Here is a 132835-nt window from a genome sequence, read left to right on the forward strand (position 1 = left end):
GCAGGAAAAATAGAAGAAATGTATGAATGTATCCCTCACTACTAATGCCAATGATACCAATGTAAATAAAGTTGAGTGACAGTTGCAGTGAGGCTGCTATTTATTTAGAAAACATTCTTGACAAACACAGAGGTAAAATGAAATGATGTGTTTTGTTCTGGTGAAGTGTTAGATTATTTTAGCAATGCAGTCAAGTGTTTTCTTAAAAGGTGAAAGTTTCCAATATGGCTGGCAACAGGACATCAAAAAAGACTGAATGAAATGAACTCCCTAATTCATTTCTCGCATAAAAGCCATAAAAATGTCTCCTATGTGAACTTTTTTAAGGCCAAAAGTAACTACCACAGCAAGCTCTTATTCTTCTTAGAGATTGCCGCAATAACATCACACTGATAATTACGTAATGGATCACTTATTGAAAATTTGTTGTTTTGTTTTGTTTTTTTTTTGACAAAAATAATAAGATACAGTAGACAATTACACATGTACACTGACAGGCCTACTCTTGGACATTCATGACTTACAAAGTATTTGACACTTTTTTAGGTGATGCTTGAAGTAATTTTGAAAGATTTGAGTTGAGAAATATGATATTCAGAAATGTTTGTAGGTCAATGTTGTATATCATCAATAGAAATTAAATTTTTAGACTGGAAAAGGATCAGACCACAGAAAGATGACCTTTCAGGAAAACTGGTCTGGGCAGTCTGTCAGTAACACTGTCATTTCTGTTTGGATTACATCGGTAAAATCACCTTCATCATCACCCTCCACTATCCTTGCTCCTCTTGCTCCTTTGCTCCACCTAAACATCCACACAAATTTTCATGTTCGTCAGCTTCTGTCAACCAGCACTGTTGCCTGTTCATGGTGCACTTTTATTTTGGCTTAGAGATAGTTTTGTTTCTTCCACTGATACAGTCGTTTCATATTCAACTGTTTTGTATGTTTTTTACTCCTTTATACACTGCCTATAGCACTGCACAAACCTATGTGCAGTTACACATTAATGAATTAATAATCTTATTACTAATTCAACAAAAAGGTGTGAATTTTATACAGAAAAATAAATCTCTTCTCTTTCTTTTACATACTCATACTCCTTTCCAGTGCCGGTATTATATATTCTATTACGTACAATTTAATCTGAATCTCATACCTCATTGAATCCACTTGATGGCAGTGTTGGCTCACAAAGACTCCTCCACCTGTCCAGACTCAGTCCATAATCCAATTGACAGTTTTCCTTTAAGAGACCTGAAATGATTGTGGAATCAGGATTGAAAGAGGATTGAAGGACACATGGTTTTTGTGGACTTTCATACGACGGGATCTAATATGAAGTCTAGATCTTTTTTTGCGTTGTTTTTTAATGGCCCACCCTCTCAACAGCGATGGACAACCATCTTTTCTATTTTCATTTTATTTCCATTTTAATGTAGACATTATTCCTGTAGCAGAACGAGCTTCTCCTGAGGACACTGAGGTCATGTCTGTATTTTTTCAGGGGAGTTTCTGCACGGGTGTATATTTTATCCAGGATATGAATTCTCATCCAGTGTGTTTACACTACAAAATATGCAATTGTAACAACTTTTGTGACAACAGATACAGGATTCATTATTTCCTCAACAGACTGTAATTTCTGGCAGCAGTCACATTTGCCAGCCTCGAATTTGGTGATTGTAAATGAAAATTGTCCTACTTTGGCTACCATTTACACACCCAGTGGATTGTCTGAAAATTCTTTTGTCACAAAGCTGAAAACAGGACAGTGTTTCTTAGCTCATAAAACTTGACATTTTGGAGATACATTCACAATTCTTGCAATATAGCTGAGCAATTAACTGGATAAAATGTTAAAATGTAAAAAAATAAAAAATAAAATAATAACAATAATAATAATCGCATACATTTTAAAACATTATTATTTCTAGTCAATTTGGGGAATTTGGAGTCATGAGCACAGTATTTGTAAAATCCTGTGTCTGGTCATGCATTTAGCATGAGTGAGTGCTCCTTCCTGACCAAACTAAATGATGGTTAACTGAGCAGAAAACACAACACAAGGAATGTTCTTTGAAATACACATAAGATTTTATTGGTGACAGTGTATACCTGGCATTGATCAAAATACACCCATTACTGTGTGAAAATTGCAAGAGAAGACATTTAAGTAACCCAATATATGAAAAAAAAAAACATAAAGAAAACTCCTTTGCATCGTCAATAAACAACTAAAAGAACAAAGTGTACGTTGTGTTGCTGATATTATCCTAACTACAAGCTCAATCATTTTAGCTGTAAAAGTTTCTTAATTATTGTATACTTTAGATATTGTTAAGCAGGTACTTGTACAAGATGCAAGCTTGCTAGACGTCTACCTCAAATCAATCCCACTGAACCACTGATCGACTATAAATTTGACATTTCAACCGAAACGTCAAACGCTGCCTCACACGCTGAAAACAGAAGGCTTATGTCAGCTAAACATGTCTTCATATAATTTTATCATTGCTTTAAATATAAAGCTGCTACATAACAGCATCCTGTGCATTACATAATACTCAAGGCTGCACAAAATACACTGTAATTTTCTAACCAAGGAAACAACAGAAACGTGGTGTTAGTACATTCTTGCACTTGATATCCATCCTTTGTGAGTACAGAAGTGTGTAGCAGGAATAAAAGGTTATTAGGTTAGTTATCAGTAAAGTATGTGAAGTGCTGCCCTGCTATGGTAGTTATGAGCTGCCATCAGTTACAAGCATTAATATCAAGTACATCAGCTCAGAAAGCAGCGGGGTACTACACACAGCCCAGCCAAGTGTTGAACACTGTGACAAGGCTGTAGAGCACACAGTTTATTCCAGAAAACACTACCATCATCTTCCTCATCACCATCGTTTGTGGTAAACCTTGATTTTGTGTATTAGTAATAGCAATCAACTTGCTGTTTGATGCTTGTTTTTGTTTAGTCATTCCTGTGTGACACATGCGAAACATGCATTGCAGAACAAGTGCCGAAGACTGCAACTTGTGCGACTTTGTACACTGACACTGAAAAGCGAGGCAAGCCTTGATTCACAGTTCAAATGAAGAATCTAAGAAAATGGCTTTAAAAACTGGCTGCAAGACCTTATCATTAACATGTCAAGATCCTGGTGACACTATAGCACAAATTCCTAATATGCTGTGGGGGTTGATCAATACCAATGACTCCACACTTACTTGGCCTTTTTTTGAGCCAAACAAGCTGACGACTTACAGATTTATTGTTCCTCCAGTATTAACACTGATATGCTGCTTCTTTAAAGAATGTTTGATGTCTAGCTCCACATCAATCAGCTAGCTTGGACTTGTGTAAAGTCTTGTAAACAACATCTGCCTTGTTGAGTTTTGTTAGGATATGGTGACACTGAACTGGAAATATCTGACTGTAGGGGCCACAGCAGGACGCACTGAAGCAGGTGTATGGGCTGGGTCACACCAGCATTGAGGTTTGGACCAAAACCATTTTTATGGAATCAGTGCAGTCACTCATGGAGGCAAAGTACATGTGCACAGTGCTTTTGCATGGAATTCAGCTTTGGTGAACTCTGATGGCCTCAGTATGCTAAAAAGCGCTTGTCGGATTGTCTAAAAGCAATTTTTTTAACTTTCCGAAACAGAAAATCCAACAATCATGCCCACTTTACACAGTGTTTAATAGCGTTGCAACTATTTTGGTCATACCACGAAGGACTTCCAGGAGAGACGCCGGCCAAAGCTGTTTCCTGACAGTACAATTATTGCACTGCATTGAGACTACAAAGACCAACAAAAGACAGAGTTCTTGGAGTTACTTTCAAGCATACTGTGACCTTCACGCAAGAATTTGCACCGTTGAACAATAGCAAACTGTTTCTACAGTGTTGACTGACAGTGTTGGCCTTTGATGGAACAGTACCCCTGGCTATCATATTTGCTGTCGCACCATCCAGTTCTATACAACTGCTGTTGAATACGAAGTAACACCAACAGAGCATTTTTCAATGGATTAAACAAGCCACACACAAACGTGCTCACTGCCTGATGTTGGTCAGTACATCAACAAGCTGGACCGAGGACAGCAGATTTGTTCTACCAACGTTGTTGCAGTTTCTCCTGGCTGCCTACAAATGTTGATTATGTCATGGTAATGCCCCTTTAAGTCAGCCTATGAAACTTTTTCAAGAGAATGTTTGCAAACATGTTCAACTCTGGAAAAGGCATCCATTGAATCCGTGCAATGCTCAGTGTTTACTCCTGAATTCACTCTTACAGAACATATATGAAGGTAAGTATATTGTTGGAGGGCCTAGGAATGCACTGTATGTTCTGACAGGATGAGTGACATCACATTTTATTCATTCTAGGCACTAGTTAATTAAGACTATAGAACTTCAACGTTTCATAATCATTTGGAAAGGTGGCTTTTTACTTGAATGATTATTGCTAACTGTGTCTCAGTCTTTAACACAGAAACAACAATTTCTGATGCATTCAATGGCTCAAGTTCTTTGCAGTAGGATGAACATATTGTCTCAACATTTCTTCATTAATATGGAATAAATCATTATGAAATCCCCACAGAACTGGTGGGATGGAAAAGGGAGCTGGACACGGATACTGCAACCATTTCAAAAGTAACCAACAATTTCTTTTAAGGACGGAGGTATTCAAGTTTCTTGATGATTGCAAAAAAAAAAAAAAAAGGCGACACATACAACCTCTCACTTTGAATGAAGACAGCAATCAAACCTGCCTTGGCCTCTCATGCTATGGCTGGTGAGAAAAAAATGCTGAGAGATGCCCCTGTGAAAGCACACATGCACACACACATCCATGCACGCACGCACGCACCCACCCACTCTATTGGCTCTAAAGCTGCTGAAACAACGCTAAAAATCTGTACAATATTTAAATACTGTATTTACAGAAATAAACTTCATTGTTTGTCACACCTGTATTCAAAATATTCAAGTGGGCAAGTGGCATTTTCTCCACATGTAATAACCAGAAGCATTAACAAATAAAGGCAACAATTAAGCGCATTTGATGGTAGTATTTGCTTTTCAGATTTAGCCTGCAGCATGTTTCACATTCTTGGATTCAGATTTAACTGTGGATCTTAAAGTGGTTTTGCTTGATGTGGCCTGTTTCTTAAACACTTGGCATTATTGCCGGTTGTTCTCCAAAGCATGACATCAGCTTTTAGACTGACTTCCTATTGTCCATGTAGGGTTGGATATCAGTTGATTTATGGTTCCAACTATTATGCTTCAGTACTGAAAACATGGACTGTCATTTGTTAACATGAATTGATAGTAAGGATGCCCAACAAATCCCTTTGAAAAGCAACCATATCTAAATTAGTGAATGGCCTCATTTCTACGGTCACTTCTAATATCATCCACAATGTTTCTTGCCTTGTGCAACATAACTGGCCAACAGTTTTTATCTGTTGAACAAGCATTATATAAATTTGCAGAAATGCAATGGCTTCCAGTTTTCATTCACAGCTGATGTGTTTTAAACAGCCATACAGGCTTTAATTTAACATGTATGACAAATGAAAAACAAAAGCTATCTGTATATATAACTATAAAGCCTAATTACGCACATACTCAATATCAATGTTTTTTATTAACATGGTTTTAAGTGGCTGTGTGTAATGTCAATTATTCATAGAGACAAACCATCAGTCACTCAACTGCAGTTTCCCTCAACTCTGCAGAGCATCTGTCAGTTCATTGTTTTGGCTCAGTTGCCAGCAGTTTTACAGTTTGGTTCAGTCTTACTGCCCTCATCAGCCCTGTTCCCAGCAGCCGCAGGCAGCTGTTTCCAGTGAAAAACCTCTGATAAGCTCACTGTACACTGCCTGCCCTAGTCATGACTCGCTGGTAAACACAGAGGAGCATTTAGCAGGAGATGGAGACTAAAACAGCTAAAAAATAAAGTGAATACTGGACTGCATCTGGTGGATACAAACATGACTTAAAATGAAAGCAAAAATTGCTCTATGTCTCTTCAATGTGAATAGTGAAATTGCTGTCTTCTTAACCATATCAGCTTTATCAGGTGATAAAATGTGGATGTTGTTTCAAGCTTGTTTCACTGCCCCACAGTCAACTTTTGGTCTCATCTTCCTCATCTCCATGACCACAATGTTTAACACATCCAGACAGAGCTTTTTAGGGCAACTGTTAGGCAGTATGAACAAGCTAAAAATGGAAGGTAACTACATTTAGCTTTAGCCTAACTGGCCCTGTATTTTTAGGACTTGGCTGTTTTAGATGCTGGGGGCACTACCATGCAGTGATTACATAACTTTAACAAAGAACTGCATATTCACTGCAGTGGATTCCTGTTATTAATAGCTTTCTGACAGGAGAAAATCAGTCTAAAATAAAATGATGTGCTTTGGAAAACAGCCGGCAGCAGTGTGACATAATAACAGTTTACATTATGTTTTAAGGGCTGAATCGTGCAAAACCACCAGTATGGTCTCAGAACTGTAGTGAGATGGAGCTGATGTAAGATTTCAACAGTATTAAGACCTTCCGCCAGAGCTTGATGACATGGTATTATGACCTTTTTATAGATCTATCACACAGAATGTTTTGTAGTACACAGATATGCAATGATCTGTTGTAATCGAACAAAAAACATTTAAGAAAGTGAAACATAGAAAGACGCATTGATCAAGGCTGAGAAGTGATCAAACATCAGTGAGTAAGCTTTTATCTTTCCTGTCAGGAGCTCTTAAACCTGCTTCAACAAAGCTGTAGCCTCAGTATTGGGTAGTTGGGTTTGCCATGAATGTGTGACCACGATGGAGCTCCTCAAAAAAGAACAGGGATGGAGTGAAGTGATGGACCTAAAACACACAGACCTCATACAGATGGTCTTTTTCTTTCCCTTGTCATAACATTGATTCTACAATTGAATGTCAGCCTGGGTTCGAGGAGAAGCTTATCACTTTTGTCCAAACTGTCTGCAACCCATGCTTAAACTGACAGTAACCAAACCTTGACATTCATTAACATTAACCCCTTTCCAGTAAATATCCCCAGCTTGTTGTGTGTTTGTGTGTGTGTGTGTGTGTGTGTGTGTGTGTGTGTGTGTGTGTGTGTGTGTAAGCTGTATGTTTCCATTTCCTTTGCTTCCAACTATTTTGTAATATTTACTCTCTTATTCCCTTCTTAATGGCTGAGGAAGTCAATGCTAGCTTTAACGGTGCGTCCGGTGGACACATCCACTGCCATGGCCCGAATCTCTGTGTCACCAAACTGCATGAGCGTCTGGATCTCGCGACGTGGTGCTGTGCTTTCTGTCCCGCTCACATCCAAGCGAAGTGTCCCACACTTCCTGACGCCGGGTTCACTGATGAACGCCGCTCTCTCCTTCTCAGAGCAGTAGACGTGGATGACGATAACCTGCTGAGAGGGCTTGGCCGGTGTGTAGCTCCGCTTTACCAACTCACCCAGTGCCACAGACTGGTCAGCGGCAATGAAGGTGTCAAAGACGTCAGTGCACCAGCGTGTGCCGTCCTTCACCAGCAGCTTCTCTGGAGGGTGCTTGCCTTCCACAAAGCGATTGAGGACACCCACCCCATATGTAAGGGGCGAGCGGCGGACTTTAATGACACTGGGGTCCAGGCCGAACAGCACAGCCCCTTTCAGAATGGTAAGGCCAACATCATGGGGTATGATGATGCGGCTACGGCCCTGGAGCATATTCTGGACAGCTTGCTGTAGCAGGGGGGATTCAGCAAAACCTCCCACTAAGAACAGGAACTTAATGTCGCTCACCTCTGGCTTCTCAAACAGCTCGGCTGGTGGAGAAAAACAGAAACTCAATGAAGAAAACAACTGACAGTGACAGGATGGAGTGCATGCACTATGACGCTCTGAGTGGTGTAATGAAGTTTTTGTTGTTCATAGATGTGTCCTGATGTCAATTTTATGGGTAACACTTACTGTAGGATGTAGTTACTGTCTGGCTTTGAATTTTATTTATGTGTTTTTTGTGTTATTTTTTTGAATGAATCTCCTATTAAGGCATAAAAACACAGCTGCACTGACTTGGATGGGTTGAAAGCTATAAGTCTGTTGAACCTGCAACGTTACAGCTGAATGTGGTCAAGTGTAGTTTGTTGTCCTTGTGACCACACCCTGCTGTAATGTAGCTTGTGGTGCCATGCTACATCACCACTGCAGAGTGCAGAAAAAGCATGTCACCACTAGTTGGCAGGGCAAGCAGACTAATTAGACTGGGTGCAGTTACTCTTTGAAGCCTTATAATTTCAACTTGGATTGTATTTGAAGAATTTTCTGACAATATATATATAAAAAAGCAAGCAGCAAGATGATCAGACAGTGGTCACTGAACTTGCTGGGTACTATCTCGTCATTACTGATGGTAGCGATCGGAAAATGGTGAAAATAAGATCTAATATGTATTAAAATTTTAAAGTATTAAATTTTAAAGTTTTCTTAAACTGTCACCAAAATAATTCAGAATATAAGTTCAGAGGTTTTTAAAAAGCTTTTTCTTGTTTTAAGTTCAAGAGAAACTTAAAAGTATCAAGTACATAGGCTGTTGCTTAGTCTGCTTTATGTCATCCATATAGTGCATTTTACTGCCACAAAGCTGCCGTATCAATATTTAACACATTAAGAGGTTGAGACATTCAGTTTCTTATCAGACTTTACTCCACTGGTTTAATACTAGTACTCTCATTTCTTGCATTCTACTTGCTTTCATGTTACTCCCTTCAGTCAAAAAAGTCACAAACATGTTTTACAACCTGAGCAAACCAATTAGAATCCAAGCAGACCGACCCGTGCTTAAGTAATGTGACCTACTTTCCTGTGGTTAAGAACGCTATGAATAATGTAGGGTGGATAGTTAAAAGGAGAGACCAAACCTCTCCTTTAGAAAACTGAGCAAAACAACAATACAAAAAAGACAGACACCGCTCAGAATGTTTTAAACAACCCAATCAACATTGTTTATATCTGCAGTCACTTGTAACTGTCGTGAAACTATGCAGTGTGTGATAGTTACTCAAGAGTGAAGACAATGATTACAAGCTACATGCTGCAAGTTGTGTAGTAGTTGCTTTCTGTAGATTTACCACAAGACAAAAACTAGTAATCTTAGTAATGTCAGCATGACAAACACCATTTAATTTGAAGCAACAAGACTTGTTTGACAACAAAGGTGAGAAATATGTGCTTACTGAGATGCTGGATGATGTGGTCTATGGTGGGCTTGAAGAGGAGATTCATAGCATCTGGACTCATCCTCAGCATCCCCTGAGATGACCATTTAACAAAATCCACACTGCAGAGGAGATGAGATGAGAGGAAGAGTGGAGACGACAGATGGGAGGAAGAGATGAGAGGAAGAGAGGAGAGGAAAGAGGAGATGAGAGGAAGTCAATAGAACACATTCCAAATACCAATATATATCACAATAATGCAAGGGTTTACCAAATCAAATATAGAATAAAATCAAATTAATGTTCAGTACAGTTAACTGTTCTGTTTTTATTGCATCACAAAGATTTTTCACATAGTTTTCATTAAACAACACTGTTGAATCATGGCTCAGTGCTATCTGAAGCACTATTCTAGTCCAGAAACACAATGTTTATTGCAATTGTGCAAAAAATCCTGGAGATCTGAAGGACCTGACTATTCACCGTTCTCATAATCTTAGTGTATTAGCATGGTGAAATTATTCTGGGAATTTGAACGAACATTTTTTATAGTGAGCTTTATTCATTCACCTCACTGATTTGAGGACTTTCCCACATAAGTCAAACAAGAGGACAAAGAGTATATGGGCAAAGAAGTGCTTTGAGCTAAATGCTAAGCTCAACATGCTAACATGCTCACAATAACAATGTTATCATACTGGTGTTCACCAAGTTGTGTTTAGCACAGTCCAAGTTATGTTTATTCTCATTCAAACATTGGATCAAATAATGGATCAGTATTGGATAAAATGAAGCTGATCAAAATCTGATCCTTTCTCTTTTCTTCTTTTTTTTTGCCTGCTAGTGTTGCAGCACTGCTCTCCTTAATGAGAGCTAGCTCTACAGCGTGAGTAGTTTGTTTGCATGTGACTTCAAAGACGAGTGTGTGAATGTGAAAAATTTGACTGCACCAGTTACTGAATCTGAGTTCAGACACAGACAGGCACAATGCATGGATCTGCTAAACTCTGCTAGGACCTGGCAGTCAGTCTCACCCTTGTGTTTCCTTTTCCCTTTTCCCAGTGTGGTTTTGTCTGTCTGTCTCCCCCTATCTGTGCAGCTGGGTGTGTCCCTGCACCTGGCCAGCTCCGCCTACCAGAGCACACCGTAGCTCTTCAGGCTGATTGGGCACAGCTTAAAAGGAGAGAGCTCTCTCCTAGTTATTGCCGGATTGTTCCAGTCTCTTTCCTCCCGAGATCCTTTCCAGGCCTGACGTGATTCTATATAGTGAGTACTTTCTCTCTCGTGCAAACGTGAGTGTGCTAATTTGTTTTCTTTGTTCCACCACTAAAGGTGTGTTTCTTTGTTCCAGTTGCCTGTCTGCCACTTCCACGTGTGCCTTGCCTCAGACCCGTCGTTATGGAGCTCCCTTAGTTATCTCCACTCTGTTAGAGTGCGCTTTGTGTTATTCGTTGTTGTCTCCACTCCTTTTGAGTGCACTTTTTGTTATTAATAAATTTTGTTCTTTTACCTGCCTTCTCTCTGGTCTGCATCAGCTGTCACTAATTAATGTCCACTGTCCATTTGTTCCTCAAGTAACTTAATGGCACACCAAAATGATCAGAGTGTATAAATAAGTGTTCTAAACATTGAGTCTATTATGTCTTTAATCAGAATGAGGATCATGTCAGAGTCAGTGGGGGTCCTGGGCCTGGTGATGGGGCTCGATGCAGATGGGAAGGAACTGTTCTTATGGCATGAGGTTTTGGTCCATCAGGACCACAGCCTCCTGCCCGAGGGGAGTGTCTCAAGAAGTTTGTATCCAGGATGGAAGGGGCTGGCCACAATCTTATAGCCCGCCTCAGGGTCCTGGAGGGTGGGCAGATATCATATCCTTGTATACATGGCCTTGTACCAGGCAGCAGCAGCAGTGCACCCGATGCTGATGGAGGATGTGAGCATGATGGTGGGATAGAAGTGCACATTCATAGTCTATGGCAGGTTAAACTTATTCAGTTGCTGAAGGAAGTGCATCCTCAACTTATAAACTAAACAGTTTTAACCAGGACCTCCATAACTTCAATTAGCTTGTAAAAAACATAAGGTGTGTAGCTGTTAATTTATGCATCAGATATTTAGTTAAATAAACTGTACCAAAGTATCGTACCAAAAAACAGTAACAAGAAACAAATAAAACTTAAGCAACAACAGACAAACACTAGACAATATGAGGGGAGACAAAAGCCATTCTGAATAAATGAGCCTTTAGCTGCTTATGAAAGGCGTCAACAGACCAAAAAATGTAAGTCTATAGGAAGAGTGTTAGCGGTTTCAGGGTCACCACTGGAAAAGCAACATCAGCTTTTGTTTTCAGTCGAGTGTGAGAGACAACCAGTGAGCCCTGGTCAGAAGACGTGAGGGAAATACTGATGATACAAGGATGGAGCAGGTCATACATGTACACATGTGCCTGACCAGACAGTGCTCTACACATGAAAACAAAAACCTTAAAATGAATCCTGAACTTGATGGGAAACCAGTGTAAGGAAGCATCTCAGTATGGACATTTTCACATCACTCGCAATGCAACACACAACAACAATGTCAAATCCAGAGTGAAACTCTGCAAGAAAGCGTCTGAGCACCACCTTAAGCACCTCGCTGGTCTGAAACAGAAAGACACTGAGCTTGGTCGATTGTAAATTAACCAAAGAGATGAACTGACAGAGGGAACAAGTTTAATTTTACTAGGAGGCACTTAATCCAAAACTGCAGAGCAATGTGTATTGATGGAGTGGACGGCGAGCAACATCAGCATGAGAAGGCAACACTGCACTTGGGTCAAAAGCTGTAGACCACTTTTCAGCCGAGAGGTGGTTTAAGAGAGAGCGAGAGCAATTTACACAATTACTGGGCACAGAATCTAAATAAAACTACAAGCTGAACCAAACACATTTGTGATCATTCACATGCAGCTCCTCAGAGCAAAGAGAATCAGTATTTAAACCAAGCATAAAAGCAAGGTCCAAGGTATGACCCAAGGTGTGACATTAAGAAAATCTGCATCAAAACTACAAGAAAACGTTAATAAATATGAAAAGCACTAATAAATGTGATGACACAATGTGCCTCACATCATGAGGCATGATTGTGCAGCTACAGAGCCTAAAATGCATTCATAAAGTGAATCTGGTGCATAGATGAAGAGAAATATGGTATTTTCAGATCAACCACTGCCAGCTTGAAAACCAGAAGCAGAGACCAGTGGCAGCCTGGGCTCTGTGTGGACCACTGTCATCGATTTTTCATCCGCTATTTCCTTCAGTTCTGTCTCCTGAGGCCTACAAGCACATCTCTCTGTGCCTGAATGCCGTCTGTCTGTCGAATAATAAATCCAGAAAGAATCCATAGTATCCATCTACTTTGATCCCATGTGTACAATTCCTGCACAGTACTGTATGTGCACGTGTCTGTGTGATAGTGTTAATGTTGGCCCCTCCCAAGGCTTTCCATCACAATGAGACTGACTGACTATTTCCAGTTAGGCGTCAGAGGAGTCTGGGGGCCACTGAGGGCTTCAGTTTCAGCCACATAAATATACTTTAATGACCCTCACTGTGGGATTATGAAAATCCACACAGACATAAGACAGGGCCATTAAAATCTAGACTCCATGGTGGCCCCAGGAGTCAGTTACTATAGTACTCTAATGGCTGGGAGTGAAAAGTTATATGACCATTAATAGGGCCTCGTCTAACACTGAGTTCGAAGGCTTTGTCCGTTTATCAAGTCAGGAGGTCAAGAAAGAAATCAATGTTTCATAGAAAGTGGTCCTGGGCGTTGCACCATCCTTGCTTCTTATATGTATCTTTCCATCAACTCTGGCATCCACAAACCATTTTACCACATCTGGATCAACTGTGAGACACTCTACTGTACTTCAGTGGTGGGGAACTTTTTCCTGCCAAGGGCCATTAAAATTGTATAACATCTTTGAAGGCCAGACTAAATTATTGAACACCTATCACACTAACCTCTGCTTTGGCTGAACTGCTTCTCTTTAGCTAGACGTCTGATGTCAGATGGTAGTGCTGCTGCTGCTGCTGCTGCTGATGATGATGATGATGATGATGATGATGGTACTCCCAGCTGGTTTTCCAGGTTTAGGTCAGTCAGTCTTGAGCAGAACTGACTCTTTGCATGAGACAATTTTTTTTTCCTGCTTACAGCTCACAGTAGTAGGTTGTTGCTTTGTAGCTCAATGACTTCATGTTGTTGGTTGTCAGTCATATCAGCTGGTTCCACATTAAACAGCAGATATGTTCACTTCATTGACTTTTCATGTCCTAAAGCCTCTCACCAAATATCTGAGGGAGTTTTCACACTCAGCAGCATATTCAGACTTTTGTTCTTGCAGAGTGGGAAAATGCTCAGTGTTTCCTCTTTAGTTCAGTTTCCAGCTTCAAGTTCACAAAGCAGAGAGCTGAGGAGCTGCTGGAGCTTGAGGTTGAGCTCTGGGAGGTTCTTGGTAATGTCCACCATGAAGGCCAAATCTTACAGACACTTGCTATCATTGACTTTCCACATTAGGTTTTCCTTGATCTCTATGAATGATTCCAGACAAACTGACACTTTGGAACAATTATACTTTGTCTGTGCTAGCAGCTACAAGTCACTCCACAAATTCTCCTTCTGAATGAGGTTTCAGCTTCTCAGCTATTAGGTCTTAAGAAAGCTGTTTGTTGGGCTCTCAAACCCGAAGAACTTATCCAAGCACATTTGTCCTTGCAGCTCATCCAGTTTAACATGTTTTGAGCTATACTGACTCTCAGGGCCTTTTTCATCACTGTGAGCTCCTCCTCACAAACTTATGTAGGTAAACTGACTTGATTTTACTTCCACAAAAAAATAAGCATTTGTCAATTTCTCTTGGAAAGTGTGACACTCGTGTTGACTTGAGTCATGATATCAACTGCTTTGTGCCTGTTGTGTTCAGGGACTACTCAGAAAAATGTCTTAGTCTGCTAATTAATGATGTTGCCTCTGTTTAACATGGTTTAGACACAACATCTGTCATCAGTCTACCACTGATAATGACATCTGACACTTCTAAAACTCATAATAGTTTATACAGTATTATGTTAACATGTTATCATTAATGTCATCATTAAATAAAACTCTATAAGCTACTATAATGTGCTTACAAATGCATGATGCTCCCACTTTACGTAATGTACATGTTTAGCCTGCTGTTGCCTGTCTGTTTTGTTTGTCTGGATTCAGTTTTGGTTATTAAAGCTTGCTTTCTGTTTTTCAACCCGGCTGCCTAAACCTAACAGTAAAGTGTTCAACTGTTCAATGTGTACAAACATCATTTTTCAAAAATACAATAGGTATTTTGTGTTGGTATACTGTAAACTTGGCCTGTGGTTTTAAATTAGAGACACAGCCTACTTCCGGAATACAGGATCCATGTAAGTAGTGGAAGTGCAACTTTACTAACTAAATTAGATGAGAAGTAAATTTATAGATCTCAGTCGAGACTAGAATTACTGCCTTGCAGTTGTATACCATGTCAAGTTGTAGTTTACACCCATGTCAGTCAAGACTCATATATGTGATGAAGAGTTTGATGACATTAAATAAAAGGTATTAAGAGTATTTTTTGTTGAAATGGAAGTTCTCAGCATACTGAGGATACAGCATCTTTTTTTCCAGAGGAGTTCAGAGGACTGATAGAGAGCTTCATCATAACAACCACCAACCACCACCAACAATCACCTGAAGCTCAATATCAGCAGAAGCAATTAGCTTGTGGTAGACTACTGCTGTCATATGTCTATGAGTATGTAATTTTACTGAGAGAAACAAAACACAGAGACAAATTCAATGTATGTGTTCACATGCTTGGCCAATAAAGCTGATTCTGACTCTGAAAAGACAAAGTTGTAGTCTTGACAGTAGACAATGCTTCCAATTATATGTTCAAATTGTAAACAAATAATTACAGATTGTGAGAATGAAAACTTGATTTTGAGAATAAGCAGCATTTCATTTTATTTTGTAACATGTAGGTGTCTTTCTAAAAAGATATGTTTATGTTGAAATAATATACAAGTAGTATGTGTCTCATTGGTTTTCCCTCTTATGGAGATGATGAGCAACCTATTTATTTATTTTTTTTTTTTTTTAAAGGGATAATTAAATGCAATTTTTGGGCAATTTCTGCTGTCCCACTTCAAATATGGATGTTGCTGCAAAGAAACTACAAATCCAAACAAATATAAAATGTGGATGCTTCACACACATCTTCAACCCGGCAGCACAGAAGATCTATATAATCAGCACAGTTTCAAGACTGGTATCATCAATTCAGTGTCTGATCAAATGTGAAACATGGTCATAATGTGCCCTTCTGCTCCTGAGTTATGTGGTGAATAATGGCCAGAAAAGAGTTTTAGCAGAACACGATGATGTTACAGTGAAGGCGATCTTTGACCTTTGGGGTAAGAAAATATCATCACTTTGTCATTTTATCCTTCAAGAACTTTTGCCATATTTAGGATCGGATTTCTTGAGTTACACCCAAAAATGTGTTCTGTGAGGTCACACTGACCTTTGAACATCAATTTCTAATAAGTCATTCTTGTGCCAAATCTGAAGAAATTTCCTGAAGGCATTCCTGAGATCTAACACTCACACATGTACAAGCATTTACAGTTATTTAAAGTACTGATTAAATAAGTGAGATACTAGTCTAAGGGTGCTTTCACACCTAACATGGTTTAAACAGAGCCTGGTGTGTTTGCTCAGTTAGTGCAGTTCATTTGGGCTGGCATGAACGATGACCCTGGAGTGGACCAAAAGGCTGGAATGAGACTGCTTGAAAAGGTGGGTCTCTGTCTGCTAGTGGTTCATTTGTGGTGTGAAAGCACGATTTTAGCATGATTTCAAAAGCTAAACTACTAAAAAGTCCATCTGCTGACCTCAGTGCCTCTTTGCCTGACATCAAAAGAAATCCGCCAAGACCTCAGAAAAAATATTTGTGGACCTCCACAACCTTGGAAGCAATTTCCAAATGCCTGAAGGTACAGCGCTCATCTGTTCAAATAATAGCATACAAGTATAAAGACCATGGAACCATGCAGCAGCCATACCAGTCAGAAAGGACACATGTTCTGTCCTGGCATGGAAAAGAAAATCAATCCCAGAACAGCAGCAAATGTCCTTTGTGAAGATGCTGGAAGAAACAGGTACAAAAGTATCTATTATCCACAGTAAAACAAGTCCTACACTATCTGCCGAAAGGCCACTCGACAAGGAAGAAGCCACTCCTCCAAAACTGCCCTGAAAAAGCCAGACAACGATTTGCAACTGCACATGGGGACAAAGATCTTACTTTTGTATAAATGTCATCTGGTCTGACAGGACAAAAATGAAGTATCTGGCCATAATGACCATTGTTATGTTTGGAGGAAAATCTATGGGCAAAACTGAAAAAGCAGGTGTGAACAAAGAGGCCTAAAACCTGCCTCAGCTACACCAGAAGGAACGGAACAAAACCTCCAGCACCTTCTTGTGAGGAGTTTGTGGAAGGCTAGCCGTTTCCCCCTGCTTCTAGTCTTTATGGCTAGGCTAACCACTGCTAGAGCGCAGTACTTCATGTACATACATGAGACTGATATCCAACTTCTCATCTTAGTCTCAGAGAAAGGCAAATACATATTTCCTGAAGCACTGAACTACTTTATTTAATACTACTGAACGACTCCTTTAAATTTTAAGCATAAAAACTAAAAACTGTGGTTACCCATGGCTGTTAATGTGCTAAGCAGCACCAAGAAAAGTGTCAGAAATGTGTGTGTGTGTGTGTGTGTGTGTGTGTGTGTGTGTGTGTGTGTGTGTGTGTGTGTGTGTGTGTGTGTGTGTGATGTAAGGTGCAATAGGTCCTGTTGTCTTTTCCAGTATTTTCTTCTAAACAAACAGGGTGATTTTCTCTGCTGCAGGTCATCTTTTAGATGCTATGAATGTACTCACTTGCTTTTGCGCAGAGCATGTTCCACACTGTGGCCCCTGAACTTCTTATAGTAGTCGATGAAGGAAAAGGGCAGGTTAATATTGAGTGGATTGGTTCTGTCAGGGGCTGCTGCCCTCTTTCGAGACTCAAACGCAATCATTAGGTCCACCCAGGCGGCCGGCCTCTTGATCTTGAATTGGTCGATGAAATCCTGGCCAAAGATCTTACACAGAAGCTTCTCAAATTCATAGTCAATCCCAAGAGAGCCATAGGGACCACCTGGAAAAAGAGCATATCATGATTGTGAATCAAATAAAAAGAAGCTGTAACCTCAGCTGCCTAAAACAGAATGAAATGGTGTTGTATGCAGAGGTGCACACAGCAGGTACGCAGGTACACATGCATGACAAATCAGAAATCACACCAGTTGTTTTAAAGTGCACCTTTGCATACTGTGTGTGACACTGTTCACATTGGGGGGGTCTACCTCCAACTTCCTTGTGTGACTGAATTGGGTGCTGATACAGTAAAACTGCGCAGGCCATAATAAATGGTTTCATGATTCTCCACAATGTAGGCTTGAATGAGTAGATGACAAAGTTGGTCGTCATGTGCACAGACAGGACTTGCGTCAACGTTGGTGTGTACAACAGCACAAAGTCAGCTGATCAACAGCAAGGTCCCTTACTGTGAGACATTTAATCACTCTGTTGTCAAGCTCCTCCAGGTTTATTTACAAAAAGGTGGAGCTGCTGTGCTGAACAAGTTTTTTGTTAAGAGGATGGAATCTCCTTTTTGAAACTGGGGAAGTTTCATAATATCATGCCTGTATGGAGGTATGAAACACTGCTGAAAACATCAAGACTACTGCCAGCTATTCAAATGGGCTAGGTGAAATGCTTATATATGCTCACATTATCCATTTTCATCTGGTGCAATACCATTATATCTTATATTATATCTTGTGCAAGTTTGATATTTTTTCCAACTGTGCAACAGTACAAACACTATTTGTTATCCATATTGACAACAGTATTTTTATAAGCTGTACATATTGCATATATACTGTACATAGAATCATGAAATTCAATGTTCTTTCTATGCAACAGTATTTCTCAAGTGCAGTACAAAATATGACATTGGTAATTTTCTCATAGGAGTGTTGGCAATAGTATTTTGGAAGGCAGTAGCATTTTTATGGCATTTAGTATTTTTGTAATCTGTACATTATGTACATACTGTAATACTTGCTTGCTGTAATTACTTTATTTCCCCAGTGTGAGATTAATAACATCTTATCTTATCTCCTATAACAGTGACCTGCAACACATCTGAGTATTTTCAGTGTTTTCTGACCAACAGGCTTGATACTGCCAATATTTTAAAGACAACATCCAAGAGGTTTCAGATGGAACACACACACTTTTGCCTGTTCAGGACCACAGGACACACACTGTTTCTAATGCTGATGCAATCCAGACTGTTCCTCCAACAAGGTGGTTAAATTGTCTCTTATGCTGCCTTTGAGCAGTGCAGCATGTGGGGATTTTCACATCTCAACATAATAAAACGTCCAAATCTCGTCTGTAACATACTCGTCAAAGATGACCACAGAGACATTTGACCCACAGCCAGCTGTTGACCTGTGGATGGAGGCAACTAATCTGATGTTCAAGCAGGGACTGAGAAGAGCATCTTCATCATCATCTACCAGGCAGGAAGTTGAAGAGGAGGACAGTGAGGAAGATTGTGTTTATTGGATGTCCTTTCACCTGAAGCCTTGTAGAGCTCCTTCAGATGTCCCTCTGGAAGACGGATCTGATGGACTGTCAGGTCCACTGTTCCTCCACCACAGTCCACCACCACATAACGGTCACCTGCAAAGAGAATGCACAAAAAATGGAACATATTTGACATGCAGCCACTGCCTCTTTACCATAACTCTGCTGTTTTTAGAAACTTTCTCAAGGGAAGTTTGAAATTTGTGACTCTCCAGATTCTTGAACCAGGCCAAGAAGAGTACTGCTGGCCTACATTTCTGGAGCTGTAGTGTCAGCTGCACAGTAGTGAGGTGATGAGTGAGAGAGTGGGACTCAGGACTGGCTTTGGCAAAGACAGGATGGTGGACAGCAGTTGACAGTTTGACATCAGATGATTCACACAATGAAACACATTGACAATCACATTTTAAGCATTTCTTTATAACTACATGTCACAGAACTTGTGTGTGGGTGTGCAGTTGAAGGTTTGCTCTACTAACTGCTTTCAAAAGCCACCAGTTCCATTTGTATTTGACTCAGATAACATCTCTCTTGAAGTGCAACGGAAATCACAGTCGTGATTAAAATGCAAACAAACCATGTCACTGATTCATACTGTATTTGCTTGTTATGTTTAGGCACATAAGCACAAGGAGAATTTAGGTTAATTGCGACTTGAGACGGGTCCTAATTTCTATGAGTTATGATAACATTGTACTCACTAAGTTAATGAGTTGTGGGAGGATGATGACATCACTACAATGAAGTCCAACAGGGCACCAGACAAGCAGTAGGATGATTATACAGGTTGTAAATAAACCATCAGTTTAATCACATTATTTGAACCACTTTACTTGAAGGTTAAACTAAAAGTGAATGTACCAGAAATGCTAATAATAATCCTCCACTGAATAGGAAAACTGTATGATGATGGATGTTTCCAACAGTTTGGATGATAATTTTACTGTTCAGCCTTCATTTTCTGTTCCAAGTATATTTTAACTAACCTTAGAGGAAGTCTACAAGCTGTCTGCTGATGTTTCTTGACCATCCATCCATCCATTGCCTATACCCGACTATCCCTTTCCGGGGTTGCGGGGGGGCTGGACCCTATCCCAGCTGTCAACGGGTGATAGGCGGGGCCCACCCTGAACCGGTCGCCAGTTGATCGCATGGCATGTTTCTTGACCTGTCTGACCTATTTTTAGTGTTGCCATGTTGCCAAGAATCACCAATGGGCAAATAAAGCCTAAGTTAAGATGACAATTAGTTTTCCTTTGCCAATTCAGCTTAGGACGTATGGCAGAAACATGCAAATTAGGTAAAAGGAACTACTTCTGGTACAACCAAAACGATTATCGTACAATGAAATAAAAGATGACAAACATGATGTAAAAGATGTAATAAAACAATACAAAAGACATTCTTTAAAATAGTAGCTTTTGATTGCTTTCTGTAAATATGACATTTTGTACACATCTCTAGATTGCTACAGTACCCCAAAAACCAAGACGCTCTATGCCTACCAAAATGTGGCTTCTAAAGCTTGTACCTAATGTGGCAGATTGGTAGCACAGGAAACAGCAAGAGCGTTTACCGAAGAGGAACAGGGACAGGCAATCATAGATCAGTAAAAGAAAAGAAAGACTCTACCTTCTTCCAGCTCCGACCAAAGCTCCCCTATGACATTTTCCACCAAAAAGGTGCGGCTCTGCCGGTTGCGCCGAACATGCTCCTTAGCTGGTTGTTAACAGAGAGAGAATGTTCTGGTGAGTGTGATGAAGGCGTGAAGCTCTGCTATGTGAAGCTGTGTGGCTCATAACCAGGTGTGTGAGGCAAGCAGCAGGCTGAGATGCACATGTATCCACACAGTGAGCAAGTCTGATTCCTGTAGAAGTCTGATCAAAGTTATTCAAGAACAACTGAACTCAAATGAATGATAAATAGATCATTTGCCTCTTCATATAAATATACTATTAGTACATACCAGCATGCAACCAATGCCTGTAATTTATCTGTTATAATGGGGTGACCAATCACGTTGCTCACAGTGAGAACATGCAGTGAAAGCAACAGCTATAGAACGAGAAATAGAACATCTTAACTCTAGGTGCTGCGACTCTAAACCTTGTGTTTTAATAAAGCTTAGTTTAACCATAAAAGTATGATTGAAATAGTAAATCCACCTGCAGAAAACCATACCAAGAAAGCAGAATGACATGAAGACGAACCCAGCAGGTTCATAATTCAACATTCATGAAAATACATTCAGGCAACTGCACCAGTTATGAGTTATGAACGTCTGATAAGAAAAGCAGTCAGTATTAAATCAGTATTACAACTAAACCTGTTTATGCATAGATGGTTTGGATTAAAAGAACATTTTCTAAAAAGACCTAAACACTAAACACAACACCACAGTCTTCTCCTACAGGCTATTGAACCTGTAGCACAGTGACGCCATGTGACCTGAGGTTGACTGGCTAATAGCAGGAAAAGCTGGCAGGAGTAAATGTCAGAGGGACATTTCCTCCTACACAGAGGAAACAATACAGAGAAGGAAGGACAACTTTTCAACTCTTATTTTCTTCACAGAGGTCATGAGAGAGGTCTACAGTGAGCATTACGTCAGCCTGACATTTCAACAACAACATTATATAAATGCAGCTCAGACTGATGGAATACTATAGTATCCTTTCCCAACCTTGGGGTCAGGACGCCATGTTGTGTCCCCTGATATTCAAACAGGTTTGCTAGAAAACAGCCAAAAATAGCAATACATTTTTCAATATGTAAATATTAAGGTGATCTAAATTGACATCAATTTTCAAAGTTTTATTTAGAAAATCTAAAATAAAATAATATGTGTAGACAGGCCTGCAGGTGATGCTTGGTAAATTACCCAATCATCAAATGGTTTGACTGGGTGAGTAAAATAACACTAAGTTAACACTGTGGGCTTTGAAACTAGTCTTAGTGCTGTCATGTACATGAAACCAAAGAACCTGTCCAGGCTTGATGCCACAGATGATATGAGACTACAACCACAACTTTAGGCTTGTAATATGCAAGCAAAACCACCTCATCAGACACGATGAGTTCATACAAACATCTGTCTCAGCTTAAGCAGGTTAGCCTTTATTGTACAATAAAATGTTGTGTCATGTCTTTATTAAAATCACAGTGTGCTATTAAAATATCCAATAGCAAAAAATCTTTTAGCCTGGTTAAAGTGTTTAAACCTTAAATTGGGGTTTAGAGCCAAACAAGCTGAGCATCTCTGCAGACAGCAAAGTAAAATCAAAACTGTAATACCAAAATATCCCAAAATGTTGAAGGAATAACAATGTTAATTATTGTTAATAACATTTTGTAACCAAAAACTCATCTGTGCTTTTTTTCTCCTCTCAAATATGGCAAGCAACTTAGCTCACTGTTACAGAGAAAATATCCCTCAGGATTATTGCCCATTTACTGTTTTACAGGGCTGATTAGTCTAACATCTCTGTCTGTCTTACAGGCTGTTCTCATGCTTTACTGCTACTCTCACGTTATATCTTCTAATCTGCGTGCAGTTAAAACATTACGTACACAACCTGTAGCTGTCGCTGGACAAGTGTTTGCTTCACCTTACGTCTTCAAGCAAAACCATCCCATAACTAACTGGTGTAAATGTGTACATTTTGGCCTGACAGCTGCATTACAAGAAAGGTCAGAGGTCACAGAGTCATCAGAATTCATAGTCTGGAGACAGTGAATATCCATATCCAAGTGCCACTGTCGGACCCACAGACTAACCAGCCAACATCACCAATATTATCATGAAAATAGATCTGAATAATACTTTCATTCTTGTTAATTAAGTCATAAGGCTCCTTTGATTTTGTGTATTCAAGTATGGTAGTGGTGGCCGTGTTGAAGTCCAATCTAAAACCTATACATTAAATATTTTTACCACTTATTATAGCAGAAATATTAAATAGATTATATTGTAACTGGAAAATTGATTTATTGATAGAGTACAGCCGCTGAATAAGGTACTGTGGATAACACATACACAACAAAGACCAAACCAATGAAGACATCAACACAGCAAATTAATCGACAGACAAAACCTCAAAGAGATCTGAAGATGTCCAGCGTTGATGATGCATGTTTTGTTGTCACAGTGTAAGAGCCTGGAGCCAAAAACATTTGATCTAATGACCTAAGAGACTACAAGGAAATGTGGAGGTGCAGAGGGTCACAGATGTAAGAAGGTGTCCAGCATAAAGAACCTAAACCCCACATGTCTGTTCTTTGATGAACCTGAAACCAGTAGAGGGATGCCAGGAAAAGTGAAAATGGCTTTATAAAAAAAAAAAAAATGTGCAAAAGAGAACTTTTGTTCCTGATATGGCTCCTGGGGCTCCACATTGACTGGAAGTATTTGGTCAAAACGGGACATGTTTCTGGGACTAATTCAAAGCCTTGCAGCATGCAAAGGGACATGACAGCCATGAAAGAGGAGGAAGAGCCTGATACAGGATGATGCTCAGCACAACCTTTTGATATATGAAGACATGCAGTCAGGCCTTTTGAATCCTACAGTCTACTGCAAAACCACAAATCCTAAAATAGAAAGCTTCCTTTCTAAGATTGCTAATATTTACAGTAAAAAGACCAGCAGTTTACTCTTCACTTCCTGATCTGAAATCTGGAGTCTTTATTTGTCAATGCTGAAATATTTTGTGTCTCTGAATGAGTAAAGGAGTTGTTGAATACAAAAGAAAAAATGAAAAAACACAAACATTAAGAAAAGTGAATTTTCTTTTCACATGACTGGCTAACAAAAAACAATCTATTGAACCTGGATATATCTTGTTTGCATGCAAGTGAATGACATATTGTGGTTGTCTTGACAGGCATAATAAGAGGTTAGACTACACCACATGATGATGGTGGCTATGAACAAAATCTTTGAGGAAAGGAGGAAGAGGAAGAGGGCAAAGAGCCCCTTTGCTAGAGCTGGGCGATAAAACAATAACGATATGTCTCGCGATAGACACATAATCAAGATCAATAAAAAATGCGTTCAATAAAACATTCAATAATTTTTTTCTTTGTCAGAAGAAACAGTTGCGAAGCAAGGTTGGTTGCATGAACAAAGGCACTTGCTCTCAGGTAACTGAGCAACGTAGGGAGTAATGCTGATCAGTGGGAGTGACACGCTAACACGCCAATCATGTAACATTATCAAGTTCGGTTGCGCCATCTCATTGTCTCGTGTTGATGCTTCGCGAGGAGCGAGATGAGGAATAGAAAGTGAGCGCTGCAGCAAGCAAAGAAATGGTTGATAAAACAGGGAAAGTCGGTTTTTTGGATTTTCTGTCAGACCGTAGTCAGACCAATGTGGTCTGTAACTTATGCAAGACTGTCGTCCCCACCAAGACAGGTAATACTACAAACTTGTTTAACTGCCTTAGCCGCGCTCACTCTTTGGAGAGCAGCCGTATTTGCAAAGATCCAACAACATTTGCAACCGCAGCACCACCGCACAAGCAGCAGACCACCATGCAGAGGTATCTGCTTCAGTGCCTGATGACAAATCATCTAAAAGGCACGAAGACATAACGGAGGCAGCGGCATATCATATAGCTAAAGACATGCTTCACTGAGCACTGAGGAGAAGCCAGGTTACAAACATCTCTCACACATGCTTTTTTTTTTTTTTTTTTTAAACACACATGCAATAAAAATATAATTGAATGTATGTGTAGAGTAAGAAGAGTGACTAAAGTTGTTCATATGTCTAGGCTGGTTTTATAGTTCAGTCAGTGTTACTGTACTGTCTATCATGTTTGTTTGTTTGTATGTTACAGATGTCAAGTCTACCAAAGTTTCTGCTATGTTTCCAAAACACTGCACATATTTGAAAACATTTTATTCACCAGAAGGTGAATCAGCTTGTGAACTTCCTGCACTAAACCTGCAGAAAAACAGGTCTCAGGTTTCTCTCTGTTTACATTTTTACACTTTTATTTACATTATTATTATTATTACATTACATTATTTGAGTGTTTTCTATTGTTGTGTTGACATTTCCTTTCCTTTCTGCCTTGATAGCTGAGGGGATTATAATCAGAGGAAGGTTAAATTTAAAATAAAAATAAATTGAATGTATTTTTCTCCTGGTCCTTATTTTAAATAGGTAATAAAAAATATCAATAATTATCAATATCGACTGATATAAAACACTTATATTGTGATACAGTTTTCAGCCATATCGCCCAGCCCTAGTATTTGCTGTTGCTGCTTCACATGCGGGTAAGTAACATCTGTCAGTTTGGGTTTAGCTTGAAGAATCTCAATGTTTTTGCATTGCCCAAACTGTGATTTTTAATGTACAGGTTGAGAATAATGACCAAATAAAAAGTAATAGAACCTACTGTGCTTCCCGTTAGTATAGATAATTATTGTTCTATGAGATTTCAATGTGGAGTTTATTTTGAACGGCTCATTTTACAACTTTCTTAAGCAATGCTGCCATGTTTTATCAAACAGCTGCAAACTGTGTGATGTCAGCCAGTTTGTTAGACTGCACAATACTTTAATGTCAGTGTTTTATGTGAGTTGGTTGTTACTGCCTTCGTAGGTGTCATGGCTGACAAATGATGAAAAGGACTGATACTGATTTTGTTCAGTGCTCAATTTCCTCACTACAAGAAACTCAACACAACATTAAAATCAGCATCAACACTGACTTAGGATGAAACATGGACCATATCACACTGAAACCAGAGATATGAATAATTTATCACTGAACTTCTCATGATAAATCAAGATGTGCTTTATGAGTAGGAGAATATTGGAAAAGAATCAAGAGCAAGTTGAAATGTGCTGTTGGAAAGAAACAAAAAGTAAAAGGTGAACTCTCATGCATTTCCTGTGTGAATTTAAAAAGAAAGCATGTTTACCATGACCAGGAGAAACTATGGAAAAACATTCAACAGGAGGAAAAACAGTATGTTACACATCCAGAAAATCGACTCATCAGCATGGGGGTGTGCATGATTAATGATCAATGGAGCTTGGAGTCAGACACGATAAATACCGTCTGAACGCATCAGCATGGAATTAAAATGACTATGTCAGTGCTGATGGGAGGTACCTTGAGTCATTCCGCTGCCCAGGTTGTCAGTGGGGCTGAAGCCGTTCTGGGTGGTCTGGGTGCCCAGGTCCACCATCTGGTGGAGGCGGAGCTTCCGGCAATAGATTGATGCTGCCTCTGGTTCTAAGGAGATGATCAGCTGCTCCGGGTTTTCCCGAGACACCAGAGCAGACTACACAGAGGCAGAATATAGACAGAACAAATATTAAAAACCTTTAACACAAACTTTTGTTATTTTGGACTTCTTTACATTTGTTACTGCTGTTATCACCACTCACATTGGTTGTGTGAAACAGTTGCTTTTATTCATCTTGTCCATGTCTTGAATCGAAGCAGCTGTGTAAGAGGTCAAAGGTTTACTTCTAAAATGTATTTATGTTGTTTGGGACATCTGTTCAGAGTTGTGTGATATGAAAACTGATGCAGTGTGTGCAACACGGTGGGATCTGTGTCCATGTTTTGTTTGTTTGTTTTGTCCATGAGGAAAGCTATTAAAGTCCTGCAGTCACAGCCTCAGCTGACATACTGGAAGGCAGAAAACACTGCAGTCCTACTCCTGGAAATGCATGAATATGACTAAATTGAATGAATGGGGGTTATTTCACACACTGGTCTGTATTCAAATGTGATTATGTTAAACAGCATGTTTGATCTGTGGGCTGAATCTGAACTCAGTCGATCGATCAATATGAACAAGTGGTGGACACATCAGCAGCCGCTCGTTATAGCTATGATTTAGTTTTGAGTTCTTTATTTCATTAACTCTGGAGTTAATGTGAGGGGACGATTCAGCAGGTCGTTACGTTTCATAGGAACAGATCCGCTCCTTCAGATGCAAGAGATGGCATGAAAAACAAAGCCTTCTGTGCAGACAAGCTGTGAGTGTGTGACATGTTGACAGTAGAAGTACAGTAGTGAAATCAATAGCCAAGAATGTGTCATAAGGGTCACAGACAGATGCAAAACATTAGCTTGATATAAAGCAGCTGTAATTCAATGCTCTTCAATCAGCTGCTGGTGAGGAAGGAGGATTGTTTCAGAACCCCTCCCACAGAAGTTACGGTTCTAATAAATCACAGTCCACCAATATTAATATCAATGGGTTAAAATGTCCTCCTTCTTGCTTAGTTTATAGTCCTTTTAAAGTGGCGTAATGGTGCGTGGTGTAAGGGATGAATCAGGAGAGAAAAGCAGTGAATACAGAGCAGGAGAAAGGCCTGTGGGTTCGGTCATAGCCTCAGAAGAACTAACAGATGGTGTGATCAGAGGAGGAGCAGTGGTTACAGTGGGCTGCCGTTCACTTGTTTTCTCCTTCCCTCTGTCCTCCATGAACAGCCAATCAAATCAGATCACATCCATGCTGCCTGATGCTGAGTCACTGCCAACGCCCAGGTTTGCCTCTGCTCACTTCCCCTCTACCTCTGTGTTATACTCACATCAGCTCATCCCTCCATTCCTGCCTCCAGTCCCACTGCAGAGAACAACTCCAAGCTCTGCTCCTTTTCTCTGTTTCTGCCCTTGTCAACATTCCCCATCCCCTCTTCCTCTTCGTTTAGCACACACATCAGGGATGTGATCAGAACCCAAAGATGATATCAGTGTTTAAAAACTGGATGCTAAGTTAATTCATTCAATATTTTTACATAATCGATGGACCATATAAGTATGTGTAATGTGAAAGGTGTCACTCATACGGATGAACCGACAATAATCAGCAGACTCTGCTCTATGCAGCTTTTTAATACTACCTGCTCAGCACAAAAACAACATCTGCAGGCAAACACAGGTAACGACTAGCTGGTCAATATACTGCAGTGTTTAGCAGCTACAGAGACAGATCATTTTTCTCAGGAGTTGTTGGAAACCAAATTGAGTGAATACTGGACATTTGCCAGGTGTCCAAGTGAATGCTACTGATTCCAGCAGGGCGCCCACATTAACTCATCAGGCCATGATATGTGCGTGATGTTCAGCTTGTTGTGGAGTTCTGTCCCAAAGTGGCTAAATAAATAAAGTCAGGACATGTTTAGCCTAGTTCACTCATTAAGATATCACATCATATTATGCGTTTGTTTCACTGGCATATAGAATTCAGAAGCTTTTATAAGCAGGCGCACAGTGCACTTGGTATTTTGGTAAACTGAGGTGCACAGAGGTGTGCCAGGATGGGCGTTGCAGCGCAGTAGGGGTAGGTGTTGCCATAATCAGCTGGTGGGTTTGGATTTTCGTTCCATATCGGTCTACGCCGGCAGCGCAAAAGTGCGCTGAAAGCTCGCCGCCCCGGACCTGGTCAACTCTGTGTGGCAGTGGCGCACCGCTGGGCAAGTGGATTTTCGTAAATCGGTAGAGTCATGCGCTCAGGTCACCAACACCTCACAGGCAGGTTTCCACAGTGTCTGGCATTTCACTGCGATCAATAATTAGCAAAAGCCGCAATTCAATGCAACTATCTGAGTCAGCACACACAGTCAGACCTAAATTTATATATTTTGATCCGTATCTCATCTGACCACATTGCAAGTGCGTTCGGCACGCGTAATGGTCACTAACCCTGACCGAATGTACACAGGTGAAACAGGGATGTCTGGTGATCTCTGACTCAAATTACCTGGTCACAAACGTGTATGCCAATTTCCCCGGGTCGGCACATGACTCATGACTCACTTTATCGTGGCAAATTCTAGCATCCCTACAGTCTTTCAGGGGGACACCCCTCTGGATGGGTGGCTGCTAGGCGATAATGGCTATCCACTGAAAACGTGGTTGATGACGCCATATATCACACCTTCAACAAGACGGCAGCGTGGTTTTAACAGTGTTTTCAGCAGTGCTCGGTCAGTCATCGAACGCACACTGCGATCAATAATTAGCAACAACCATGATTCACCCTGACCGAATGTACACAGGTGAAACAGGGATGCGAACTTATCAATTAACATTGCTGTGCCAACCAGAAACAGCCGTGGCATCCTACAGAGCATATATACTGCATCTATCTCAGAGCACTCAAGAGACAGAGAGAGACAGACGCATGGAAAAACGTAAGTGATGATCGTTGTCCGCTATTACCCACGTCATTTCATTCCAAATACAAATGTTATCATTGTAATGCTTAACGTTATCTACAAAGATGGAGTACATCATTGCTTTGAGGAGGAGGAGGAGGCCGAGGATTTACCATATAAGGACCTCATATTTAGACATGAGTGACGTCAGTCTCCTCCTGGGAGAAGTTTGGGCGTCGGACACTTTCCTGCGTGGGCTCAGTCATCCTCGAAACTTGTCATGCACCTCACCAGCGGCGCTTTTAAAGGTGAGGAGAGGAACTGGTGTGATTGGTGAAAATTTGACTCGGCTGTGTCAAACCCACTCCACGCTGTTTCCCCTCCCTCTTTCCGAGTTGCGCTGCTGGGTGGGACTGAGATGAGAAGAGGAAGGAGATGCGCCAGCAGTGCAGTGCACGAAAATACCAAAGTCTGCGCCGCGCCGCCCCATCGGCAAAGCGGACCTGATTTTGCGCCGGCGCCAACTCGGAATCGAAAATAGAACCCTTGGTGGTTATGTGTTGAAACTAGGGCTGTCAGTTTAAGGCGTTAATTAGATTAATTAATTAACGCGCTATAAAAATTAGCGCAATTAATCATGAGTGGCAAGTCAATGCGCAAGCATTTTAAATTTGGCCCCTTGAGTGACCCGTAGGCTGCAGTTGCAGGTCGCATCCCTGCGCCACTAGTCAAAAGCAGGGTGACAACAGACATGGATGCGACACCGGAGAGCGAGGCAAGCCTACTTTTTGAACGGCAAGTTTATAAAAAAAAACAAAGACGGGACTATTAACAAGAACGCAGTGATTTGTACCTTGTGTAAAAAAGAATTTTCCTATCACCGTAGCAGCTCCAGCCTGAATTATCATTTAAACGCTAAACATGTAGTTGCTGCTAGTGCCGCTAGTGCTACCGTGAGCTCACTCCGCCAACCCACACTTGCTGAGTTAGGAAAACGAATGAGCAAAGCCACGACAGAAAAACTGACAAACTCAATCGCAAAGTGGGTTGCTGCTGATTGCAGGCCGATTTCAATCGTGGAAGACGAGGGCCTAAAAGAGGCGTTTCAGATAGTGTCATCTGACTCTAATTTCCAGCTACCGTCGAGAACTACAGTGATGAAAAGAATTCACCAGCTGTAATGTGAATGTCAGTGAATTGTAATGTCCTAGAATTCAAATTCTTTATTTGGGGACCTTTAGCAGATATGAGATTAAAATGCGATTCATTAGATTAATTAATTACAAATCCTGTAATTAATTAGATTAATTTTTTTAATCGCCTGACAGCACTAGTTGAAACCCTAACCCTAACCCACAGTGAGGTTGCCAGGGATGGTACCATCATGCCTATACAGAGCCTTTACTAACTGATCACATCTGAGACCTGAACAGCAGCCAGAGACAGTGCACTGAAGTGCTGGCTGAGTAAACTATTTCTGTTCATGTATTGACTAAACACATAGATACACTGTATACATAACTACACTGTATCATTACTGGTGGGTCTTTATGTTTTTCTTTAACATTGAACAGTGCCAGGTGTGTTCTTCTGCCTCCAGTTTTTATGCTAAGCTAGGCTAACCTGACTCCAGTTCTGTACTTAGACACAGACGTGAGAGATGAGAAAGAAGGCAAATAATCCCTTTCTTGTAACAAGGTAAATCAAAGCAAGACATTACCTATAAGCAGCAGCAGATTTGTTTGCATTGTAAGGGGAGACATGATCAGTTAATGTTCGAGATATTTTAAGGCCTTAAAATTGTTCATTTCAAAGGTCTTTCAAGATCAGCTGTTGAAGCCTTTGCAGACAATTGCATTATTGCCTTTTAGCCTCTTACCCAAATGTGAATGAGGTCTGGCAACAATTTAAAATTTGTAGGGCCATTTAAGTACATTTTCCTTCAAGCCATTTGTGGCTGAGTTAATAAATGAGTCACTCACATCTTTGAACCACACAGTACAGTGGTTAAATGAGAGAGACACTCAAATCAAAGTGCACAAATGCAGAGGTAGCTGGATATCTGAACTGCATGTCATTCCAACAGACAAAACCTCTTTGGTACTGTTATATATGGATTTGATTTTGTTCATTCAGCTTATATTCTACAGCAAACCTTGAATCTTAGTCATGTTCCTGGATGACATTCTCATGAAGGACACAGGGATGGATGGTGTTGTAATGGTGGGGGTTGAGCAATGATATTTTACAGGACATCATGTTGAGCAAGTGGTATTCATATTCACTCATGTTCATAGTGTATTGGAATTTAATATCATGGTAAAAAAAAGGCTTTTCACGGTCATAATTCAGAATAATGCAGTGAGAGAACGTAATGTAAGTCAGTTCATCAGTCCCCTCCCTCAGAAAATTCACATCACACACACAAACACAAACACACACACACACACACACACACACACACACACACACACGCACACACGCACACACACACGCACACACCCTGGGTCCCCCCACCCATCCCAGCTGTTCTCTGCCTCTCCTCCCTCCTTCTCCATCATCCTCTTGCCTCTGTCTGTGCTGCAGACCGCCACACCCATGGCCTGAAGAGACTTACACACACACACATGTTTCAAATTCTCTGCTTGTGAGGACCCTCCACTGCCAAGAGAGCAAGGATAAATGTAACATGACTAAGCAAATGAAGGCATTGCTGTTTCTTGAGATTCTGTGATGATCTGTGTCCTTCAAAATATGCAAACAGTACTAAGACGTGTATCTACTGTATATGAAAGAGCACAGAGATCAGACTATGCTGAATCAGTGGAGAAACAGAAAGAGACTAATGGCTTCTGTTTCTATTCCACAGCAAAGGGTATCAGGGTATGTGTTACATTGTGTACTGTGTGTATAATTGATTAGTACTTGAGTGTTAAATCCACCCTGTCAGCTAACCCAAACAATCAAGTGTGAACTTCCACTTCACCAGACACTTCATATGGAGTGCTGCAAAGTTCTGTCCCTGAGTCCACTGTTTTTCAGCATTTCTTACCTCTGGCAGTCATCTGTAAGGGCAATATTGATTTTCACTGGTATGCAGATAACTCCATACAGCTGCTGAGAGAGAGCCACTGCCTACAATTTATTATACAATCACCTTACAGCTCATTACATCTGGGCATTACCACTGACACTGACCTAACTTTCCTGCATATAAAGAACATAGCTACATAACTAGATAACATTTGATAGAATCAGATCACAGTGAGCACTTCAGTCCTGGTCACTGCTGAACTGTTGTTAAAAAATAGGCACATCATGTAAAACCCAACTTTATGATAGTTTCTTTTACTTTCCGTAGTTGTCCATCCTTCCTTCCTTTCTTTATCGTAATGTCTCTCTGACTACCTCCATCCACCCTCTACCCCAGTCTGTAGGTCACTGTAGTGTTTATGGTAGTCTCATATGACTGCAGGTCATTCCCCAGCCATCATCATAAGATCCTGTCTTCAGCCATTCTCAGTATATGGTTACTGTTAAATCACAAGTCTCCACCCAAACTGCATCATCGCATTGACTGCCACTCCCGACTAGACTGCCTGACTCCTCCAAGACTATATAAATCCACCCTGCAGGCCTGTGACTCCTTCTTTTCCCTTCAAACCATCCACTTAATATCGACTTTTCACCTATTCACTGTATTAGGTTGATATGGCATGCATTGTTTGAGTTAACAGATTGTTCTGTATTTCATTATGCTGGACTCCTGTGAAAAATGCCAGATTGTGGATGTATCAATGATTTAAATCAAAATGATAACCTAATTTCCTATTGTTTGTTTGATACTATTCAGATTTGATATTTTCTTGTAATATTCCTTTGTACAAAAAAAATAAAAAATAAGAATGATACACCAACCACCTGCTACCACACCAACTGCTAACCATTTCAGTCTACCCGACTACAGTAAATTGTTGGAACTGCTTCCTGGATCCTGTGTTTCAATGTGCACCTTGTCAGATGTTCAGTGAGTGAACACCACCAAAAACAACATAGTTTCTTCAATTACAATGTCCGCTGTTCCTATAGAGATGCAAGGTGGAGTCTGGAAACAAATGTCAATTTACAAATGAAGCTTCTGAGCCCACCTTATAGGCAGCTTCCCTCATGAACTGCTTTGCAGGCATTTTCCAGATGGCAGGAACAGTGATGACCCATCTCACATCATTGTTGTCGAACTCGCTGCCTGTCTGATCACTCAGCTCCTGTAGGAAGGAAAGTCAAACACAGTCAACAGTTTAGAATGCAAGGCTCATGTGACACTGTGGGCTGACAACACTGTGAAGTGCTTCAAAATTCACAAACAAGAATTACTGCCTCTGGTTCATTGCTTATGCTTGTTAACGACTGAGGGTATGTAACATTTGTGCAATATTTTTTTGTCTTCTTGTCCTCTGACTTCTTGCACATTGTCTTCTTGCTGCTGTAACAATGAATGAATGAATTTACCCCATTGTGTTATAAATAAAGTCTATCTTATCTTTTTTATCCCATTTTGACATGTTGCCTTTCTTATGTCAAAAAGTACATAAAGTCTGCATTAGGTATTTGGGAATACTATATTTAAATAGATCATTGGAGTACACTGAAGAGTGGCTCCAGAGTTCATGCTGGGATCGAGCCCAAATTCTACATGATGTAGATAAAACGTGAATAAAAGCTTTGTCTCTAAAACAACACAACATACACTCATGTGCTGACAGCCATATGTTACCTTCAGTGCTTGCTCCTTAAAGAAGGCCAATGCATATGCAAAGATGTCCAGAGCTTTCACTCGCTTCCCATTGGCTGCGTGGAGGTCTGTGTCAATGGACAGATTCTGATTGCAGGGAGACAATGTCAAAATTAGAAATGCATGATGGACATAAAACCACTGCAACACTGAAGAAGAAGAGTACATGGACTTATTCATCATAGAGATATGATGATTAGATTTCCAACTCTGTGCAGATCTGACACACTGCTGATAAGTGACACTGCTCAGTGTAATTATTTTTGGCAAGTTCTGGTCAGTCAGTTGATCATCAATTAAATCATCAACCAGAACAGTGTAACTCAACAGCCAGCAGCCAGACTGCCATAAAATGTTCATTGTCAGCAGAGGGTGATTCTGTATGGTTGTGGTGACCCAGTGACCTTTCGTCTGGCACCATCATCAAGCTTAAGGACACATCTCATGTTACACTTTTCTTATCAGTAATGAGTTCAATTGGAAACAGAACTAAACCATGAATTAGTGTATCACTCAATACTTCCATTCTGCATCTGTGGCTATCAGCTCCAAGGCCCTGAGTAATTTCCACAAAGTACAGACTGTCTTCATGTTATATATCAGGCTTTAAATACATAATTGTTGGTTTGGGTCTGCACATGGAATTACACATGGAATGACAGTTAGATAAATATAGATTATCACTAGGCTTAACCTTTCAGTGTCACTTTGCGAATAAGACGTTTTGTAACGCAACTGTCAAGAAATTTGCTGAGAGCATTGAATTGATTCAGTATAAGTTGGTTCAGTTAAAGCCATGTGTTATAATGAACACATCAGCATCAAGGGGCCAATAGTGGGGCTTTGGATTTATATTCATGTCATTCTCCAGCCATCTTCTGCTGAGTACGCACAGCAGCATTTACAACATCATCACTACTACTACTACATCACCCCCTGCAATGCAGCTGCAATGCAATACATAACATCAGGCAAGTGAGTGATGATGACAGAGAGTGTTAATAATGCTGCTTGGAGTACCCTGGACAACTGCTATGTATGTATCCACAGCGTGTTTGTTTCCTTACTGCAGTGGTGTGGAGCTTCATTTTGAATTTTTCCAGGTACAGCCACTGTTTGGACTCGCTGGGGTCCAGGTCATGGTAGAAGTCACGTGCTGCATAGCCAAAACTGTGGAACTTCCTGTCTGGAGTCAGCAGGATTGTTGTCGGGGTCTTCTGATTGGACACACCAGGGTCCCCGCCTTCCCAACGCCTGGGAGGAGACAAGTCAGTTATCAATGCATGTACCACAAATCGGTATTTCTGCTTTTGTATGTTGACACTTTATCAGCTGAATAATAATTTTCTAGGTGAAACCCTTATTTAAGTACCGATGTTTTGGGACTTTCAATCAATTGCACATGCAGTTATACATCTATGACAAGCTACACTGTATGCATCATGAAAAGTCAGAACATTTCAGTTGTAAAGACTTCACAAAGGTTCAATCATTAAATGCTGTCAGAAAAGCCATATGAACTTCTCCTCCAGGCTAATTGAGCTACCACCGTAGTTTTGGACAAATGGAGGTCAGCTATTAGTGTTATCTCTGTTCCTTGGGAGAAGTGTATGATGGGATTATGCATGCTCACCAAGAGCGCCTGATGTGAAGAGGAACTAATTTGAGAGATCTGGGCAAAACTGGATGGAGCAGCTTTTTATTATCCACATATGTGGATAATGGGATATGTCTTACCTTTTCATCTGTATTACTGACAGTTTTTGTGCTGCTGTTGCTGTGCCTGTTTTTTTTTTCACTGTGCTGTTTCATGAGAATAGTCCAGAAATGTGCAGTTTTTTGATTTTGATATTAAACAGCTGTTTTGATTCGCCATTCGGTTTCCGTAGGTGCAGTGCTTGTTTCTGCACCAACATGCAAACGAAGCACACAATAAACTAACATTTGCCTAGAACAGCCAGCAGCTTCAAAGGTTTTCTGATGGCAATCAACATTTTCTTCATTGTGTCATAAAAACAATCTAACAACACTTAATTTGTGTACTAACATCTATTGTGTGCATATGTTATTCTTAGTTCCACTGTTGCTCAAAAACTGTTAAAATCACATCAGTGAACCACAGTGTTACACTGGGCGACATGTTCCTCCATTAACATGCTGGAGATGCTCAATGTGAGTTCTCGACTGTGTGAAACTGAACTGGAGCCAGGTGGAGTGACGACCAGAACCCAGCCTGATATCTAAAGCTAAATCTTTGCTTATCTCATCCATCACTTAGTGCTGACTCACTATACTAACGCAACGCATCGACTACACTCACTAGACAATGTGTGTCCACAATACACATCACTGCAGTCGACTGACATGATCAGAGTGATAAACAAATGCAATAAACATTTGAAAATAACCAAAGCAGAAACAAGTCGGTGAGGTAGGAGAGCAGAATTCATAGAGCACAGAATGTGTATTAACCTGCTGCTGTCCCAAACAAATGCACTATTTCCTCTTGTTTGAGCAACTTGATTGAGAAACTACATAAAAAAAAACAAAACAAAAAAAAAAGAAAAACTGAACTATACAGGAAATTTTGACCTATTGTAAGATGGACTTGCTGCTTTTGATCTTTTAATGGGATTTGTTGACAAAAAACAAAAAAATAAAATAAAATTAGGCTAGACAAAATGAGTTAGTAGAGCTTGGCCTTGCATCACGCTGAACAGTTTATTTTTTAATCCTTACACAGAATATTTGGAAGTTCCATCTCTGTGAGGGAAATTTGAAGCAATAACAAGAGGAACTATCTTCCACATTACACCAGCAATCAGTTTCCCTGAGACAACACAGGCAGCCTCTGTCTAGCCTTTGGGTAAGGATGTCTCCCCCAAACTAAATAATCAGGGGGATCTGGAGGGGGATTGTCCCTCCAATTCTTCTTATACTGCTGATGATTTGCACTCTAGCCGACCAGTTGGGGTGACAGAACAGCACAAGAGTTCAGGAGTTGTGTCCTTACTTTGCAAGAGTGTGGTACTAGTTTCAAAACATCAAGGGACCCCACTTCAATGTGCATGTCCCTACTGCTTTAGCCTTGTATGAATTATTCTTTACATTTCAAATACAGCGTATACTTCACAGCAAACAAAACAAACTACAGTCTACATAACAGTCGACTGTCTTGTTTGGTAGTCAGCTAAACCGCTTTTGGTGCATGAGGATTAGGGGGTGAAGATATTAGTGCTAAGGGTTAGCCCCCTTTTATCTGGATTCTCTACATATCAGTATCAGCAGTATCATCATTAGTTACACTGATAGCAACAAAGTAAAGATCACGTGAGCTGGTCAACTTAACACCTGTCAGTCTGCAGTGTGATGGAAGCTGTTACCCTCTGTGGTGCCTTGGACTGAGGGCAGCAGAAACTTATTACAGTAAATACAAGCCTTTCAATACAGCCAGCTGTGCTTTTTGGTCTAGACACACAGCACAGGTTAAAAGAAATATACAATACGAATATTTTTAAGTGGAATCATCACTGCAACCAACGAAATAACAGTAGGCAATGACATGATCAGGACCCGGCGGCTGCATCAGGACACAGTCTGCGAGACCAAAGGAGGCCAGTTTGATGACAGGGAAAACAGAGCTGAGGTGATTTACAATCACCTGGAGCAGGACTCTGACTCCAGGGATGATAAAGACACAGAGGGCGGGGCATGAGAGGTGTGAAGTGGGAGAACAATGAGGAAGGTCTGTCATCACCAGCGTGGAAAAGCATAATATTTTTACATCTAAGTCAGAGAATCAAACCAGAGATTTATTATCTGGGCCTTGCATTCTCACAAGAGAAGTGATATAGCTAGCGTGTCTTCAAGGACTGTCGAGTTTGAATCAAGTGTATTTTATGATGAGTTAACATGAGGTGAGACAGAATCTTGAATTCATAAGGTGTAGTGTAAAGGTTGTATATTTCTGTTTAATGAGGACAATAGGTGTCAGAATATTTCCTTTCTTGACATTTTGTGAGTTTTTTGTTTAGGACAGATTATCTCCATGACTCATAAGACAGGCCTGGGCCATTCAGGAAATTTGTTCTTCCCTGACAGAGAGTTCGACAGTAAATACGAGAAAATTAGTGAAGCGACAAGTTCTCTTCAAGCACTCAAAGGTCCCACAAGTATTTCTTTATGATATTAAATATTAATGACTGAATAGTTTACAATTAAAGCTAAAAAAAAAACACACATGGGGCCCGTTGCACAAAAGTAGGATTAAGACATCCAGGATAAGTGACTGAGCTGAGTTCAACCAATCCAAAACATGAGCGTCCAGGCTTAATCGGTTGCACAAAGACCAAGCCAGGATGAGCAGATACGGATTCAACAAGCCAGGTGAAACCTATCCTGGGTAAGTATGTGCACGCGGCTTCCTCAAATAGACAACGCCATCGATCACAGATTCACCGATTCACCATGGCAACGAGAGCGGCGTACTTTTCCCCGTCGGAGGCAAAAGTCCTCATGGAGGCTTACGAGGAGGTGAAGGACCAAATTAAAAAGAACGGCAACACCGCCACAGTTATAAAACAACGAGAGAAAGCGTGGCAAAGTATTGCAGACTGAGTACAACTCCGAAAACGTAGTTGTACTCTGATTATGAATCAGTTGAAATTGTAAGTGAAATTGTGTAAATGTTACTCCATCAGACTGTATAACTGTATGACTGTTATACCATGGTCTGGGTGAATACTCGATTCTGATTGGCTGCAGGGTGTCTGTTAAAAAGTGTTGTAGGACACCTATAAAAAAGTTCCGGTCAAATAGCCTGATTGTTCTAAATTATTGCGCTGGCTCAAACGCTAGTTGGTAACAGAAACTGTCTTGCTTACTTTACTTACTTACTTGCTTGATACAGAGTGAATGGTGGATAATATTTATAAAAACGATTTAAGATAGACTTACTTGCTTGATACACATTTAATGATCAGAGTGAATGGTGGATAATATTTCTTGCAATCTGTGGACTTTGATTCTTTGAAACAAAATGCCGCATCATCCTCTGGACACACACAAGCGGTAAGAGGTGCACTTGCCCTCTGAAATGATACTTTGTATCACGTAACATAACGTTAAGCGATCATCTCACTTCCCTCCACTGATTAGGTCTAATATAACAGCTGCGGCCGACCGAGCTGCAGGTTCTGTGGCCAAAGCCGGTTACCTTGGCAACGCGTCACAACGACAGATATTAAATAGTCCACTCAGCCGCTTCTTGTGAAAAACTTACAATTTAAACGGTAAAAAACAACATTAACGTATTAATAATTGATTTAATATTTATTTCTTTCGTAAGTGACCATGGTATAAGCGGGATAATGCCCTTCGAGGTGTCCATTATCAGAAATGAATGGACGACGCGGAGGCGTGAACCATCCGACGCGAAGCAGTTGCTTCCGTATGTATAATATGCTTTGATTCTGTGCTTTCTATCTTGTAGAGTCACTGTGTGACTTCAGTTTGGAAAGGAACTGATGCTTTGATTTATCCTTATTCAATAAAGGAACATCATGTTACTCTTTGATGTGTATTTATATTTATATTGGATGTGTATTTTATATATAGTCTATGGGAAACTGTCTATCTGATGATTGCAACATCATCTAAAATCATCATTTATCTACAATGATTGAAATTAATGAAATTAATTAAAATTGAAATTAATGACGCTTATGTTTTGTGTTAATGTTTAAATAATGGATGGATGGATCTAGTTGAATGTGATAACAATGTGTAGTGGGCAGTGGAATAACTATTGGTTTCCGTTTGTGATGACTGCTGACTGAGATAAGGGATGAGATTAAATAGATCCTGGAACTTAGCCTGGTCTGGAGCAGGCTAGCTCCACAGAATAAATCTCCATGGTAACTTATCCCATAACATATCCCACTTTCCGCTATCCTGCTTTTGTGCAACCAGATCACGGATAAGTTGAGCCAGGATAACCAACATATCCTGGCTTAATCCCTTATCCTAGTATTGTGCAACGGGTCCCTGGTCAACACATCAGCTGTCATCACATTTTGATTAAAATGTTGCTAAGTCAGTGTTTGGTATTTTTGCATCATGTACACTGACTCTAGAATACTTTTATTCTGCACATTTTGCGTTTGCTGTCTTAAAAGCACTCGGCCACTACCAGCAAAATAACATTATGCTGATGTAGGCCCAGGCTACCACACATTCCTATTCAATGGGTGTCTGCATTGCAGTGCTGGCCTACCTCATAGTGTGAATGCACTCTGGCTCCTTCGTGAAGGCATAAGCATAACCGCTGGATGTGGTGCCAAAATCAATAGCAACGACCACCACAAAGGACGGTTCTGATGGTACCTGGTCTGTGTCATTCTGCTGTAAACAAAGAATATACAGATAGACAGAGTTACACACCTGATGGCACACGTTGACTGGCTGCTTGTAGAGTTACACACACACAAACAGACAAATTAATCTGTTACAAACCCATTCACATTCACAGCCATCAACTGCAGCAGTTGAAACACAATCACAGAGAACAACAATGGATCTGTGACATCAATAATTTTTTTAAAAAACTAGCACTTATAACATACATGAACACACGGCAGCAATGAATGGCTGCAACTCATTCCTGCATGCACCTGGTAATGAAAACACTATCATTATGTATCATTATTCTCTGGTAGGATAACTACTTTCTTAGTTTGCTTAGTTTAGTTTTGGTTTAGAAAGCTGGATGGTGGCAGAAGAGTCACTGGTTCAGAGGGTATATTCCTCCTGTATTTTGAGGACTGTGTTTGTTTGTTTGTTTGTTGCTGTAATATCCCAATCTGGTCCTCCTGCTAGGTCCTCTAACATCGTTACATAAGATAGATGAGCGAGGAAGACAAAACAATGAATAGCCAATGAAAAGGGTGAAGAGCAGATAGACCAAACCTCCAAAGACAGATATTGTAGTCATCAACCAGTTTCTGAGCAAAAAGCATATTGCAAAAAAGATTAACAGAATGATATCAGGGAAGACTATGAAAATCCCATGCTGACTGGAGAACAACCATTTTAACAGATTGTACATGTACTGGGCTTTACTATTCACACAGAGTAGCAACAGGTACAGAAATGAGTCCATGTCCATGAGACAACTGAGTCACCTGAATGTGTGAAGGTGATAGTGGGGTGATTCCAGGGTCACCCATGCTCTTTGCTGGAGAAGGATTAGCCATCGCATCTGCAGAGGAAGACAGAGAAAGACATTCATGTCACAACTGGACAATGCATCTTTAATTTGGATTGTGCCTAATAGACTGGGTGTAAGGTTTAATGTGATCTATGTAAAACAAAAGACATAGATTCTTCATTACTCCACTTAAAAGAGTCATTATACAAAATCTTCCAACTGCTAGAGACAGCATGGGTTCTACAAGTCATTATCACATACTTATTTTGAACATTATTAAAATCTTTCTGAAAGGAGATTCATGACATTTTGCAACAAGTGCTTGAGGTGCACTTGACATTATTGATGATAGAATCACCTTTTTTTGAAAAGATGGGATGTGTACACTAAATCTGTATGACCATCATTTGTTAAATGTGTTTTGTATTGCAGTTACTATTTATACCTGGATTTTCATTGACTTTATTTGTCAATGTTTGCTTTTGTTTTATCTATTTTAACTCGGTTTTATTGCCTCCTGCTACAGTTTTACAGAGTGTGTTTACAGAAGGCTGGGACAGATGAGGCTATTCAGTCCTATGAGAATGAGTACAGTGTACAGACCTTGGTATAACTCAATAAAAGAGAATTTCTGTCATATTATACTTGATGGCTGAAAAAAACCCTCTATGCACGTGATTTAAAGGCCCAGAAAAAAGTGAAAAGCTTTTGGTATGTTACATACACGTTTAGTTTAGAGCACCTTCACATTATTATTTTCGATTGCTCAAGTTCCTAACTGCTGTTGTCGTAAGAGGATGGTTGTGACTAAAGAGAAACTGTCGAGAACCAAGAGTTGGGCTGAAGCTAACTTTGATTATCTCTTGATTTGTTTATGAATTATTTTGCGTATTAAATGTCAGTAAATAAAGAAAATGCCAATTATAATTTTTAGTAGTCCAAGGGGTATCTTTAAATTCCATTTGTGACTGGTCAGATGGATTAAGATTCATTTTGGTTTCATTGTTGTAATTAGCAGGGGGATATATTTAATGAGCCTTGTTTGCAATCAAACAGTCATGGCAGCTGAGGGGGCTCAGAAACTTAATGGAGGAATGACTGAGAGGTTCTGGTGGACAGTGGGTGCTGCCACAACCAGGAATTGAATACTAAATTATTGTGGAAGTCCTGGCAGGGTGCTGACCCTGAACTCTGGAAAGTCTCAGGCTGTAAATGGCAGAGAATTGAAAAGATGGCTCCTTTCCGGGTGCAGAGCTACAGACTGACATCTATTCCATTCAAACAGCAGAAAACGTGTTGCACCTGTCTTTAAAACACAATGACATTTCAATTGAATTGGAGATTGTCTCCCCATTTGCAACCATCATTTTCATTAGTCTGGTTTAATAGCCTTCACAGAAAGTGTTCTTTGAATGCACACAATAATAACACTCCCTCGACATATTGTAAATGTCTGGTAGAACTGTCTCACAACGGGACATCATGTTATCCATCCTATTTTTCTGCCTCACTCACCCTTTTCTCTTGTCCACCCCTACGGAGTGGATGAGTGGTCTGAAGACCCATAATACACTTTGCCAAGCAATTACAGTGCAGAATTACAGACCACCTGTGGCTAGACTCCATCTAGCCCCCATCCAGCCCGTCTCTCTGCAGCCCTGACAGCCCACTCCCAAAATCACCTTTACAACCTTGAGTTTTTATTGCCAACAATGGCCATAAAAATCAAATCACGATTAGAGGAATAAAACTTGCTCTTGTAGTGAATAGTATCTCAAGTGCTGCATTATGAGGTTTGGCTCAGCCGTTCTTTGTTATTGTGCTCGTCTCAGTTTGTTTACCTCTATGTAATAAGAAATTTCACTAGAGTTTCTGAACAGGCAGCTGAAGACTGTGAATGCCAACTGTTTACCTTCAACTTTCATTCTTTAAATCCTACTTTCATAATACAAAAAGTAGTAAGAAATGAAGTAATACCAATCAGTGCTGTGAACAGTGCTTAGGTTATAGGTCATTTATAGTATGTTACATACTGACAGTCACTTACTTAAAGCTGTGTTTAGCCTTGATATTCTTGAACAATCCACAAAAATGCATTGGATTCTGCTGTAATATGTATGAAAGTCAAATCTTTTCTTTCTTTTTGTTCTTTTTTGCTTCCAGAGTAAAGATCAAAGATCACTACAAGCTACAGTTTGGCTTCTATTGAAGCTATTAGTATTGGTGTGAGAGTGTGACATTACTTATTACTGAAGCATCAAAGAGCAGGGGTGTTTAGAATTGATTGATAAATCTGGCCAGCAAAGCAATAACTCATAATTTCCTGTCCAGGCTGCAACATTGAAGCTTAAAATGTATGTTTAGTAACATTTTAGCAATCTAAACCAGACTGTGCAACTTTCCAACTTATATCTTAAGCTTTGACCAGCAGCACCTAAGATTAAGGTACACAATGGATTATTTTCTCATTGACATTCGTGTGCTTTGTCTCGTCTACAAGCAGAAAGTTGCCATTCTTCAGGAATACAGACTCAAAATGTTTTTTTTTAGCTCTATTCTTTATTTACCTGCACCCTTGTCGCAGGACTACAGGCTTTTGCCTGTGAAACAAAAAAGGTGGATGTTCCTTTCATTCTCAATGAAAAATGCAGTTAGTTTCTGTATTAAAATGTGTTTTATTACACTCCAAGTGAGAAATATGTGTTTCATTTTGACAATCTTCATTCATTGAGTATGTGGTCTTCAGTTTTTTTAGTTTTTGCAAAAATTCTCTCAGGTCTGGCCAAAAAATTGCTGAAATGCAACGTTTTCTAGCATTGCTGTGGTGGTTGCTGTGGACTGTTTGAGTCATTGCCTTTGCATTGTGTAGTTTTCTGAGCTCTAATGTTATTTGTGTTACTTTGTGTAACCAATGGAGTTCTCCAGTGATGGCGAATTGGATTTAGCACTTTTGGCTTCTGTTTTGGGTTGTCTGCTCTGGTGGGCTTCATTCCATTTCAAACTGCCACCATCGGCTCTATACTTTAACACTTTGGTTTATTTGCGAATAACTGTCACTTACACAAAAACACACATACCATTTATAAATATACTGCCTGTGAATCCTTGTGTTGCAGGAGTACAGATAAATGTAGTGTGTTGCATTTGAAACAAAGTACATCTGTTTCTTAATTGAATATATTTTGTTCCAGATGTTTATAGAAGTGTAGCCACATAATTGAAGGTCCTCAGCCAAGAAAATTATGTCAAGTTGCAGCCAGATGGCCCAAGAGGCTTCCAAGCATGCTGTTAAAAAGGCCAGTGCAACATGGACTGTTCCGCCACACCCCTCTCAAGGTGGCATGTGACGGAGTGAATGAAGACACTAGTAATTCCACTTTGTGTCAATGCTGAACATAGCAGTGAATACTTTATAGGCAACAGTTGTTTAGTGGTTTGCATTTATCTTACATTTATTTTTCCTCCTGTCAGAAACTACGCACTCGCAGACACCCTGTCATTACCATTCTCTTCACTGGAACCTCTGGACTACGTGTGTTTTAACCAGTCACTTTAATGGTGGCCTTGATATCTTGGAACCCCAGTAGAAACGAGAGGCTACTTAGTACCAGCTATTTAGTGGTTATCCATCCCTCATGTGTCTAAGTTGACTTTACATCTTGTATTTATCCCACCCTTGTGACTGAGAGAGAGAGAAGAGAGACATACTTTATTGATCACTCCACACAACCACATGCATAACATGCACACACCATGCTTCTGTGAAATTAATTCCTAATTCCTAATTGTTTGACCCATCCTGGTAGTCCTTCCTCCACGGCAGACCAGGAGCGGTGGGCTGCCAGCCGACAGCGGCGTCCAACATAGTTGGATTTTGTTTGCCCTTATTTTTGTTAAATAAATCATTTGGACTGTTTCCTCTCAGCCTTTTTGTAAAGTCTGCATCATTGGGTTCACTCCTTGTTCTTTGCTCGGCCACAAACCCAAACAATAAACAAAAGGTTTAAATTTTTGTGCACATAATGCAGACTAAACACTACTACTGATGTTATTTTAATTGGCTATTATTTTTATTTCCATGTGAAAGCAATTCATGGACAATTACTGAATTAAGGATTTTGCTTAATTTATGATTCAGAAGAGATGTCATTGTACAATAGATAGATTGATAGCATAGGAACTGAAAATACTTATAATAAAAAATACTTCCAGGCAGCAGGTACGAGGGCTGTAAAATTAACAAAAACTGACATTCCATTATTCCCATAAGAGGGCAAACCAGTACAGCGAAAGACATACTACTTGTATAGGTATATTTATTGCAGCATAAATGTCTTTTAAAACTCTACATATCAACACATTACAAAAAAACAAATAATGTCCTATACTGTGTTGTTGAATTATGCGCTCCTTTCAGCTTGACCTACATTTCATTCCAATCAATGGAAGTAATGTTGGGTGCAGAGTTTCCAAATGGTGCTGTTCCATGTGCCCTGGACGACTAATGTCCCGGAAAAATGGGAGAAATCTCTGGTCAAATCTGTGATTATGGACCATATTTCCCCATGTTTTTGTGTGTGTGTGTAAGTGACAATGTAGATGGAGACAACAATTTTTGAAATTGGTTCAGGATTGAGCTAGAGCGCCGGCAGCCACGAAACAGGCTGTGATGTAATCATTCCAGGCATCTGTGTGCTGTCAACATACGTCTACTGAAAGTGTTTGCTTTGCAACTGATAGACTCAGATTGTTATTTTAAGTGTCTGATAATACTATGGAAAGGATCCCTTTAGAGACAGACCTTTCATTCATCCAGAAACAGCTGTTAAAGCGCTCTTGCCACCGACACCAGACTCCACTTACTGAAACAGTAATTTTATCATCATAAAACACACTTCATTCAAACTCGACAGAAACAAAATAAAACTCATCAAAACCAAAAAAAAAAAAAAAAAAAAAAAGGAGTGAGAGGGAGGGTGGACATTAGAGAAGCAGCGAAAACAGCATGCAGAGCTGAATATTTTTACATCTTACTCAGGAATTATTTTCACCAGGCATTATGAGATCAGAGATCAATTTGATCAAGAGGTCCCAACTTCTGATATCAGACTGATTTGGTTATTCATTTTCCTCTTCGGAGGTGCTGCTCCAATGAGTGTCAAACAAAGAGAATGATCATTTCCCCACACTTGTCATATTTTCCAGTAAACCCTTGCAGAGCCTAAGAACTCAACGACAACTTAATGATAGGCCCATTCATTATCCCTCTTCTCCCAGCCTACAGTATCAGGACCATTGACATCACCACCAGAAAGTATTCTGGCAAGAGAGATCTTGCTTATCTCAATGGCGCCACTACATCAAGCATCACCAGCCTCATCCCCACTCTGGATTTTTCATTGCATTACACTAGTATCACACATGCCATCAACCTCATCTGTCTTGCTGGCCATGGTGCCTGAAATAACTATCACCTTCTAGGGCAAGGTCAAGAAATATTCTAAATTTGAATTTATAGTCTCATTGTAAAAAAAAATCCATACATTTAATTAATAGATATTCAAGTGGTCTGAACCTATGAGTTTTCTTAGACGGAATATTCAAACATCATTTTTGGCCATTTCTGAAAGGCCTAGTGCCATCAGAGTTTTGCCTTTACACAAAACTTACTGTGTCCCTGTCAGGCCCTGTCTGTCCCTTTATGATTACTTCACCTCAGACAATAAAATCTGTAAAATGGAGCTGTAACTGCGGTGCAACTTCCTTTCCTCTTGAAATGGCATTTCCTTTTTCTATGATGACAACATATGTCAGCCCAAAGACATTAAACTGCATACCGACACAGCACCCTCCATCGAATTCAGAGCTTTGCTTCCAACTGACCACCGGAACTGTCGTCATTGTCTTCTTCCTCCACCCTCTACAAACTGTGCCCCATTGTTATTGCTAACCTGCTTTGTGGACATGACTGCTCCAAAAAAGTTATGTATATTAGGGATGAACAATTAATTGAAATATTATTGAAATTGCAATATGGCCAAGTGCAATATCCAACTCACAGGAACTGCAATTGTCAGCATTTTTGTCAATTTTTTCAGTGAAAATAAAATGAAAAAAATGCATTCCCACTAATATCATGATTGATATCACAATTGCAATATCTGTCAAAATCATTGCTACACACCCATACAGACAACCGTACTTAATCTACGTCTGCGATGTCATAAAGGTCACTCACAATCACAGTTTCAGCAAAACAGACAAAGCATTTAACAAATTAAACAAATAAGAGAGAAAACACATATAAATACAAGCACAAGCACACACACACGCACACTCTCTCGCAGCTGATCAGACACTTTGTTCCAGAGAACAGATCCATTGTGACTAAATGCACCTTTTAGTTTTAATTCTAGGTACGTTCAAGAGACACATTCTTGATGATCTGAGTGATCTGGTTGATTATAGCTAGTGAGCAAGTCAGAAATATATTTAGGAGCCATAGCATGTAGTGCTTTGTAAACAAGTAATAATACTCTAAAATCAACTGTACACTGTCCCAGTAATATGGTTTTCAGTACAGGTGTAATGTGTTGTAATCTTCTCATGAACACATGGATCAATGTTTGGACTCGTACTGTGACTGGAGGCTCCTCAGTTTGGAAGTGTTTTTTAAATGGTAGGCAGATGTCTTCAAAATAGCAGTGATGTAAAGATCACAGTCACCACCTCCGCCAAGTTCTGCCCAACTCAAAGCTTTCCTCCAGACCATTCTCTGGTCACTCCTGCTGCATCAGAGCCACTTCAACCACTTCCAGACAGAAACCCAGACCACAGCATCATGTGTTTGCTTGGTTTGGAATCCTCCTCTGCGACTTTCCTGCGTATGACCAGAAAAGACTTTGCCTGTTTTTTGAACTTCACCTCGTACCTATCAGCCGACATACATGACAAAACTGATATGTCTCTCATAAGCTGAATGTATCAGACACCAGAAAACTATTTTCGTCTCAGGGTTTATTTCATTTTTCATTTAGTTTTCATTTCTAATAGAAAACTACGGTGGCCGACAAGGGCAAACGCGCCGCAAACGGCAAAACACTGCAAACACAGGAATGATGCAAAGCCAAAAACACACAAACACATAAAACAAATGCAACAGAAAAACACTGCAAGAGAAAAATGCTGCAATCACAGAAACGAAGCAGAAGCAGAAGGCTGGAGCCTATCTCAGCTGTCAACGGGCGGGAGGCAGGGTACACTCTGGACTGGTCGCCAGCCGATCGCAGGGCAACATATATACACAAACAACCTTTCACGCTCACACTCACACCTAGGCAATCTAGAGTCACCAATTAACCTAATGAGCATGTTTTTGTTCTGTGGGAGGAAGCCGGAGTACCCGGAGAGAACCCACGCATGCACAGGAAGAACATGCAAACTTCACACAGAAAGGCCCGACACAGGAATCAAACCGGTGACCTTGTTGCTGTGAGGCACGCGCACTACCTGCTGCTCCACCGTGCAGCCATCAAAACACACACAACCCCAAAACAACTGCAAGAGAGAAACGCTGCAAATTCACTCCACAAAAAGGAAGTGCGCCACGCCACTAGGGGGACTCGACCTGAGGGATGGACCGGTCCTGTAGGACCAGACCACAGAGATATAAAGAGTAGACGCCGCATCAAGCGCTACTGCCTATCGGCGCTGACGAGCCGTGGGGCTGCCGTCTTAGACCGGTCACCCGCTCCACTCAGTGCTGTTTGGCAGGCACAAAGAAGTGTCAGCGCATTTAATCCATCGTAACTCTCTGAATACTAAACTGATTTTCACGTGTTTTTTTTGCTGCAAACGTCATACATGTAGCTATGATACAGGACAAATGGTTCGGCGTATTTTAATATTCATATGGGATTAACAGTAATAGAATATTCTGATGTAGCATAGACTATAAACACACACATTATACACACACACACACTAGAGACAATATATGATTAGGCTATATTTACAATATTTACATGTATATTTACATATATAAACAAAATACTGACTAATGAACACATCTATTGTCTCTTCAAATTATTAGAATAGTTGACTTTACCGCCACTATCTGCTTCTCTATCATATATTAGTGTGTGTGTGTGTGTGTGTGTGTGTGTGTGTGTGTGTGTGTGTGTGTGTGTGTGTGTGTATAATGTGTGTGTTTATAGTCTAGGCTACATCAGAATATTCTATTACTGTTAATCCCATATGAATATTAAAATACGCCAAACCATTTGTCCTGTATCATAGCTACATGTATGACATTTGCAGCAAAAAAACACGTGAAAATCAGTTTAATATTCAGAGAGTTACGATGGATTAAATGCGCTGACACTTCTTGCACCTGCCAAACAGCACTGAGTGGAGCGGGTGACCGGTCCAAGATGGCGGCCCAACGGCTCATCAGCGCCGATAGGCAGTAGCGGTTGATGCGGTGTCTACTCTATGGGTGCTTTTCATTACGTTGAATTGTGCCTCCTCGTCTCCTCTCTCCTTCGTCGACCCGAAGTCGTTTCCCCTCCGCCATGATGAAGGATCTTCCAATTGCTTAAATGCACCTGAAGGAGACGAGGAGCAAGGAGAGAGGAGGCTTCTGAAGGAGATCAGAGTGACGATACACCGGTGTATCCTACGCGGAAGTCTTTTATTATTTAAGGGGCGTGTCGTATGTGGCACACGTTTGAATCATGGTGGGAGCAGGTCTTCACAAATGTAATCTTGATTCTTGTTTCAACTGTGTCCTTTTAACAATTGTATCTGTCACCAAGAAATGAATGAAAATTCTTGGTATATTACGTTTTTTTAAAGCAAGGCTACAAGGCTGTCGGTTTAATCTACCACATACCCGTCCTCTGTTATGCCTCTAACGGCATATAATTGAAACCTCATCAATAGCAATCAGGAGTAGAACAGTCTGACTGCAGATCTGACCATAATATCACGTTTTACAGCTTTTACAGCTGTGCAAACGTCATCAGTAATTGACGTCGCTTCAGACTGACGCTGTGGAGCGAGGATTTTTCATTTCGGAGTTTCGTCTCCTCCGTCCTCACGTCTTTTCCTTGCATCCCTCTTTCATGTCCTCGCTGGGCGGAGCTAAGACGCGAGGAGAGGAAGCGAGTGGAGGAGACGAGGAGACCAATTTATGGAATGAAAAGCACCCTATATCTCTATGGTCTGGTCCTACAGGACCGGTCCATCCCTCAGGTCGAGTCCCCCTAGTGGCGTGGCGCACTTCCTTTTTGTGAAGTGAATTTGCGGCGTTTCTCTCTTGCAGTTGTTTTGGGGATGTGTGTGTTTTGATATTTGTAGCATTGTTCTTTCGCATTTGTTTTGTGTGTTTATAAGTTTTTGTTTCTGCTTCGTTTCTGTGATTGCAGCATTTTTCTCTCGCAGCGTTTTTCTGTTGCATTTGTTTTATGCGTTTGTGTGGTTTTGGCTTTGCATCATTCCTGTGTTTGCAGCGTTTTGGCTTTGCATCATTCCTGTGTTTGCAGCGTTTTGGCTTTGCATCATTCCTGTGTTTGCAGCATTTTGGCTTTACATCATTCCTGTGTTTGCAGCGTTTTGCTGTTTGCGGCGCGTTTGCCCTTGTCGGCTAGCGTTTTGCCTTTTGCGGCGCGTTTGCCCTTGTCGGCTAGCGTTTTGCCGTTTGTGGCTTGTTTGTCCTTGTCGGCCACCATAGAAAACACTTCATTCATCATACCTTCCAATTATAGAAGCAGGATCTTACAATGTGTTTTATCACAAAACGAAGATAAAAAGACTGTGATGGCCCCATACTTGTGACATATGGATACAGGCACATTAATTAAAGTGGTTATATGAAAGGACGTAAATCTCAATGTGTGATATGAGGTGGCAGACATTAACAAACATCTGAGACTGTGTATTCCTCATGATCTGACCAGTCATGAACCTTACAATATTCTTTATCTCTTTTAAAACATTCTGTAGAGAATCCTGACTGCAGGGTTCCCAGATCCAGATCATGTAAGCACAATGTTCCAGCACCTTTATTCACTATCTCTCTCTCTCCTTGTGTTTCTTCTCTGTCTCTACTGTTAAGTAAAGGCAAACAGCTGTCTTATGCTCAGGGAAGTCATTTTAGCAATCGGTATACAAATTAGTGTGCCAACTTAAACTTCTGAGTAAGAAATAATAATTTAAGTAACTTTTTAAAAATTTCACTGGTTTTTCTGTTACAAGCCTAGCACTGTCACATGTTCACAGCATAGGTGGCTGTAGAACACCCAAGTTCCAAATGGTGGATAAGAGGAAGAGGAGGATGAGTTAAATTAAACAGGAAATGTTGGATTCTTTTTAAAAAGCCTGCTGAACTCATGTTGACATTGCAGCACTGACTGTGCAGCTGAAAGGGATGTGAAGACTCTTATTTTCTCTCCTCTCCGCAAGAGCAGTGACTTCCTGTTGGTCTCGCATTCCATCTATTCCCCTAATGATTGCTACTCTGAGGCCTGAGCCTTGAGAGCATGTTAGTAAAATGATCAGGTCCTTCTGCTAAAATCAATTAGTCTAAGTACTATTGAAAACAGGTTCCTTGGAGTTTAAAAGGCTTTCATCAATAAATAAGGGAAGTCTTAATTTTTCTGATGACTCTGATCTGCTGGACAGGGGTCACTTTCATCGAGGGTCAGCTTCATGAAAGTGCAGCTAATCCAATAGATGCATTTAACCTGCACACATGGGAAAGAGTCACCAGCAACACTTCAGGCACCGTGACCCAGACAGTTCTAGAACTACAAGCAAGCCCAGTTGCCTTTGGAAGCACTTATCTTCACAGACATAGACCAAATATGTCCCTATCTTGCTGTGTAAACCAATTCTTATTTGAAACACCAGTGCTAATGAAGCTAAAATAATCTATGTTTCAGTATTTCCATCTGTGGTGTGCTTGAGGCTCCTGCTTTTTCTCATCTACAGATACTTTTTTGTTTTTCTAAATACTCAATATTATCACTGTTGTCTTGTGTCTTGTGTTTAGTACAGCTTGCCTACAAAATGAGAAAAATGATTACTTTTCACCCCTGCCCAGTTAAAGTACAGTCCAGCGTACCTGCAGAGCACCCCACGCATAACTGAAGTCTCATGCTGAACCTCTAACACCAATGCTTGGTTCACTGTTTCCACACAGTCAGAAAAAGGAAAAGTGTGGGTTCTGGTCACAGTTCAGTTATAAAATCCTAGCTCACCATGGGGCATCTCTCCTGCCGAGCTGCTGGTAAAGCTGTCAGCCAAACACTCAGTCACATTGGACAGCAGTACACGAGGCTGTACCAGCGTCTGGCTCAGAGGTGGTCGAGTCGACTTCACTGACATTCAGCACTGGAGCTGAAAGCGTCAGAGCAGCCTCCAGAAAGGAGTAGCATTGATCTGAGCTGTGCTGCCCTCTGTTCTCATCACCCTCTTCTGTGAAGTTAGCTACAAAACTTACTTTACTAAAATGTGATGTTAGTTTTGTAACTACACAATTTTGAGATTCTCTGTGCACAATGAAGAATAAAAAAAAAAGGGGGGGGGGGGGGCAGCCCTTATGTGGTTCTATATTGTCAATCCACAGAATTTTAACACATGACCAAAAAGACCAACCCTGAAACCAACCAACCATCTTTAATTCATGATCGATGACATGAATGCTTTCAAGTAGTAAACATGCCATTCATGCCATATTACGTGAACAAAGCATGCCAACTCAATGCAAGACTTTTAAAAATGCCATCTGTAGTATCGTGGACAATTTGGTTGGAAGAAGGAGGCCTACTTCAGGGACCACAACAGCATGGGACAGCACAGTTATCTCTTGCAGGGAGACTGAAATGGAAACGCAGCTAACAGCGACTTTACACAGCCAAGCTTAACAACCTGTACCTGTATTTCTGGTGTTTCCACTCAGGTTTTTATGAACAAATTCAGAGTATAAAGCAGGCAGATGGAAAAATATTGTATATTTACATGGGTTTCCAGCATCCAACAAAGCATCAAAGCATTTGCTCGGATATTTTGCCGTCTTTTCCAGGCAGTCACTGCGTGTTGGTGAAGGCTGAGTAAAAAGTGAAACTGTTCTTTAAAATGTTCATCCTTGCTTGTTGGTCAGATGACAGTAGTCTGATTCCTTGACTGAAGTTCTGCAGGCAGGCTGGGCTTCCAGCAATCAGGATTTTTTAATACATTATTTTGTCTGCGTATAATTCATTTTTGTGGATGTGTTGCTGTATTCAACGCCCCTCTCTGACGTCTTGCCAGTTCATTTAAATGCAAACTCTGATCAAAAAGACATTCTACAGGTTGACCTCAGTTTTGCCCCAACGCCTGACAGCAACAAAGTGCAGCTATGCTAGAATTCAATCTGTAAACTGTTTCTAGTTGAAATATTTCAAATGTAACATGTTAATAATCTTGTTAATAAAGACATGGGGAATCTTGCGAGATCTTGATAGACAATAGCAGTGTGTTTGAGAATACAGTGGTGTCTAAGACTGTGATGAAACACTGAGAGATACAAAGCGAGGCACCAACTGTTACCTACAATAGCACAAGAGGAGCCTCATTAAATTCACTGCAGCAAACTGAGAGGCACAAACACAAAAAATTAGACTATCAAAGAGCCACATTCATACGGGCGACGGCAAAATGAGTTTGGAGAGAGAATGTGCTGTTTCTTCTTCCCATCTGAGGTCCCATTCATTCATGCCATGCAGGGAGACTAACCCCCCTCTTTCGCTGGTTGACTGCATCCACTTGGCCATGAGCCCAGACACACAGTGCAGAGAAACAGCCTGACAACAGCTGCAGCCACTACATACACATACACATACAAATCCACACACACTGTGTCACATCTAAAGCACACACAGATCTGGACAAACACACTACAATATACAATGATATGGATTTTCAAGGATGGAAGCCAGCATATATATCATAGCTTTCAGATACTCAATAACTTTACATCTAATCATTTTCACAACAAACATTCTTCATTGTTGTCATGGTGGACAAATGTCTGAAAAACCCTGGGATACTTGAACTCATCATGACAGCACTGAGCCGCACTATAGAAAGTGCCAGTCAAACCTGTTAGTCTAATCCTACAATGGTGATCATTTAACTACAGCGAGCAGAATGTGAAGTGAATGTGCATTATCGTTCTCACCCTCTATCAAGTGGAATATAAATTAGTCTGCTGTGGGGGTGAGTGGTAATAAAGTGAGATGCCACACTGCTTGATTTACAGCACACTCCAAAATCAAGGCCTGTGAATATGTATGATTATTTATGAAATAAGGTTTTGGATACCTGCTTTACAAACATAATGCTCTGTGATTCAATATACAGTAATCACTGCTGACATGTGAAGATGTATGACTATTACTATAAACCTTCAGACATTTCACGACAAGTTCACGAGAGCAGAAGTTTTCCATTTTGAGAAATCCCATCATTCTTTCTGGTTGAGCAAAAATTCAATTCAACATTATTATTATTTTCTATTTATATTCCAAAATTCTCATAATGAGACATCAGGGTTCACAGACGTTAGATGGTACTTTATTCAGTATTCTTGGAATTTACGTCAGTACTCTAGGGTTCCATTCAGTATACTCAAACTCTCAATCCACTTTTAATGACTTTCATTCCATGTTCTCAGACTTTGATTTCTATTATCAAACTTCCATGTCATATTCTAAAAGTTCAACTTTCTTTCCATTTTTCAGACTTTCATTCCCCATTCTATGACTTCCATTCCATATTCTGAGGTGTAAAGACGACAGTGATGCTGATGATGCTACTCCCAGCTGGTTTTGGGTCTGTCAGTCTTGAGCAGAACTGAGTCTTTGGAAGAGTCAGTTTTCAAAAGAGCTGCTCACAGTAGCAGGTTGTTGCTTTGCAGCTCAATGAGTTCATGTTGTTTGTTGTCAGGACCATCAGCTGATTCCACATTAAACAGCAAATATGTTCAGTTCACTGACTTTTCATGTCCTAAAACCTCTCATCAAATACCTGAAGAAGTTTTCACTGTTTGTGTAAATCACTAATAACAGAATAAAAACATTTCATCGGTTTATACTAGAGTTGGGCGGTATCCAAATTTTGATACCGTCAAATTTTCCCCACATTTTACCGTGACTAATTAAAAATCACTTTGCAGGGCAGCATGACTTGCGCACAGTTCAGTCGGTCAGTGCTCACGCTAAGAAGCACCAGTCCTAACTTGTAGTATACCAGAATGACGGGGAGAAACTCAACTAAAAGCCTCTACCAAGCATTGCCACCCAAATGAAATTATATGCGCATGTAATGAAAACACGAAAATGGCGCACATCAACAGTACCGCATCTGCTGATTTTGCCACTTCACGCAAACCACAAAAGCCCAGTATCATATGAAAGCAGAGAGTCACGAAGATGTCTGCCTCCTCACTGTGCGACGAAAACTCGGTGAGCTAGCAGCCAAAGAGTAGCAGAAAAAAAACCTTTGCTAAATCAGAAAGTATGTCTTACCTTTGCTGTTTTGTGGTTAAAAGTTATATCCCAGCCCGAAAAAACGCTGCTAATGTCTCCTCCTACGACTCTGTGTTAGTTTGAGACCAATCACGAAGGTCCTGCTTGTTTACATTAAGAGGAGGGGGTTTCTAGAGTGGAGGGAGCGCTCTTCATGCAATAATCTCTGGGGTTACTTCCTTCTGGACTGTCATTGGTGTTTCTATGGTGAATGTGGGCGGGTCGCTGATCTATTGACCGGCGTAACCACGCAGTTAGTTTCACCGCTCCGTCTCATGAAGGAGCAGAGCGCTCAGAGAGGACTCTGCTGAGCAGCCCGAAGTGTTATTTTACTGTTTTATTTGCATTTCGTTCTTCTATGAGAGCTAAACAGAAAAAAGGCTGAAAAAGTGTTTTCAACAGAGGAGTTTCTCTGTATGCTTGGATGAGATAACAGTACTCTGCTCAGATGCGCGTAAATGAGCGTGTGGACATACCTGTGTTAAAACATCTGTAAAACTGCTCAGGTTCATTTTTTAGCATGTACTTTTGCACAGTCACCTTTTTCTCAAGTAAAAATTCAACCAGATACATTGAACGGAGTGGACCTTATTTTTGTTATGATGATGCTACAATTGTGTTTGGCCCCTATAGACCTATATGCGCAGCATTTTTTTTTTTTAATGACGGTAATGAAACTGATACCTTTGCTATTTTTAGATACCGTGGGATACCTTATTACCAGATTACCGCCCAACCCTAGTTTATACTATACAATCAATATGAATTTAAATGATAGTTATGTATGATGATATGAATTAACTAAGATTTGTACTGGATGAAAGAAGTCTACTGGGTGCCATTTGACCGAATCTCCAAGAGTGTTAAAGAACAGCACACACAATATGTGCATATATCTCATCATTTCAGAGCATATTATGAATTTACTATTATATCAGCACTCTATAGACACATTAGAGTATTGTAATCCAACTCCATACTTTTACTCTACCCCAGAGGAAGTAGAGTTCAGATGAAATGGAGTTCAGATGAGAAAGCAGAGAAATAAAACAGTGCTCGTCATTTGGCCTCAAGCTCTCATCTACATCACACCTTAGTACCTCCTCTCTAACAATACACCTGGCAAAGAAAGAAGAAGGCGGGGTAAGACAGAAGGAAAAGTCATCATCTCATATAGTCCTGGATTCTGCCTCACCTGGCCCCTTTCCTCACCTGGCACAAGTCTTTTATGCAGCTGAATTAAAATAGGGGCTGTGTGATGTACACATCAATTAAGAGTTTAAGCATTATATTGTTGTATTTCCTTTTAGATGTGGATGTCGCAGAATGTAGCAAATTACAGCCCACTTTTAGGTAACCTTGACTTTCGTTAGGTGTTGAATGTAAATGGTTGAAGGATGTGGCCATTGACTAAGCAACAAAAAGTTCTCCACTATTTAGTCCACATTGACTTCTGTGGGGTTTTGCCATTCTGAACTCAGCATTGAAAAACGTGTTATCAATTGTGAAAAAGTGTTGAAAGGCAGGTCAGTAGCATTCACGTCTGGAGCTGGGCTGGTAACGTGTGCATCCATGTTAAGGGAAGAGTTGCTCATACAATGCAGGCTAGTACCTTTTACTATGGAAATTCAAGCTAGCCGTACCATCCTGAAGCTAGGCAGGATCGTGAATTTGAAATTTGAATAAATGAAAGAAAAAGGACTTCCTTGTGTCTGATACCTTCCTATCATTTTTACTTTTTGACCAGAGCTCCTTCTTTCGCAGCCAACTTAACTCGGGCTCAGAAGTGCCACCTGCTCAGACAGACCAACAGTTGACCAACTGGACTTGAATTATTCATTTCCCCCTCCACCTTCAAATTTTCTTCACATTTCCACATCAAAGTAGCCAGACAACGTGTTACTTTTAGTGAAACAAGTGTTTAAAACACCCAAGTGGGGCATTGTTCATTAGAACAAAGAAACCAAGACTTTTATATCAGACAATGGACAGAGATGTCAGATGACAGAAAGGCAGAGCAAGTTCCTGAAGAGGCCAGAGCATTTTGGTCACACTCAGAGGAAATGCTTTTAAATGCTCTGCCTAACAATGGCTTTCCTTCCTGCCTGTCTGTAATGGAAAGAATGATAATAGCAAATGCTCCCCTCCCTGTTACTGAAGACAATCTCTTAACTCAGACTAGTCAAAAATAGATTAGTGTTGTGCTGGCATCCACGGCATTATCAGCCACAACCTTTCACAACACCACACATCTGGATTAACATCTGATTTATGGTATTTGATGTGTCCACTGTTCTCTCATAATAACAAACACATTCACATTTCAGGTATGATCCTGCAGCCATGCTTTTTTGGGGTGTGTGCATATTTAAAAACCTATGAATTATTGAACATTGAAGATGTATCCACAGCGTAGCCGTGCAGTTGACATTTTAAGGATGCATATCTGTCAAAGCTGACTTGGAGCTAATTACAAAAGCATTTCATTCTGTTTCATATTCACTAATTACTTATCAGGAGGCTATTCTGTGCTGTTCCAGTGGCATTGTTCTGAGAAGACTGAGCCGCACTGCAAGGGAGAACGTTTCTCAATGACAAGTGAAATAGTTACATTTGTGTCTGCTGGACATTGGTATGTATTTGTTAGAGATGCATTTTGTTTTTGCATGCTGCAGACAAGCTGAAGAATGCAAACAACTCCTCCTGCCATTGTAGTCTGCATGTTCTCCCTATGTATGGATTTCTGGGTGATCTAGTTTCATCCCATACTCTTACACATGTAGGTCAGATGGACTGGATATTCTAAATTGTCCATAAGTGTTTGTTTATGTGTGTGTTTGCCCTGAGTAGCCCAACCAATTTGGCATACTGATATTTAAGAGAAGGGCTGCACGGTGGCGCAGCAGGTAGTGCGTGAGCCTCACAGCAAGAAGGTCACCGGTTCGATCCCCAGGCGGGGCCTTTCTGTGTGAAGTTTGCATGTTCTTCCCGTGCATGCGTGGGTTCTCTCCGGGTACTCCGGCTTCCTCCCACAGACCAAAAACATGCTCATTAGGTTAATTGGTGACTCTAAATTGCCCTTATGTGTGAGTGTGAGCATGAATGGTTGTCTGTCTTGTGTGTTGCCCTGCGATCGACTGGCGACCGGTCCATGGTGTACCCCGCCTCTCACCACTGACAGCTGGAATAGGCTCCAGCCCCCCCGCAACCCTAAAAGGGATAGGCGGTACAGAAAGATGGATGGATGGAAATTTAAGATTGGATGGAAATAAATTTGTTTTGTTGGCCAAAACAAAAAAAAGCGAGTGTAACACACAGTGTAAAATGAACTCATCATGCTCCCTCATAAATATATAAGTATACAACACTTTTTCAAAACTAGCACAAACGCTTTGTAGGCATTTTAAATCTGCAAAATTTGACTTATTGGCCATCATATAAAATGCTGATAACAATATATCTGTAATAAACTAACATTGGCTGATTACATATGTTGTTGTATGCTGTTACTGCTGGTTTAAAACATCACGTTCGGTCTTTGGAAATGATGTACGCTTTTATTTGCATATAGAGCGGGGACGCTTACAGCCAATCACAAGTGGTTCATCACTTTGCATGTGGGGACGCACTGTAATGCCAGGCGTGAACTGACTGTCCACTTGTGATGGGATTATCCAAGACACTTGTTAATGCCAGGTGTAAACAGTAAAGGTGGAAAGAAATGCAATTATCTGTATTTGTTCAACCAACAAAATGATCTGTTCTGTATATGTATTCAGAGAGAAGACCAAAAGTGGATGTGATGATGTGTTAACGCAGCTGTATTTCATTATGAAAACGTGCAAAGATGGAAAGAGTACAAGAATATTATACTCAAATAATATGAGGGCTACAAGTGCACTGAATGTCAATCCAACAACAGTAGTCAATCGTCACACCACCGGGCCCTGATGTCTCATCAAACAACTATAAATTCCATTCATATCGACAGATTTGCAACCTGTGCATGTCACTGATGATCAGATATGAACATACAACAGCCATGTTAAGACTAACTACAATTAACCAGAAAAGAAGACAAAACTCACAGTGGAATAAAACATCAACCTCAGGGACGTCAGCGGTTAAAGTTAGTTGGTGTGCTGAATGGCTGAGACTCATATGCTGCCAGTTAGCGTGGCAGAGTGTGAGGGATTCAGTTTGGTACTTCAAGTCCGAGCATGCTATGCCAATGAGAGCTGCTGTAACTTAGCACACTGAAAGACATGTTGAGAGGAACGATGAGCTGAAAGTCAAGCTAGCCACAGCAGACAAGCTAGTTCTGACTGCTGGACAGCTCTCACAAACGAAAGCCACATCACATCTATCTGTCACTTCATCAATGCTGACTGGGAGCCGCACTGCTTCTCTTCTCTCTGTCTCCTCTCTCTGGAGTCGGTGAATTAAAGGTTTACTTCAGCCAAACCAGAGTAGGTGATATTTGTTGGAACAGCGTGAGGACAAGCTGAGGTGGTTTTGGTGAGTTTTACAGTGTTTCTCGAGTTTGAATGAAGAGTATTTTTACCTTAATAATATATTTTTTTTCTGGAAATGAAGTCTGGTGGCTTTGGCGACAGCGATACAGTGGCTGTTTCTGGTTACTCTTTAAAAAAAGGTCTGTCTGCGGAGATGCTTTCAGTGATGTTGTCAAACACTTCTGAGCCTGTCAGAGGCAGAAACAAACAACTTTCAGTGGACGTATACTGACGGAGCACAAACGTACAGAGGGATCGCGTCATGGCTGATGGCTGCAGCACTCGCACTGAATACGTTTAGCAGTTAGTCAGAACAGTCACCCAGCATGCACCTGTTGCAGTGTTTCCCCTAACATTGTACAGGCCTGGCAGGCCGCCAGGCCAAGGAGACCCCCACCAGGCCAAAAAAAAAAAAAAAAAAATCAATATGCCAAAAATAAGCCACCTATCCATTCATTCATAAATCAATAATCATTCACATTTAGGAGCGCCTCTGTGCAGCGCAACGTGGATCAACCTACTTCGTTGCCTAGTAACGATGCAAGTACCGCTGCTGAGAGCGCGGGCATATTTTAAATAACGTCATGCACACAACACCGTTTTCAAAAATATTGTCGTTTATATGAACCTGGATAAATACGCCATCGAGCGCATCTTAAAAGTCGTCATCGTAAACAGGGTCTTAATAAAAAGAAGTTTTTCTGCCAGACTTCAGAGCCAAGGAAAATAGATGAAGCGAGAGTAACAGAGGCAACTCTAAAAACAATGATAGGTGCAGGTGAGACAGAAGAAAGGGGGGCAGATTGCAGTGGAGAGGGGGGCTGCTCGAGGACCATTACCGCCTACTGCCTCCAATTGCCAACCCCTGTCCGACAGGTGACCGCGTGCCCGGTCCAACTCACCCAGTCAAAAAAATAAAAAATAAAAAATCCAGCTAAACACAGAACATCTGGCTGGGATCCCGAATGGCTTAATAACAATACATACAGCCTTTGGTTGTACCACACTCCCCATCGTAATTTTCCAATTTGTTGTTTAGCTTATATTTTTGTTCTGATTGAGCTCCTTTTTTTTTTGGTAAGCAATAATGATGAAAATAACACAGACAATAGGCTAGTTTTCCACTAGAACCACTAAGGGGTCATTTTTCCCCAGGCACTGTCAAATATATGTAACTCTGTTATAATAAAAGAATAAAAAACTTCTATGTTTAATGTTTGTTAAATGTTTGAATTATTTATAACTGATAGAATCTCAATTATGTGTAGGAAATACCCCTACCACAATGCTTGGTGAAGTTCTTCTCTAAAGCGAGAAAAATCAAGTGCAGCACAGAACAATGCACACTGTGTGGTTGAAGTGCTAATGTGTAATCAAGCATGTTCCATTTGTATCCAATAAATGCACCTTATTAAGTCACCCTCTCCTTGTGATCTTGAATACAGTCTGGGTGAACAAAAATTTGAATGCAAATATAATAATTGCAGAATTGCAGACTGCTTGCTGTGCCACCTGACATACTCCAACTGCGCCAATACACCATCGTCTGTTTAGGTTTTTTTCGGTGGGTGCCACCGGGCCTGAAAAAAATTCTAGGGGAAACACTGTGTTGGTCACATAACTTCCTGGGTGTGCTTGATTTGTTCCACTTAGCGTGCTCACCAGGTGGTGCATTAAATCAGTGATTATTTAAGGTAGATGAGTTGGGTTATTCCTATATGTCAGCCCACTGCAGGGAGGCAGTGACAGTTATGAGAAAGGGAATTTCTATCTTGCAGCCATCCACAACGATACAAATCTATTTCAACACACATCGTGGCTGACGCACAGACATGTCAATCATGAAGCTGACTTTTTTCCCTGAATAATAACAAGCAACTTTGGGTAGAAGAAATGACTGTTTTCATCACATTATTTGTATTTTTCCAAACAACAATCAGGATTCATCTGCATCCACAGTAAACAGGCCAAGACGAACAGATGCATTACTGAGGTCAAAAATGGGGCTTCGGGAACTTGAGACTTTCCACCTTCAACAAATACATACATAACATGTTTGGTAAGAGTAACATTTACTGTATACAATTGTTTACAGTCCTGGAGGGAAACAAAAACACATCTTTGTCTCAATGAGACCACACCACATTACAGTGCTGTGTACTGGACTACTGTGGACATCAAGTTCAACAGAGACAAATATATATCAGTGCTTTATGGACTGACAAGCAAACACTATGTTCATTTACATACTTGACATGCCACAGCAACATATGAAACCAATTACTGCCTCACTGAAGTCTCTGCATATTGCTTCTGGCCTCTTGGTGCTTATGATGTGGATCTAAGTTCAAAACTTGTCCAGTTTATAATAAGAACATGTTTGAAATGTTCAATCTGTTAGCAGAAGGAAAGAGTTGTCCACAACAAGAACATTTAGACAAGTGTCAGAGCACAGTCCTCACAATGTTTTGGTTTTCCAAAGGAGTGCTGTTTCCTCCGTCCCTCCCTCCCTCAGCTCCTCATGGCCTGTGAGTAGCACCTCCCCCATCCTGTACCTCTCACTCCTCCACAGACCACCACCTCCTCCTCCACATGGCTCATGTCTGAGACATGACACTACACTGAAAAGCACCTCCTGCTCCCGTTTTCCCAGAGCATTCTGAGCCATGACATGTCATTGTGGGAGTGGGACAGTTATTTCATCCTGTTGTGGTTTGTTTTGGTCAGCGATGACTCGGACAGTCATGCCGTATTGTCTTTTATATGAAAGCATAGATGGTGTTATTGTGGTGAAAAGCAGTTGTTTCATGTCAGTAGGAATTTCTAAGGTTAAGCTGATATTTCCAAGAGAGGGAGGCCAGTGTGGATAGACCACTTCTTTTTTCTTTTGCTGTTTTTTATTCAGTATCATAGCACTAACTGGCCTGAAATGCTTCCCTCTCTATACAAAGAGCTATGAATACACCATTTGTTTATCAGTTCAAACTGTTACAATGTGTGAGTATTGTTAAACTATATAGAAAATATGTAACGTTTACCAGCTGTAGATTGATCAGTCTGCAGCAAAGTACTGAACGTGGCGTGACGCCTCCAAAGGTAGACATTAAAGCTAAATAAGTCATTTGACGGGCACCTACCATGTGTCATGGCAAGCTGAGAGCGGCTCGTTGAGTCAAAATGAGTTACACTGTTTCTCCAAAGACATTTGTGTGACTGTTCAACATGGTGGCTCATTCTCAGCACACTAAACAAATTTGCATGAAATTGCTGAAAAATGTCATCTAAATCTGTTTTGGTGGTATGATACCAACATGTTTATGCGTTTTCACTGAAAGGGCTTCTCACATTCCATTCCAACCCTTGTCTACTTATTCATTTAGACAAATCAGCAGGAAATTGTCCAAAGGAATGTTACTAGTGTATACAATTTATCCACAAAAACAAAGAATGGCCGATGCTGCTTGAACTTGGTCATAGATTTTAGGTAGTTGCATTAAATCCTGCGTAGAGTACCATCTGTGATGTGATGTGTTTTTCACTGTTTCCTTTCTTACACAGTTCATCACATGTGGACGTAAACTCCCTCAAAACAAGTCTTGCAGTCAGGATATATTTGCTGAAGTCATTGTTTCATTTCAAATCCAGTGCAGAGCCAAAACAAGTTAGTTAATTGTCAGGGTGTTAAACACCCAACCCCCTCGACACCAACCATCAGCTGTCTGACACCCCCCCCCCCCCCAACACACACCAACCAATTCACAGACAGACGTCAACAACACACAGACACCACTTCATTTACTGAACGCAGGTATGTGAATGAAGTACTTTTGTTCTTCTATCCCACTCACCCAGGCAGCTGAATGTCACAGACAAATGTAGACAGATACGGTTGGAACTTGATGACAAAAATGTTGAAAATGCAAAGATTCAGGGCTTTGCTCGAGAATTGTATAGTGATGCATCAAGAGGATGCTGAATAAAAGAAAATCACGGTTTTTGTGAGCATTGAAACATCAGTGCATGCCTGTAATATGCTCCCTTAATCCCAGGGCTCAAATGCACAGACACACATGGAGCTTGTCTGCCTCAGGATTCAGGTTATCTCAACAGACTTTTTCAGGAAGACCATTTCCAACATTCTCTAACAGTGAGGCAAGAAGAATCCTTTCCAGTCTTTTTGCTCCATCTCTTATCTGACATGACTGACGAAGAGCAGAGACAAAGGCAGCATCCACACCAATGCATTTTCATTTTAGAATGCATAACTTTTGCTACGTTTGCACCTCAGTGTCACAACTACTCAAAACTCAGACTTTTGGATATGCTACTGGTTTGAAAACTCCAGGACTGTGTATGAAGAAAACAGTTCAGCAGAGCCACCAACATGAGAACTGACAACAACGAAGCTGAGGGGACCAAATGTCTCTGACCACAGAGACATTTGACCCACAGCCAGCTGTTGACCTACGGATGGAGACAGCTAACAGGGCTCACCCTGGGACTGCAAGGTGCATCTTCATCATCTACCAATCAGGAAGGACAGTGAGGGAGACACAGTGGAAGACAGTGAGGACACTTGTGTTTATTAAGACAATGCTATGTATGGGGTGAGTGCCAAAGACCATCTCCTGGTACACATGCTGAAAGACTGGGCTTTGTTCCAGTGTACAGCCCTTTCCAGTGCAGGAGGTCACAATCCACACCACAGAGCAACATGAACTTTAATAAAGTCTTGGCACTAGATTCACCAATGACTTTCACTGCATTTTACATCTAGAATACACGTTGTATGTCACTTAAAATGCAACAGCAAAACCTACTATATTATGTCAGAAAACTATTACTATAATGTTTTACAGCAAAATGAATTCAAGATACTACCTAGGGCTGGGCGATAAAACGATAGCGGTATGTGTCGCGATAGACACGTCATCAATATCAATAAAAAATGCATTCGATAAAACATTCAATAATTCTTTTTTCTTTGTCGGAAGAAACCTGAAGTTGCGAAGCGAGGTTGGTTACATGAACAAAGGTAATCACTCTCAGGTAACCAAGCAACGTAGGGAGAAATCGCTTATCAGTGAGAGAGACACGCTAACACACCAATCATGTAACATTATCAAGTTCGGTTGCGCCATCTCGTTATCTCATGTTTGATGCTCTGCGAGGAGTGAGATGAGAAATAGAAAGCGCTGCAGCGAGCAAAGAAATTGTCGATAAAACAGGGAAAGTCAGCTCGCCAGTATGGAGTTTTTTGGATTTTAAGTCGGACCGTAGCCAGACCAATGTGGTCTGTTACTTATGCAAGACTGTCGTCCCCACCAAGACAGGTAATACCACAAACTTGTTTAACTGCCTTAGCCGCGCTCACTCTTTGGAGCGCAGCCGTATTCGCCAACATCCAACAACATCTACAACCACAGCACCACCACACAAGCAGCAGACCACCATGCAGAGGTATCTGCTTCAGTGCCTGATGACAAATCATCTAAAAGGCACGAAGACATAACGGAGGCAGTTCATGTATAGTTCATGTATGTTTAGAGTAAGAAGAGTGACTGAAGTGAAGTGACTTTGTTGTATGTCTAGGCTGGTTTTATAGTTCAGTCAATCTTACTGTATCATGTTTGTTTGTTTGTTTGTTTGTTTGTTTGTTTGTTTGTTTGTATGTATGTATGTATGTATGTTACAGATGTCAAGTCCACCTCAGTTTCTGCTATGTTTCCAAAACACTGCACATATTTGAAAACATTTTATTCACCAGAAGGTGAATCAGCTTGTGAACTTCCTGCACTAAACCTGCAGAAAAAAAGTTCTCAGGTTTCTCTCTGTTTAGTAGAGTGTTTTCCATGGTTGTGTTGACATTTCCTTTCCTTTCTGCCTTGATAGCTGAGGGTCCTTATTTTAAATAGGTCATAAAAATATCAATAATTATCGATATTGGCCGATATAAAACACTTATATCGTGATACAGTTTTCAGCCATATCGCCCAGCCCTAATACTACCCTTTCTACTATGACTAGAAATGTGCTGTTTAGTGGGCGGGTAAGGTAAGAGGCTGTTGGAGGGAATTAAAATATGAAGGAAGTGGCACTGAAGCAGGGACAGTTCTGGGGCAGGCACAAGCTGGTTTACGACCCAAAACAGTATGTACCACTGTGAACAGACTCTTGGAACCTGAAGAACATATAGGTATTTCCCAAATGTCAAACTATTCCTTTTGAGTACTGGCTGCCCTGATCTGTACAGATGCAGGTGAATGATAGATACTGTGGTTGTTTGTTGCTTGTTTTGATGTGATGACACGTGTTTGATGAATAATTATCCAAAGCACTGTCAGCAACTCCTGAAAGTACCTGGAAATTTAAAGTACTCTCGCCTGCAGACGACAGGCATTCTGCTGAGAGGACAAGCAGACACTTACATGTGAAAGAAGCAATTGACCCTTTGCATGTTTGTCCTTAACAACATATAACATAACTGCCTATCTTCAGTCTGACATGGTCCATAGATGATTCAATCAGCATATCAACATTTACACATCATGAACAAAGGGCTTTTTTATCCTCCAAGCACTCCAATGAAAATACAAGGCAAACACAAGCAAAGTTGCTGACAGCCTAAGTTAACAACATTAGACACAGGGACTCAGCCATATTGGATTAAGCGATATTAGTGAGAAATGGTTTAAAATGTGGTGAAACTCCTCAGACCTGGTGTCTTGTCAGTCAAGCTCAGTGTCCCACAGAACAACATATGACATCTGGCTACGAGTGCTGTCGTTTATTTTGATTGTGCAACATCCTGGTGCGAGTTAATGCTGTTTGGTTTCACTGTTCTGGAGATGGGGCGACAGTAGGGCATCAGCTGAGTGATGCTAATTTCAAGCTGCATAAGAATAATCACAATCACATAAAGTAAATGCATCAAGAGCTTGAACTCTTTGAAGGTCTAGCCTATGTTTACTCTCAATCTTGGCTTTCCTTCCATTCTTAAACAGAGATATTTTTGTATGCTAAAAAAGATGGGTGAAGAACAGACAGCATTACAGAGACAGGACCAAACCACAAAACAGTGTTGGAAATCCATCCATAGTTAAGCCTTGGCTTTGTTTTAAAAAGTCACTGAGCAACATGCACTTATCTGCAGATCATACAGTGTGTCACGGTCAATTTCTTTTATCACATAAACTCGCAGATACACATGACACCTATGCAGTGTAATAATCTCTCCATTTACATCCTGTGTAAAGTTCTGCCTTGACAGCCGCCATCAGGCAACAACATGTCCTCATGGCTGACCACAGCATTCAGGGCTGGTACCTGCAATCTTTCCTGCAGGACTTCATTATCCCCCATGTTTGAAGTCTAGCTTTGAATAACACAAGCAATCATGTTTAGCTTAAGGAGCTGAAGTTATGGAAAGTCTGGTACTCGGCTGTTGTCCGTGCAGGACATCATCAGGGTGCTCTCTCTGTGTCAGCTACATTACAACACAACACAAGCCACCAAAATGTTAGTCCCAGTATCACCAACGGGAAACTACTCAAAATCAACCAAAGTCCATTTAATTTTTTCCCAATTTGAAGCTTGTTCTTTAAGAGCAATACTTGTGATACAAATGAGAAGAACCTACTGAACATCTACTGTAAGTCACCCAGCAGCTTTTTCCTCCCTCTACGTGAATGGCGCAGACTGCTCACGTTCGCCCTCCACAGTGGTTTATGGTGTGAAAACATGATGGAGAGGCATAAAAGTTGAAACATTGTTAAAATAAACGCTGTTTGGCGTATTAAGTGTATGCCGAATTGCACAGTATAAGTATTTACAAAGGATCGTACATAATGATTGGGAATTGCTTCTCGTTTGTATTTTCTGACAAGCGAGCAACAATAAAATAAAAGAGATTTGAATGGACGTGCCTGACTGCTCACTTCAGTACGGCATGTACCTTTAAAGGAACAAAGTGATATCCGGCCAAACTTATCTTATCCATCCTGCAGACAAACACGTTTTCGACCTATAACGCCGGGCAGCCAATTATGGGAGTGATTTGAAACGCAGCTCGGTACATTCCTCCGGCTACACACCGACAACACCAACCGTCTGGGCGGGTGATGAACACTGCGTTACCTGAAGACATGGTGCAGACTTTTTTGCTGCATTGACTCACAACTCCGGTGGGACGCACCATGTGACCAAACTCTGCACCGTTATGGAGGACCGAACTGGGCCGTTTGTGTTTTCCAGCCAACCGTGAACAACCTGACTCACCGAGCTCTGCCTCGCAGTCGGAAAACACAAGCCTGAGTGATAAACTTTTAATATCGCCATGTTCGTCGGCAGAGTGCTGCTCTGTGGAGGCTAGTAGGCGAGGTCCTGTACACTGCGGTTGCCCTTGAAAAGCCAAGGCAGTGCTTCGTAGCTATCTCAGTGTCCCTGCACCGCAACTGATGTGCTAGGAAGACTTTTCTGGAATGAATGACACGGCAATGCAACCATACCTAGAGTTAAAGGCCTTTACGTTAACCGCGACCCTCAGAAATCTCACTCGAGTGCACGTGAACGCGTCCCGCACACGACCACACCGAGGCGCATTCTGCGTACGTGCGCGCGCATTAATGTCTATCAGAGATGACCGCTGCAAAAAAAAAACTACGAAACTGTTTAGAGGTTACGGAATTGCCTTATTTACCTGTTATTATCTTCTCGGTCGCCGTTTCTTTCTCAGTCATCATTTCCCGCAGTTTCACCTCCTCCCGAGCCTTCTCTCCGATACAGCTACACCAAGCAATTTTCCTGGTTTACAGGGGATACCAGGCCAAAGAGGAAAAATATCAACAAAAACTGCCGCCACGCTGTGAATTCGGCGCTCCTTTCGCCTTTACTTCGCTTTGCCGCTTCCCGTTCAGTGAAAAAGCCGTTAAAAGCACATGGAGAAGATTTAGGGTCCGGAGGTCTTTGAAGTAGGGGGGGCAGTGAGCCTCAGCAGAGGATGTTGAACCCCTGACTGCTGCTGCTGCTCTGTCCGCCCCTCCCAATCACAGTCACTGCTGTCCTGGTCAGGAATGCTGCCTCTGCTTCAAAGTCTGCTGCGGCTCTGCTCAGGACACCCGGTAGGGATGCTGTGCTCTCCACCAGCCACACTGAGTGAGTCCACATTTCATGAAGGTTTGAGGAACAAACTTTCTGAATAAATAACCAGATAAGTTGTTTGTTTGTTTGTTTGTTTGTTTGTTTGTTTGTTTGTTTGTTTGTTTGTTTGTTTGTTTGAAACATGGAACAGAGAGAAACACTGACATAATTTCGCATTTTTATTTGATGGTTAATCTCATTACCCAGGCAGCATATGGAATGTGGCCCTCAGCTAGAAATGGCCAAAAGGTGAAGTGATGAAAGTGGGCAGAGTGCTGATATGCTGGAACTGGTTATACTTGGACCAAATGGGTTCAGTGGGTCACATGACAAGCCCATGCAGACTGACTGTATGGGAAAATCTGAGGATCTCTATGTTAGAGTGACTTAATTAATCTTAATAAACTAAACCATTTATCTAAATCTATATGCAGGGCAGGGTGCTGCAATACTGTACAAAAAATCTCTCTCTCTTTTTTTCTTTTGTGCAAAGAGAAAATGTAGAATAGGGATCCAGCAGGAATCCACTGGGCCAAGTGTATCACAGTCCAGTTGGCTACATTGGCCAAAATGGGCCAGTGTTTGACTGGGACTTGAGTACCATTTGGCTTTTCCAACTGGGATATGAGTTGGACCGTTTCTCATTCATATTTAATATTTTTCTCTCTGGTATTCATCTATTTTTGTATTTTTTCCATTTGCTTTTCCTTTAATTTGTAATTTATGTAGCTCCACATGGACCTAGCTGGATAGGTTAACTTTTGGTCAGCTTATCAAAAACAAGTTTGCTGTATTTTACCTTAAGTTTATTGGACAAGACCTCACTAAGCCAGACTACATAGTGTAAGTCGTCTATTATTGCTTTCTTTCTGTGCTCCCAGAACAGCTTTTCGGAGTTTGAAAATCACATTCAAAGACCAATGACAGCTCGATGGGTTCAGCTGGCAAACTCCCTGAAATTTCCTGGCTTACCGTATGCCAAATGGTTTGTGCTAATTCATTGAAAACCTGGCACTATGTACCGCCAAAGCAACTGAACTGATACATTACCAGCCTTTTAAAGGGCCCTGCTTTATTATCTGATCTTGTCATTGGAAAAAAAGATGTTGATGATGAGCCACATATATCTTAAAAGAACCATTTTGGATGGCTTTAATTCAAACCCTACATGCACCATAGCACCAAATGCTTGCTTAAATATGTAGCTGCTCCTTACCAAGTACCACATCATTTATGCATCTGAAGTGCATGCTGGTAATATGAGCAAGCTTACCTTCTGTGTTTTCATCATAGTGCAGACAAGTCTGAAAATAGTGAATGTGCATGATGCATTTCTAGTTGCTTTAGTTGCAGCAGTGACTCAGCAGCAAATTCTACTTCATTTACAGTATGTGTGGGTAAAAACAGAGGAAGCAATCTATCATTTCTGAAGAATCATTTGCGCATAGATAGATACTTGTGTATTTTGTCTGTGCCAAAATGATCAAAAATCCATTTGGAAACCAGATACCTGTAGGTGATATTTTAGTTTAGGGATGCCTCAAAGACAAAACTAATTTCTAAGAAAATTGGTGGGCCAAGGAACAAGTTTTTCTTTGGTGTGGTGCTACAGTATATCTAGGTGTGGATTCAGGAATCCTCAAGGATTTCTTAACAGTGGAAGATATGATTTTATTATATTTTTGTGGGATTATCCAGATCCAAATGCAGATTGAAAGAGAGTTGAGAGAATTTCGCCTCCTTGGTGAAGGTAAGGTTTCTCTAAAAGGAATGTTTCGTGTTTCTTAAAGCTAAACATCATGTATTACAAAATCACATGACTGCAACAAAGGCAAGCACTGTTTCATTTTTCCTGTTTGTATTTTTTGTTACTTTTTAAACAATTGTTCTGTGTTTGTATGTTTAATTGCTACTGCAACAAAATAATTTCCCAAATTGGGGTCAGTAAAGAAGCAGTCACAGTCTAAGTCATGTTAATTAAACTGCACAAAGTTGTGTTTCTAATGACAAACACACCTGATCTGGGTTTCTCCCAGTGGCAGTATTGAAAGTCTGAATAGTTTTATTGTCCTGGTTTTTGATTACCTCAATAATTGCAGTTGGTGTAGACCAGGCGTCTCAAACTCATTCCACAAAGGGCCGTGTAGCTGCAGGTTTTTCCTCCAACCAATCAAGGGCACGCAGTCTGACTTGTTATTGTAATTAGTTTGTGGCGGTCACAGAAATCTGTTACTTAGTGCTCCCTACTGGTTCTTCTACTACAGCAAGACTAGTTTGAAACCTAGTATATTGCTGGACAGTGTAGTGATGAATGTGCCAAACGTTAGCCAAATTGTTTTTGTTTGTTGTTGTTTATGTATGTTAATGTCTTAGACAAACAGTATCTTGCAGTAACATAGTGCTACAAAAATAAAACAACAAGGCCTCATACTAAAATATGACTAAATATACTTATCAAATAGAAAGAATTGAAAATAAAGGCTTGTCTCTAATATAAAAAAAAACTTCAATTGAAGGCCTGGTACCCTGCAGTTGAGGTAAATAAAGGCCCCAGCTATTATTTGGGAATTTACCCACTCCAATACACTTTTTTCTATGGTTCAAAACCCTCCTACATTCACTTGCAGATATAGTAATATTTAACAGAAAAACACTTACATTTAAATGGAGTACAAAACTTTTGCTTATATCACTGGCATTTAGTGCCGTTTGTCCCTAAGTTGCAGTGTGCTGTCAATTTATATCAGACTGCATCTGCCCTTTGAAAGATTTTTTTTAGGGAGTTTTTTTCCTTTTATTACTAGATTGTACATTCAAAGATAGATAGGATAGGGATGACAGAGAGAGGACAACATGTAGCAAAGGCCCCCGAGTCAGACATTTTAACCATAAATGGACTGTTTTGATAAAGAAGTCATAATGCCATGAGCATAATGTCTTAAATTTGAGGAAAAAATATTATTATGAAGTATTTTGAAAACATTACAATGTCATGATCATACAGTCATATCCTTTTGCCTTTTCACAGCAGTGAGGTGAGTGAGGTATTACATCATGCTTGTTCACATCTAATAGTCAAAATACACACTGATGTGGCTGTGTCACTCAACTGTGAAAAGGTCAGACTCCCACTGTTCCGAAATGTCTGAAAGTTGTCTTGAGCGAGCCTGTAATGCTGTATTTTCACTGCATAGCATGGCTCAGGTTTTTTTGTACCTGTTTTTAGGTTATTTTGGGGGCGTTTTCAGTCTTTATTTTTGTTTGAACAGCTATTGGAGAGATACGGGGGTGGGGAGAGAGACATGCAGCAAAGGATGAATGGGGCACACATTCTACCAAGGGCGCCCACCAAGTATTTTTCTTACTTTAATTTTACACTGCAGCTTGTACTCCCTCTGTGTTGGTAGGATTTTTCAGGTGTTCATCATAGGAATGGTGAGTTAAAATGCCATGACATCAACAGAATAGGGAATAGGGAAAAAGGAAAACACTAGGAACAGACAGGTCTGTAGGATCGTAACACTGCACTTCACCAATTGACCAAGGTGTGGTTTTAGTGGCTGCGGTTTTTAAATCTGAGTCAAGTGAATATACTTGTGAGAATCAACCTCTAGTGATGGCCACCAGAAGTGTCGCCTAAGCAGCAAGATGGTACAGTTCACTCCAGGGTGTCAGGTGAGGCCGTTAGCATGGGTCCAGTTCAGCACCTGTGAACAAATCGTGTGTGGTACGAACAGTCTGTCTTTGGGTCTGTTACCTGGATCCGGATGATACTGCTGAGCCTCTCTAATCACCCCCTCAATTTCCCAAGAGACAACTGCACTGTCTTGGGAATTATGGGTCCAATTTTGGCTTCAGAGCCTGGGAGAGCAAACTGGCAGGACAGTGCATCAGGCTTGGTATTCCTGGAACCGTGTCTGTAGGTGATTGAAAAGTTAAACCTGCTGAAGGACAGTATCCACCGGGCCTGTCAAGAGTTTAGTCTTTTGGCCGACTTAATATAGGCTAAGTTTTTGTGATTGGTCCACACCACAAATGGTTGCTCAGTCCCCTTAAGCCAGTGTCTCCATTCCTCCAGTGCTAGCTTCACGACAAGCAATTCCTGATTGCCGACATTGTAGTTCTGCTCAGCTAGGGAGAGATGGCAAGAGAAAAATGCACACGGATTCAAACAGTTATCTGTATCCGCGTATTGGGAAAGTACAGCCTCCACTATGAATGGTTTGGCTGGGTTAGGTTGAACCAGAATGGGTGCAGATGTAAACAGCCCCTTGAGTTTCTTAAAGGCCCTGTCAGCCTCCATTGACCAGCTAAACTTGAATTTGGAAGAAGTCAGCTTGGTCAGCGGAACAGCTATTTTACTATAGTCCCGGACAAACCTGCGATAGAAGTTAGCAAATCCGAGAAAAGGCTGCAGCTCCTTTCGGGATCTCTGGGGCAGGCCACTCTACCACCGCTCTGATCTTTTCGAGATCAGCCTTCAGGCTGCCCACCTGAATGACAAACCTCAGAAAAGAGATGGTGTTAGTATGAAACTCGCATTTCTCCGCTTTGACAAACAGCTGGCTCTCTAGCAGGCGGGAGAGCACCTGTTGAACCAAAAAATCATAACAAGACGAATTGATTTAGAAAGTCTCTAAGGACATCATTAATCAGTGCCTGAAATACTGCAGGAGCATTGGTGAGCCCAAAGGGCATCACCAGGTACTCAAAGTCGCTGAGGGGTGTATTGAAAGCAGTCTTTCATTTATCCCCCTCCCTTATGCAGACCAGATGGTAGAGAGTCTGTAGAGAGTCAAAAGCAGAGTTAATGAGAGGCAGCAGGTATTTATTTTTTACAGTGATCTCATTTAAGCCTCTGAAGTCAATGCTTCAGTGTTTTGTCTTTCTTGTTCACAAAAAAGAAACCGCGGCAAGAGGCAAGGAAGAGGGGCATATTATACCAGCCGCCGGAGAGTCTTTGATATACTGCTCCATCACCTCCCACTCCGGAAGTGGCAGGCTATAGAGCCGGCTGGTGGGCAGGGGCGAGCCGGGGGGGAGGTTGATAGAACAGTCATAGGGTCGGTGAGGAGGAAGGGACAGTGTACACTCCTTGCTGAAAACTTACTGGAGGTTATGGTAGTCAGCAGGAATAGAGGAGAGATCTGGTGGTTCCGGAGGAGAGACTGAACTGCAGAGGACTCCATCTGCGGAGGAAGGGCTGAATGGAGACAGAGAGAGTGACAATGGGAACTGCACCCCATAATTTTCCTCTGTACCCAATCGATCTGCGGGTTATGGAACCATAACCAAGGATGTCCTAAGACCAATGGGGCATGTGGAGATTGAATGAGGAGGAAAGAAATTTCCTTGTGATGATTACCAGATATGGCGGCACGGGGGGAACAGCAGGTAGTGCGCGTGCCTCACAGCAAGAAGGTCGCCGGTTCAATCCCCGGGTCGGGCAGGGCCTTTCTGTGCAAAGTTTGCATGTTCTTCCTGTGCTTGCGTGGGTTCTCTCCGAGAATGCCTATGCCCATGCCCAAGCCTTGCTACAAAGCAACCCAAAAATGAAAAGTACTTTAGCTTGATCGAAGAAAGACGAGGATGGCTGTTGGTGAAAAAACATGTTACATTGTAACCAAAAACTCCAACACTTACTACGAGTACCGTCAAATGGTTCGGAAATGCTTCTGAAAGCAGAGGTTCGGGGCCGACAGCCTGGGGAGTTAACTGCTGCGTGATCAAACCAGTGAGCTGGGCCATGTGGTGCGAGAGCTCGGCAACCTGAGATGCCATATGCTGATTAGAGTCGTAGAAAGCCTGGAATAATTTCTCATGCTGACCAAGTAGAACGCCCTGGATCGTGACTGCTTTCTTTACTGGATCTGCTGGCCGGATTGTTCTGTTAGGCTTTTGCCTGAGAATTTAGTTTGGACCCAAGGATGCAGACTAGAGAAGGATTTAGATAAAAACAATATTTATTACAATAATAAATATGGCAAACAAAAGCGCACTCCAAAAGAGAGTGGGAAAAACTAAGGGAGCTCCATAGAGGCAAGGCACATGCTGACGCGGCAGGCCGGCAACTGAAACATATAAACACACCTTGAGTAACAGTTCATGAAAAGAAATTAGCAAACTCACGAGGAGAGGAGACGGTGAATTCAGTTGTCATTCTAGTAGGAAACACGATCATGCCAAGAATTCAGGACAATCTGGCAACAGGTAGGAGAGAGCTCTCCCCATTTTACCTGTGCCTTCATCAGTGTCATGCGCATCAGGTGTGCACCTGTGGAGGCGGAGCTGGCCAGGTATAGAGACACACCCAGCTAGTCAGAGAGGAAAAACAAACAACATAAAGCACTGGGGAAAAGGGAAAACAGAAAACACTAGGAACAGACAGGTGTGTAGGATTGTAACACTGCACTTCAATAATTGACCATGGTGTGGTTTTAGTGGCTAAGGTTTTCAAGTCAAGTGAATAAAAAAATTGTGGTTGCAATTCACAGTCATGTGCAGGATGTCAGTGTCATTCAAATGACAATTCTCTTTGGCCAATCAGTGGTCTGCACTGTTTTCACTCCACCACTTAGTACTGGCTTGGCTCACTTGGATCCTTGACCGAGGTAATACCAAAAAGTGTACCAGGTACCATCCACTCTCAACAGCTTTTGACAATGGAAAACCAAAAAGGAGTGCTTAGAGTCAATTTAAGCCATGGCATGCAGTGAAAACATGTCCAAAAATTTTTTTACAGCCTTTGCTCATCCCTTTTTTCTCCAAGCCAACACAGCAGCGCAAGAGCCCTATCCAGCAACCTAAGAGGCCATACCTTCAGTTGCAGAAGCAGACCCAAGATCTTTGACTCTTTTTTAGAAGTCCTGTGCTGGATCCTGGCTAACAACTTCAGAATCCCTTACATTATCCATCTTCTTGATAATTTTCTCGTTGTCACTCCATCACCCTCACCACCACCACCACCAATTTCCTTGCAAGCATCTCCACCCTCAGAGAAAATACAGCATCTCTCTGTTTCTGTCAAACTGTCTCCTGAATGACAGATGCACCAAACACCAGCTACTAGCCCTTCACATAATTCCCCACATGAAATCCTCCCTGTCCAACCTTTCAGCTAAAGCTGAAGACATCTCCTCTCTCCACAATAGTCATTTTGGACAATGCATGCAAAATGGAAATGCATTTGTGGCAATATTCCCTCTCCTCTTGGAATGGCACTTGCTTCTTTGACGTCATCTCTCAACCTGAGGTTATTCAACCTAATGCCTATGCAGCTCCTTCTATTGGGTTTGTTGGCTACTATGGAGAGAGATGGTTCACTTATGCTTGGCCCTCAGAGTTCAAATCTCTGTCAATCTGCTCTTCAGTCCTGCTCTCCTTCATCCATGCTTAATGAGCTATACTGCATTATTATAGTGTTTATTCCTTGGGGGCATGGTCTAGGAAGTCCATACTATGCACTCTGATAACACCACCACCACCACCACCACCACCACCAGTTATAGAGATTTTAAACAGAGGTTGATCTTGTTCTAAAGCTAATGTTCAGTCTCACATCAATCTCTGCTCAACACCAGTTCATCTGCTGGACAGTCCACATTCTGATATCCAATGCTAATAGATTCTCCCATTTCTCATTCCATACCAGTCCCACCATTTTCAGCCACAACATTCAAGAAGCTTCACCACTGAAAATCCTCTCCAACACTTCACGAGAATCCATTACTAACAGTGTTTCACCAGGCACTCTCTCAGCCTACCAAACAGGCTTGAAATGTTTCAAGGAATATCAGGTCACATGCCCGCTGCCATTTCCCTCTGGACATCGTGTCTGGTCGCAATTTTATCACCCGTACTCATTCTGCCCCAAAAATCTGGTCCTCCACCACCCAGACAGGAAGCAACATCTTCATTAAACTAGTCTCTAGCCTCTAGTGTCCTTCTACCACCCACTTCCATGTCACAATGTTGATCCAAGGCTTTTGGAAACAGGAACCTGCTCTCACAGCGCAATGCTTGCCACTCACTTCCAACCCTCTCAGTCACTGCATTCCTTTCTCTACGTTGAGGATACACATCCCCTATGGCTGACCTAACCATAGGTCAATTGTTAAGTTTAATGACTGGGGACCCAAAAGTAAAACTCAGATACCATGTAAAAATTCAAGGCAAGGCAAGGCAACTGGTGTGCCTTGTCAAGAGTTAATTTCTGGAATTTCTTGCCTTCTTAATGTGTTTGAGACCATCAGTTGTGTTGTGCAGAGGTAGGGTTGGTATAAAGGTCTATACAGTGAATAGCCTCATTTGACTACTGTTCTAATCCATATTATGGCGAGAATCACTCAACTAAGTAAAGAGAAATGACAGTCCATAATTACTTTACAACATGAAACTCAATCAGTCAGAAAATTTCAAGAACTTTGAACATATCCTCAAGTGCTGTCGCAAAGACCATCAAATGCTATTATGAAACTGGCTCTCATGAGGACTGCCACAGGAAAGGAAGACCAAGAGTTACCTCTGCTGCCAAGGATAAGTTCATCAGAGTTACCAGCCTCAGAAAACACAAATTAACAGCACCTCTGATTAGAGCCCACATAAATGTTTCACAGAGTTCAAGTAGCAGACACATCTCAACATCAACTGTTCAGAGGATCAGGCCTTCATTGGTCAAATTGCTGCAACGAAGCCACTTCTGAGGAAGAACAAGAAGAAGAAGCAGCAGCAGAGAATTGCTTGGGCCAAGAAACATAAGGAATGGACATTAGACCACTGGAAATCTGTCCTTTGGTCTGATGAGTCCAAATTTGAGATTTTTGGCTCCACCCGCCATGTCTTTGTGAGATGCAGAAAAGGTGAGCGGATGGTTTCTACATACAATGGAGGAGGAAGTGTGATGGTGTGGGGGTGCTTTGCTGGTGTCACTGTTGGTGATTTATTCAAAATTCAAGGCACACTTAACCAGCATGGCCACCACAGCATTCTGCAGCGATATGCCATCCCATCTGGTTTGCGCTTAGTGGGACCATCACAAACCCAATTGAGATGGTTTGGGATGAGCACGGTGAAGGCAAAGCAGCCAACAAGTGCTCAGCACCTCTGTGATCTCCTTCAGGACTGTTGAAAAACCATTCCCTGTGACTACCTCATGAAGTCTGAGAGTCTGAACAGTGGGGGTCCATATAACAGCAGCCCAGCTGTTTTATGTGAATGCAGGGTGCAATGGAGCTGACAGTGTCTTAACAAGTTGTTGTTGCAGTAAATGAGCCCCATCGGTAGCAAGTTTTAGCGGTACTGCCACATCCTGGCATCTCCTTACTTGCAATGGACGACCAGGATCTTAAGGATGTACTGTGTGGGTTCATTGCAGCTGTCCTCCTGCATACAATTTACAAAGAAAAATTAAAGAAAACACTATTGAGAAACAAATACAAACAGAACTGCTTCAATCATTCAAAATGACTTAACTAACATTGCAGAATGAACACATGCGAAAAATGATTACATTTTCCACTGGTTAAACGTTTGATTAAGTTAAATATAATGATAAAAAGCTGCAGAAGAAAGACATGTGCACTAGAAAGCTTAATACTGTGAAAGACTAAGTTACATGTGAGTGGTAATTTAATTACTGTAAGTGCTTTAAAATACTTTATCCGCTGTTTATCAAAACGCTTCCATTTTGCGAGTGATTCCGATTGGCATCACACTGGACCTTAAGTGTGACAACAGAATGGCTGACAGCACTGCCATCAACGTGATTTGAAACGATGCATCTATGTGCAGGATAATTTACTTGCTGCAATCTATAAACGAATAGTCAGCACACACTGCCCTAACTAGCGTTTTTTTATTATTATTTTGGCTCATTTTGTTAAATTTAAGTAAGTATGTGTTTTTTCTAACTTAGTAAAAATGAATAGTGGCATATATTGCCTCTACCAAACATGAATTAAACTATAAAAATGTACACAAACCTGTATATTATCGGTGATAAGTTACATTATATTGGAGAAAATCCAGCCATGCAGCACCTTCAAAGCAGCCCCTGGCCTCTCCGGTCCAAGGCGTTCAAACACTGAAATGGTGGGGACCGTGTGTTGTCCAAAGGCGCCATCGCAAATTCAAACATGCTCAACTTTTCACATTGACTTAGTATTTCTAGGTTTAAGTACAGTGACAATAAAATGTTTAAACAAATCTATGATACAACTTAATATTCTCACACACTTAATTTTTAATAAATAAATTTAAATTTTTACTTAAGAAATTCTATTTCTCACTGAATCTTGATATCATAATGTAGCTATTATGACAGTAAATTTAATATATTATACAATACCACTATTCAGTATGTGTTCCTTCATAGTTTGGATCTCTTCAGTATTATCTACAATGTAGAATAGATAGATAGATAGATAGATAGATAGATAGATAGATAGATAGATAGATAGATAGATAGATAGATAGATATACCATACCATATTCTACATTGTAGAATATATATATATATATATATATATATATATATATATATATATATACTCCTTGAACCGACACCTTACCGTGGTGGAGGAGTTTGAGTACTCGAATGATCCTAAAGGCTATGTTGTCCGGGGCTTAATGCCCCTGGTAGGGTCTCCAAAGGCAAACAGGTTCTAGGTGACGGGTCAGACTAAGAGCGGTTCGAAGCCGCCATGTGTTGGAGTTCTCCCCGCTGAGCGAGAGGGTCGATTGCCTGCGCCTTTGGGGCAGGGATAGGTCTCTCATTGTTGTTTCAGCCTATGGGCCGAACAGCAGTGTAAAGTACCCGGCCTTCTTGGAGTCCCTGGTAGGGGTACTGGAAAGTGCTCCAACCGAGGACTCCATTGTTCTGCTGGGGGACTTCAACGCTCACGTGGGTAGCGACAGTAATACCTGGACGGGTGTGATTTGGAGGACCGGCCTCCCCAATCTGAACCCGAGCGGTGTTCTGTTATTGGATTTCTGTGCTAGTTACAGCATGTCCATAACGAACACCATGTTCAAGCATAAGGGTGTCCATCAGTGCATGTGGCACCAGGACACCCTAGGCCGGAGGTCAATGATCGACTTTGTAGTCGTATCATCTGACCTTCGGCGGTATGTCTTGGACACTCGGGTAAAGAGAGGGGCTGAGCTGTCAACTGATCACCACCTGGTGGTGAGTTGGGTCCGCTGGCAGGGGAGGAAGCGGGACAGACTTGGCAGACCCAAACGTACCGTGAGGGTCTGTTGGGAACGTCACCCTGGAGGTCTTCAACTCCCACCTCCGGGAGAGCTTCGGCCAGATTCCGAGGGAGGTTGGAGACATCGATGTTCTCCACCTCCATTGTTGATGCAGCCGTCCGTAGCTGGTCGCTGGTGTCTGTCGTGGCGGCAACCCCTAAACCCGGTGGTGGACATCAGAAGTAAGGGATGCCCTCAAGCTGAAGAAGGAGTCCTATCAGGCCTGGTTGGCTCATGGGACTCCTGAGGCAGCTGATGGGTACCGGCAGGCCAAGAGTGCAGTAGCTCGGGTGGTTGTAGAAGCAAAAACTCAGGTCTGGGAGGAGTTCGGGAAGACCATGGAGGAGGACTACCAGTCGGCCTTGAAGAAATTCTGGCAAACCGTTCGGCACCTCAGGAAGGGGAAGCAGCTTTCTGTCAGCACTGTTTACAGTGGAGGTGGGGAGCTGTTGATCTCGACTGGAGATATTGTCGGGCGGTGGAAGGAATACTTCGAGGATCTCCTCAATCCCACTGTCATGTCTTCTGTAGAGGAGGCAGAGACTGGGGACTCTGAGGCCGATTCATCCATCACCGGGGCAGAAGTCACTGAGGTAGTTTGCAAGCTCCTCAGTGGCAAAGCACCGGGGGTGGATGAGATCCGCCCTGAGTACCTCAAGTCTCTGGATGTTGTAGGGCTGTCTTGGTTGACACGCCTCTGCAACATCGTGTGGCAGTCGGGGATGGTGCCTCTGGACTGGCAGACAGGGGTGGTGGTCCCTCTTTTTAAAAAGGGGGACCGGAGGGTGTGTTCCAACTATCGGGGGATCACACTCCTCAGCCTTCCTGGGAAAGTCTATTCCAGGGTACTGGAGAGGAGGATCCGGCCGATAGTCGAACCTCGCACACAGGAGAAACAATGCAGTTTTTGTCCTGGCCGTGGAACACTGGACCAGCTCTAGACCCTCCACAGGGTGCTTGAGGGTTCATGGGAGTTTGCCCAACCAGTCCACATGTATTTTATGGACTTGGAGAAGGCATTCGACCGTGTCCCTCGCGTCATTGTGGGAGGTGCTCTGGAAGTATGGGGTTGGAGGCCCTCTGTTGAGGGCTGTACAGTCCCTGTACAACTGGAGCAGGAGCTTGGTCCACATTGCCGGCAGTAAGTCGGACCTGTTCCCAGCGCATGTTGGACTCCGGCAGGGCTGCCCTTTGCCACTAGTTCTGTTCATTACTTTTATGGAGAGAATTTCTAGACGCAGCCAGGAGCCGGAGGGGGTTAGGTCGGGGGCTGGCAGATTTCGTCTCTGCTTTTTGCAGATGATGTTGTCTTGTTGGCTCCCTCGAGCCAGGACCTTCAGCATGCACTGGGGCAGTTCGCAGCCGAATGTGAAGCAGCTGGGATGAGAGTCAGCACATCCAAGTCCGAGGCCATGGTTCTCGACCGGAAAACGGTGGCTTGCTCCCTCCAGGTTGGTGGAGAGTTCCTGCCTCAAGTGGAGGAGTTTAAGTATCTTGGGATCCTGATCACGAGTGAGGGAGGGATGGAGCGTGAGATTGACAGGCGGATTGGTGGAGCAGCAACAGTAATGCGGTCGCTGTATCGGTCTGTATCGGTCTCTCGATTTACCGGTCAATCTACGTTCCTACCCTCACCTATGGTCTTGAACTTTGGGTCATGACCGAAAGAACAAGGTCCCGGATACAAGCGGCTGAAATGAGTTTCCTCCGCAGGGTTGGAGGGCGCTCCCTTAGAGATAGGGTGAGGAGCTCTGTCACCCAGGAGGAGCTCAGAGTAGCTCAGGAATAGAGTCGCTGCTCCTCCACATCGAGAGGAGTCAGCTGAGGTGGTTCGGGCATCTTTATCAGATGCCCCCTGGACGCCTCCCTAGGGAGGTGTTCCAGGCATGCCCCACTGGTAGGAGGCCCCGGGGAAGACCCAGTACATGCTGAGGTGACTATGTCGCTTGGCTGGCCTGAGAACACCTCAGGATATCCCCGGAAGAGCTAGAGGAAGTGTCAGGGGAGAGGGAAGTTTGGGCATCCCTGCTCAGACTGGTACTGCATATGTTCTTGCTGGCTTATTTTGCCTTTTGAGGTGGTACAAATTTGCTCTGACTTCATCTGCCTATATGCTTCTTCATCATCTCACATTGCCCCAGTCTATCTGACATCTCATCATGCATATTCATGCTTCAAAAGAGTAAAACAGATCAATTGGGAGTTTCTTTCTCTATCAACATTTTTTGCCTCGACATCTATATTAGCCCATATGAGCTGCTGACCAAATACATCAGCTCTAGGTATGCTGCCAAGCCATCATCTCAACACCCACTCTTTGTCACAGAAACAGAAAAAAATGGCCTCGATTTCAGTTCCAGAATCATTTACACAAAGTCCTCTGCATTTAAGGTATATCTTCACGACACTATTAATAGCCATTCCTTTGCATTGGCACAGCGCCCACAGTAACCAGACTGGTCATCTCAGACCAAACCATCCAGCTCCTTGGCCACTTCATCAAGCCTTCACTCAGTTCAATGTAAATCTGATTCTTTCAGAATACTAAGTCTACACTGAGTCTCCTTCTGCCAGGTCTTCAGTATGTCAGTAATCTCATTAATGCTCAGTAATCTGCAAAATTTCAAGAACTTTGAATGTATTTTCAAGTGCAGTTGTAAAACCATCATATGCTATGATGAAACAGGAATATAACTGAAATGTTGAAGTTTGAGTTCCAGCTGCTGTTGTTACAGCTTGTAATGTGGCCCCAAATGCAGAACATAGACACAGAGGCAAGGTAAAGTAATGACATTTATTCACGAAATAAACAGGATTGAAAGTGAAGACGATGGAGACAGAGGAGCTGGCACAGGTAGTGAGAATGAGGGGAAGCATAGCTGATTGAAGGCTAGGAGATTGCTAGCAGTTAGGCAGACAAGGGGAATGGATGTCAGGAGATGATCTGGGAACTGAATAATGGAGAGCAGGGGCAGAGCAGGAGACCTAAGACGGGTGGCCTGGGGGCTGGACAGGGGTGAAGCAGAAGACCTCATGAGAGTGGGCAAGAGGTTGACCAGAGGTGCAGAGCAACTTCAGAGGATGACCTGGAGGCTGGTGACAATTGTAGAGCTTGTAGGTGTAGTCAATAAAACTACTTATTACTCTTTATGCTACAGCACACAGCACATGTGATGTGGTTCAAGCCATGGCAATTTTCATCTGTGGGTACACCACAGACTCAAATATTTCATAATCCATTGCTTGAATTCATTTAAAATTTGACATAGACATTCATCATTCCTAGAGGCTGAATCTAAGTTACTTTGGCGATCCTCTGACTTTTCGTAGAGCATGACCAACAAGTCATATTTTTCATTTGTCCAGTGAAGTACATAAATTTTGGTCACCCCCCGACTTTACATCTGGTGCCATTGTCAGTTCAAAATATCAGTTTGTTCAGTACCTTGGTTTGTGTCCAAATGACTGCACAAGTGATTACCCTCCCATCAGCCTCAGCTGTATCCTTACAATGCTAGATAGAAAATGTAAGCATATTAACATCCTAAACTGAGATGTGAACATGTTAACATCACCTGTTAAACATTAGTAATTATCAGCGTGATCATGTCAACATGCTAACATGATGATAAAGCTTGAAATTAAAAAGAAAGCCAAAAGACTAAAATTTAAATATAATATAACATGAAATAAAAGTGTTTAAAATTGGTGTTTAAGCATATTGGAAGATCTGTAACAGACATGTCCCTTGTAATTAGCTAAACATCATAATTGAGACAAGGCAAGTGACATTTACTTGCCTGGTCAGCCCTAGATAATGCAATCCATACACAAAACTAAATAGGCCTATAAGATTATCTTTCATACAGTCATTTCATGGTTGTTTCTTAAAGAATTCAGATAAAAGGACACTTTATGTTGGATACTGTCTTAGAGCACTGCCTATCTGTTTGAGTTCTCCTAAATTACATAGTTCTCTACAGGAAACTTCCTTGGGAATCATTAGAAAATGGCAGAATCTGTAAAATGGAGTATACTTCAATCCAGTGCAGTTTGATTGAATTTTGTTTGGAAATATGAGCCGCAAAAGCATACGTCTTAAGGATCTTAAGGCCCTGTCTTAAAGAGGGAACCTGTGGCAAATGTGAGTTTCAAAACTTTCCCTCAAGTTTTTACGTTGCATGTTTCTAAACCAATTTGTGTTTTTATCAAACCTGGGGGTTAAAAAACAGCTCAGAAAATGTGATAAAAGGGAAAACTAAGTAGCTAAATAAAGAAGCCAGTATGGAATTTAACTCAGTACATATAATGAATCCTGTGCAATTCTGAACTTTTTGTAGTGTACTGGAGTACTTGTACTTGTACTTGATTTCCATTTTTATGCTACTTTTTATTTCTACTCCACTGTATTTCAGAGGTAAATATGGTATATTTCACCACTATTTATTTATTTGGCAGTTATAGTTATTACTTTTACTTACTTACTTACTTACTTACTTACTTACTTACTTACTTACTTACTTACTTACTTACTTACTCACATTTCACTTCTCTCACAAGATTTTCCATCCAAAATATACAAATGGGAAAATTTTCATACATCATGCATCAGTATTAATAATTTAACGAGACAGTGCCATTATTCTGTATAAAAAGTACTTTTACTTGAGCAACATTTTGAATGCAGGACTTGCACTCTCAGGGAGTGTTTTATTTTGGTAAAGAATCTGAGATTTGACAATATATCATTGCATTAACAATCAATATAACGAAACAGGTCAAATCATCTCTGCCCAATGGCTGATTTTCTTGTTACCTGTTTAAGTTTAAGACTCTGTTATAGGCGAAAAGGTGAAGAGTGTTTGCTGTGTGGAGGACCAGAATCTTGATTTTGGCATTTCATGAGGCTGTATCACCATGATATTCGGCATCTTACCCCATCTAGTGGTCACTCAGTATTTGGCATTCCCTCTGCTGCTCATCATCAATACATGGATATGCATACAGAAGTACTTATTGGCTTGACTTTCTGCCAAAGAAACAGACCAAACAAAAGAAAATAAATGGATTATCTAGAGGGATTGACACACTGTTTTTTGATAGACAAAAATCTAAATTTAAATTTTTGAATGCTTTGAGTGGTCCAATGGGGTCATGGCAAACATTTTAGATACAGATATAACAATACCTAGGCAAGTAAGATCAGAACTATATGCATGGGCAGACACTGTGAGAAGAAAGTGAACAAAACATGTTTTTGTACGTTTGTTTGTTTGTGTTTTTTGTGATTTGGGTGAAAGTATCTATTAATTTATAACCATTCAGTTTTAATCTTTCATTAGGCTGAGTTTCATTAGGCATTTCTGAGTGATATTAGTTTTGATACTTTTTAAACTAATAAATGTGGATTTTTGTGTTGTGAAATTTAGCCTATGTATTTGCACGGTAAATGTGTGCGTACCTTTGATTGTCAAATTGAAGCAAGTTCATTGATACAAGACCAATTATTTGATTGTGCTCTGTGTAGTTTTTGTGATTCAGATGTTTGAGTTTCAGCAGGTGTTTATATTTAGTAACTTTATAATGTAACTTGGAGAGTGATGCACAGGTTCCCAGAGATAATCTATCTTCAAGTTCAGCTAACATGCTAGCAGTTTCCTTGAACTGATATTAAATGCAACAAATTAAATGCATAAAGTTTTCGGATATTTTCTATTTATGTATTACACTGAGAAAAATGATTCTGGGAGGATGTAAATGTAACACAATTAAACCTATGATATGAACAATAAAATGTTTGTTTTTCACTCTACAAAGAACAATTTTGGACTTAATCTGCGCAGTTTAAAAGACAATACATTGTGCATTTATCCCTTAACAAGATGTGTTTACGTAATTCCAGTCAATCTTCTCATTTCCACTCACACCACAAACATTTTATTGTAATATTTACTTTGAAAAGTGAGTAGAGTCACATCATTCCCTTTCAACTGTCTGTCACTCCAATCAATGCTGTTACTACGAAGTTCCCCATTGTAGCAGCCAGGGGTTCACCGCCACCTCGCTGGACATTTTAAGGTAAGAATAAAGTTACCAAGTAGTAGATGTGTGTAACAGTATTTTCACTTTTCGTATTGTTATAATGCAAAAATTCAGTTAATGTAACTGTAGGCTTTTTGTTAAGACTACGTTAGCATGTGACTTTATGGCTAACTGTTGAAGGTCTGTAGTGTGATGTTAATAAATTAGTGTAACAGGGTTTCCGTTAGTAATTGCTGGTTTTACATGGTAAAATGTATTTAAAACAATAACTGTTAACAAACATGGAATAGATATGGCCAATCATATGTGTTGATAGGGACATGTGACGCATATGTATAAAACTGTGTGTGTGCTACAATAAACACTCTTCCTCCTTTAGTTTCCAACAATGAGTTTTTAGCAGTTTATTCCTCTGTATTATTAGCCTCTAGGTCAGGCATGTCCAAACTATTCCACAAAGGTCCAAGTGGCTGAAGGTTTTCTTTCCAACCAAGCAGCAGCACACCAGACTTGACTCATTTCATCAGCTGATCTCAGTCTTCAGACAGTTGATTGGTCAGACTGCATCCTCTTGATTGGTTGGAGGAACAACCTGCAGCCACATGGCCCTTTGTGAAATAGTTTGGACATGCCTGCTCTGGGTTATATCAATGTAACTAGGTATGCACAAGTCTCCGTGCAATTCCACTCTGACAACGATAACGTCAGGTTAAAAACATGCCGGTCAAAAAGTCTGGTCATAGTATCTTTGCCTACAGGTGCTAAGTTAATGTTAGCTTAGCCACAAGCTATCATGAGCGGTGTTGACCAGGTGAGGTGAAGTTCATTTCGTTCAATGGGATGTGCTTTAATTTGAGAATCCAACTTTTTCTTGAATACGTGACTTACATACGTGATTTGCAAGTATTCTCTTCATCCTTGGTTGAAATCAATAGCACGATTCGTCTAATCATGTTGTACTATATTTTCATATGAAAATTATGTTTGAGAGCCTTGTTTTAAGGCCCAAGTGTTAGGATCCACTAACCTGTCTGTTCCTAGTGTTCTCTGTTTCCCTTTTCCCCCAGTGTTATGTGTCTGTCTGTCTGTTCCCCTGTTTGTCTCAGCTGGGTGTTTCCCCTCACCCAGTTAGCTCCGCCTCTCCAGCAGCACACCTGGAGCGCATGAGCCTGATTAGGGCTCAGTATCTAAGGAAGACGCTCAACTCGATTTGTCGCTGGATTATCCTGATCTTTTCCATGAGTTTCTATAGCCCGTGCCTAGTGAGTATCTCCAGTTGATTGCCATTTGCTGTCTCAGTATTTGTGCACTTTTTGAAGTGTTTTTTTCTTTTGCCCTCATGTGTGCTTCTGTCTTTTTTCAGTGCCTACCAGCCACGTCCAGCCTTTAATCAGCCTCAACTCCCACGTGGAGTTTTGTTTGTTCCACCCGTTTGAGTGCGCTTTTGGTTAGTTTGTTCCACTCCTTATGAGTACACTTGTTGTTTTCTTTATTAATAAACTTGTTTCCTTTTTTTACTCTTGTCTCCGGTCTGTATATTGAGTTCATCTACTTCCAAATTAAGGCCCAGCCTAACACCAAGGGTTTCAAAAGAAACACGTCTATTCACAAGTGAGTTAATTTATGGGTTAAATTATATTTCAAAATATTTTTCAGCTTTTAAATATATTAAACAAATATTTGTTCCTAATGTTTGATGTGTGGGTATTGCTCAAATTATTGTCCAGTTGTTGAGTGGAGCCTAGGGATGTCCATATATGTGAAATATTGGCTCCAAAATTTTCTCCAGCATTTCTTGTGGATTGTCATGAGTTTTTGTGAACACATGATATACAGACAATAAAGCTTTCAATTTTGGTGACTTAATGACTTTTCCATGAAAGAATTTTTTTTATCTCACAAAAAAGCTCTAAATCTGTGGGGCAGATATTGAGTCCTGCTAATTTTAATTATTTCATGACCAAAATGTTAGCTTTATACAAAGGGCATCATAAAATGTAATACTTGATTGCTGTTATATTTCACTGAGAAATATTGTATTTGATTTAATTACAATTAAGGCAACTTTGCATGAGATTACTGTGCAGATCAAGCAAAACTGGTATTTGTATGAATTACTTAATTATTTGTATGTAAAAAGTACATTTTCAATTAAAGTAAGTCTGATTTTGACTGTAAAACAACTTATAACTTAACTAATAACTTTCAAGTAGGATTTATATGATTTCTAGTTAAAATGACTAAATTCTGCAAGTCATTTTAAGTTGACTTTACATGGAAACACTAAGTTGATTTTACTTGGGAAAATTAAGCTGAATTAACTTCGAAAATGTATTTCTTACTAAGAACCATAGTTCATACAAAGACCAGCCTTGTGTGAATAATAATAATAATCTTGTGCAAGAAGTTGCCTTAATTTTTTTTTTTACTATAGTAAAATAAATATCAACTGCAGTTTGTCTACACTCCTGCTACTAGAGGATAAGAGCATGTAATTTCAACAGTGATGCAGGTCATTACCCCAGCCTTGACTTTTCTGGCTTGAAGGCTCCTTTAAGGTGACCAACAGAGGTGGAAATGATTTTCAATATCTATTTAGTCATGACGGTGTATGACTTAAATAACCCTTCCATCATTTTTCATGAGTTTATCAAGTCAAAATAACCCTGATGTCACAGTGATGTCATCCTTTACATCCGGGCGTCCGAGTCTAAAGATCCAAATATTTTATGAATACCTCTGGATCTTACAAAAAAAAAAGAATGATTAAAAAAAATGGCCCAGATCAGTTCATCTGTCATTGTTAGCATCTGGTGGTAGCTAGCTGCAAAGGCAAGACTGAAGGCTGCATACACAACATGTATGATTGTCATGCCATATGAAATAATGGCCATTGAGGACTATTTGCCTCTATGAGGTGGAATAGTGCATTAATTTATTTGTTTGTTTGTTTTTCTATAGTCAGATATTTGTTATGATATTTCTGACTGTAATGGTAACTTGAAGGCATCAGCATATGTTGCGATACTTCAGAATGGGATGTGTTATTGTAGAAAGTGAGGGAGAACTGTAGCGTGGTTTTTTCGATACGCTTTTTGAACTTCAGGCGAGCCACCAGACAACCAACAGACAAACAGACAGGACAGAGAAATCCACGTCTGCTGGCTCATTTATGCAATGGAAAGCGAAGCAGAAAAGGTATTCAGCTCTTTTTGTTAGTGTTCCTCCATCATCCCTGGTGTTTCTGCTGTTTTCCCATCCCAAACATTTCCTGGTTGTCTTTCTCTGTTTCGATGTGTCATTTTGTCTGTTTCAATCAAGTCAGGGCACCTACTCACCTGCACACCTGCTGCCAATTCACTCATCAACTACACCTGTAGCCTGCAGTAGAAAGACCCTGGTCCTTCATTCTACTCTTCACTGCATCATTCTGTGTGTCATAGTGGTACTACGGTTGGCAGACTCTCAAAGTTCTCTACAATTTTGTCTTGTTGTCTCTGAACCTGCCTAATCCTATTTTACCTGAGCTTCAGGTCTATTGTCTCCTGCCTTCCTGACTTGCCTGCTACACCCTGATCCTTGTCAGTCTCCAGTGTTTTCCTAAAGAGTCCAGACACTGCCTGCCCTGCTCTGCTGTTTGCCTGTGATTCACTGTACACAATCAAGCAAGCCTCACTGCATCACTCCATATTTCCACCACTAACTTACCTTATAATAAACTCCTCCTACTTGAATGTTTACTGATTCTGAACTATCCCTAGTAATACCTAACACTTGGCACTGGTACCTTGAACCCTAAACACATCTTGTAATACTTGAGTGTATGAGATGTTAGTGTAGAAAGTGAGGAAGGACTGTGGTGTTTTGTTTTTTACTGTGTTATGTTCAGAGCCATTCATTAAACAGTCATTGCTCTCAATTTCCTACTAGTTCTCCTTCTTTAGGTAGATGTCAAGCAACATTACAATATCGGTTAGCTCAAATAATTGGCTATTTCTGTCTAAAATAGATAAATAGCATGTTAATGATCTAATCATTGCATCAAAAAAAATGAGAGATTTGGGTAGATTTTGGTTGGAGGTGAGGGCGGAGGAGATGAGGAGTCAAACAGACAGAGGGGACACCAAAAGAGATACTGCAGAGGTGAAGAAGAGGAGAGTATCAGATAGACAGATAAGACGCAGAGTGAACAGTTGCCCTTGTCACACGATAGAAGCAGAAGCCAAGAGACCACAGTCCACCAAATTTGTGGAAGTACATACTTAAATACGGTGTGGTATTTAAGTATTAAGTATTTTAAGTGCACTTACATTTCTGTTGTGGTGGTCTGCTTCATGGAGATCACCCCCCAGTGCTCAGAGTCTTACTATTCTTCACAACTTCAGTGGAGATAAATGAAATAAGCACCATTGCTGGTCAGTTTATATCCACCTGCAATAACATGACAATATTTGCATGTCACATTTTGTTTCTGTTACATGTTTTATTAAACATTATAATGAGAGCTCAAGTCTATTCTTGTATCTAGATGATGCTCAGTACGCTGCATGTGAATGATGATGGAAATGAAGCTGCAATACTCAGTGTGCATCACTAGAGGGTAGTGCAAGGTAAAAACTGGAAGCTGCAGGCCTCCACCATGCAAGTATGAAATTGCAGCTTGGACAAAGAGATATAGACAGGCTGGATTAGCTGCCTAGTTGGTTGTTTAAGTTGCTAATCAAGGAGAAATATTGAAATTAGTAATACATACAGATCTGGACAGAACTGCAATCTGCATAATTACATTGCTGATCTACTGTAAAGAATTCAGTTCTGAGGTGTTTTTGTCCTAGAGAAATGCCGTTCTGCGGGAGAATATGTTTAATGTTTTCATTGAGGGGACTGCATGTTCTGCTAATTCAACACATGGATGATATAATGTACAATTAAATATTACAATTTGTAAAAATGAGTCCTGTTTCTCTTTTTTTTCTGTCACTATATATATGTAGTCTGACGTGTACACAGAACCTCATAAGCCATTTGCTGTTATAAATAACGTTTGAAGTTTCAACAAATAGAACTGGAATATATGTATACACAGTCTAAATTTTTGCTGTATATTATAATTTAGAGGTGAGTTTCTTCAGCAAAATTGGTTGCAATAGAATACAAATACAATAACATTTGAATATTTAGGCCTACTTCACGTTAAGCCCCTTATTTTCAGTTTCGCCCAGAAGCAACAGCATATATTTTATTAAAGCAACATAAGATTTTCGAATGAGGTCATAATAGAATATATGGAATATTTAATCAAACACAAAGAGACACAATTTACAATTAGACACAATTTTTTGTTCAAGAATATGAATTCAAATGTGGCCCTGTATGTAAAAAGATGAAGTAGTACGGAGGTCAGTGTTAGCCTGCTACAGTAGCAGTTGGCACGTCTAAAATAAGAAGATTTGGTGTTGGTTGTAAACCACACTCCTGAGACTTAACGAATTCTGATTAAGTTATCCTCCTAAGCATGCTGGGAAAGGGTTCACCGACAGGTCGGCCACTTCTTAGGCTTAGACAAAAAGCTGTGCATGACTCAAAACACTGCTTAGCTACCTGAACATCTGTGCTGATTATCTGCTCTTCCCCCGGCTTGTTCTGCACCTTCCAGGGAACAACAAGCACGAGCCCTCTTCTACAAGCAGATGTCAAAACAAAGAAACCTGATCACTGAAGAAGAGAATTCACTCATCGTTTTAGGCTCCATATAAATCTTTATCACTCCAGTTTATCATCCTTATCTTCCTAAGATGTGACCCAGATGAGATTTATAGATTAAGACTGACAATTTCATTCAGAAAAATTCACTGTCCTCAGGCTGATCTTGTTGCAGCTCAAGCACATGAAAACAAACTAAAAGCACATTTGACTGATAAAAGAAACATCCACACTGGCTCATGGCAGGAGTTACATGTTTATAGTAGAACATGGGCTTTTGACAGATACAAGACTAATTCATTTAGGCGGTGCTGATGGTGCATCTTATTCTTTATTTATACTCACTACATCATTGATCAGCACTGCAGGCCTGTGGGTCTGTGGTACTGTCTGTGGTATACTCAATAATCATTGTATATTGGTCACATGTTGTGGTGTTTTTATTTCATATGGTATCATGAAGAATATTCTTTAACTTTCCCCTTGACACTTACAGTAAGTGATTTCCTAATCTGTAGTATCCTTATTATACTGAGCACTGGATTGATTAATGAGGAACTGATGTTGAGACTGTTATATAGCTCAAGAAAAACATGACATATTAAGAGATTCAGTGGCTGCAGAATAAGAGAATATAGACACACGAAGGATTAGCCTTGCTGTATTACATAATACAGTAAAGACTTTAGTTATCATGACATTCTTGTTTTTGCTCAACTCATTGCTGTCCAGTCAAAACAGAGTATCTCCAAATTAGGTGATTTATTTTTTTTAGGAAACTGAAGGATTAAATTGACCTTTATAGGCTGAGATATCTATATATTTCTACTTCTTAAGAAGAATAACCACATTAAAGGCTACTGGATTATTGGAAGAATGCACTGTCAAAGCTGACAACAGGGCTGAGTTTCTTACTTCATGAAAAGTTGACATTTTGAATGTAGATGGTTTTCACAGGACAGAGCTGGTAAGTAAAATCAAAGACCACACAGCAGTAAGTGACGTCAAGGAGAACATCTTTTAAGTAATCAAAAGCAGAAATATTGGAGTAAAGATCCAACTTACTCGTGTTTTCATGGTCGTTTTATTCTCCTTTTATTCACAAGTGCATCACTGGGAATGTTTTGGTGCCTGATTCAGAGGTAGCTCTTTTCTGATAAATCAGTCTTTACAATTCTGTCTCCAGAGGCACAAACCAGGCCACACTCACAAGTCAGCAGCAACACTCCGAAGTTTCTTGCAAACCTCAGCTGTCTGTATCACCATCACAAGTGATTCTTCTCCAGATACCAGACTGAAACCAGACTTTTAAAGCCAACCAATGCTCCCATTCAAACCACACCTGGTCAAGTTTGAAAACATGACTAGGGGGTTTTAATTAGACGCAATTAGAGATGGCAACCATGCGGAGAGCTGGATGTGCCCCCTGCTTTTTAGACTGGAGAAAAAAAGATGCGCTAATTAGGCCGGAGGCTACTTTTATTCATGTGACCTGTGGAGACCCCGCGCAAGCTGTTTAACGCTACCGCTCTGACAATTAAAACGGGAATTCATTTGAATGAGCTGTGCATGTTGACATAAACAGACACCATTACATTCACTGCTGTGGGACGAGTTGTATATGAGCCTTGAATGGTCTGTGTGAATGGAAAAACAGCAACAGGTGACCAGCAGAAGAGGAGGTGGATAGAACCACGATGCAGCACTGGTCCATGCATAGAGAGCCAGGCTGAAAAGATGCTGAGTGACAAAATGTTTCTGTTCCATATTCCTTTACACAAGAGTGCACACAGCAGTGAGTATGTGAACGTTTTACATTATTTGGGTGTTTTATCTTTGGAAAACCTAAATGTGGGTCAAGTTCTGGCTTTCTATGAAACATCTGCACAAAACTTACATTTTGTCCAAACTTCTTGGAAAAAATATAACAGTGAAATTGAACTTTTTCCTTTTTTTCTGGGGGACCCTTTGAGGACCCCCGGAACCCCCTCAAGGACTCCTAGTGGACCCCCCACAATGGGCACCAGTGCTTTAAAATAGACATTCAGAATTCCTCTTCCTGTGACAAATTCGCTATAAACACTTTTCATACGGCCCAATTTTATATGCCATTTGTGTCACTTAGACCAAACTGGCCATCACACATGAATCATTTTCTTGGCAGCTGCTGTAGTTTTTTTTTTTTTTTAAAAAGCCTGTGGGCACCCTGCTGTTGTAACCTACCATCCTCTGGAGAAAAAAAAAAGAAAAAGAAAGGAATGATGGCCCTATTATAGCCTCAGATGAGAGCAGAGAGTGTCCAGGAAGAGGCTGGGGCTCGGCTTCATTGGCTGAAAACTGCACCTTTTTAGGATTTAACATCTTAAAATGTGTTCCTTTTTGACAGGCCTGAATGAGTTTTACTGTCTTTTAATATGATGCTTAAGGCTTCACTCAAACTGTTGCTCCAGGCCTACTAGTCCTGTCCTGGTAGGTAAGGCCTGTGTAACTGTTGTGTTTTCTGTGAAAAGAGTTATTGAGCTTCTGAAGGTGAATTTGCGTTTAGCCAACAGAAAAGAGATCCAGCTAACAAAGGAATGGTTCTTCTCCTCTGTATCCAGGTGGTGGCGGCAGTAACTTTCATAGTTTGACTTGACCTAACCTACAGTAATGGTGACGTAGACATAAACAACACATTACATCTTCGAGCATAGATATTTAAAGGATATGATGACAGAGTACATGAGTTTATTTTTTCTCTCATCATTAATGTTATCTGTGTCTTTTGTATTTCCATACAGACCTAAATGTTTATTTTATTAAGCAAAATGACACTTGTTTATCGTGGTTATTTATTGGATAATGATCATGAATCTCACTGATTAAATATTGTACCTTTGTGGTGGAGTTCTGAGAGCACAGACTGTATGTTTGAGAGCAAATCTGCCAGTTAGGTTTATTAGAAATCTAAATATTTGCATTTTACAGGTGTTTTGCTGATACATACACTCTGAGTAGCCTTAACAAGTTCGGTGCATCCTAAAGTGAAATGAACTGTGTCCACAGAAATCTGTGGTGATGTTTATGTGAGCAGATTTCCCGCTGATGATGGGCAGGTTTTGATGAAAAGTAATAGTGTGTGGTGACATCAAACATGGCTGCACGGAACCTCTGCACGGTGCCATCGCCATGAGGATAAAGACGTTCACTCCATAACGCTCATTCGTCCTGTGTGCCACACACCATGTCTGTCAGTACGGAGATCCAAGCTAGATTTAAGCCATCTGACGCGCTCGGTCGACGATGTCTCTCCGCCTGCTTGACTTCCTATCCTGGAGCAGCGCAACCCTCTGGTTGACCCCGTGGTGACCCTGAGCCACCGGGTCTCTAATCCAGCATTGGCTTGAATTTTGCTATGTGGAAATTCATCATTTACTTTCGTAGGAAGACGCAGCCTCCAGGCTATTTATCTAGTCCCATTGTTATTATTGTTAGATGCCCTCGACCTCGATTCTTTTCACGAGCAATTAATAATAACGGCTATTACAAAAACAATCTTTAACTTAAGATAAATACATTATTATTATTATTATTATTATTATTATTATTATTATTATTATTATTGTTGTTGTTATTATTATTAATATTCTTCTTATTATTATTATTATTAACTAATCTATTATTTGACTCTGAGCGCTCTTGTAGCGATGCTCCATTTTCATTTTAAAAAAATCTCTAGATACAATTTCTAGAATCTCTTTTATTTGATTTTATGAATGAGACATGCCGTGCGATGGAATATAGAAATGTAGGTTTCATCATAATTAATGACTAATAATAATTAGGGACACGTTAGGCAAAAGCACATGCGCCTGCCTAAACCTTCAGAAATCCAAATTAGTAACAAAGTATGTTTGACAACACACACACACACACACACACACACACACACACACACACACACACACACACACACACACACACACACACACACACACACACACACACACGGCCTTACAATTCTTCAAATCATACTTTAAACTTTTTTATAATTAGGCTAAATTTATTTCAGGGAACGCACTATTTTGCAGTAATTTTCTCTCGGGCCTACAGTGATCACTCAGTTTATTTCAGGAATTGGTATTTTAGAATTACAAAGGAAAAAAAATTGTGCATTCGCCAGACTGGCAATTTCAAAAAGAGGCAAAAAGTGGAGGAGAAAATTACATTTTTAAGTGAGAAACTGACTGTGACAGAATTTTGTCAGCACTTTAAGAGGCAGCGACGGACGTGTTTTTATGTTTCCAACCTGCGCAGTTCAGCCATAAACCTTAATGTGTCTTCATGAAGGAGAACTGGACTGACTGATGCGCGCCGCGCTGCGTTCATGGTGCTGGAAATCTCACCTCTGCCTCACAAATCCAACGAGCTGCAGAGACACACGCACATCTATCCGGTGCCGTCCGAACTGTGAACTGTGCACAGAGACGTGCTTGACCTTTCTCCACTGTGGCAGGCCTCAAGGGTGAGCAAATATGGAAATTATCAGAATAAAAAAAAATGTAAAAGAAATGTATACAGAACTCGACCAGTTCTTCTATTACATCACTCATCGGGCTCAATGAACTATGGAATATTTTGAAGGAATGCATTTCAAAAGAAAATCTGTACACAAATGACTGAGTTGACAATTTTCCGAATAGCCTAAAAAGATGGTGAGCTCAAAAACAAACAAACAAAACAAAAGAGTCCGAAGTGAATTTGATTTATTCTGAATAAAAAGGTGCTGGAGCCCATAACAGAGCCTGATGTGTTCTTCTTCCTGCAGCCACTAGTGTTTGTCACTTAAATAGGTGTTAGTGCATGAGAGTGAGAATTGTCCATTATCTCTCCAACAGGATTTGAAAGTCATGAGTTCATTGTGGGTGTGTACCGGCCTCCCATGGGTGATTAAGATCACAAACAGGTCAAGGATTCAGCACGTGTATTTTCACACAAGTGTGGATGTAAATCAGACAGAAACGGTCGGAGGACGGAGGACGGAGGAAATTACTATTTGTTAGAAATCCAAATGATAAATTCGATGTTTTCGGTTGCACTGTCTCGCAATTCTTCTTCTATGGCCTGAAAAACCTTTTGCTGGAGATAATTATTATTATCGCACAGTTTGTCTTTTCAAAATAAAGCTTGAGCTCCTTTAATGTCTTGAATTACAAAGGGAAGAAAACGGGCAAGATTTTCAGAACATAACTTTCTCGTCTCACTGTGTATATGTTTTGTTCTTGCGTGTTTTTGTTGACAAATACTTTAAAGATAGAAATATTCAGCCAGGCCTGTATGGCCTTGTTGGTATCAGTGGTGAGATTGGATGTCTGTGAGACCCATTCACAGCGTGGCAATAACTTGACACGCAGCGTAATGAAATGCGTCAGGGTTAAGGCCTTCAAGCAAAGCAGCCTCTGGCAACGGGACCGTGTGAGTGGAGACTTGTCCATGGACAGTTTAAATTCCCAACACCTGTATACACATTTTCCTGAAGTTGCTTACTGCTGACGGCCAGTGTGTAGGTTTGACGCTTTCCACTATGGAGTAGAGAGCTACTTCACAGGCTGAACAGGCTGCTGCCCACCATCACAGGACAGTGAAGATGTCAGGTGAAATCAATATAAAGTTTAAAACTATCATGCCTATTTAGTGGACACCAGGCAGTGGTCCTTTAAATAAAGGAATACTTAATTAACAACGCACAATAATTAAGATATTCAAAATATATAATGTGCTTTATATCACTATGACATTTGCATCCTGCTGTAGGCGAACCTTTGGACAGTGAACTGTTTAATAAAAGGCCAAATGTGGAGCTCTGACCAGCTCCAAACGCACATGACTTACTAAAGTCACTGTTTCAGTTGAACACTTATTAGCTCAAAGTTTTTGTGAATGAATTAAAAAAAGAAGATGTTTTTTATTATTTTTTTTTTTAAATAAATTCTTTATTGCATATCAGACACAGGGAACAAAACAAAAACAGACTACAACTAAAAAGAGGGCAGATTCAGACTAACAACAGCATCATCCAAAAAGGAAGAGGAAAACAAGTAAAGAAGACAAAGTCCTTCCCACTCCTGCACTATTCCACTCCTGTCTTCACCGGATGTCTTATTGAAGCTAGTTAAAGCATTTCATTCCGACTTGCTACAGGTCTTATTTCAAGGATAAGGAGCTCATGTATGAGGCAGATAATGATAGCATATGTGGATATATATCACAGACATATGTAATCATATACATCTCATAAATACACGCATGCACTGTATATTTTTTGAAACGTAATTTCAAGATAATTCCTGTTTTCTTGTGTAACTCTACCCAACTGTGTGGTATCTCAGTATGCCAGGAGCCGTTCTTTCATTATAAGGGAGCGTGGTGCTTTCCAGCCACAGTCCACCATCCTCTGCTGCAGTGAGACCAGCCACAGGAAGATGACTGCAGCTTCTGTTCAACTCCAGTGCTGAAGTATCATTGAGAAGTAGCACTGCCTGTGATTCACAGATCAGTCTCATCAACAGTGTGGAGTAACAAAGGTGCTTTGACAGAAATGTCATTGTCAAACTTCTGGACTGCACCAAACCATGTGAATAAATGTATAGGTAAATAATATTGTCTGCGCACTAAGATCGGCAGGGGTCTGCTCTAACTTTCCTTTGGCAAAGCGTCTAAGAAAAAAAAAAAAGACCTATGCTGAATACGTTTGTATCATCAGGGTTTTGGTTAATATATTCTTTCCTGAAATCCTGTTCATCTCAAAATAATCAACAGCCAGAACTCAACTTACATGACTCTGGATGCAGGGACCCCTTCTAATAGTTATACTGACTATAGCTTTGCATTTGCATTTGCATTTTTAATGTCCTCTGATGGAGGCTTTAAATGTTTAAATATACTCACTTCAAATCCCATTTACTTTACATCACTGCGGACCAAAGATCATGCACTCTCACAGCTTTAACAACGTTTTGATTCATGAGTACATCTTCTCACCTCACTAGAATGTGTTCTCCTTTCCAGACAGCCACCGGTTTCAATCGTCTCACCCACGTTTGTCACAAATTATAGTTTGCTGTTAATATGGGGCAGTTACCGATTCTACTTATAAATTTCTAATGATTCATTTCTACTTCGCGGTGCTTAACGAAGCATTGCGTCCCATACAGGACATGGCAGATAGCATTCCACAACTTACCAATCATGGTCAATAAATAAATGGAACGGACAAAGGCATTATTCGTTCTGGATATTCAGTTTTTATTCATGAAATGGCAAATACACGGGATAAATCAAGGGGGGAGCAACGCACGACGTCGCTCTGATTTCCTGGGCTCCCGCTGTCACTTGAACGAGTTGTTTCCATGGTAACAGACAACACAAAGACTACGGGGAGAGTGATGACACCTGGACAATGTCTTACCAAGGGTTTAATAGCCGTCTTTCTAAAGAGGAGCAGGACTTTTACGACATTAAAAATGCAGCTGCGGAGTTTTACAGGATTAAAAGAGTCCCCCAGGAGATGGAGAGAGCTCTGAATGAGCTCTTCTTCAACAAACCCGAAGACGTTTACGGTGATCTGGTAGGAGTTTGTTTCCCTGCTGTAACGAGTCCGAGTTATGCTAAAGCTAGCTAAATGTGTACTGTACCGACAGCAACAGCTCACACTCGATGAGGTTTGTCAGCTGGCTCCTTAGCTCTCCCGCACTGAAGGCCTACACGGTTTTTACCTTCTCTTTCGGTATTGTCTAGTGCTGCCTTCAAGTGCTTTAAAAATGTTTCCATTCATTGAAATGCCTATGAGCCACCAAACAAAATAAAACAAATCAGTCAGAGAGACTGGCTTCCTACTTCAAATTAGTTTTCTCTCTATTTTTCCGTTATGGTTACAGATTATGTTTTCCAGCCGACCTCAACCTGCACTACGCCACCTGGCTTGGCTTAATTAGCTTCCTTACGCCATCCACTATTAGTTTCCTCTCTCCTCCTGTCACACAAGTCTATTACAAAGAGGCTTCCTTGGAGGAAGTGAGCACATGATGGGGAGAAAGTGAAGCAGAGAAGACAGAAGTGAACAGTATGGAAACATAAAAGCCATGTCCAATAGACCTTTTTCACAGCAGACATGTTGAGTGGTCCTAACAGAACAAACACAGGAGTATTAATGATGCTGATGATGGCTCAGTTCAATTAAGTATCCTTGGAACTAGTAAACCTGAATGGAATATGGCCTCTATTAATGTTATTACTTCCACCTGCAGCTCTCCTGCTGTGAGATGTCAAAATGTCTGCTGTGGAAAAGGGCTGGTGGAGAGGAAGTTGGCCTGACACAAAGTTTAGTCCAATAACACTGAAAGAAGATTAATGCAATGAAGTTACGACAAACAAACAAACAAATAAATGTTTACTCAAATTTCCCCTTCTTGTCTCTATCTGAAATATCACAACAGAGCAAAAAAATGAAGGCACAAATGTGTGTAACCCGTCAACAAAGAAAGACTAACAAAATGGGTAAATGTAAGCTGTAAACCTACTGACCATCTATTTTTACAGCTTTATACCAGATACGTGAAACGTGGTCCTTACAAGTGGGACAATTCTAAAAAAAAAGCCTGCTAACACTGGTAACCAGTGTGTAGCCTTACAGATTGCTATAGACATCAATGGATGTGACATGAAGAATGCTTCCTGATAGCAGTCTCTTGTCTTTCCTTAAAAACCTTCATGCATATTGACCTAAAGAGCATACAGTGTAGAAGATCACATAACTGGCATCTAGTCATCTCACTCAGTGTCTATAGCAAGATAGCTTTTAAATAAAATTTGCCAGGAATTTTTTTTCAAGTCATATGAATGTAGATGGAATTTTGGATTTTAAGAGAAATGAAGCATTTTATATTAACATTCACTTTGTCAAACATTTTGGGGGGTGTTGGCTTCAAATGCAACACAGATCACCTCAGTGGAAGCTCACTGTGCTTCAGGGTATCAGAGTAGTTGTCATGGAAACCTCAGTACTTAATAGTGAAAGGTTTTTTTCTTATACTTAATGTGGGACAAAATTCTTCAGGAACTATGTTTCCACTTAACACTGGTATATGTATTCAGTATTATTCAGGGAAAATTGTTGTGAAAATTATGACCATTTTCTAGGATTCTATTTTCACCTTATAACATTTAGCTGAGTTTATGCATTGTTATGAATAGGCTTTGAGGCATTGAGGGGACCAGAGGTTAATCTTGAATTTATTCAGTTTATTTATGATCAAAACAAAAATCATTCAACAGGTTTTGGAAGACATAATATATATAATCCAACATAGATTTCCATGTTGCTTCGTGTGTAATAAAATTGACACCACCACCACACTAATTTCAGGGTTGCTGTGGCTTAGGAGGTAGAATAGGTCTTCCAATGATCATAGGGTTGGGGGATGCGATCTCCAGCTCCTCCTCTGTACATGTGCAAATGGGCAAGATGCTGAACCCCAAATTGCTCCCAATGGTCAGGCCAGCACCTAGTGTGGTAGCTTGCTGCCATCTGTGTGTGAGTGGGTGTGTGTATGTGAATGGGAGGCAAATTGTAAAGGGCTTTGGATAGAAGTGCTATATAAATGCAGCCATTTACCATTTACTAATTTTACTTCAAAGTCCATTTTGTGTGCAAATGTTGGTTTTAAAGGTCCAGTGTGTAGGATTTAGGGGGCTCTATTGGCAGAAATGGGATATAATATTTGTTTTTATAAATAGTGTATAATCACCTGGAAATAAGGAATGTGTTATTGTTAACTTACACTGAGCTCTTAATATAGACAGATGGAGTGTGTCCTCCTACATAGAGTCCATTATGTTTCAAGCACTGGCTCTACAGAGGGCCTAGTGTTTTTACATTACTTGAAGGCAACCATAGATCTCTGACACCCTTGGTCTGGACGGGTGGAGGGGGATTTCAGCCGACTGTAGTCTGTAACCTCTCTGCTAGAGGCCACTATAGCCTAGACACTGGATCTTTAATGGCTAAGAGCAAGAAATATTTAAGGGAAGCATAGTGACAGAATTGGGGTATATTTAGGTCACTCACCAAAATTCAAAATGTCTGAAAAATATTGTAATAGTAAATTTTACAATATATTTCAGACTCAGTTTTTAGATATATTTTTTGTGTTTTGGTTCAGTGTTGATGTGATATTGCACATGAAAAATAATGATAGGTCTAGAGTTAATGCTGTGTGAGAGAGAGTGTGTGTGCGTGTGTGTGTATGGACATTCTTGGCAAAAGTGGAGTTAAACATACTTTTTGTAGGTTGTCCTTGAATGTAACACTGAAAGTATTTGAGCTACATATGATAATTGCTTTATTTTACTATATGTGTATAGTTATAAGGTAAATGTTTACCTGTGTAGCAGTTTTAAAAACATCTCTCAACATGCTTGCTAATCAAGGGCAAGAGTTCTGAAATTAGCCTTTAATGATGACACTCCGGCTCAAAGGCTGAAAGAATCAGATAATGTCAAATAATTTCAAAGTTCCAAAGTTCAGGAGAAAATTTCTCTCTCTCTCTCTCTCTCTCTCTCTCTCTCTCTCTCTCTCTCTCTCTCTCTCTCTCTTTTTTTTTTACCATTCTCTGTCATTTTAGGCAAATTACTTTACAAATCTCTCTGTGCCACCGAGGATCAGTAGACTGAAGGGAAGGGAGGTTTATGATGCAGCAGGTCAGCTATCCATTGAAACAGAAGTCTTCTGCATCATCTGCAACAAAGAAAAGGTAAAATTCATGGGTCCCATTTTTTCTTTTTGTCTACAAACCTTTCCTTGTAAAATTCAGCACGAGTCCAATACAACTGTTGAAATTCACTGTTTTCTAAACTGCTTGGACTGTGGCTGACAATCATGGATATTCAGTTCAGTGTATGCATTAAGCGTAAAGATTGAACAAATAAAGGTTTAACAAAGGAGATGTAATTCATTAGTGATGTGCTGATGGTTTGACATGACAGTTAGGGGCCTCCTCAAACATGCAGTAGGCTCTGATGTGAAGAGGCAGCTGCAGGCTAAAAGAAGGTAGCAGTCACACCATGACCCTTGGCCCTTGCCATTTCAGTTTTTACAGTATCACAAAAGCCAGAAAAATGAGATGTGACACCATGAACTGAGGTCACGGTGAGGTTACTGATGGCACACACCTAGGGTCTATGAACAAGCATGTGTCAACTCTTTTCCTCAGTAGTATTAGTTAGTGCTATAATTAAGTAGTCATTGTCAGCGAGAGGAGACCAGTTCCTTTGTACCAAAGATAAATAATAATAATTATAATAACGTTTTTATACAGAAAATGCATTTCATAATGTGTTAAATATAAATAAATGAGGTTTGATCAATATAATTAAAAGCATGTGAGCACGGTAATAATAACTATTTTAGAAAAATCTGTGTGATCAGTGTGATTTTAAGTGACATTTATCTAAACAAAGATAAAGAATTTGTCTGATTTCTTCCCCCATCCGTTCCTGAGCAGCATATCAGTGATATGGTGTTTTTGAAGATGGAGTTTTATGTCAGAATCTTATCAGTTCATTTGTCTTATCGGCCAAGTAGTCAACATCATAATGTTAGTCATGTAGTTGGCATGCAGCCTAGGTCCCTTCTAGCATGCCTGCTCACCTCCAAAGACAAGCAGTGACATAACAATTAGCGTGTGTCCAATCCTCTCTAATTTATTGCCTGCTTGAGCAAATTATCCAAAGAAAGAAGAATTTGATTCTCTAAAAGAGATATTACAGGCAGGATCCAAAGGCAGTCAATTCGGTACTAACCAAACACATCAGAGGTGCTGCTTTAATCATTTCTTTTCAAAGAAAGAATCATGTTTTTGTTTTTTCATCAAGTAAACTGGACACAGCTGTGCTCTAGGATTATGGAGGGGCCCATTGTCTTCATCATTAACGATTATGTGTAATGACAGGAAGAAGCAGTGCGAGTGGTCTGTGAGAAGAAGGGGGTGGAGAGGGAAAGATGTTGAGGAGAGCTGATGTGGAAATAGCAAATATTAACTAATTTCCTCCTCTGTCCAACCTCACTGCTGTGGGTCAGGTGGAGGTGACTGTGTCAAGAGCGCAGCAGCAGAAGTGATTGAGCTTCTCACGACCTGAGACCAAGGGCTCTATTTTCGACTCCGCCGCCGGCGCAGTGGTATTTTCGAGCAGCTCAGGCAGGCGCAGGCGCACTTGGTATTTTGGTAAACCGAGGCGTACAGAGGTGCGCCAGGATGGGCGTTGCGGCGCAGTAGGGGGGAGATGTCAGCATAATGAGCCGTCGAATTGGGATTTTCGACCATTTCGGTCTGCGCCGGCAGCTTAAAAGTGCACTGAAAGCTCACCACCTCAGACCTGGTCAACTCTGTGTGCCAGCGGCGCACCGCCAGGCAAGTGGATTTTCGTAAACTGGCGGAGTCGTGCGTTCACATCACCAACACCCCACAGTCAGGTTTCCAAGGTGTCTGGCATTTCACTGCGATCACTAATTAGCAACAGGCGCAATTCAATGCAACTATCTGAGTCAGCACATACAGTCACACCTAAATTTATATATTTTGATCTGTATCTTATCTGACCACATCGCAAGCGCGTTCGGCACGCGTAATGGTCACTCACCCTGACCGAATGTACACAGGTGAAACAGGTATGCGAACTAATCAATTAACATCGCCACAGCCGTGGCATCCTACAGAGCATATACTGCATCTATCTCAGAGCACTCGAGAGACAGAGAGAGACAGACACATGGAAAAAACGTGATGATCATTGTCCGCTATTACCCACGTCATTTCATTCCAAATACAAATGTTATCATAGTAATGCTTAATGTTATCTACAAAGATGGAGTACATCATTGCTTTGAGGAGGATGAAGAGGAGGCCGAGGATTTACCATCTAAGGACCTCATATTTAGACATCACAATCAGAATCAGAAATCCTTTATTGATCCCGAGGGGGAAATTGTTTTGTTGCAGTGCTCCTTACAAGAATAGAATTAGAATAAAAATAGAAAAGAAAGAAAAGAGAGAGAACTATACTATATACTATATATAACTATATATAAAAAGCAAATATTTATATTGAGAATATACAAAATATACCACTAAATATAGAACACAATATAAAACTCTCTCTCTCTCTCTCTCTCTCTCTCTCTCTCTCTCTCTCCATATATATATATATATATATATATATATATATACTGAGAAAAAATAAACAGTATATACAAACGGGTGTGCAAAGTAATACAAACGCATGAGTGATGTCAGTCTCCTCCTGGGAGAAGTTTGGGCGTCGGACACTTTCCTGTGCGGTCTCAGTCATCCTCGAAACTTGCCATGCGCCTTGCCAGCGGCGTTCTTCAAGGTGAGGCTAGGAGCTGCTGTGATTGGTGAAAATTTGACTCGGCTGTGTCATACCCACTCCACGCCTTCTCCCCTCCCTCTTTCCGAACTGCGCGGCTGGGTGGGACTGAAATGAGATGGGAGAGGGGATACGCCGGCAGCGCAGTGCACGAGCCCTAGGTTTATTTTGGCTGTGCATGGCAAAAAAAAAATGCTGATTCTAATGTGTTTCTAAATTGTTTTTTATGCTTTTTGCAATTGTACTATCCCCTTTGCTGCTGTAACACATTTTCTCTCTGTGGAATTAATAAAGGCTTATCTTATTTATCTTTAACTTTATCCCTCTCTTGGTTTTCAGAGTATGTCCTCAGCTGCCATTTCCAGCCACTTTGGGCCGAAGGAAACTTTACTGGACTGGAAAGCAAAAAGTCAGGAGAGGGCTGTCCATGTGATGACTGCTGTCCAGTGGATCAATGAACCTCTGAACAACATGCTGAAGGTCCAAAACCCCTGTGACCAATCAGAAGTCGACCATTTACTCAGGTAGTGTTCAAATGTTTTTCAAGTCAATATGGAGGGTTTCATCTCTGGAGGGAGTGCTGAAATTAAAAAAGCTCTGACATCTTTGATGATCATGCTCATCATACTCCACAGATCATTTTGAGCTTTTTATTTAAGCAATAACAATTACTGTACATTTCATATTGTCTACACTTCTTTCAAAAGTTGCTGGTCCTCAGTGGCGGCTCCAGAAAAATTTCTCGGGGGGGACTTATAACAATAAATAATAATAAATAAAAGTCAGTGTTACGTTGTATTGTTTAATTTGGTTTTCCTGTTCAACCACTAGATGGCAACACCAGAGATGAATTGTACATACTGTACAGTATTTTTGTTTAGCTCTATCAAGTTAAATGTTTCAAATACAATAAATTAGGTTCCACAATAAAACACTTCCATCGTGGCATCAACAGATACATTGTCATCTACTAGTTTGCCCATGAAATCACTGTTAGCACAGTCTACAATTTATAGGCACCATGGATACCATAGCAATAATCAAATCAAATCAAATCAAATCAAATCAAATTATACTATCATCAAAACTGTAATTAATCAAATCTTAACAGAACATGTTCAGTATATACAATTTGGCTGGCAATATGCAATCAATACAACTATTTACAATTCAACATTTGGAGAGCACAACATAACACAACTCACCATTTAATAACACATCTTCTCTGGAAGTAGTTACGGCTGTGGCACGAATGCTTGCTGATGGACGATGAATTGTCCAATCACGCTAACGTTAAAAAATTGGAAAACAATGCCATTGGTCTGGGTGCACAGAGGTGCGAACTAGAAGCGAATTTTCACGTGCTAATGAAAAGCTGTCTCTGCTCCTAAACAATAAAAAAGTTTGCTAGCTCTCATAGACTCTGGTAATTACTGGCACCCCTGAGGAGGAGGGCTTTATATCGAATAGCAAATCACAAGTCTAGCCTAAAGTCGGATGCATTTAATGGTTGCTGGCAGTGTGGCGGGTACCACTACACCATTGCACAAGTAAAAATGCAATGTATTTTTGTTTATTTATTTCGTATTTGTTAGGTTTGATTGATTCATGGTTGATCTTGGTAGATATATAAAGGAGGCAATATTTCACAGGAGGGGCGGTGCCCTAGCGCCCTCTATTGACCAGCCGCCACTGCTGGTCCTAAGTAATTCAGTTTTAGTGGAATTTTTTTGGTGTCTTTTGTCTTTTTAAAAGCTTTTACATCCGGACATAAATTGTGGAAGAAACCAAATACTTTGCACATGAAACACATGCTGGGAGAGTGCGTCCCTGGCACCAGGACCCCAGGATGAAACGGCCCAGTGTCACATCTCTAAGAATCTCATTTGAAATATTTTGCCATTGATTTATAGATGTATACTAGAAATGTTAGAATTCATGAAGCACAACTCAAACTCTGATAGCTGTGCACATTAATCTGGAATTCAGCCCTCTGAATGATGAATTACAAGGTGAAAAAACAAACAAACATAAATTAATAAGTAGTGTCATTTTGTGCGTCAGGATTCAATGAAAATTTAGTTTGCTGTGTGCTGACCTCCTAGAGTGGGGTCATGCAGACAATAATGCTTTGTACTTGTTTGCCTATTGTCACAGCCTATCATCATCATATCATCATGATGCACTGAGCTCCTCTCATTGGTTGCTTTTGCATTATGTCTCATGACCCACATGAAGGGTTCAGTGAGTTACTATGCATCAATAGCAACAACAATTATTATTATTATTATTATTATTATTCCTGAGAGTAAAACACATTTTGTCTACAAGTTTGAAGTTATGCAAAGATGTCATTCCACATACATGCAGACAATACTCTGTCATCTGCATAGAAATGGATATTGTAATTCTTTGCTGGAGAAATAAGATTGGTTATGTAGATTGTAAATAATAATGAACCAAGCACAGAACCTTATGGTAACAATTTAGGCGGGTGTATTGTCAGAAATGGCATATAATATTCAAAGCTGTGTTTTAATTACTGTATCCTCACCTCAAGAATTGTTGTGTTTTCATTACCTTGGATTTACCCCTTTATCTGCAGGGGGAGCGGCTCCCCTCCAAGTTGCACTGCCATGTTTCTACAGCAGCTGAGAATAGACATACCAAACACTGGCTTTATATATTTTAGTGGCCACAGGAGGGGAGGGGGAGGCAAGGGGTATTCAGTTGGTTGCAGTCTGCAACCTAACTGCTCACTGCAGATGTCACTACATGAAGGGAGGTCATCAACCATCAGTAGAGATCACCTGTGTTCTGGATGACATGTGTGATATTCAAATTTATATTCCAATTAAAAAAACAAAAACAAAAAACATTTAATTGTGAAAATCAAAATTAAATTGTGAAATAAGAAAAAATAACAGTGCTGCAGTCATGCACTGAGTGCACTGAATGCACTGAATGACGGAAAGGAGTCACAAATCCAGAGTTCCTTGTGTCCAATAATAAACTTTTTTTAAACCTGGAAAAAAATTTGATATACAAATGTATTTCAACCAGTCCAGAGTTAGTGATGATTGTTGAAACAGCGAAAAGATGAACCAAGACTGTTTTGTTGAGTTTTATTTTATTTATTATTTCTCTTTTGAATGAAGTGTTTTACAATGATAAAATTACTGTTTCTTTGAATGGAGTCTGGTGGATTTGGTGAGAGCGTCACTTTCATTGATTGAAAATGATATGTAGGTCAAGCTGGAATAAGCCAATAATTCAACAGCATGGTATAGGACATGATTTTCTAATGTTCAGGTATGTAGAGCTTTTAAAAAAAAGTTTTTGTAATAATAATATACAAGTAGTAGTTGTGATTTTTTTTTAGAAGAAATATTCAAATGTCATTTTTGGCCCATTTTGAGAGCCCTAGTACCTGCACACATAAGACATTAATTTGTTGTTTTATTTAATTTTGCCCCATGCAGACCATTGTTACTGAACAGCCTTTTTAAGAGCTTGTTGTTTTTCGCGAACCAAAATGTTCTGTTCTGTAATTGTGCAGCAATTTCTTCATGGCCCGCTACCTGGAGGACAAAGACAACTGTAACAAGAAGGAAGAGAGTCATTCACCCAACGAGTCTGAGGTGGTCATTCCTTCTCCACCACCTGCACAGACCAAAGACAAGAAGGGTGTTGATAAAGGTAGGATAGTGAATAGTCTTGTCAGAATATACTGCTTAATGTTTGATATCAATATCACAATTTATCCAGTTCTAAAATCTGCACCAGCGGCCAAATCCCGAACAAGGTTGTGTGTCTTTCCCACAAAGTGATCCTGGAGCAGTGGCGGTTCTAGGGGCAGGGCCACAGGGGCATTGGCCCCATCTAAAATCTAATTGGCCCCCTGAAGTGCCCCTGTCCTGTCATCTGTCGTTTTGATAGACAATGACCATCAGATTATAGGTGAATGCAATTCCATGCCCCAACATTTGTGGCAGGAGTTCGCCAAATAGGCAGGTCCACCGTCAATAAAGCTGACAGAAGAAGACTATCATCTGAATGAACACAACAACGATAATCCGTGAGTACAATACCACAGACGGGCCGGGGACGAGGGCGGCACGGTGGTGCAGCAGGTAGTGCACGTGCCTCACAGCAAGAAGGTCGCCAGTTCGATCCCCGCGTCGGGCAGGGCCCTTCTGTGTGAAGTTTGCATATTCTTCCCAGCTTCCTCCCACAGACCAAAAACATGCTCATTAGGTTAATTCTGACTCTAAATTGTCCTTAGGTGTGAGTGTGAGTGCGAATGGTTGTCTGTCTCTATATGTTTCCCTGTGATCAACTGGCGACCAGTTCAGGGTGTACCCCGCCTCTCGCCCGTTGACAGCTGGGATAGGCTCCAGCCCCCCCACAACCCTGAAAGGGATAGTTGGTATAGAAAATGGATGGATGGATGGCTGGAGATGACACGGAGAACTAGGGCTGGGCGATATGGCTGAAAACTCTATTGCGATATAAGCGTTTTATATTGGTCGATATCAATAATTATTGATATTTTTTATGACCTATTTAAAATAAGGACCGGGAGAAAAGTACATTCAATTTAAACATTTTTATTTTAAATTTAACCTTCCTCTGATTATAATCCCCTCAGGCAGAAAGGAAAGGAAATGTCAACACAACCATGGAAAACACTCAAATAATAAATGGAAAAAAAAGTGTAAAAATGTAAACAGAGAGAAACCTGCAGGTTTAGTGCAGGAAGTTCACAAGCTGATTCACCTTCTGCTGAATAAAATGTTTTCAAATATGTGCAGTGTTTTAGAAACAGTAGAAACTGAGATGGACTTGACATCTGTAACATACAAAAAACAAACATGATAGACAGTACAGTAAGTTTGACTGAACTATAAAACCAGCCTGGACATATGAACAACTTGAGTCACTCTTCTGACTCATACATGAACTATTCAATTATATTTTTATTGCGAGTGTGTTTACAAAAAAAAAAAAAAAAAAAGCATGTGTGAGAGATGTTTGTAACCTGGCTTCTCCTCAGTGCTCAGTGAAGCATGTCTTTAGCTACATGATATGCCGCTGCCTCTGTTATGTCTTCGTGCCTTTTAGATGATTTGTCATCAGGCACTGAAGCAGATACCTCTGCATGGTGGTCAGCTGCTTGTGGTGGTGCTGCGGTTGCAAATGTTGTTGGACGTTGGCGAATACGGCTGTGCTCCAAAGAGTGAGCGCGGTTAAGGTGGTTAAATAAGTTTGTGGTGTTACCGGTCTTGGTGGGGGCGACAGTCTTGCATAAGTTACAGACCACATTGGCCTGACTATGGTCCGACTTATATAATCCAAAAAAATCCATACTGGCGAGCTGACTTTCCCTGTTTTATCGACAGCAGTGCTTTCTATTTCTCATCTCACTCCTCGCGAAGCATCAAACACGAGACAACGACATGGCGCAACCGATCTTGATAATGTTACATGATTGGTGTGTTAGCGTGTCTCTCTCACTGATTAACGATTACTCCCTACGTTGCTCGATTACCTGAGAGCGAGTGCCTTTGTTCATGCAACCAACCTCGCTTCGCAACTTCAGGTTTCTTCCGACGAAGAAAAAAAAGTTATCGAATGTTTTATCGAACGCATTTTTTATTGATATTGATGACGTGTCTATCGCGAGACATATTGCTATTGTTTTATCGCGCAGCCCTGCGGAGAACCATATTAGATAACAAGAGTTTTGGAGAGGAAAGAAAAAGGTGGGATGCAGAGGTTCTCTACACTTCTTGAGTTTGTAGTATTCCCAGAACCTTTCAAGAAGGTGTTTCATGAGCTGTTTAGGCTAAGAAGGATTGCCATTGTTATACCCATGAGCAGTGCCTCATGTGAGCGGAGCTTTTCAGCCCTAAGTTTAATTAAAAATAAACTTAGAACAACAATGGCAGATTGTCGTTTGAATCACCTTGGGATCCTGAGCCTTGAGCCCCAACGGGCAAAGTCTTTAGATATCACTGAATTTGTGAGACGTTTCAGTTCCGGTAACAAAAACCGCAGAATGCTGTTTTGAGATGAGCCAAATGTACAGTAGTTACTTGTATAGTCAGTTTAGAGCAGTACTGTCTGGATCTTGCCTCTACCTGAAGTTGCTCACATGGTACTGTGTGTGAGAGAGATGTTCTCAAACAGTGTTGGTGATTTCTCTGATCAACAAAAAGTAAGACCAGGTTATACTTGTCCAATGTAAGATTAAAAAAAAAAAAAGTGTGAAAATGTATTTGAATACTATTTTATTTCCTTTGAAGTTGCTCACATCCTCATATGTGAAATTGAAAATGAGTTTTACTGTCTACACTTTTTTAATTAAAATGTTTGAAAAAGGTGTGACTGGGTGTGCTTTATCATAAATGTGACTGCATGCATGTTGGACAAATACTTGGCCCCTCGGTGAGAAATGTGGCCCCTTGATGGCCCCTTAGAAAAATCCTAGATCCACCACTGTCCTGGAGCTCTCCAGTAGAGAAAAATTAATTATATAGATGTTTTTTTCATGATGCTTTAACACATCAGAAGTCAGTTACAACATAATGTTTGGTGTCATACAACATGAGCCATACCAACCAACCTAGTGATTGGGCAGTGCCTAATAAGAAGGTTATTTTGTATTTGGTCACCTGGGAGGTGGGCCAGCAATTGTGTCAGGGTGGTTTTGGCCCCCTGGCCCTGACTTGGCAGCACAGCTGGTCATACCATACAAAATTAATGAATACAGATATCACTCTAACCTCTGTGTTGACTACACTGCTTCTTATTGGTGAGGCATCTGACAATGCTACTCACAGCTCGTTTTCAAAGTTTGGGTCAGTCAGTCTTGAGTGGAACGGATTGGAATGAAGTTTCAGCTTCTCAGCTATTACCACAAAACTTCCCTGCATAACCCTGTCTCTGTCAGAATGTGGTCTTGTGAAAGCTGCTTGCATCCAAACTAACTTTATCCAAGTGCATTTGTCCCTGCAGCTCATCCAGTTTAGCATGTTTGTAGCTCTTGTGATTGGTCTTTTTCATCACTGCGAGCACATCCCCATAAACTAGTTTAGACACACTAGGCAAGTGGAGTATTCCCTCTAAAAAAACACATAGGTTCAAACCACTCAAATATCTATTTTTCTGCATTATGTCCATAAGAGGGCGAACCAGTACATCAATAGACATGCTACTTGTATATTATTACAACAGAAACTTCTTTTAAAAGATTTACATCCTCACACATTACAAAAAAATCAAATAAAATACTGTCCTGTACCCTGTTGTTAAAGTATACGCTTGTTTCAGCTTGAACTACTTATCGAGTTTCCATTTGGTGCAAGTCCACATGTTCTGGAAGACTTCAATGTCCCAGACAAACGGGAGTTTTTTTCAGTATTGAACGTGAGCAACCACAAAATGGCTGCAATATAAATTGGGCATTGTCAATGTGCATCTACTAAAAGTGTTTATTTTTGCCACTGACACGGTCAGATTGTTGTAATAAGTCTCTGACAATATTATGAAAAGGATCCCTACAGAGACACATTTTTTTTTAAAGAGTAACGTCGTTTTGTTTAAGCAGAAACAGCTGTTATATCGCTCTCATCAAAGCCACCAGAACAACCTGTGGGTCTACCATTTTATTATATTATTATGTTCATTTTGCTATGAGGTTAAGTAATAGCTTTTTTGCATTTATGAATGGCCCTGGAGGTAGGAGGTTGTCCACCCCTGTTTTAAAGATGTATTTTCTTTGATCAAAAGTATTTTTCTGTAAGGGGGGGCAGCACCTCAATACTGAGAACTTGAGATGAAATGATGAATAAATTGTCCGCAAGACCTTTATCCTCTCTGATCTCTAGGTTAAACCATTGTTTGTTTTCCCTCTACTCCCAATTTCATTGATATCATCACTAAGACCAAGATAGGTTGCAAGATAAATCTGCACGTCATGCCTCAGACGCTTCATATTAGAACCTCTGCCAGTTTTGTTCTCGTTCACATAGAAATTAATGTAAATAAGATGGACCTAAGCATATGAATAGACTGAACAAGCATATAATGTCAAATACAAATTATTTGCTCAAACATTAATCCACTGACTCTGGCTTCCACAGCTCTTTCTAATCGGGCTTTTGTCACCCGATCTACAACCCTGAGTCTAAAAAAGTTGGGACACTGTATAAAATGTAAATAAAAACAGAATGCAAGAACTTCCAAATGAGCTGTTTACCGACAGTGATTTTACGAAATGGTCGTGAGTCCATGTAGTAATATCCTTTATATAGTCGTATGTTCACAAAGTGGTGAACTCCGCTCCATCCTTGCTTGTGAACCCCTTTCATACCCAATCATAACACTATCACCTGTTACCAATGAACCTGTGGAATGTTTTCAGTTGAGTATATGTCAGAAGGGATTAACAAAGTGTCACATTCTATTTAATTTAGGTTTAACACAGTATCACTTTTTTGGAATAAAGGTTGTGGATCAGATGACAAAAAAAAAAAAAAAAAAAAAACTCCAATTAGAAAGAACTTTTATGGTGGAAGCTTGAGTCAGTGGATTAATGTTACAGCAAATAAATTGCATTTGAGATAAAAAACACTTGTTCAGTCTATTCTATGAATCCCCAAAAACAGCAGTATGTGGGTGACCAGCAAACATGTACTGTCTGCATGTTCAAAGTCTGATATATCTTATTCCTGGAAAGCTCCATTGTTGAACTATTATTAACATGTAAAAGTGCCACACCATGGGTGGCTTATTCCATTACCTGTTCCTGATAAAACAGGCTGGTGTAGTTCCTTTCAGTTGGTCAAAGTAGCACAGTGGTGTAAACACTGACACAGAGGAACAAATTCCATGTGGCTCTTTTATGCTACACTGACAATAATTCACTTACTCTTGGTTTTGATCCCGTCATGGATTTTCTTGATAAAATAAAAACAGTAAGAACACTATGCTTATGCTTTAATATGTTACACCAACTAAGGTGTTAGCAAGTGTTAGTGGAGAGTTAATGAGTCTTGATTTTCATGACCCTGCCAACAAATTAATTATATGTCATCAAAACTTGAGAGTGAGATATAATTTACATGTGCATGACCATGACAGGCACAAGGAGTCTTCATTTTTGTACCACTGTTATTAGGCAGCTTTCTTTTCATTCCAAGACAACTTTCCACTCATTATTTGGCAGTATTCCACTCATTATGCACAGTTAGAGAACAGTATTCCTGACAACATTTCATGCACATCTATCTATCTATCTATCTATCTATCTATCTATCTATCTATCTATCTATCTATCTATCTATCTATCTATCTATCTATCTATCTATCTATCTATCTATCTTTGGTACAGTATACTTATAGCTTATCTAAAGTGCAATATACAATGTGCAGTGGTTGTAACTGTTGCCTCAAAGCAAAAAGTCTCTGGCCTCTAACTTACCAGCTGGCTGGGTTCTTCTTGAGTGGAGTTTGCACAACCCAACAACCAGCATGAGTTTCCTCTGGTTTCTCCCCACAGTCCAAAAAAAAAAAATGCAGGTTAGGTTAATGGCAACTATACATTGGCTGTATGAATGTTTATCTGTCTCTGTGTGTCAGCCCTTTTTATACAAAGAGACCCTTCTCCAGGGTGTGACCCATATAACTCAGTGACAGCTGTGATCAGCTCCAGCCCCCTACGACCCCCTAAAGAATAAGCAGGTATAGCTAATGTATGGATGGATTTATGCTATACATCAGTTCTATACTTTTGTTTTGCCCTGTATGATATCAGTAAATCTTCTCTTGTCTTATTTTCTGTTGCTCATTTTAAGTTGCTCTGTAAAAGGCCATCATGTAAAAGACCAAATGTGTATCCAAACTCCTTTGGTCACATGAATATCTGAGTCTTTTTGGCTTGTATCACAGGAAAAAAGAGCAACATTGCAGAGAAGCAATTTCCTCCAGCAGAGCCACTCGAACCAGTTCTGCCTGGGAGCTTGGCCATCGGCTCAGTGTCTCTGGCCGTGGCCAAAACTGGGGCTCAAATACAGGACATCCCTCTCTACAAATACATAGCAGCACTGAAGAACAGAAAGGTTAGACTGCACAAGCACAAACACATACACACAATAACTCCAGTGGGAGCAACATGTAATGATGTTTTAAACATTTTTGTTCAGGCTCTGTCACAGTTTCACATCCCTGTCTCCTTGGTAACTTTATTGAGCTGTGGAAAGAATTCTCCTGGAAAACTGGGTTTACTGGAGGAAGTCATCCTGATCCCCAAAGCGGGACAACGAGTCAAACAAGTACTTGCCACTGTTCAGTCACATTTCTGTGTAGCTGCTACATGTTCTGTCTGCCTTTGGTCCACTTCTTCTCAGAGCTGGCTGTTGGTATAGACTTATTCATTCTATAAAGTTAGTGTTCATTGTGGAAGTTCCTTTGCTTCCTTTGTTGCTACTATGTGGTATATTATTGGTATGGCACCTCAGTTTTTCTATATACAGTTTTCACTATAGCATCTATTAAACATGCTGAACTGTGAACTTCTTCAACAGATCATCAGAATGACCCTTGAGTTACAGAAGGAGATGATGAGAATAATAAACACTTCAACAAAAGCTGGGGTGAGGGACACTGCAATTTATTCACTGTAAGAATAGGAACTGAGTTCACAAAGGCTTTATGAGAGCACAGAATGTAAAAGGTGGAGACAGGATTCGAAGCTTTTTCTGTTACTGAGTTTTCCTAAAAGATATACACAAAAAAGGTGATTTCTGTTTGATTTTCATGGCTTCAGCTTCAAATTAACTGAGGTATGCAGGCTGGGGGGGGGGGGGGGGGGTATGTTGAAATGCTTATTAAAGCATTCAATACTTCTTCTATTTACATTTTTCTTAGAACAGCATTTGTATGTGTTATGTCCTGCATTGTTCAATGACCCCTAGCACTTATATTCATAGAGACTGAGTGGAACACACTCATCCTCAAATAGTCTTGCATTGACAACCATCTCATTCAAACCTATATTAATAAATACACATGTATTGTCATTGACATGCAGCTTCAGTTGTACAATACGTTTCAACAGACACAACTAAAGAGTTGTTGTAGGTTAATGCATTTCTTACAATTCAGTGTGTAAAAGCAGAATACATAGATGTTGTGTCTTTGCTCTGAGGCTACCCAGGCAGTACTGTGTGACAGTGGAGCGCCTGCTATGAACTTCGAGCGACCTGAGCAACCTCTGGATCTGATCACAGAAGCCTGCACTAACTTTGGACTGGCACTGGGAAAAGAGATCCATTTAGCAGTAACCTGTGCTGCTCCTGAACTCATGGACTATGTAAGTTGTAGTCGCTGGGTTTATGTGAGCCAAGGTGTGGTCATTTAAATCAAATATGTGTGCATATGGCCATAGAGGTCAGTTTACATTCAAATACAGTATAGGCACAGCTGATAGAAACAGAGAGAGAAGTTAATTTGTTTTCTTGCTCTCAGTCCAAAGGAAAGTATGAAATTGCAACAGGAGTTTTGAAGTCTCCAGATGAATTAGTGGATATCTATCATACCCTCATCAGCAGATACCCGGCAGTGGTGGCCTTAATCGATCCCTTTAGGAGAGAGGTAAGTTCAAAACATTCCATTACCATTCTTTTGCCAACGTGTCAATGATCATATAAATGATGATGATCATATATATATATATGTGTGTGTGTGCGTGTATGTGTTTGTGTGTGTGTGCGTCTGTGTGTGTGTGTGTGTATGCAGACAACTTTGTTAATATGGTATAAATTAACAATATTGTTTATACATTGTACGTGTTTTATCTTTTGTTTCTTCTGTTGTTATGTGATAGCTTTTAAGTTAAAGGTGATGTATTTTAGATTTTTCTTTTTAACAAAACCCATGAAAAGAACAAAACCAACAATGTGTTTGTCTGTCTCTCAGTACTTTCTGACTTGTATACTCTGTCAATGGCTCTCAGCCCCAGCCCTTTGGTTCCCACTGAAAAAATATTGGGATTGATATTGAAATTATCACCCCTAACAGTAGTAAATCGTTAGCCTCATAGCATAATTGCCTAAATCATTTTTTGGCCAAACTGAGATATCTGCCTAACTCTACTGTACTCTCCTGACACTGCTGCTTCATCCTGCCTTATCGCCCGAAAAACCTTAAAATATGACTTAGGCAATTATGATATGAGGCTAACGAAATGTAGAATATTTGATTGTGGTCAAAGAATGGCATATTTTTTCCCACAAGGTTGTAGTACTTGTTGAACCCCATGATTGACAGGTGAAACCTGAAAACTAACTTTCAACCAGGAGTTGAGCAAATCTTTTGACAGTTGACATGTGACGAGTTTGTTTAAGGGCATCCATGGCCATAGTTGCACATGCAGACTTGCCAATCATCCTTCATGGAGCTGTCAGGGACCAAGCCAAAAAGGTGGACATGATGTTAGGAAATGATAAAAGTAAATAAATCCTAATATAAGAAACTAGAAAAAGAAGCTCTAAAAATTAAAGGAGGTCAACCAAGCAATGAAAGAAACCAAAACTTCAACCTAACACAACATAATTAAAGGGACCTGGGGCCTGTATTACAAAGCAAGTTCAGCATATCCAGGATATCCTTTCTTTATCTGGTTTCTCTAAGCCTGATAATCACCATGGTTAAGCAGTCACATGATGGTGGTTATCAACTCAAGAAGGTTTCCCCAATCTAAGTTGCAGCATATTATCAATTGCAAACATGAACAAGTATACTTGCAGCAGAGGAGCGTATTTCACAACAAGCATATGGAATATTAGACAAACTCGAAGTAAAACACAATATGGGCTAAAAGCAACACTGTTGTAGTTTCCAAATGCAGGAAAGACACCATGCATAAAAAAAGAAAATGGAAAAAAATTGGTGACTGTCTGAATGTGTAATTCCATCATTAGGGCATAAATAGATCTGACCATAATTACATTTGTGTATTCCATTAAAGTGTATTATTTACATGTATCATTATGCCATACCTGACAATGGCTATATCAGGCAGACTTAGGAGCAAATCATTGCTTCAATGAGTCTCAATCATAGGGTGATACTGGTCATACAAAAACAGTGTCTCTTGTATAAATAATCATTGGGGAAGCCAAAATTTGCTATTCTCTCAACACTCTCACTATCCTCGTACCAGGCTATATGGGATCTTGTACCAATTGCGATGCCATTTACCATGAGAATTGGCTGATCAGTAGGCAACGTTTTAATACACACTGATGTGTTATCTTTAATATAACTTATTAAATCTGAAGTTACCACACTAACCCTAAACCCCTAAACCCTATAGCATGAACCGTGCTTCATGCTATAGGGGTGAATGAGGAAAACAGGCAGGAAAGCTGACAAGGAACTCTAATCATGAATGCAGATGACCTGACACCTGAAAAAGAGAAAACACATGGACTAAATACACAAGAGGCTAATTAATGAAACACAGCTGATACTGGAAGCAGGTGGGAAAAGACATAAAGACAGGAAGTAACACAAAACATGACACATGAGGAGAAACTATGTCAACATAAAACAGGAAATAACTAATCTAAAAACCCCCCAACCATGGCGCTCTGAGCTTACAGACACACATGCCCGAGACAGACACAAGTATAAACTTGACCAACAACAACACCAAACACCAAGAGTAATTTGGTTTGGGTAGTAATTATGCTCTGTTTACTCTTGTTTATGTGTTTGTGAAGTTGACTATGTCTTAGATGTATGTTTTTATGTGCATATGTATGATCATTTGTACCTTTGCTCTCCAATCAAATGTGTATCCTTTTTCTTGTGTATGGGTGCTTTTGCTCTGTAAGGACATAGACCAGTGGGAGAAGCTGCGGAATGTGATTGGAAACTCATGTTCACTGCTTTCTGACATCACCTACAAGTCAAAGGCCCCACCCCTTCCAGGAGTCAGAGGTCACATCTTAAAACACATGCATGAGACAACAGTCAGCGAATTGATCCGCATCACATCAGAGCACCAAGGTAGCAGATTCACTCAGATGTGGTAGAGAAGCACAATCAATACAGGAAAGATGGCAGCATTACTGCTGTACTCAGTTGTTAATTGGTAAAATACCATTCAACTCAACTGGAGGACAAATACAACATAGAAACAGAATTGTTTGACTTTCTGACTCTATTTAGAAAGTATATGAAGCACGTTTGACTCAAACCATCATCAGGAGCAGGTGGATGTGTCAGGTGATTTATCATTTGCACCAGTCTGATGCTGTCCGAGGCCTAAACTGTTTGTAACACAGAGCATCAGCACATCAACACCTAATACTGTCAGTTGATGTATAAAATACAGAATATTTAAATATTTATAGAAATATTTATTTAACCTTTAATATTTATTTATTTATATTTATGTATAGGTTTGCTTGGAGAGACACTCCAATGCATGTTATTATTGCCGCAAATGATGCCATTTAAAACCTTGATGAGAGTGTCCTGACTGAAAAACAGATGTTTAAGCCACGTTAACATGAGCTGCATTTACTGTAGGTCAAATCTGCTGAAAGGGAAGGCCTTCATATATTCTAGACACACTTGTGGTTGATAGAAGATGAATCTAACTCAGTAGAGGCTTTGCCTCACTGGTAATAACTGCATGAAAATAACAGATTTCTCAGCACACGAGGCTTGTAAGAATGATAATATCATTTTGGCCTCCCGCCCAGCTGCAAATTCAATTTCCTAACACAGCCTTGTGAACAAGTAAACACAGAAATCAAGTTCTCCATTGTCCAGCTGTACATTCCAAACAGTCATAATGTCACTGTAATATTGTTTAATGCTTAATACTTCTGTCCCATTACTCTCTAATGACCCAGCCAATCTCACAAGCAGGAGCATGGGTGGTTTTGTTCACATTAGGGTGTTTCTCTTCTACTCAACACAGGGCAGAGACATGCCAAGGAATTGAGCATTTATAGCAAACAGTTGTACAAGTAGATTTGGTTGAAAGGGATCTGCTGTTTGAGGCAGCTCTCAAATAATCAGAGCAGAAACAAGGATTCTGGTAGGAGGACTAATCCCACCTTAGTAAACATAAATTAACAATAAATCTTAAAGCAAAAATACCTGCAAATACCAGCTGCAGCTGCAAACAGCGCTGCATGGTGGTATCAGCAGAGTGAAACAGTAAGAAGTGTCATGTTAGAATGGCTGTGCTGTACATTAGCGTGAATATGACTGCACATTTCTTGTCACTTGGTAGCCAAACATCTGATGGTGAAACATGAATGAAACAGCTGAACTGTGACTGCATGGCCTGAACTAACACTTTATCAGTGTGTCCCAATGCTTTTGCATCTGTGAAATGCTGCTTCTATGGTTGATTGCTATCAATACTAATGACGTGTCTTTGTGTGTGTCTTCACCTGTTGACCTGCCAGGTTCAGTGTTAATGGGAACAACATGCAATGAGCCCTGCAATGATGACTCTCTCTCAGACATAGTAAGTCTTATTTCCAGCTTCATGACATTTCTGATCAGAACAGTTGTGCATCTCTCCAACACATTCTTTTGGTTTAACAGTCAGCAGCAGCCATCTGCAACAATGATGTGTTATATGCTCTGAGAGTCACAATCTACTGTTTCTCAGGTCCAGCAGCAGGTGTTGTAGTGATAGCATGAAACATTCAACCATGATTGTGTTCTTTCCCCACAACAATGCCAAATGGCAACAAGATATTGAATGAGTTTCTGAAGAATGAAATTGTTGAATACATCATGTTCAACAACACCAGCCCCACTAATCCATTGTTTTAAGCCAAAATACCAAAAAGACATTAGTCCCAGCTCCTCGGAGTGAATATTGGACCCTTTTCTTAGTCTTCTATGATAGTGAACTGAGTATCTACTGGATACTCTTTATCCATCAATATGAATATGTCCACTTGGTCGCTGGGAAGTTGTGATGGCAATTTTTCTCTATTAACTGACTGTTAATGCAGCAAACATATAATTGAGAAAATAATATAGAGATACATTGTGAATGAAAGTAACCATTAGATGCAGCCCAAGTCACCAGCAATGTAAATGCCTATAATACCATGAAGTCCAATGTGTGAGGAACTTTGGAATCCAATTTAAACAGCTGCCTTCATTTCCACATAATTTTCTATCACATCCCTATCCCCTCCACCCCTAGGTCAACATTCTCAACTGTGATTGGACCAAACCTCCTATCTGCAGAGCAAACTCATCAGTATAACCCCAGAGACAAAGTCCTGGTTTCTGTCTCGCTCCCCTTGGTGGCATCACACATCTTTCCTGAGCACCAGTTTCTGAGTCACAGATTACTGCTCTTCTTCTCCTCCTTCAGGCTGTGGGTCTGGGCCTGGACTATATCAAACTGGGAGGTCTGTGCGGTGCTGAGAGGATGACTAAATACAACCGGCTGATTTCTATAGAGGAAGAACTGGCCCAACAGGGAATCCTGGGTAGGTTTTTTTATACTCCTCCCTTGTCTTTTTTTTCTTTAGCTGGACAGAGAAAGAGGAGACCAGACAAAGCCAGAGAGAGAGGGGTAGTAATGCCTGGGCTTGAGAACACATCGCTCCCTCTCTCTGTGTTGGATGTGAAAGGAAACTGTGTGTGAGGAATCATACAAATGTGTATTTGTGTGTGTGAGTGGAAGAATGAAAACCCCTCCCTTGGATCTGTTAATTGGCCTCCTAATTACACACAGGGACAACTACTTTCCCATCCATCATTTCCCAAAAGCAGGCGGGGACACTGGAGGGCTAATGAGAGATGAGTGTGTCAATGTGTTATCATTTCCCATCATAAAAAGTTTATTTAACATGCTTATTGGTGTTTAATGTTTGTATTGATACTCGATGTGGAAGCCTAGAGTGTGCGGAGGTGGAGAGAAAGGCTCAGTGTGCTTCAACTGTAGCAGCAGAAACATCATTCCAGTTGTTTGAGGCATCTATGAGCCACCTTTTGTCCATTCCCTTTATTTCATTATTTTCTCTCATCCACAGTCTCCAAGGAGAAGCACCCCCCTCCACTGTTCAGTGAAAAACCACAGGAGCAGTCCACTACTGCAGAGAGTACTCAGAGAGTCTGACACAGCCTGCTCACAGCTCACAGCTTCTGTTTACATCAAGAAAATATAAGTCTTCAGGGCTGTGTCAGAGCTTCCACATTATATTTGACTTTCATAATTTATTTCTGCTGTTATCACTTACTCAGAGCTGATCTTAAACAAAGTGAATTAAACTGTTGTTACAGTCCTGGTTTTTTTGTTTTTTTGTTTTTTTTTTAAACTGGATTAAAAACCAATATGAACCTATTGAGAGAGATGTTAAGTGGGTAAACACGACCTTCAATTAAACAGTTTTGAAAACCCTCAAACATCTTGTTGCCACTTGAAGCATTTACAAGCCATATTTTCAGGTGCTGTACACTGTTCCTTACACAAGCACAGCTCAGCTTCAGGTCACAACCAATCATCTCCAAACATAGCAGCGCTCATGAACATCCAGTATTCACGACTGATGGCAACAAATGAGATCTACTGGTGGAGGTCATTATTTCATGTGATCGCTGCAATTTAAATCATGTTTTCAATAAATAATGTTTACATTACTGTACTTACTTTTTCCCCAGAAAAGACAAGTATTAAGTTCTTAACACTGAAACTGAATTAAAACTAAATACTTTTCATCACCTTATTAAAATAATTGCCTAAGTCATTTTTTGACAAAAATGGTATATATATATATATCCCCCCCCCCCCCCAAATCAACTCCTTATGATGCTGCCCACCTCTGGTAAAACTGCCTATATCCTCAGTTTAACAGATCATGTTAAATCAGATCATGATTCTACACCTTTAGTATAATGGCCTATATCAAGATTGTAACTTAGGCCATTTTATTTTGCCAAGTCAAAAGACAATGTGACTTAGGCAGTTGTACAAGCTTGTCAAGATGGTGGCTGCTTCAAGGAGGAGAAAAATCTACCTAGCCACTGAAGTTATTTCCATGATTCAAAGATTATCACCTATTGGTAAGTGATGAGGTTTTCTATAATATAGGCTAGGCTGTAAATATGGCCCCGTTATTTAGTCTTTTTAGTCAGCATTTTAGTCAGCAAAATAGCTAGCTAAAAGAAGATACCTAAAGCTAGCTAAATGATGTGCAAAGTTATTTTGCTTAACTATTTTGGACCAAGAGTGGAAAGTGGAAATCCAGTTTTTGGCTGATTTTTTTCCACATTACAAGATCTAATTAAGAGAGATTTGAATACCATATCACAATCTAACAGCTTGAAATGGTTTGTATTTAATGTCACTTGAACATAATATTAGTAAACATATCACCGTTTGACTTGTAATATAGTATACCTGTTGTTCAGTGTCTGCACACAATGCAATGGTTGTTTTTCAGAATGATCACCCATTTGTGACCGTATACCTCAACGAGTTTAAACGTTTTTCGTCTTTGGTAGGAGGTGTACTGAACAATTCAGACACCGATCAGGCCTCATCCAATGAAAATGACATTGAGAGCATTGTTGAAGAAATGAAGCAGCTTGTACCAGGCCAAGACATAACCTTAAACACTCCTGTTGATGTTGATGTTGATGTTGATGTTGTTGATGATGCCAAGCAGACACATCCACACCTTGAAGAAGAAATATCTGATAATGATGATGATTTCATTAGCGATCCAACTATACCCCATGCTGTGATGAGTCCTCTACCCCTGAAAATCAGGATGAGGATGTTGATTTAAACAAAACAGCCAAAAAAAAAAAAGAAAAGAAAAGAAAGTCCAGACACATGGAAGCAAAATGAATCCAAGGAGAGGCGTCTCAAAGGGATGTCACACAAGAGCAAAGGTGGCAAAGAAATAAATGAAAAGCTATGGGTCTTCCCTGCAACTCAGCACTGCCAAGCCATTACAGAACAGCAGTGGCAGTGGATATTTCAGAAGATTTGAGCAATGAACACCTGGGATGAACTTTGGTTATACATCTCCACTTTGGTCACAAAGGTAAACATAAAGCAAAAGAAAGTTGCTGAGGGATCCCGATGCAGTTCATCATTGTCCTACCAACTGAAGTTCCAAGATGGCGTGTGATGAAGTGTGCAAGTCACTTTTTTCCTCTACACTTGGTCTCCCTGAAAGAACCATTAGATGCTGGCTTTGACAATTTGCCACATTAATAGGAATCAGTCAAGAACCCAGCAAAGTAGAGCTGGAAGGAGAAGTGAGGAGATGCACACGCCTCCTCAGCATTAAATTGCTTGTCACAGAGACATGTTCAAAAATTTGCATGTCATTTTTTTTCTCATATTACATAATTGACAGACATTGTATTAGTATGTGAATAGTGAAAAGAAGTAAGAAAAATATCATATATTCAACTTATGGCTCAATTTGTTGTGTTTTCTGAAAAACTTGAAAAAATGACTTAGGCTTGATTATATTAAGAAGGTGTCGTATTGTTGCCAAGGTAGAATAAATTCACCCACTTGTATATTTGTGACTGGACCTTAGCACAGCAGTGACAAGCCATATAAATGCACAAGTCTGTCCCCTTTTTTTAACCCACTGATTGCAATTGTTCATATAGGTTTTACAAGTCTTTCACCATTTTATCACGACTCCGTTGGACTTCGAGACGTCCCTACTTGTTTTAGTTAGACTTTATTCATTTATGGGGCTTGCCAAGGCTTGTCGTTAGTCTGGTGGCTAGCTAACCAAACAGTTATGCCCTGTGAGGATGGTATGCTACTCACGGATGCAAACAAAAAAATACTGACCTCATGTAGGATATTCAAAAGCTCTCTGATTAACTGCAGAAAAAAGACCCCTCCACCTGTCCACACCCCTCTTCTTGCTCAATACCTAACCATCAGTTTTCCTTGCCTGAAATGGTAGTCCGTGGTCACAAGAGAGGCTCGGTGGGGCTGCCTCACCACCCAGCCTAAGAGTCTCCAACTGCTTCACGGCCCTGTCTGATGACCCTTTTGCCCACCCAGTTGATGGTCCTGCAGCTCCTACTCATCCCAACCTGGACACCTCAATGAAAACACAGCAGCTTTCCCTCTTCTGGTGGCTAGTAGTGCTTGCTGTTCCTTGGTGAAGCCTAATGACCAAACTTCATGCCAAACAGCAACCTCCTCTCCCCAGCGTTGAATCCTGGTGGATTCACAACAACACACAACACTTGCCTGCCCAGACACCCCATACACAATCAGCTACTCCAACACATCGTACATCATCCTGCCATGACAACCACGAGGCATTATCTCCTTGTCCCCTTTCACATTAATAGTCGGGGAATCCATAATCAGGAATACCCAGTTCTTCAACGCAACCTTCAGCCATGCTCCCCATCATCTTGGACAAACTCCCAAGCCTGCAAAAGTCTGCTCTTATTTCTGGTCCTATTCCCACACTGGCCTCTGGAGCGCGGTGTTTTCAGCAGAATCCTCAGCCTCCACACTTGTCTCCATTCTGCCCACAGAGCTCACTATCTCGGTTTTATTGAAAATTTTTATCTGTTTTGGATCATTCATCCTTAGTCAGAGTTGACAGAGTCCACCCCAACTGGCTGGGAAGTCGTATGCTTGCAGCTAATGTGCAGGACGCTGTACAGTTGACTCCACCTGATTGACTCTTTACATCCCACAATCCCTCCCCAGAAGCACCATCTCTGCTGAAACTGGTACCTCAGAGTACTGTTGTCAAATTCTATCATGCCTTTTATACCTCACCCTTTAATCCCACTGCATCTCCTTTCAAGTAAGATTCACTGTCAAAGTCATTTAACAATCAGTGCCTGTCCGTCCTTGACCAAATTACACCATCAGGAAAAATCAGGAAACAATCAAATCAATCGAATCAAATACCCTCCGCTGGCTGAACCATCACACTGAAGCCCGTAACAGCCCGTGCTGGTCGACACAGTCGATCACAGATCACACTGACAGCTCAATGGAATTGTGGTATCCCTCAAAGCTCACTTCTTGGCTCCCTTCTGCTTTTGGCCAGGTTATTCAAAACCATTGTGTGTTTTACCATTTTTACGCGGATGACAACTCCTTTGGTGCTAATCCTGATGGTCTCTCAAATAATAAATGCAGGCTGCTAGAAATCCAGGGGGAATATTTGATGCTAAGCTCTGTTTTGATGATCAAGTGAAACTGTTGTTCAGTAATGTTTCTTCCAGCTCAAGTTAATCTCAATTGTTCAGTCATCAATTGTTGATCTAAAAAGGTGCAAGTGCTTTCATCTATTCTTGATTATTGCAATGCGCTTCACTCAGGGGTCAACCAGTGCTCCCTCTACTGTCCCCAGCTGGTACAAAATGCTGGTACAAAATGCTGCAACTCATTACTGGAACACAGAACCATGCTCACATCACCCCGTGCTTGCTTCCCTACATTGGCTGCCTGTTACATTTCAAATTGAAAATTCGATTGCATTCTTTTAGTGCCTTAATTGGTCAGTCACTAAATACTGTACATTGCTGATCTGCTGCCCTCTCAACCAGTGAATCCTAAAATCACCACTAGGCAACAACTTGCTTTGAAATATTTAAGCAACAAGGATTGGATTAACTGGTTCCTACATTGACTACTGTTAGGTGGTCAGAATCAGATACCTGGTTCAAGGTGAAATGCTTTGAACACCGCTGCATTATGAAAACACAAAGGGCATATGAATTCAGTAGTTTAGTGTTACTTGAAGGATATGGACACATCATTTACACATTGTGCCTCAGTTGGACAGAAGCATAAAATACAGGAAAATCAACAGGGAGGGTTGACAGGTCTGTTCCAGGCTTAGAAAAATGGTTCCAGTATGTGTATAAATATTTCAGATTGAATTTACACCTTTCCTATTGTATCGTGCTATTTATTTCTACATACACAATATGAATAAATAATAATAATAAGAATAAAGAAAAGTCTAATGTGAACAATATTTTCATTTTCATTTTCATTTTCAATCATACCTGTTATGTTACACCAGTTCTGTCCAAACGAAACAAAACAAAACAAAACAAAACAAAACAAAACAAAACAAAACAAAACAAAACAAAACAAAAACTCCTCACCACACACAGGGTTAATTGGCTGGCACATGCCATTTACAACTACCACAGATATCTATGCGCATAAATATACAATAAATTCTTACATAAACCCATCACCAAAAATATACATAGTCTTAATAATTATTTACACACCCATACAGACTTAAGAAATACCAATAAATATAAATAAATATATAATAACATAAAGGCATTTAAAATCCAACCAAACTCCACTCTGCCACCTTGTCATCTATCATAATATCATACATATATATCAGACTGTATATTGCATTAAACATCTTTGCCTATAAAGTATACTATTGTTGGAGCTCTAGTAACGGCAACTCGTCGTTACATTTCCTCCCCACCCTCTCCTAAGAGAACAGCACCTCACAGAGTTGCAGGGACAGGTACCACTCTGCGAGTCTTAGATACCTCATCTGGTTCAACCACTGCAGAACATGATGATCTGTCTCAAGGAAAAAGTGACGTCCCAGTAAATAGTATCTCTGTAACTTCATGGCCAGAAACTCCTTCTCTTCTGTGGACTACCTCTCCCGATCCAGGAGCTTACAGCTCAGGAATAGCACAGGATGCCTCTCTCCCTCTGTCTCCTGCAGCAGTATTGCAGAACTTTTGAGAACAGACTCGCTTGTAAGGGCACCCTTGAGATCCTTGAAGACACTGTCACACTCCATTTTACTTTGTTTGGGGCTGAAGCTTTGGTGAGATCAGCTGGGACTTCTGCCGTCTCTGAAAAGTGGGGGGAAAACTTGCTGTTCCACCCCAACAGCCCCACAAGTTCACACAACTTCTTCTTGGTTGTGGGCACAGAGTAGATGGCATCCACCTTCCCCACTTGAGGATTGATCACCCCCTGTCTGATGACATGTCCCAGGCACCTGCTTCCATGCAAAAGCACACTTGCCTGGGTGGATGGTAAGTCCAGCTGTCTTGGTCAGGTGAAGCAACATGTTCCTCCCAGGTCTGGCTGAAGATGACGACATTATCCAAGTAGCTGGCTGCAAAGTGTGGCACGTCTTTCAACACTTGATCCATGAGCTGGATCCAAATGTTGTTGGCACCCGCTAGAGACCAAACAGCATCACCTTGAACTGAAACATGCCATAGGGTGTTATGCACACTGTCAGCTCCTTGGTCTCAGATACTAGGGCCAGCTGCTAATACCCCTTGCTCAGGTCACGTGTGGTGGTTAAACTGGACTACCCCACTCATCAATGGTAGTCATTAGGTAGGATTAAAACTTAGAGACTGCAGTGAAATACTTGAAGTCAATGCAGAACCTCAATGAACCATCTTTTTAGGGACAAACACAATAGGACTGCACCACACGCCTGCCCAAGTATGAATTATTCCCAGTTGCAGTATCAGCTCAATCTCCTTCTTTAGCTTTGGCACCAAACATGGATTCCTGGAGCACTGGTGGGAAGTAGCACCTTCCTTCAGGTGGACCTTATGCTGGACCAGAGTTGTAAACCCAGCTCTCCTTCAGGAGATTCAGTGGTCCCCTCATCTGACAACCATAGAGAAGCTTGACGGGTGAGAATCCTGTTGAAGCCTGTGGCACTTCACAGTATGCAAAAAATTAGGTAGGGCAGCCATTGGTCCCAATCAGAGCCTGCGTGGAAACAAATTTCCACATCATTTTCTTGCTTGAGGCACTTCGTTCAAGGTGCCCCACTACATCCATGCCTATTTTGTCAAATGGTGTTTCAGTGAGAGCCAATGGCTGAAGCTAGGAACAGGCTACCCCCTCAGCTGAAGTTAGCTTAGATGTTTCACATGAAGCACAAAAATCCTTGACATGGGTGTATATGCCCAGCCAAACAAACCTACTGGCAATCCTGTTGAGGGATTTCTGGAATGCTAGGTGGCCTGACCAGAGGATGGAGAGACCTAGCTCCATCACCTTGTGTGTAAGGCTCTGTGGCAAAGCTAAGGCTTCAACCTTAACCTGGTGTTGATAGAAAATGCCATTCTGAACCACATAGGTAGCATCCTTTAAACAGTCTGGTCTGCCTTGCTTCTCACTCTCTGCCTCTGAGACCTTGTCAAACCAGGTTTTTAGTGCTGGATCAGCTTGCTGCAGTGCTGCTATGTCAGAGGCAATATGAAAATCTAAGGTTTGGCAGGGCTTCATTGCTTTCTTACCATGTTCCCTGGCAGTAGCCAAAACTGTTTCCCTCCCTCCCTGAGCTCTGGACTTCAGCTGCTTTACTGGACTTGCTTCCAAATCAGTGTGGTAAAAAGGTAACTCCTCAAGGGTATTTCTTGACTTCTGAGCCCTAGTTTTCACCATATAACATGCTTAACTGCAGGTTGAGGACCTAGGTGATGCAGCTCAACCTCCTGAATTGGTGCCTCAACAGTGCCCTCTGCTTGTCTCCTACCAATGACCTGGTTATTAATTCTGGCCTGCTGTATTAACAACAGTAGTGTGAGGACATCATTATCAAGAATAACTGGATAAGGTAGTCTGGGCACTAAATCTGCTGGCAGGAGATAGTCTAACCACCTACAGTAACATAAAATTCAGTTGTGGGGTACACTTTCTTATCATCATGAACACACCTAATGTTAGAAGTGGTCTAACCCCACAGTTCTGTAGGAACAATCCTGGACAGAACAACTGACTGAAAGCTGCCAGAGTCTAAGAGGGCCTCCTAAAATACTGACCATTCACTAACACCAGCACAGTGTGCACTTCTTCCTGTGTAAGGACTGGGTAAGAAGGTCTGAGAACTGAACATAAAAAAGAATGCTTACTCTGGTTGCAGGACATGTGTACTGAGTGTGAGCATTACACTGATAGCAGCGTGTGTCTTGCCTAGAGCTGGAGAAAGAGTTTTTAGTCTTTAGCTTACTGGGAGAGAAATGATTGCCACCACTGGATTTACTGTGTCTAGGAAAGTAGCCGCTGGGGCTGACAGGAAAACCTCCACAAGCCGGGCAGCCTCTTCTGCAGACTTTAGGTAACGTTCACAGATCCAGACCTCCAGCTTCAGGCCCACAATCCTCAAAAACTGCTCTAGAATCAACAGCTCAGACATTTTTTCACACTTGAGATCTCCGACTTAGGCCATTTGTTGAACATGTCCTTCAAATGAACTTATAGAACTCTTCTTTTGTAGGTGCCAGTCTTTTGTAGGTGTAGTCTTAACATACAACATAAGCACTGTGTGCCTTACCTGTGAGCAGAGGGACAAGTTAAACAGCCCACTCTTTTTTTGGCCAACTACATCAGTGGCCATTCCTTCAAAAGTAGTCAAATAGTGTTCGATGCCATCTTCAGGAGAGAGTGATATCAACTTTGGCTGTATGTGGATGTGCGATGCCTTTTGTGGTGGTGGTGGTGGTTGCTCATTCTGCTGGCTGTCTTGACTGATAATCCTCCCTGGATTTTCCTCATCATCACTGTCACAGTTCTCAGTTCTGTTCTCATATTCATCTCTCAATGCTTTCACTTGTGCTTGTATCTGCAGAAAATGGTGCATACTTCTCCATCTTTACTCTTGGCGTATGGACTCTCTTTCTGTCTGTTGATCTCTCGATGGTTGGGAGCAGACAAGAGACTTCACCAGGACTGTCGATTCCTCCAGTTCAGTAGAGCTGCTTGCTGCTGTGGCCCCCTGCTGGACAGCTAAAGTATCAGGTTCTCCTTCATCTGGTTCCTCGTGGTGCTCTGCCTTTTAAGTACCTCTGGGCATTGTGCTTTCCTCAATGTGCTGTCTAACCTTCCCTTCTGACACCACTTGTTAGGCTGACTGAGCAATTGAAGGAGGCAAATTAGGAATTTTCATTTTCGATCATACCAGTTCTACCCCCAAAAAACCCCTCTGTTACACAGACTGCTCTTTATATAAGGGTGTTTGCTGGCACATACCATTTACAGGGACCAACACAGATATCTACATGCATAAATATACAATAAATACTTACATAAACCCATCATCAAAAATAAACATTCTTAATAATTATTTAAACACCCACACATACTCAATAAATACAAATAAATATCTTACTCAAATAAATACATTTAAACAATCCCATCAAACTCCCCCCTAGCCACTAGCTGCTTGTCGTTGTCCTCCAAGAACTGACAAAAGGTGTGCAAGCCCCTGGGGAACTCTTTTACCCAAACACCCTGGGAGAAGGAGAACAAGCACAGCTAAATCCGTGCATGACACCGACAGCTTTCAATCAACATCACAATTAGCTTCAGTGTGCATTTCACACTCTACTAAATTATCAAACATTTCACCACTCTTGAGTCAAACATCACTGTACGTTATTTCCTCATTCACCTGTGCACGTGACACAAGCCAACTTTACCATCAAACAATCAATAAATATGCTTAAAATATACTCATGTATATGCCAATCTGTGTACAACATTCAACATCTTCACTTGTAAAGTATACTGTTACTGGAGATCTTGCAATGGCAACTTGTTGTTACAATGTGACATCACTACAGTATTATGTAGTTTTGCATTCTCAGATAACAATACAAGCCCTCAATAACTGCACTTGGGAAAGAGAAGTTTGTTTCCTACTCCAGTCTGCTGATGATGAGCTGCTGCAGTGCACCTTAAATATTATAGGACTATTACTGTTATCATCTGCATAAGATAAAGCATGTTGGTATGCAAACCAGCATTTTTAATTTACGTCTGGCATTTGTAACAAACCAAACTTCTTGAAAACTGGTTGAAAATTCAGCAAGTTATGATTTTAAATGTGGACAGACATTCCTGCAGTCCTTGCTAGACTTAAATGCAATAGGAGGCACAGCTTCCCCTCACCAATATGGCACCTGTGGTGACACATTGCACCAATAAACAGCAGC

General features: G+C 40.7%; 2 protein-coding genes across 7 annotated transcripts; one reads left to right on the forward strand and one right to left on the reverse strand.

The window, feature by feature from the left end:
• Positions 1-2075: 2075 nt before the first annotated feature.
• Positions 2076-69339, reverse strand: hspa12a (heat shock protein 12A). 5 transcript variants are annotated; one of them, XM_070977505.1, is made up of 13 exons: positions 68943-69339; positions 41135-41211; positions 40228-40352; positions 35021-35207; positions 33936-34040; positions 33310-33426; positions 26157-26328; positions 25963-25977; positions 20660-20746; positions 19019-19123; positions 17267-17525; positions 9269-9372; positions 7139-7858 (listed from the first exon to the last, which is right to left on the reverse strand). In XM_070977505.1, exons 1-13 carry the CDS (start codon positions 68983-68985, stop codon positions 7227-7229), a joined length of 2028 nt encoding a protein of 675 aa, XP_070833606.1. In that variant the 5' UTR covers positions 68986-69339; the 3' UTR covers positions 7139-7226. The 5 variants fall into 5 exon arrangements, with proteins under 5 accessions (XP_070833607.1, XP_070833606.1, XP_070833605.1 ...); XM_070977504.1 differs by having other exon boundaries at positions 40228-40355; XM_070977506.1 differs by lacking the exon at positions 25963-25977 and having other exon boundaries at positions 2076-7858; positions 40228-40355.
• Positions 69340-99782: 30443 nt separating this feature from the next.
• eno4 (enolase 4) lies at positions 99783-123261 on the forward strand. 2 transcript variants are annotated; one of them, XM_070978047.1, is made up of 13 exons: positions 99783-99983; positions 103039-103167; positions 106139-106323; positions 109359-109498; positions 115754-115923; positions 116008-116136; positions 116389-116457; positions 117012-117176; positions 117332-117457; positions 119704-119878; positions 121297-121358; positions 122229-122346; positions 122893-123261. In XM_070978047.1, the coding sequence occupies exons 1-13, from the start codon at positions 99816-99818 to the stop codon at positions 122976-122978; spliced, it is 1722 nt and encodes a 573-aa protein (XP_070834148.1). In that variant the 5' UTR covers positions 99783-99815; the 3' UTR covers positions 122979-123261. The 2 variants fall into 2 exon arrangements, with proteins under 2 accessions (XP_070834148.1, XP_070834147.1); XM_070978046.1 differs by having other exon boundaries at positions 99816-99983; positions 117021-117176; positions 122893-123080.
• Positions 123262-132835: the final 9574 nt, after the last annotated feature.

Source organism: Chaetodon trifascialis, chromosome 13 (genome assembly GCF_039877785.1).
Source record: "Chaetodon trifascialis isolate fChaTrf1 chromosome 13, fChaTrf1.hap1, whole genome shotgun sequence".
Classification (NCBI taxonomy): Eukaryota; Metazoa; Chordata; class Actinopteri; order Chaetodontiformes; family Chaetodontidae; genus Chaetodon; species Chaetodon trifascialis.

What these genes read in the sequence shown, in the direction of transcription:
- hspa12a (XM_070977504.1), bottom strand. Translation starts at nt 68,985, where the DNA reads ATGATGACTGAGAAAGAAACGGCGACCGAGAAGATAATAACAG. An exon ending in TATCACCTTCACACATTCAG is followed by an intron (nt 40,356 to 41,134) that starts GTGACTCAGTTG and finishes CTTTGTTTACAG; the next exon opens with CAGAATGACACAGACCAGGT. An exon ending in CCACATCATCCAGCATCTCA is followed by an intron (nt 7,859 to 9,268) that starts GTAAGCACATAT and finishes TTTCTCCACCAG; the next exon opens with CCGAGCTGTTTGAGAAGCCA.
- eno4 (XM_070978047.1), top strand. Translation starts at nt 99,816, where the DNA reads ATGTCTTACCAAGGGTTTAATAGCCGTCTTTCTAAAGAGGAGCAGGAC. An exon ending in CAGCACTGAAGAACAGAAAG is followed by an intron (nt 115,924 to 116,007) that starts GTTAGACTGCAC and finishes ATTTTTGTTCAG; the next exon opens with GCTCTGTCACAGTTTCACAT. An exon ending in CGGGACAACGAGTCAAACAA is followed by an intron (nt 116,137 to 116,388) that starts GTACTTGCCACT and finishes CTTCTTCAACAG; the next exon opens with ATCATCAGAATGACCCTTGA.